Consider the following 144,179-nt stretch of genomic DNA (forward strand, 5'->3'; position numbering starts at 1 on the left):
ATAATACGAAAGATAAAAAGTGTGTGTGTTTCTTATAGCAAAGTCACATCGGGGTGTCTGCTGAGTCCACCCAGGGAATCCAGAAAGATAAACAAATAGAAATCATAAACAAATAGTCTTTATGTGTCGTACATGTCATGTACGTTGTTTTTCAATCCAGCAAATTCGCCTTCATCTAATTTAATTTAGTTCGTATGTGACAAGTTTTCTTCATTTATTTTTAAAGTTACATCATAAAAAAATATTTAAATAAGTTAGAAAATCACTGTAATCACTCTGAAGTACAGAGCGAATCAACATTCAACAGTTTTATTTTATTGTTTGTTACAGATTTTACAGTAAGGAAGAAACTTCTTAAAACCAGATACAACGTTTTAGCGCTTGTGAAGTCATTCTTAAGTACGCAATACTTAAACTGTCTTGAAACTTGTGTAATTGGTAATGTTCAAACGTTGAACCTCTTTCAAGGATAGTATTTCTTACTGTAAAACCTATAATTTGTAATAAAGTAATACTTATGATCAGTAGATAAACTCAAAAAGAAATTAGTTCAACAATATCGAATTAGAGAATCGATAGTAGTTACTTAGACGTGTGCGTATCACTACGCGGCCCGGCATGGCCAAGTGGGTTAAGGCGTTCGACTCCTAATACGAGCGGCGGGGTTTGGAATCCCTGTCGCACCAACCATGCTCACACTTTGAGCCGTGGAGCGTTATAATGTGACGGTCAATCACACTATTCGTTGGTAAAAGAGTAGCACAAGAGTTGGCGGTGGGTGGTGATGACTATCTGCTTTTCCTCTAGTTTTACACTGATAAATTAGGGACGGCTAACGCAGATAGCCCTCGTGTAGCTTTGCGCAAAATTCAAAATAAAACGTATCAATACGCGGGAATTGACAAGTTATTTAATTATGGTTGAACAGAAAAAACCAAAACAAAATTAAATGGATTTCAATAAGTGGTAGAAGTTGTCCGAATGATTTGGATAAGGATGGAAACATCTGGGGAAATTAGAAACAGAAACATATGGAGTCATACTTGAGTGATTTATGAATAAAATTTCTCTGATTGTTATTCTGTTAATTTCAGGTTCTTATATCAACATGGTGACATTCTGTTCGGAAAAAAATTATTATTGTTTCGATTCAAGTGGTCATAAACATGGAAAGGAGAACCTGATGTTCAAATTATCTCCTGTTTCATTTATATAAAATATTATACAAGTAACACACTATACTTTATAAATCTTTCTTGGCAAGATGAGTTTTCTATACATATTTTTAACGAGTGTTTAACTTCATCCAGTTGGTGAAAGTACGTCTTGTCCTTATATCAAGATTATATTTGAGTGTTAATATCTTTAAAATCTATGTTATAATTATGCTAATATTTTCTATATACAGGATAGTACTAATAATTATATTTTCTTCATTTTAGGATTCTTTTGTTTGTTTAATCAGTATAATAAATTATCTTACTTTTCAAAACATGAAAATCAGTGTTAACTTATTAATCACTAATTCCTGTGGTGCATATAGAATGTACTTATTCAGAGCTTTTTTAGAATACCTAACCTCTAATGAATTACATTATTATAAAACTAGTTTATATCATTTCTGCTACACATTTATGTATGTTTCTATGAATCTTAGTGGTATAACTTTGGGGACTTATGTAATGTTTAACGTTTGAAACATGTTATCATATACCTTGTTACATTTTAAACAGTAAATTGAATATAGTTTTGTATGTTTTTTGTGTTGAAAGACTTTTATTCATACAACTTGACAAGTAACAACGTAAAAAAACCATCATGTACATATCTAACTCAGAATACAGGTTAATATATATAAGGAAGTGACTACTGCTTGTTTTTCTATGCGATCTGAGAAGTGGCCAAGGTGCCTGATAACGGCTTTCACATGACAAAGCCATGTTGCGAAGTGATTACAAATCTCTGTTTTAGAAGACAATAAAAGTGATTAATTAATTAGAAGTTCCCGTTTTTTGTTTCTTCTCGTCTTTATGTCTTATTAAATAATTTCCCCACAAAGTTTTACAAGAGGTTTTATGAAATAGCTTCATATGTCAAAAGTTACTCGCGAAATTGCCTAATTTTCCTAGCAACGAGAAACGTTCACACCTGTTTAAATTCAAATACGTTCTTACTGTAAAAAGCTGTAATTTGTAAAATGTACTTATAATTGAATAAACACAAACACATACGAAACTGTTTTCATGTTCTGTTATTCGTAATAAAACTCGTTTTACACTCTTACACTTATTGTGAAAAGTATTTATCAAAGAATAGTGGGATGACCGTCACTTTATAACGCCCTCACAGCTAAAAGGACGAGCATTATAAAGTGATATACAACGCTGTAAACTGGTTTCGATACGCATGGTGGGCAGACCACAGATAACCTATTCTAAAGCTTTGTGCTTAACTTCAAACAAACATAATGGTATTATTACAACTTATAAAATTGTTTTTAAATACCAGTTGATGTTTGAAATATACTTTCTATAACTTTTCATTCAGTACCTCAGTGCTCATCCCCTATCTAGAAAATCTGGTGCAGTCTGTTCCACAAGTCCTCCACTGGCTGGGCACGAGGTCTGCAGACTTATGCCACTAAAAATCTGACTTTGATATCCGTAGTAAACAGAACACAAATAATCCATCGTGTAATTCTGGGCTTAACAACCAATCGACTTTTAATTTACCTTACGCCTAATTGTATTCTTATGAATCTTGAGGATGTTTTCTAATTATTTATGGAATATTTTGTATATTTTTAATATTTCATAACATATTTATGAATATTTTATTTATCCAGCACCCGGTTGCCCAGTGGTAAACTTGAAGGTACTTGACGAGAAAAATCAAAATTAAACACCTGTGTTTAGCGCAGCGCAGATAACTTGTGTTTGTTTGTTTGTTTTTTGGAATTTCGCACAAAGATACTCGAGAGCTATCTGTGCTAGCCGTCCCTAATTTAGCAATGTAAGACTAGAGGGAAGACAGCTAGTCATCACCACCCACCGCCAACTCTTGGTCTACTCTTTTACCAACGAATAGTGGGATTGACCGTCACATTATAATTCCCCCACGGCCGAAATGGGCCAGCATGTTTGGCGCGACGGGGATGCAAACCCACGACCCTCAGATTACGAGTCGCGCGCCTTAACACGCTTGGCCATGCCGGACCAACTTGTTGCGTAGCTTTGCTCTTAACAGCAAACAAAATATTTGAGGTGATTTTCTTAAATCATTTAAATATCTCGGCATGGCCAGGTAGGTTAAGGCTTGCAACTGGTAATCTGAGGGTCGCGGATTCGCATCCCCCTTGCGCCAAACATGATCGCCCATTTTAGCCGTGGGAGCGTTATAATGTGACAGTCAATCCCACTATTCGATGCTAAAAGAGTAGCCCAAAAATTGGCGGTGGGTGGTGATGACTAGCTGTCTTCCTTCTAGTCTTACACTGCTAAATGAGGAACAGCTAGCGCAGATAGCCCTCGAGTAGCTTTGCGCGAAATTCAAAAAACAAACAAACAAAAACAAATCATTTAAATAGTTACACAATATAACTCACTGTAAGCAAAGTCTAACATAGTGTAAAACGCTCTAATCATGTCTACTTCATAATGTTTAACAAACACTATTTATTTTCTTATTATACTGCAAAGTTATTAATCAAATTAGGAATAAAAGACAATGAAAACTTTAAAAAGTCAGGACTTTATTTGTAGTAAAAGTTTTCTGTACAAACGTATTTTGTGTTCGCAACATATCATCGACCTAAGTTATTAACACTTTGTTTCAATCTTTATCCCATATAGTTCTATACAAATATACATAACAGGAACAAAATGAAAACTTTTGTTTCTTATTTAGATGAATGTCTACAATTTCTTGAAGCTGTAATATACACATTTACATCACATTATGACAAATAGTGTAGAAAAACACTTTAACTGATGTTACAAAGTCATAATAGTACCAGAACATTAAACAATGTGATGCATTTGTTCCTAAATGGTTAGGTTTGGTTTTTTGGTTTGGTTTTTGGAATTTCGCACAAAGCTACTCGAGGGCTATCCGTCCCTAATTTAGCATTGTAAGACTAGAGGGAAGGCAGCTAGTCATCACCACCCACCGCCAACTCTTGGACTACTCTTTTACCAACGAATAGTGGGATTGACCGTCACATTATAACGCCCCCACGGCTGGGAGGGCGAGCATGTTTGGCGCGACTCGGGCGCGAACCCGCGACCCTCAGATTACGAAGCGCACGCCTCAACGCGCTAGGCCATGCCAGGCCCCAAATGGTTAGGAATACAGTATTTTGTTCATACAAGTCAGAAGATTCACAAACACTAATAATTTCATTAGGATGCACTGAAATAAACTCAAAAACACATTTTATTTCATATTCATTTTTTTCTAGGAATTAATTTTCAACAAGTTTTAATTAAGAAATATATTTGTGTTAACTGTGTTAAAGAATTTTTACAAGTTTATTACCTATTATATGTTTTACTGAATGCTGCAATTTTACCCTAAATTTAGGGTTCGTCGATCTCGCCGTTGCACAGTTAATATAACGTACTACACCTACTTTATTGGAAAAGTTCAGTAATAGAAGAAGATACCCGTAAATGTTACTTTCATTGTTCCAGATGAGAATACCAGTTTCATAAAATATTTTTAGTGTGACAAATATTTTTGCTGCGGCCTTTAGAGCAATGTGTAAGTTGTTGAGTGATGTTGGTGTAAACACCATCTTAATGGTGCAAATTAACTTGAATAATTAGCATCATGCAATAGGTTGTTGTACAGAAAAAACAGTTGGAATTTTATTGCTAAGCCATCCCAATGTGTAGATGGTACTGACAATGTGGAATTTATGGGTTATCAGATAAGCAAAGAAGGCTGGTTGACATGAAGACAACATAACCAAACTAAGAAAAAACTAAGACTTAGAACTAAGAAGGAGATAAGGTGATTTATTTGGTCAACTAGATATTACGTAACCTTCATCTCTGAACATGAATAGCTAGCAGTCTCTCTGACAGATACGATAAACTAGATTTGTTTGCAGTCATGTGGGACCAGAAGATCTTCTTTAACTTGCTTACCCGTAAATGTGTCATCAGGTTGTCAAACTTTAACAACAATCCGTTCTGAGAATTGATACTTGTGAAGATGAAATTGGGGTCATTAATGTTTTTTGCAGGAACATCACTGCTCGTATGAAACTATCCAAAATACAAAAGTGGCACTCTGTTTTTGGATTTACCCTAGGGGACGGTGCCCAGCTAAAACAGCGGTAAGTCTACTGTTTTACAACGCTAAAATCAGGGGTTCGATAACCCTTGGTGAACTCAACAGATAGCCCGATGTGCCTTTGCTAGAAGAAAACACATACCCTAGGGAACGGAATGTATCCTTCAGAAAACTCAACCTCACATGTACTTCAATGGGATAAAATTTACATGTGATAAAATTATTCAATGGACAATGTTAGTGCAGAGCTAAAATATGAGAAAGCTTAAGATTGGAAGGTTTGGAATAGTGGTTACTTGAAAAAGACTGGAAGATACAGTTTTACATAATACTTTGTGTTAAATGATAATACAACTGACACACTGTGTAGAAAGTTAAAACACTACACAGGATATTAACGATATACATAATATAGTTGTGATGTTAAAAGTTAAATAATTTTGTTAACATTCATGCTGGTTATTTTATAATATTCTAGGTTTTGTTACTATATCCCCAATGACATTGTAAAGTTTGTGTTATAACAAATATAGATTTGTGGTGTTGTGAAAGGAATAGTAATCTCATAAATTCTTTCTGGATGGGATAATAATGTTTCTTAGGTTTGTTTTGAATTTTGCGCAAAGCAACGCCAGGGCTATCTGCGCTAGCCGTCCCTAATTCAGCAGTGTAAAACTAGAGGGAAAACAGCTAGTCATCACCACCCACCGCCAGCCCTTGAGCTACTCTTTTACCAGCGAATAGTGGGATTGAACGTCACTTTATAACACGCTCCTCCCCCTACGGCTGAACCTTACTCCATCACTCCTATTCTCACTTACACTAGTTATTCTTGCCATGTGTGGGGTGAAGAGAAACAGGCGAGCATGTTTGGTGTGAGCATGTTTGGTGTGACGGGGATTCAAACCCATGTTAGTTATAAATGTGTGTGTATGTGTTTCTTATAGCAAAGCCACATTATCTGCTGAGTCCACCGAGCAGTTATAAACAATAACAATTTTTTTTTAAAAAAAAAAGGTTGTTTTCATATCATGAACTCACATTTTTGTTTGCAATATAATTGGGAAGTAATTCATTTTCGTGACAGTAAAATTAAATCTTATTAAGTATAATGACACATTTAAACCAAAACATCAATACATTTGACTAAATTGGCCCGGGATGGCCAGGTGGTTAAGGCACGCGACTCGTAATATGAGGGTTGCGGGTTCGAATTTTGTCATACCAAACATGCTCGCCCTTTCAGCCACGAAAGCGTTATAATGTGACGGTCAATCCTACTATTTGTTGGTAATAGAGTAGCCGAAGAGTTAGTGGTGGGGATGAAATGACTAGCTGTCTTCCATCTAGTCTTAAACTGCAAAATTAGGGACGGCTGGCGCAGATAGCCCTCGTGTAGCTTTGCGCCAAATTCAAAACAAACAAAAATAATTGAGTTACATTTTTATCGTAAAAAATTCTCTAATAGTATTTATTTTCAAATAGCTTTAGTAATATATGATAAAAATTTAAATGCATAAAATATTAATATGCTCTTAATATCTGAATATATGCTTGAAAGTGATTGGTTATAATAAAACCTACCTAAAGCACGTAAATAAAAAAGCGTATATGAAGGAAGGAAAGACAGTCATCACCACCCACCGCCAACTCTTGGGCTACTCTTTTACCAACGAATAGTGGGATTGACCGTTACATTATAACGCCCCACGGTTGAAAGGGTGAGCATTTTTGTTGTGAATGGAATTCGAACAGTCGACCCTCAGATTATGAGTCGAACGTCTTAACCCAGCTGGCCATGCCGGGACAGGAAAGACAGCAACAGGGTAGAAAATTTTAGATAGGTCAGTTATAAAAATGGTTTTAAAAAATGCGGTTCCATGTGAAAGTTAATTATTTGAATTACGTGGAATGTTATTAAGCGAAGTTGTATTTATTAAACTGCTAGTTTTTGACGGAAAGACCCGGATGTGTAATATTCTATATGCAAGAACTATAAAGTTTTCAAACTTTCTATTTTATCGCCAGCCTTAGTTATTTGATGTACGAATAGGTAATTTAGCATAAAGAATAACAAAAACAAAGGGCATAATAGAAGAATTGGATATAGCTATAACAGGAAGAATTGTATAAGTCTCACTGTGCAAAGCGTGCTGATCTCCGTACACTCTGCACAGCTCTAGGACACAAAATGGCGCCTCACACATCACGAAGACTAGAATAATTGCTATGGTTATTTTAACTGTTCTAATTCCTGCACACTGAAGAGGCGTATGACGAATTTGGCTGGAACATATTCCGAGAGAACTAATTCTTATAACATTTATATGAAACTCTTCGTTGTTACAGTGATACATTTGATCTGATATTTTTATTTGTCGGAAAACCCATGCATTGCAAATAATTATTGCTACCAGAGGAACAATGTAAACAAACACCACAAATCCGGTGAAAATCACACGAACGTAGACCAATGGCAAGTCATAAACGATATTTCGGCAAGCAGTTAACTCGTCATCTTCCATTTTCCTGTAGATTATAAAATTGGGAATATTGATAACGAAGGAAATGATCCAGCCAAATGATGTTAAGCGAGCGACCTACAAGAAATAAAATATTATTAATTATAATTAGGATCAGTTGATTATAACAAAGCATCCTATATGCTACAACAAAGATGATTTTGTTTATAAATTTACACTAAATCAATATTTATCTTTCTGAATTTTTCTTGTCATATGACTAATTCATTTTCACCAATTAAAACAATTAAAATAATGAAAGTAAAACTAAAAAGACATTGTTGTGCAATAATATCCATGAAATATTAGATCAGTAAATCACAATATGACTATATTCGGTTAGAAATAAATATAATTATAGCAATGCCTATAGGTGTCGCCTTTACAATCCCGCTATTCTTTCAATGCTTTATTTTGAATAACCGACGAGTACTGTTTGAAAACCAACGATTCTTTCATACGCTTCTCAAGGTGCTGTTGGCCATCTTCTGAAAACACTGTACATTTTCTAATAACGTTAATTTTTCCGCTTGGATTACATGCATATTACACTTTGTACTTATCTCTGTGTTGGTGTAATAGTAGTTCTTAGTAAATACGGGTACGTTGTAAAATATTTGCAAGTCTTAATTTCCTTAAAGGGATTACGTTCTTGGACAAAAGACCATGATTATAGAAACTTGAACCTTAATAAATATACTATACACAGATATTTAGTATACACGGATATTTAATAAGAGCAGACATCAACTTTGCACTAGCTTAATTCAGCAACTTGGAACAAAAAACGTCGATCTAAACAGACAGATAAATCAAGAAGCAAAGAAATTTAAAACTTGTTTATATTTATGTTGATTTAATTTGAATAAAAAAAAGAATTCAGCGTCTTCGTAAAACTGACACCTCGTAAAAAAGCGCCATAATTCTGTGTAGCGGTAGTTAAACGTTCGATAGGACTGTCCGGATAAGACAGGAAAAAAGAACTCGGGAGTTTATTGCGCATATATAGAACTCATGTGCTGACGATATCGGATTTTAATCTTCCTGCTTCCATATCGTTGTTGTGCCTTATCTCGGTACTAACGAGCTAGACTGTAGTTTGATCGTATTTACGAGCTTCATAGCGTCGGTTGGCTTTATCTGTAGGAATGGTCAAGATACGCAATAAACTTAATACACATACGCACGCTAAAAAATCAACAATTTCTTAGAGTTTTACAAAATGGTTGTCCTCACTTTCATCTGTTTCTCTATACAAGAAGCCCAAAAATAAGGTAAGAAATTATTGCTAACAAACCAAACCAGAAAGTGATCAACAAACGAAATTCTTCACCATTCTTCTCGTTTTTGCAGTCGAGATAACTCTTTAAACCTAAAAGATAACACTTTAAACCTAAATGTACCCTATGTATCTCTATACAATTCTAGTATAAACTATGACCTCATAATCTATTAAAGTTAACATTTTTAAATAACTTAGTACGAGATGAAAGAAGATTTACCAGACAATAACAGAAGAACATTAGATAAACGTAACATGAGACTTTTAGACTATACAATCTTTGTCGTTAGAGGGAGCTAACCTATACAGTATAAAATATAATATCATGCGTATTGATGTTTTTACCCACATTTACAGTATACAGTAACTTTCAGTCAGTGGGAATAAACGTTACACTACAAGCAGTAACAACATTTTATAAAGGTAAAATAGTATAGCAACAAAAAATAATGTAAATATGCATTTTACGCCATAAAAAATAAGGCCCGGCATGACCAGGTTGTTAAAGCACTCACTCACTCGTAATCCGAGGGTGGCGGGTTCGTATCCCCGTCACACCAAACATGCTCGCCCCTTTCAGCCGTGGGGATGTTATAATTTTTGATAAATCCTACTATTCGTCGGCAAAATGCCTATAGGTTCGCCTTTACAATCCCGCTATTCTTTCAATACTTTATTTTGAATAACCGACGAGTATTGTTTGAAAACCTACGGTTCTTTCATACGCCTCTCAAGGTACTGTTGGCCATCTTCTGAAAACACTGTACATTTTCTAATAACGTTAATTTTTCCGCTTGGATTACATGCATATTACACTTTGTACTTATCTCTGGGCCCGGCATGGCCGAGCGTGTTAAGGCGTGCGACTCGTAATCTGAGGGTCGCGGATTCGCATCCCGGTCGCGCCAAACATGTTTGCCCTTTCAGCCGTGGGGATGTTATAATATTACGATCAATCCTACTATTCATCGGCAAAATAGTAGCCCAATAGTTGGCGGTGGGTGGTGATGACTAGCTGCCTTCCATCTAGTCTTACACTGCTAAATTAGGGACGATTAACTCAGATAGCTCTCGTGTGGCTTTGCGCGAAATTTGAAATAAATAAAGTGTTAGAAACTACTCACATTTATTTAAAAAATAAAGATTATTTTATGGAAAGTTATAAAAATAAGGCAGTTTCTTGTCTAAAAATTACAATAAAGTATAAATAACTTACTTTACAGGACGAAAACCAGTTTGGAACTGGAAAACAAATTCATACACTTTACATTTTTTGGAGCATGTCAGTGCAAAAATATCCTTTATTTATATGATTATCAGAAAACCACTTTATGTATTCAACAATTTCACGCCATCTACTAACAGCATTTCCAATTAGGTCTATTATCTATATTTAATAAATAAATTTTTTTCATTAAATTATCTCAACAGATTCATGTATATTTACACTAATTAAATTTGTAATTGTCTTTGTAAATCGTTTAACAGTAATTTGAATTCATTACCTCACGAAACATTTGGATATCACATCAAATGTAAAAATTATTGCAGTTATGGATTTCAATAACAAAATGAATTTAACTCCAAACATACAAGGTATAAATTAAATACGTTTAGTGTATTGTGATCCTTGTAACGCACAGCTTTCATAGTCTTCTTTAATGATTGTCGATACTTTGTGTCTCTATGAGTACATGTTTACAAAAATATGTTTTATCCATTAAATCATCGTTATTTTTACCAGTCTTTATGAACTGAACACAATTCGTATTAAATAAATACTTCTATACGTTATCACATATCCTAGTAAGCTGATGAAAATATGGGGCATTTTAATTTCCTTTGCCAATTTTAAGTTCTTAAAAAAAAACACAATCTATCACATTCCATGTCAGCCACCCCATTTCTATATTACTACACTAATTGACGACTTCACATACTGTACTTTTACTCTGGATGGAAGAACATACGTGAGGACCACTGGAAGTTGTACTGATACGATGAAGTCCATGCAAAAGTCATGCCCATTCATTAGACTCAGATACCCATCACTTACATAATGCAGATCCATGTCATATTCACTCATTATTATCACAACCAGTGGTGTTGGAAGCACCACGCACTAGTTTCTTCAAGTAACTGTTCAGGCAGTCAATCCCAGCCATGTCAATCAGAAGGTCAGTGCCGGTATTTTGACCGATCAATCTCTTCGTCTACTGCCATTTCCTCATCTCATTCCTCATGGACTTTCCAATATATCCTGTCAAATCCTGTTCACTATCATCTGTATTAAATGTACAACACACAATTCTAAATTAAAGTCAATGTATTTATTCACCTCTGTTCCCAAGAGCAACCAATTCTTGAGTAGCTCTTCAGTCACATAAAAGCTTCAGTTCTTTTACGTGCTCTTAGACGCAAGAAGCAACTATTATAAATTTATAAATGCTATTGTTGAGCTGTGGATATCAGAGTTGTAGATTACCTTAATTAGATACTCGTTACATGGCGCATGTTCATGCCATAGTCGTACTGACTCTGAAGTTTGTTAGTTACATCATGCAGGTCTATATCATAACCACATTACTTCATTAAAATCGAACTACATTTCAAGAATATTTTAATTGTAATATCGCTTTCAATGTACAGTCATTTAACCAAACTGTCGACAAACAACCTCATACGCATCTGTTAATGACGAAGGTAACCACTTCACACCCTCAGATTGACATTGTGATACGTTTACTCTAGATGGAAGAACATGTATAAGTTCCAACGAAAATTGTACTTCTTTTCTTAAAGCCAGGATATTTGGAAAATAACCACTCAGTTGTTGCTCAGATATATGGAACTCCATCGTGAGATAAAGTGTGTTTTCAGTGTAACTGATTTCATCAGGATTTACAAATTGACACTTGTACGAGATGTTCAGTGAAATCATCCAACACAGGAAGATACGATTAAGCCATTTAGAACATTAAGTCTGATAAAAAGTCAACACTTTCTGTGTAATGATTTTGTATTCCATTTGTAGCTGTTGTTACTTTATTCAACGGACCGTCATGGCCAGGTGGTAAGGCACTCGCTTCGTAATCCGCCAACAGCGGGTTCGAATCCCCGTCACACCAAACATGCTTGCCATTTCAGCTGTGGGGCGTTATAATGTGACAGTCAATTCCACTATTCGTTGATAAAAGAGTAGCTCAAGAGTTGGCGGTGGTTAGTAAAAACTAGCTGTCTTCCTTCTAGTCTTACACTGCTAAATTAGGAACAGCTAACGCAGATAGCCCTCGTGTAGCTTTGCGCAAAATTCAAAACAAAAAAATAAATACTTTATTCATATATTTTGTTCACTGTTTTTTTTTTCAAGAATTAGGTTTAAATAGGTATTTTATAAGACCACCGTTTTTCTAACGCACATCAGGCCTGAAATTTTCCAAATATTTGTGAAGAATCCGAATAAATTACTTATAAATAGGCCTGGCATGGCCAAGCGCGTAAGGCGTGCGACTCGTAATCTGAGGGTGGTGGGTTCGCGCCCGCGTCGCGCTAAACATGCTCGCCCTCCCAGCCGTGGGGGCGTATAATGTTACGGTCAATCCCACTATTCGTTGGTAAAAGAGTAGCCCAAGAGTTGGCGGTGGGTGGTGATGACTAGCTGCCTTCCCTCTAGTCTTACACTGCTAAATTAGGGACGGCTAGCACAGATAGCCCTCGAGTAGCTTTGTGCGAAATTCCAAAACAAACAAACAAACAAAACTTATAAATCATTTATATTTATAGCTTCTATATTATAATACGTTACTTTTAGAATAATAATAACAACTCTTATTTAGAAAGCTTATTTAACATTGGTAGATGGTATAAGCAATATTACAACACGTCTTTTATCTTTCAAAATATCACAAACTAATATTATTTCCTTGAAAAGTAGTTTAAAATGTGAAATGTTAACTTAATAAAGTTTTAAATGTTTTAGGCTCTACGTAAATATATATATATAAAGTTTAGTATTTGTTTCTGGTTGACATCGATGTTTAAAGTGTAAACATTTAACACAAGTACAATTTAACATTCATCGATGTGGATATGTACGTTTCGATTTTCAATTGATTCATCGAGGAGGACGAAGACGAACGTTTCTGAATTATTTCAAATTCAACCATTAACAATAAAATGGAATATACGATAAAACGCTTGTTTCTGAACTTCGCGCAAATCCACATGAGGGCTATCCGTTTTAGCCGTCCCCTGTTTAACAGTGTAAGACAAGAGGGAAGGAAACCACAAACCACTAACTTTTGGGTTACAAATTAAGGGGATAACAATTACTGTGTAATATGTTACTTAAATGATTCTTGTTTGCCTTCTTAGACTTATCATTTCTAAGATAACCTATTTTTTGTATATTTTTGCATAAAAACACCACTTGCATGTGATAATACCTCAGCTATATTTGCTTACTGTTACGTCGTAAGCTTTTGCATTACAATTTTACATCAAAACTGTTTGGTCTGACACGTGCAGAAGAAACGTTTAGATTCCTCGAAAGTTTCGTTTGAAATATTTGTACTTTTAGCAGTATATTTGACGAGAAGGAACCTAACTCTTTTAAGAAATAAATTTTGGAAACGATCGATGATGACATAAACATTTCGAAACGTCGTACAATTGTAATAGTTTTTTTCATACCCTTTCAAGTAGCACCCAAACCTCGCTTATACATTTGTTAAAATAGTAAAGCTAAATGTTACAACCAGATATTATTTGTATATTTGTTAGAATATTAAAGCAAGTTGCTACAACCAGACATTACTTGTATCTTTGTTAGAATAGTAAAGTGAGTTGTTACAACCAGACTTTATTTGAAATTTGTTAGAATAGTAAAGTGAGTTGTTACAACCAGACTTTAGTTGTAATTTTTAGAATAGTAAAGTGAGTTGTTACAACCAGACTTTAGTTGTTATTTGTTAGAATAGTAAAGTGAGTTGTTACAACCAGACTTTAGTTGGTAATTTGTTAGAATAGTAAAGTGAGTTGTTACAACCAGACTTTAGTTGTAATTTGTTAGAATAGTAAAATGAGTTGTTACAACCAGACTTTAGTTGGTAATTTGTTAGAATAGTAAAGTGAGTTGTTACAACCAGACTTTAGTTCTTATTTGTTAGAATAGTAAAGTGAGTTGTTACAACCAAACTTTAGTTGTAATTTGTTAGAATAGTAAAGTGAGTTGTTACAACCAGACTTTATTTGAAATTTGTTAGAATAGTAAAGTGAGTTGTTACAACCAGACTTTAGTTGTAATTTTTAGAATAGTAAAGTGAGTTGTTACAACCAGACTTTAGTTGGTAATTTGTTAGAATAGTAAAGTGAGTTGTTACAACCAGACTTTAGTTGTTATTTGTTAGAATAGTAAAGTGAGTTGTTACAACCAGACTTTAGTTGGTAATTTGTTAGAATAGTAAAGTGAGTTGTTACAACCAGACTTTAGTTGTAATTTGTTAGAATAGTAAAATGAGTTGTTACAACCAGACTTTAGTTGGTAATTTGTTAGAATAGTAAAGTGAGTTGTTACAACCAGACTTTAGTTGTTATTTGTTAGAATAGTAAAGTGAGTTGTTACAACCAAACTTTAGTTGTAATTTGTTAGAATAGTAAAGTGAGTTGTTACAACCAGACTTTAGTTGTAATTTGTTAAAATAGTAAAGTGAGTTGTTACAACCAGACTTTAGTTGGTAATTTGTTAGAATAGTAAAGTGAGTTGTTACAATTAGACTTTAGTTGAAATTTGTTAGAATAGTAAAGTGAGTTGTTACAACCAAACATTAGTTGGAATTTGTTAGAAAAGTAAAGTGAGTTGTTACAACCAGACTTTAGTTGTAATTTGTTGGAATAGTAAAGTGAGTTGTTACAACCAGACTTTAGTTGGTAATTTGTTAGAATAGTAAAGTGAGTTGTTACAACCAAACTTTAGTTGTAATTTGTTAGAATAGTAAGGTGAGTTGTTACAACCAGACTTTAGTTGTAATTTGTTAGAATAGTAAAGTGAGTTGTTACAACCAGACTTTAGTTGGTAATTTGTTAGAATAGTAAAGTGAGTTGTTACAACCAGACTTTAGTTGTAATTTGTTAGAATAGTAAAGTGAGTTGTTACAACCAGACTTTAGTTGGTAATTTGTTAGAATAGTAAAGTGAGTTGTTACAACCAGACTTTAGTTGTTATTTGTTAGAATAGTAAAGTGAGTTGTTACAACCAAACTTTAGTTGGAATTTGTTAGAAAAGTAAAGTGAGTTGTTACAACCAGACTTTAGTTGTAATTTGTTGGAATAGTAAAGTGAGTTGTTACAACCAGACTTTAGTTGGTAATTTGTTAGAATAGTAAAGTGAGTTGTTACAACCAAACTTTAGTTGTAATTTGTTAGAATAGTAAAGTGAGTTGTTACAACCAGACTTTAGTTGTAATTTGTTAGAATAGTAAAGTGAGTTGTTACAACCAGACTTTAGTTGGTAATTTGTTAGAATAGTAAAGTGAGTTGTTACAACCAGACTTTAGTTGTAATTTGTTAGAATAGTAAAGTGAGTTGTTACAACCAGACTTTAGTTGTAATTTGTTAGAATAGTAAAGTGAGTTGTTACAACCAGACTTTAGTTGGTAATTTGTTAGAATAGTAAAGTGAGTTGTTACAACCAGACTTTAGTTGTAATTTGTTAGAATAGTAAAGTGAGTTGTTACAACCAGACTTTAGTTGTAATTTGTTAGAATAGTAAAGTGAGTTGTTACAACCAGACTTTAGTTGGAATTTGTTAGAATAGTAAAGTGAGTTGTTACAACCAGACTTTAGTTGTAATTTGTTAGAATAGTAAAGTGAGTTGTTACAACCAGACTTTAGTTGGTAATTTGTTAGAATAGTAAAGTGAGTTGTTACAACCAGACTTTAGTTGTAATTTGTTAGAATAGTAAAGTGAGTTGTTACAACCAGACTTTAGTTGTAATTTGTTAGAATAGTAAAGTGAGTTGTTACAACCAGACTTTAGTTGGTAATTTGTTAGAATAGTAAAGTGAGTTGTTACAACCAGACTTTAGTTGTAATTTGTTAGAATAGTAAAGTGAGTTGTTACAACCAGACTTTAGTTGGTAATTTGTTAGAATAGTAAAGTGAGTTGTTACAACCAGACTTTAGTTGTAATTTGTTAGAATAGTAAAGTGAGTTGTTACAACCAGACTTTAGTTGTAATTTGTTAGAATAGTAAAGTGAGTTGTTACAACCAGACTTTAGTTGGTAATTTGTTAGAATAGTAAAGTGAGTTGTTACAACCAGACTTTAGTTGAAATTTGTTAGAATAGTAAAGTGAGTTGTTACAACCAGACTTTAGTTGTAATTTGTTAGAATAGTAAAGTGAGTTGTTACAACCAGACTTTAGTTGGTAATTTGTTAGAATAGTAAAGTGAGTTGTTACAACCAAACTTTAGTTGTAATTTGTTAGAATAGTAAAGTGAGTTGTTACAACCAGACTTTAGTTGTAATTTGTTAGAATAGTAAAGTGAGTTGTTACAACCAGACTTTAGTTGGTAATTTGTTAGAATAGTAAAGTGAGTTGTTACAACCAGACTTTAGTTGTAATTTGTTAGAATAGTAAAGTGAGTTGTTACAACCAGACTTTAGTTGGTAATTTGTTAGAATAGTAAAGTGAGTTGTTACAACCAGACTTTAGTTGTAATTTGTTAGAATAGTAAAGTGAGTTGTTACAACCAGACTTTAGTTGTAATTTGTTAGAATAGTAAAGTGAGTTGTTACAACCAGACTTTAGTTGGTAATTTGTTAGAATAGTAAAGTGAGTTGTTACAACCAAACTTTAGTTGTAATTTGTTAGAATAGTAAAGTGAGTTGTTACAACCAGACTTTAGTTGTAATTTGTTGGAATAGTAAAGTGAGTTGTTACAACCAGACTTTAGTTGGTAATTTGTTAGAATAGTAAAGTGAGTTGTTACAACCAAACTTTAGTTGTAATTTGTTAGAATAGTAAAGTGAGTTGTTACAACCAGACTTTAGTTGTAATTTGTTAGAATAGTAAAGTGAGTTGTTACAACCAGACTTTAGTTGGTAATTTGTTAGAATAGTAAAGTGAGTTGTTACAACCAGACTTTAGTTGTTATTTGTTAGAATAGTAAAGTGAGTTGTTACAACCAAACTTTAGTTGTAATTTGTTAGAATAGTAAAGTGAGTTGTTACAACCAGACTTTAGTTGTAATTTGTTAGAATAGTAAAGTGAGTTGTTACAACCAGACTTTAGTTGTAATTTGTTAGAATAGTAAAGTGAGTTGTTACAACCAGACTTTAGTTGGTAATTTGTTAGAATAGTAAAGTGAGTTGTTACAACAAGACTTTAGTTGGTAATTTGTTAGAATAGTAAAGTGAGTTGTTACAACCAGACTTTAGTTGTAATTTGTTAGAATAGTAAAGTGAGTTGTTACAACCAGACTTTAGTTGGTAATTTGTTAGAATAGTAAAGTGAGTTGTTACAACCAAGACTTTAGTTGTAATTTGTTAGAATAGTAAGGTGAGTTGTTACAACCAGACTTTAGTTGTAATTTGTTAGAATAGTAAAGTGAGTTGTTACAACCAGACTTTAGTTGGTAATTTGTTAGAATAGTAAAGTGAGTTGTTACAACCAGACTTTAGTTGTAATTTGTTAGAATAGTAAAGTGAGTTGTTACAACCAGACTTTAGTTGGTAATTTGTTAGAATAGTAAAGTGAGTTGTTACAACCAAACTTTAGTTGTAATTTGTTAGAATAGTAAAGTGAGTTGTTACAACCAGACTTTAGTTGTAATTTGTTAGAATAGTAAAGTGAGTTGTTACAACCAGACTTTAGTTACAACCAGACTTTAGTTGTTGTAATTTGTTAGAATAGTAAAGTGAGTTGTTACAACCAGACTTTAATTTGTTAGAATAGTAAAGTGAGTTGTTACAACCAGACTTTAGAATAGAATAGTAAAGTGAGTTGTTACAACCAAACTTTAGTTGTAATTTGTTAGAATAGTAAAGTGAGTTGTTACAACCAGACTTTAGTTGTAATTTGTTAGAATAGTAAAGTGAGTTGTTACAACCAGACTTTAGTTGTAATTTGTTAGAATAGTAAAGTGAGTTGTTACAACCAGACTTTAGTTGTAATTTGTTAGAATAGTAAAGTGAGTTGTTACAACCAGACTTTAGTTGGTAATTTGTTAGAATAGTAAAGTGAGTTGTTACAACCAGACTTTAGTTGGTAATTTGTTAGAATAGTAAAGTGAGTTGTTACAACCAGACTTTAGTTGTAATTTGTTAGAATAGTAAAGTGAGTTGTTACAACCAGACTTTAGTTGTAATTTGTTAGAATAGTAAAGTGAGTTGTTACAACCAGACTTTAGTTGTAATTTGTTAGAATAGTAAAGTGAGTTGTTACAACCAGACTTTAGTTGTAATTTGTTAGAATAGTAAAGTGAGTTGTTACAACCAGACTTTAGTTGGTAATTTGTTAGAATAGTAAAGTGAGTTGTTACAACCAGACTTTAGTTGTAATTTGTTAGAATAGTAAAGTGAGTTGTTACAACCAGACTTTAGTTAGAATAGTAATTTGTTAGAATAGTAAAGTGAGTTGTTACAACCAGACTTTAGTTGGTAATTTGTTAGAATAGTAAAGTGAGTTGTTACAACCAGACTTTAGTTGTAATTTGTTAGAATAGTAAAGTGAGTTGTTACAACCAGACTTTAGTTGGTAATTTGTTAGAATAGTAAAGTGAGTTGTTACAACCAGACTTTAGTTGTAATTTGTTAGAATAGTAAAGTGAGTTGTTACAACCAGACTTTAGTTGTAATTTGTTAGAATAGTAAAGTGAGTTGTTACAACCAGACTTTAGTTGGTAATTTGTTAGAATAGTAAAGTGAGTTGTTACAACCAGACTTTAGTTGTAATTTGTTAGAATAGTAAAGTGAGTTGTTACAACCAGACTTTAGTTGTAATTTGTTAGAATAGTAAAGTGAGTTGTTACAACCAGACTTTAGTTGTAATTTGTTAGAATAGTAAAGTGAGTTGTTACAACCAGACTTTAGTTGTAATTTGTTAGAATAGTAAAGTGAGTTGTTACAACCAGACTTTAGTTGTAATTTGTTAGAATAGTAAAGTGAGTTGTTACAACCAGACTTTAGTTGTAATTTGTTAGAATAGTAAAGTGAGTTGTTACAACCAGACTTTAGTTGGTAATTTGTTAGAATAGTAAAGTGAGTTGTTACAACCAGACTTTAGTTGTAATTTGTTAGAATAGTAAAGTGAGTTGTTACAACCAGACTTTAGTTGTAATTTGTTAGAATAGTAAAGTGAGTTGTTACAACCAGACTTTAGTTGGTAATTTGTTAGAATAGTAAAGTGAGTTGTTACAACCAGACTTTAGTTGTAATTTGTTAGAATAGTAAAGTGAGTTGTTACAACCAGACTTTAGTTGGTAATTTGTTAGAATAGTAAAGTGAGTTGTTACAACCAGACTTTAGTTGTAATTTGTTAGAATAGTAAAGTGAGTTGTTACAACCAGACTTTAGTTGTAATTTGTTAGAATAGTAAAGTGAGTTGTTACAACCAGACTTTAGTTGTAATTTGTTAGAATAGTAAAGTGAGTTGTTACAACCAGACTTTAGTTGTAATTTGTTAGAATAGTAAAGTGAGTTGTTACAACCAGACTTTAGTTGTAATTTGTTAGAATAGTAAAGTGAGTTGTTACAACCAGACTTTAGTTGTAATTTGTTAGAATAGTAAAGTGAGTTGTTACAACCAGACTTTAGTTGTAATTTGTTAGAATAGTAAAGTGAGTTGTTACAACCAGACTTTAGTTGTAATTTGTTAGAATAGTAAAGTGAGTTGTTACAACCAGACTTTAGTTGGTAATTTGTTAGAATAGTAAAGTGAGTTGTTACAACCAGACTTTAGTTGTAATTTGTTAGAATAGTAAAGTGAGTTGTTACAACCAGACTTTAGTTGTAATTTGTTAGAATAGTAAAGTGAGTTGTTACAACCAGACTTTAGTTGTAATTTGTTAGAATAGTAAAGTGAGTTGTTACAACCAGACTTTAGTTGTAATTTGTTAGAATAGTAAAGTGAGTTGTTACAACCAGACTTTAGTTGTAATTTGTTAGAATAGTAAAGTGAGTTGTTACAACCAGACTTTAGTTTATTTGTTAGAATAGTAAAGTGATTTGTTACAACCAGAATTTGTTAGTAGTAAAGTGAGTTGTTACAACCAGACTTTAGTTGTAATTTGTTAGAATAGTAAAGTGAGTTGTTACAACCAGACTTTAGTTGTAATTTGTTAGAATAGTAAAGTGAGTTGTTACAACCAGACTTTAGTTGTAATTTGTTAGAATAGTAAAGTGAGTTGTTACAACCAGACTTTAGTTGTAATTTGTTAGAATAGTAAAGTGAGTTGTTACAACCAGACTTTAGTTGTAATTTGTTAGAATAGTAAAGTGAGTTGTTACAACCAGACTTTAGTTGTAATTTGTTAGAATAGTAAAGTGAGTTGTTACAACCAGAAGTTGTAAGTAGAAAAGTGAGTTGTTACAACCAGACTTTAGTTGTAATTTGTTAGAATAGTAAAGTGAGTTGTTACAACCAGACTTTAGTTGGTAATTTGTTAGAATAGTAAAGTGAGTTGTTACAACCAGACTTTAGTTGTAATTTGTTAGAATAGTAAAGTGAGTTGTTACAACCAGACTTTAGTTGTAATTTGTTAGAATAGTAAAGTGAGTTGTTACAACCAGACTTTAGTTGTAATTTGTTAGAATAGTAAAGTGAGTTGTTACAACCAGACTTTAGTTGTAATTTGTTAGAATAGTAAAGTGAGTTGTTACAACCAGACTTTAGTTGTAATTTGTTAGAATAGTAAAGTGAGTTGTTACAACCAGACTTTAGTTGTAATTTGTTAGAATAGTAAAGTGAGTTGTTACAACCAGACTTTAGTTGGTAATTTGTTAGAATAGTAAAGTGAGTTGTTACAACCAGACTTTAGTTGTAATTTGTTAGAATAGTAAAGTGAGTTGTTACAACCAGACTTTAGTTGGTAATTTGTTAGAATAGTAAAGTGAGTTGTTACAACCAGACTTTAGTTGTTATTTGTTAGAATAGTAAAGTGAGTTGTTACAACCAGACTTTAGTTGTAATTTGTTAGAATAGTAAAGTGAGTTGTTACAACCAGACTTTAGTTGTAATTTGTTAGAATAGTAAAGTGAGTTGTTACAACCAGACTTTAGTTGGTAATTTGTTAGAATAGTAAAGTGAGTTGTTACAACCAGACTTTAGTTGTAATTTGTTAGAATAGTAAAGTGAGTTGTTACAACCAGACTTTAGTTGTAATTTGTTAGAATAGTAAAGTGAGTTGTTACAACCAGACTTTAGTTGTAATTTGTTAGAATAGTAAAGTGAGTTGTTACAACCAGACTTTAGTTGGTAATTTGTTAGAATAGTAAAGTGAGTTGTTACAACCAGACTTTAGTTGTAATTTGTTAGAATAGTAAAGTGAGTTGTTACAACCAGACTTTAGTTGAATAGTAATTTGTTAGAATAGTAAAGTGAGTTGTTACAACCAGACTTTAGTTGTAATTTGTTAGAATAGTAAAGTGAGTTGTTACAACCAGACTTTAGTTGTAATTTGTTAGAATAGTAAAGTGAGTTGTTACAACCAGACTTTAGTTGTAATTTGTTAGAATAGTAAAGTGAGTTGTTACAACCAGACTTTAGTTGTAATTTGTTAGAATAGTAAAGTGAGTTGTTACAACCAGACTTTAGTTGTAATTTGTTAGAATAGTAAAGTGAGTTGTTACAACCAGACTTTAGTTGTAATTTGTTAGAATAGTAAAGTGAGTTGTTACAACCAGACTTTAGTTGTAATTTGTTAGAATAGTAAAGTGAGTTGTTACAACCAGACTTTAGTTGTAATTTGTTAGAATAGTAAAGTGAGTTGTTACAACCAGACTTTAGTTGTAATTTGTTAGAATAGTAAAGTGAGTTGTTACAACCAAACTTTAGTTGTAATTTGTTAGAATAGTAAAGTGAGTTGTTACAACCAGACTTTAGTTTAGTTTGTAATTTGTTAGAATAGTAAAGTGAGTTGTTACAACCAGACTTTAGTTGGTAATTTGTTAGAATAGTAAAGTAAGTTGCTACAACCAGACTTTAGTTGTAATTTGTTAGTTACAACCAGACTTTAGTTGGTAATTTGTTAGAATAGTAAAGTGAGTTGTTACAACCAGACTTTAGTTGTTATTTGTTAGAATAGTAAAGTGAGTTGTTACAACCAGACTTTAGTTGGAATTTGTTAGAATAGTAAAGTGAGTTGTTACAACCAGACTTTAGTTGTAATTTGTTGGAATAGTAAAGAGAGTTGTTACAACCAGACTTTAGTTGGTAATTTGTTAGAATAGTAAAGTGAGTTGTTACAACCAGACTTTAGTTGTAATTTGTTAGAATAGTAAAGTGAGTTGTTACAACCAGACTTTAGTTGGTAATTTGTTAGAATAGTAAAGTGAGTTGTTACAACCAGACTTTAGTTGTAATTTGTTAGAATAGTAAAGTGAGTTGTTACAACCAGACTTTAGTTGTAATTTGTTAGAATAGTAAAGTGAGTTGTTACAACCAGACTTTAGTTGTAATTTGTTAGAATAGTAAAGCGACATGATACAAATATTTCTCCTCTTTCGTTTATTTTCTCCAAGAATACCTCAGCTCATAGTTTATCTGATGAAATGAAATCAAGATTATTGTTCAATATGTTCATCTTGAATCCGATTAATATATGAAGAGTTGTTTCAATTAATCAAAATAAGAATGGTCTCATTATAAATCTGCGGTATGTTTACGGACACAAGTCGTTGAAATATGGGTTTCTATTCCACGCGAGACCCAGCATGGCCAAGTAAGTTAAGGCATTCGACTCGTAGTCTGAGAGTCGCGGGTTCGAATTCCCGTCGCAACAAACATGCTCTCCCTTTCAGTCGTGGGTACGTTATAATGTGACGGTCAATCCCACTATTCGTTTATAAAAGACTAGTCCAAGAGTTGGCTGAGGGTGGTGTTGACAAGCTGCCTTCCCTCTAGTCTTACACTGATAAATTAGGGACGACTAGCTCAGACAGCTCTTGTGTAGCTTTGTTCGAAATTCAAAAACAAAACAAACATGTCTTGAAGTATTATTAATGATCGTATTCTAAGTACAGATCAATAGAAGCGCAAGAAGCTGTAATAACAGTAACAGTTTTTCTTTGTTTCGTCCTATATTCTATAATTCTAACGGATACCATAAACTTTCCATTCCATTAATCGAATTAATAAGCTTTAAAATATGGTTACTGCATAAAATGTACTCTCTTAGGAGATTGAAGTTTATTGATTAAATTAATATCTACCTTCAGTCGAAGTGCTAGTGGCCGTTTCATGGCTCTACACCGGTCGAATGCAATAGGTACCATCATATAATTGCTTGCACAGGAACCAAATCCGAGAAGAAAGTTAAAGGTTTTGCAGAAGATTTCTCCCGCAGGCCATCCTGGACCCACGTATTCCAAAATTAGAAGTGGAAGAGTTCCAGACAGAGTCACCAGAACGTCTGCTATTGCAAGATGACCAAATAGTTGGACAATACGAACTCTTCGTTTCCGATGTGTCCACAACCAACCCAGCATCAAGCCATTTCCGAGAACCCCCAGAAAAACGAGAACCCAGAGTGAAGTGACCCTAATAGTTTTCATCATTTTGCGTAGAGGGCTCACAACATCGGAACCGTTTTCACAACATTGTGATAAAGAATGTTCATTTTCCTCTGTAGCCAACCAAATATTTTCTGTAGTATGTACAATATTCATTCTCTGTCTATATGAGGCACAGCATTAACGGTAAAGCAGCAAAAGATTCCAGTAGAAGTAGAATTGTCATTACCCATGATCCTCTACTTTTCTTTACGTAGGCAAGCTGCACGTATGTGATTGGCAGTCAATGCTCACGTGCTGCTTGTGATGGCTTCAAATGAACTGACTTGTGAAACAAAAGCTAGAAATTAGATGGCAATCAATAAATCAAAAAGAAAGTAATTTTTTTTTACGATTTATCGCTGAAGATGCAGTTTCTATAGATTCTGTTTCGCTATGTTCTAAATGCATGTCTCATTAACTTTCTTTGATGTTATCAAGCGACAACAGAAAAAATTCTTATTGGTAAGGACTGTGTTTAAGCCTTGGTGTTTGAAGACTGCTCGTGTCATTGGAACATCGAAGTGTAATTAATTTACGAAAAAAATATTGTTCAGAGGCGTACTTGTTTATTAGAGTCTTTCTAAGTGTAACAATGCTTAATTAAAGGTAAAATTAAATATATATTAAGGTTGTTTTAATAAAATTTGAGATTGAATATTTTTTCTGTAAATCACTTACAAACCTAGTCATGGATTCTTGCTGTAAGTCCAACCAAAGTGCTCACTAAAAGTAAATTAACAAAACATTTAATGTTTTCTGATGATGAGACTAGCATCAAATTTAGAGTTGTAGTTACCTCTTCTCTAAATAACTATTACATGTTCATGTTCAGAATTTTGAGTGTTATATTATGAGGCATCGCTAAGCAAACAAAAGTGCTCGTACGACCATCGTTACGTTTCTTTATTTTTACTTCACTACAAGTTACAGCTCTTACAGTAAGTAAGACTTGTTTTTTAGAACAGCTACGACGTGTTGACCACTGTTGCGAACATTCTTAATTGCATTACGTATGAAGTAAAAGAGACAAAAATCAGTCCACATATAGGTCATCAATGCCAACTACTGTATACATGCCGCTTTTCAGCTGCACAGAGCGCCCCAGAGATGAAAACCGGCGAATAGCCAAAACTAAGATTTATTATTATTTTTTAACCATTATTTTTTTTAACAAGCCTAGCGCATACCCCCTAAGTCTTACATTCCACTTAGTAGTTCCAACAGTCTAAACTTGAACTGGCCTATGATCTGAGAGAAAAAAGCCGTCTGCCTGTTTCTTCAGGTGTACTGATTAGACTCGGGAGTGATTTAATATGTACTTATCAGTATACAGAGACAAGAGGTATTTATTTAAAACAGGTTGAACTAAGACTACTTAATCTCATGGTATATCAATCTTTACTTTATAAAACACAACTACAACCAGTAAATACAGAACAGAAAATAATTTGTATGTGAAGTTGACTTGGTTAATTTCAGAAAAAAATTTTTATATGGACACCCTGGTTTTTAGTAACTCAGGAAGACTATGTTTTATATGGACACCCTGGTTTTTAGTAACTCAGGAAGACTATGTTTTATACGGACACCCTGGTTTTTAGTAACTCATGAAGACTATGTTTTATATGGACACCCTGGTTTTTAGTAACTCAGGAAGACTATGTTTTATACGGACACTCTGGTTTTTAGTAACTCGGGAAGACTATGTTTTATACGGACACCCTGGTTTTTAGTAACTCAGGAAGACTATGTTTTATATGGACACCCTGGTTTTTAGTAACTCAGGAAGACTATGTTTTATATGGACACCCTGGTTTTTCGTAACTCTTGACAAGATCTTAAGATATTTTGAACAGACAACTACATCATGTTCAACTAGTATATGTTTAGTAACTTGATTTAGTCCTGTATTTGAAAGTTGCATGTTCTTTCACTAGAATTAACAATGAAACCACGCTAACAGTAAGGAAAGTAAATTTGTAAACTGTATTTGATAACTTTAATGAATGCTGTCTTTAAATGTGAAAACATCCAGAAGAGACAATTAGGTTTAGAAAGAAAGTTCCACTATATTTGAGAGTCTGTCCTGTGAAGTACATGTTTTAATTCATATTCAAACAATATTTACTCATATATGGCAAAAATATGAGAGAAAAAATGACTAATTTTCATGATAAGAATTATTTGAGAAATTACTGTTTATTCAAACATTTACAAAGTATTTCGCATGTAGGAAAAATTATTTTTGTGTGAGAGTCATCTGATATTTCTGAATTATTTATACAAACGTTCAGAAATAGTTAATGATCAAAGTAGTGCTCCTTAAAATTTGAAACTATGTTCCACAAGTAGCATAACCCTAGTAATTTACTTCCCTAGTGGCACACGTTGGAACTATCTAGCGTCTGGAGCCACTCAATGTGTGAAGCCATAACTTTACACAACCTCACGCTCTCAAAAGAAACTGCACTGCACTCTTTAATCTCCAATCACTGCTGAAAATATGTTGTGTCAATTTATTGTATTACCAAGCGAATTATTCACAACGTGCTATATTTTAATAAGTAACGAAGAATGATCCCACTGGAATAACTTGTATGATGTCGCTTTTTGTTTGATGAGTTCATTACATTTGAAGAGACCATCAACAATGCTCATGATAAGCTGAAAAAATCCCTGGACAGATTGAGGAAAGGTAGCCTGAAGCTGAATCCCAAGATGCGTGAGTTATTCTATCGACAGGTCAGTTTCCTGGAGCGTGTGTTCAATAAAGAGGTATTACCTTAAGACTAAATCTGTTCGGCTGTTTGTCAGTCAAGATCAATTATTTTGGTTCTTTCTACTGTGCTCTTATTATCACTTTTCTCTTTATTTCTTCTGGAAAAATTTAATTTTTTGTGCTAGTGATTTTGAATTGGTGTTCAACAAACTAATGGAAAAGGTCATCGCAAGTCATGTATTAGCATGTCCAACTCTTGAAGTTTCACACATAAAACAAACAAATCTCAATGGTTTTAAAAAATAAGAAGCATTTTCACAAGTGTAACATGTAAAACAATGTGCAATCGTCTATTATAACAAGACTATTTGTTTTGCAGTAAGTAAATATTGTTCAGTTTTAAAAAGTTTGACCAGGAGTCATTTCCATTAATATGTAAATGGATACATGCTTAAAGAAGCGTACAGATCGTACAGCATGGTATTCATACATTATTCCAATCATTTTGTATTACAAAATAATGTAATCAGTGTAAAAGAAGGAAATAATAAGATATTAAAGACAGACAACCTATAATACAATACTAAATGATTCTTAGGTAGAAAATAGATGATCAGAACAAAGTAAATTGTCTATAGCAAAAAATTGTTTGGTACAGTCCAATATTAAAGATGTATTGGATACAATGTGATTTATTGTGTCTACCAGAAGGCTAGTTATAACAAAATGTGAAATATACCAGTGAACAGTAGTTATGACTACAGATGGTGCTTTCAAAGTTACTACGATAAGAAACTATCTATCACCTCGACATCTTTCCATTCCTGTTAACAGGATGCTTGAGAATATTTCACTTAGTTTGTTGCTGGATATTGCAAATAAATTAATTTAGATACTTTTAAACCTCATCATGAGTGAAAACATTTTCTGAGGAAAGCAGTGTATTAAAGCACAATCAAGGAGGACGTCTGTTAGTTCAACAGGCCCTCTAGTGAAACAGAACAATTGGAACAAATACGTCTTTGTGATTACTGTTTTTTTCATAAAATGGAAGAAATTTATGTCGTTCATAACAAAGAATTTGAGACTGTAACAAGATAGATTGTTCAGATTTGTTTCAAGACATTGCGTGCCTATAAAACCTTATTTACATCAGAAACGGAACTTCATTTTTCATCTTCTTCTAGTGTAGAGAGATGTAAACATACAATTTAAGTTAATTAGTCACAGGCTGTCAAACCGCAATACATCAAGCTATTGGCGAAACACTAGTTTAACTGAAATTTGAAGAAAACTAAAATTACCATTGGTATAAACAATCAGCAGTCTTTCACAGGGTGTGTGACGAGGCTTAAGAGCACCGTGGATGTCATAAGTGACTTTGCCCAAGAAAAACTTAAATAAGCTTGTGATAAGATGCAAATATTGAAACGGTTGTACTTAATCATGGTGACAAAAAACAAAATATATCCAAAGGTAAATGCATAATAAGAAAACCCCAACGCTATAGTCAAAAGAAGCAATGACGTCGTTTATAAAATCTAGAAGAAAAGATTGTCTGACACTGATAACAGTCTTTGGAAGTACTTCTGTAATATAATAGTCAGCTTTTTTAAGTTTTTTTTTTATTCTTTTACGTAGACCTTATTAGGAGTAAATCAAACCGTTGAGCAGCCTTTGGGTATGACAAAATAAACTTAAAGCATATCATCAGTGTTGGAGCCAATAATAGATTCCCTCTACCAGTTACATTATGGGAAATGAAAACAAAAGGCAAGAGCTTATTTCATATTCATGCTATAAAAACAAAGTAAAAAGGAAAACTGTTCTACAAATTGGTTTTGTAACTGGATGATGGATGGTAACTTACTACTAACAGTAAATTAGTGATAAAGTAAAGAGTGATGTTGATCATGATTTCACTCATACTTTGTGTTGCACATTTAATTAACGATCTAATTATTATTTTGTTTATACTTGTGACTCTTAATGCTTTTACTTTCTAAGAGTTACTTCATTATTTTCTTGTTTGTTTAATACGTTCTTGGGGCATTGTAGTCCTAATAGGGAACTGTGTTGTAAAATGTGTTTTGAAGTTAAGTCTTTCTACATTGTTGACTGGCTAAAGACAAGTTTGATTTCATGAAGCTTGGAGTTTTTTTGGGTTTTTTTCAAAATGCCAGAAAATTTTAAACAATATAAAATACAAGCTAGGTTTCAGTGGATATTAATTCAGTTTTGAATCTACGATAATGTACACTGACCATGAAGTCTCGTCAAATGACTCGTCATTTTTTTTATTCATTTAGTTGTTTCATTTTAGGAATATTAAGCTTGTAAAAAGAGAAACGTTGTGACTTGTGTCAAATATGAAAAAGTAGCTACTAAGGTTTGTTTGTTTGTTTGTTTTGTTTTTCACACAAAGCTACCCGAGGGTTATCTGCGCTAGCCGACCCTAATTTAGCAGTGTAAGACTAGAGGGAAGGCAGCTAGTCATCACCACCCACCGACAACTCTTGGGTTACTCTTTTACCAACGAATAGTGTAATTGATCGTAGCATTATAACGTAGCCACGGCTGAAAGGGCGAGCATGTTTCATGTGACAGGGATTCGAATCCGCGACCCTCTGTTTACGAGTCGAACGTCTTAACCCACCTGGTCTTGCCGGTCCTACTACTAAGGAGAACTGTTCTATTAGTATCTGTTGAGAAGTTAGGAATGTTAATGAATACTTGTTAACTTGTGCCCATAGCATTAAGACAGTTTTGCACCTCACCACATTGGTATGTCCGGCTATGCTCTTCTGATGACCGTGAATCTTGACGATACCTTTGCAGCTCAGCTTCAAAACAAAATGCCTGTGATAAGCGTACCATTATTGCTTGTATGTTATTCACAGTATATCTAGTTTACTATCATGACAGTTTCAACAGATTATTACACAGAAATCTGTAGATACTGAATCCGACAACTTTACTAGTGGTGTCTTTCTGTATAATAGCCTGAGGATTTCTTTCATTTTCCAGTTGATTCAGGTACGTGATGATTTAACATGTCCTAGAAGCAACTTGTATAACTGCCTCAGGTGAGAAGCTGTTTCGGTCATATGACTGATCGTCGTGCTTTGGGATCACCACAAGATGCTACACTTTGTTCATCTACGGCTGCGGCACATTTTGTTGAAAATCTTTTTCTAAGTGGTCCGGCATGACCACGTGGGTAGTGTGTTCGACTCACAACCTGAGAGTCGGACGTTCGAGTCCCTGTCACACCAAACATGCTTGCCCTTTCAGCCGTGGAAGCGTTATAAAGTGATGATCAATTCCACAATTCGTTATTAAAAATGTAGTCCAAGAGTTGGCTATGGGCGGTGATGACTAGCTACCTTCCCTCTAGTCTTTCACTGCCAAATTAGAGACGGCTAGCGCAGATAGTCCGCGTATAGTTTGCGTAAAATACAAAACAAACAAACATTTCCCAGTCCTTCTTTCACCAATCAATTAAAAACAAACGACCAGCTTAACAAGCATTAGATCGATACGAATTCTGAAAGAAGTCCTTTATAAGTGTTATTTTATCTACAGATAACAGTTGTTAACTCTAATATCACTTGACAATAATCACAATGCTAGATAAATATGTAGGATTAAGAAATCAATTTAACACAAAGGCACGATACCCTGTAACTCGATCGTTTTCAGAAAGTGAACCTTTCTTATTCTAAAGAGAAAGAAAGGTCCAGCTTTCGAAAACAATCGAGTTATGGGGTATATTATCTTAAAATTAACTTTAACAATAACGTCTTTCACTGATTTCTCTGGGAGAGTCACGTGTATGTAGTTGAAAATAAAGTATGTTCGTGTCAGTTGATCACAACATTGAATGTAGGTATTGTATAAATGGTATTTTCAACGTGACTGAAGTTTGTCATACCACATAGCCTGCTAATGATCATACCACACGCAAAGTTACTCCTAACCAAATAAAGGAATGTCTACCATAATTATCAGCCCTACTACTCTGAAAATGTAAAGCATGTTCAGTGATAAATGACGACGTAACTTTTGTAAATTTAGTCCATAGACGGACTAGCCAGAAATCATAGACAGATTAGCCAGAAATCACAGACGGACTAGCCGGAAATCATAGACGGACTAGCCGGAAATCATAGACAGACTAGCCAGAAATCATAGACAGACTAGCCAGAAATCATAGACAGACTAGCCAGAAATCATAGACAGACTAGCCATATGCGCCCATACGACCCAGAATATTTACTTCTCTCTCTCAGGATTCCCTAATGTAACTATAATATTATTTATGTACTTAAATTTTACTGTATTCGTACTACAGTGGTACTTTAATTAATATTACTTGAGTGAACTAAAGTACCACATGTATGCGGAGTTCATATTGTAAACATAAAAATCGAAAACATTTACCTGTTCCAATTACTTTTGTATCGAATTGTAATAAAGTGGTTGTTAATAGTATACAGACACCAGTTACAGAGTGGTCTACTAGTTAACATAACCCGACTACAAATAGGAAATAAAGGTTCATACCCCGTTGAAGTAAAAATGTGTTCTACACACAGAAGTTGTGTGTTGGTCTTCAGATTTCACTACTCAGTCAGAGAAGAATAGCTCAAGCGTTCGCTGCTGAATAATGGCTAACACTCTTGTTTATGACTAAGTGTTACTTTACATGTATCCCTTCAGTATCTTTGAATGAAAGTTCTTAACACCCACACCTGCTTTAAGAAATTGATAACAGGTCAAACCATCTTCTATCTCCTTCTGAACTAAACTTTACACAAAGAGGAAAAGTCACTATTCGCTTGCCCCCCGCTAGAACAGCGGTATGTCTTCGAACTTAGAACACTAAAATCAGGGGTTCGATTCCCCTTGGTAGGCTCAGCAGATAGCACGATGTGGCTTTGCTATAAGAAAACACACACACACTATTCGCTCAGAAAAACTTCCTTTGCATTTCACTCGTAATAAATGTTTCTGTTACGAGATTTATCCAGAAAAAACTAGACTGAGAGTTGGCTGAGTTCCACTATTCAATCAGACAAGAGCAGCTCAAGGACAGGAAATGCTGGCCAGTTACTTTCCATCTAGAATATAAGTCTAAAATTAAGAACGACTGTACATATCTCAATAGGTTTAAAGTATTCTCGTTCAAAAAATTATTATAATTTTAAACCTTTTATTTTTGCATCTTATATTTTGTTATTTAAATCTGTAACTCTCATAAAACGTTTCTTCACTACAGTACATTCCTCTCAAAAATAAGATCTCCTGGCACAGCAGTATGTCTGCGGATTCCCACCCCTAGAAAGTGGGTTTCGATACCCATAGTAGACAGAGCACAGGTAACTCATTATATACCTTTGTACTTAATTTCACACAATCTCATTAAGTTGTCCTACTTAATTTGTCAAATACATTCTGAAGATTCGATCAGAACTGATTGTTTAAATCACTTATACTGTTAGGTAATGTTTACGTTTTAGTAGAACGTTTCTAAAAAAAGCTATAAAGCGAAACGTAAAGTGTCTATTTAAATCAACATAATTTTGGTGTTATGTGGTCGTTTATTATTAATATTAAAATTATTAAATACTTCTATTTTCTATTAGTAAGGTTAAGATTTATTTAGAACAATCATATAATTATAAAATTTAGAATTGTTCCTTAAATGTATAATAATTTTAAAATACTTTATTTTTCTCTGGTGAGAAGAGTTCTTTTTAAAATGAATCTAGAAATACTAATAGAATTACTTTTACACATAATTACACATGAAATATCAGCAAAAAGAAATTCCTAATTTTGTACTCATATATTAAAGAAAGGTGAGCTAGTCAGTAGCACTCACTAAGTAATTCCAAATTTACTGTTACTTTCATACCACGCCAATAGCTTCAAAGTGTGTAGCAAACCTTTTCTCAAACAGGAAACGAGCCATGAAATTTTGGCTTCATAATTCAAGCACAACTAAATAAGAAAATTTGAAACTGAATCAGTGATTTTTTATAAATGTTTTTTTTATTTCGAGCAAAGCTACACGAGGACTATCTGCGCTAGCTGTCCCTAATTATAAAGGGAAGGCAGCTTGTCAATAGTAGGATTGACTGCACGTTATAACGCCCTCACGACTGAAAGGGTGAGGTATGTTTGGTGTGAAGTGGATTCGAAACCGCGACTCTCAGATTAAGATTCGAACGCTTTAACCCACCTGGCCATGCCGAGCCTTTGTTTTATGAAAAAAACGTCATTATTAAATTATCCAAAGGTATAATTATAAATAGTCTATAATCACTCAAAACGCAAATAATGTGAATAGTTTTAATAGCGAACCTTTTTTTAAAATATTTTAGCTATGAAATTTTCGATTTCTATATAATTAGTTAAGGTTTCTAAATGTTTTACTGACAACGCTACAAGAAAATAGTGCCCATTGAACATGCATCCGCGTTACAAAATCATTGCTATAACGTACACCACTAAAGGAACGTGCACTCAGGACGAGTGTCAAATAATCAAAGTTGACCAGAGTATTAAATCTTGCAAGTGTAGGAAGTGTAGCTACGAGAAATATATTATTATTATTAAAAGTAACTTATAGTCAACATTTTTCTATGAATCAGTTAATCTCCTTTAACCTTGTGATTTATTCACAAGAACGTGAATCAGGAACAGTAAAATAAATTTAATCTTTTATTAATAAAAGCCTAAAATACTTTTTAGTAGCAAACAGTATATTTTCTTTAACTGTAGTATCACTTTTCAACCCAGTCATGTGAATTTGTTGGTAGATGCAAACGGAATGAACATAGGTGATATTTTTCTCTTCCAACTACGCTATTCCAAGGATCAGCTAATGTGTAAAATACATACAATGCCTTGAAAAATATTCACCCCTTCAATGTTTCCAGAGTTTTTGTCGTCTAGGCTTAGAATCATGAAACTTTCAAATGATTCTTTATATTTAGAGTTCAAACAATCTACTCCAAACTTAGAAAGCTAAAAATGTTGATATTGATGTAACTTTGTAGAATGGACGACAACTGCCTGTTGTGAAGACACAAGTGTAGAGGACGACGTTTCGAAAATCTTCAGGTCTTTCGTCTTCATGAATACTCTGCCTAAACAATCTATCAAAGAATACTGATATTATAAGTATGTTCGTTTTCCAAAGAAAATTAGAATAATTTCAAGTATACTCAAGTATTCTCAAGGAGCTACATCAATACCAAATCAAAATATCAATTTAAAGGGTCACAAGACTACTGTACTGGTCTGTGTGTTATCAAGGTGGTTTAACTTGACTTTAGAGAACTTGCATCTCTTCAAGCCACAACTCACACAGTGATACAACCAGTCAACCACGAAGACCAGAGAGCTTTTCAAACAAGTCAGTGATAAAGTTGTAGAAAATCACTGATCACGAGGAGGTTAGAAGAAAACTTCAGAGTCGCTGATTATCCCTTTGAATACAGTGAAGTCCATCATATGAGAAGTGAAATGTGCTTCATACCACCCAGATCAGGCATCCCTTCCAAATCAAGCAGCTGGGCAAGCAGAAAACTGGTTAGGGATCCGACTGTGAAGCGAATAGTGACTTGAAAGGTTTGCAAACAGTTCCATGTCTGAGATGATATTCAATGTTCATGCATCAAAAATATCCAGGTCCCTGCAAAAAACTGGCCTTTATGGACGAGTGGCAAGAAATTAGCCATTACTGAAAAAGAATCATTTTAAATCTAATATGGAGTTTTAACAAAGCACATAAATAATGCTGCAGACACGTGATAGAAGGTTTTATTGTCAGACATAGCTCTGACAGATCTAAATTCAAAGCGTTACGTCTGGAAAAAGCCCAACACGGCACATCGCTTAGGAAACCTTCATCAGGGAAAAACAAGACATATTCTTTAACATTTTCTTTTGAGATTATATTCATGAACCTACGAAATTGTTTACTTATTTAATTTTAATTTACAGTGCAAAAACCAAACGTCTGTAACTATTGGCCTTTCAGAATATTGGACGGTCACCTCGTGATTGACGTAGATATACTAAAGATCCTTTGATCTGATCCGTACAAACGTGACCAGAATCTTTTCAGCAGCTAGTTGGTATTGGAACGAATAAGAAGCTAAGCGGCAGGTTTGGTTTGTTTTAAATTTCGCGCAAAGCTATACGAGGGCTATCTGTGCCAGCCATCGGTAATTTAATAGCGTAAGACTAGAGAGAAGGCAGCTAATCATCATCACCCACCGCCAACTCTTGGACTATTCTATTGCCAACGAATAGTGGTAGTGATTGTCACATTATAACACCGCCATGGCTAATAGGATGAGCATATGTGGTGCTTTAGACACCTAGTCATGGAAGTAGGTGTAGAAATACACACTACTACGAAAACATACCTGTTTTATTCACTAACATATATTTGTTTCATTTTCTGTGCTGTCTAAGCACATTATATTCTTTAGGTAACATTTTCGGAAGCTAGATTTTGTGAATAATTGAAATTATGTGACGGACATCAGATTTTATGAATACTACATATATATTGCTCAGCCGAAAGTTTTCAGACAACACAATTGAAATGTGTTGCACTCAACATACTCTTTGAACTCAAACTCAAACTAACGTGGCAGGGGTTTAGTTTAGAGAGAGAGAAATCAGAAGAGTTCTCTCTCCAACTGGGGTGTTCAGGAACGTTGTGGTTCCTCTTCGTCCCCTTTCGTGAATTGTTATTAGGAATAAGTTTTTTTTTTTGGGGTTTTTTTTAAATTTATTATTATTATTATTTTAACTCTTTGGGTAGAGGATGTCTCTCTAAATGTTGTCTTGGGTGGAGGCAAAGGCAGCACCGGAAAGAAAGGCCGAGACCTGTCCCGAAAGGAAGAAGTCAAGCAAATGTGAACATGAACACAATTCATGAATAGAATTCAAATCAAATCAAATGGCGCGATTCAGGGTCTGGCAATAAAGTTGCCTGGGATCTAGAAATCCAATGCCAAATTTTTTTGCTGTGGGGGGGAAACGGGAGTGCCCCGATAAAACCCACTTTCACAGGACAGGCGCCGAAAGTGATACTCTTTGACACACACTCGCTGAATATAAACACATTCTAGTTCTCACAGATGACTCCCACATATACATGGAAAATGTTCCATTCCTGATTCCAGTAGGAAAATTACATCTGGTCAGAGTGGATGTAACAACACCAGTGTTAGCTTTTGATTACTTGAATCAACGCAGAAGGAGCTTAGATTGGCCGAATTATACCAGTTATAAGACGTGGCAACATGGACTATAACAACGTGATAAAACTCATCAGCATATAATGTACCTAACCTTCTGTTTATTAAAACTTTTGATTTTGTAATAAGGTTCCTTGTTTTTGGCATTCTTTGAATATGGTTTCGAATCCTTGGTAATGTTAGTGTGAAAACAACTTTCACCTTTTTATAACCGTAAATTTCGCCAGAATGGTTAACATCTTAAAGCTACAACGTAGCAAAGTTGAGAACGTTTCTTCAATTGTTAAGGTGACTTTAATTATCTTATTTTTTTTATTAAATGTATTTTTGTTAACGAAAACATAACGCATTTGTTAGACGAAAGAAAACAAAAATGTCGTCCGGAGCAAGGCAATTCAGAGATAATAAAATGTCTGAAAGTTAAATAGTTTATCAACTGATATCACAACCAACAAGAATTATTATAAAGTCACAACCCTAGTATACAAGAAATAAAGTTTTATGTGATAAGCAATTTGTAGTTTTCACCACAATGTGTTATTTTCGCTTTGACCACAGCAAGGATCGAACACTGGATTTTAACATTGTAATTCCATAAACTTTCCGTTAGCAGACGGACAATAAGAAACAGCACTGCCAAATTTACAGATTCGTGTGAAAAACTACGCGTTAGTTAAAAATTTGAAATTCAAAATTATATTTAAGAATAGGGGACTGGATTCAGCATTTAAAAGAAGGATTGATTTAAAACTGAGTAAGTTAAGGACAACTGAAGTTATCATTTTGAAAAAAAATCAAATAACATTAACTGTAACGTTCAGAAATATATGACTATCTGGATTTTTATTACTAAATGTTACGGCCAGGTGGCTTAAGGAGTTCGACTCGTAATCCGGGAGTCGCGGGTTCGAATCCTTGTCTTGCCATACATGCTCGCCCTTTCAGCCGTGAGGCGTTCTTATGTGATGGTCAATCCCATTATTCGTTAGTAAAAGAGTAGCCTAAGAGTTGGCGGTGGGTGGTGATGACTAACTGCCTTCCCTCTTGTCTTACACTGCTAAATTAGGAACGGCTAGCGCAGATAGCCCTCGCGTAGCTTTGTGCGAAATTCCAAAAAACAAACAAACAAAACAATACTAGATGTTCTCAAAAGCCTTCAGAAACAGTATATCCTTTCTTCCTTCATTTTTCACTTTGCTCACCACAGAGCGACTTGAAATTCTTGAAAATGTTGATATTGGTTGGTTTCAATTAAGCACAACTCTACACGATGGGTTATCTATGCTCTGCCCACCACGGGTATCGAAACTCAGTTTATAGTGTTATAAGTTCGCAGACATGCCGCTGTGCCACTAGGGGCACTTGGAAAAGAGTTGTGATAAAACCGAAAAGCAAGATAGTTTATTTAAGTCACAAACTATGATCATATAATGGCTGTAAAATAACCGTAGTAGTATGATATGAGAGCACTTAATATGGGCTTTTTTTATATTAAGTTATTTTTTAAAAAATCAATATGGTCGTCTGGTGACTTACTGGTTTGGTAATGTTCTGTATATCTGCTATCCTATGAAAATAACTTCCTGTAAGGTGTACTTTTCATATTATCAGTTCGTAAGTTAAACCAGTGGAGACTTACATCCTTACACTTGTCAAGTCTTTCTGTGTTTTCTAAATATCATCTCAAAAGCTCGAATTAAACTATTTTGATATTAAAAGGATACTTAAGACAAATACCTAATAAATACCTTAGTATTTAAAATTCTTGTTTGTTTGTTTGTTTTGAATTTCGCGCAAAACAACACGAGGGCTGTCTGATCTAGTCGTCTTTAATTTAGCAGTGTAAGACTAGAGGGAAGGCAGCTAGTCATCACCACCCACCGCCAACTCTTGGGCTACTCTTTTACCAACGAATAGTGGGATTAACCGTCATATTATAAAGCCCCCAACGACTGAAAGGGTGAGTACATTTGGTGTGAAGGGAATTCCAACACGCGACCATCGAATAACAAACGAGTAGAGTGCCTTATTCGCCTGGCCATGCTGTGCCAAAATTCTTATCAAAGGTCTATTTTATAAGTGCAGCTCAGTCTGAAGCTGAGTATTTAATAATATTTATATTTCCAAATATTACCATTTTTTTAAAATTATATGGACTGGTATGGATAGGTATTAAAGTTGCTCTACTCGCAATGTGCGGATCATGGATTCGAATTCTGTCTCACCAAATATGCTTGCTCTTTCAGCAGTGGGGGCGTTATAATATGACAGTCAAACCAATTATTCATTGGTAAAAAAGTAGTCCAATAGTCATCTGTGAGAGGTGATCGTTAGCGGCCTTCCCTCTACTTTTACACTGCTAAATTAGGGACAGCTAGCGCAGATAGCTCTTTGGTAGCTTTGAGCGAAATTCCAAACAAACCAAACCTTACTGTCAGCTTTATAGTTCTTGAAACTGTTTTAAAATTAAAGCAATCGCGAAATTTCACAAGAAATATCAGTCTCAGTTTCCACACGAATTCTTTTTTCACGAGATTATTAAAGAAAAAAAACATTTATTTTTGAATACTTGTGTGAATTTCTATTACATCCATTTAGGTTTTCTCGAAATATGTACGTTTAATTTTGTTGGCAAATAATCCACATATAAAAAAGCATTAATTCCAAGAATTATTTTTAATTCGAGGTGATATATTAATATTCACGTCCAGTATAGAAATTTCAAGTTAAACAAAAATTAACTGAGAAATTTAATTTTCTAAAAGGCTTAGTCACTTTGATTTAACTCCCTCTTTTCACTACATAAACAAAAGATGCATTTTCCCACCCAAAACATGTTTAAAAAAAAAACCTTAGTATCTTTAATGTGTATACAATTTCATTATTAGTTAGATGAATGTTATTCCTCGAGCTTACGGGAAAAAAAAAAAAAACATGTATGAACATTTTGTAATCTTTGACGTCTGCACATGCTTACTCAAACATTAATGTTGAATGTTTTCAAATAAAGAAATGCATTCGTTTTATTATGCTTTATTATACGTTCATGGTACACAAACGGAAGTATATAATAAAACCTCGGTAAAATAATACAAATGAAACGACAAAATAAGTCAGTTATTTTATGACCAGTACCTTCGGTACATCTTGAATAAATAAAATGAGACTGTAATTTGTACGTTATAGTCAAACCAAACGATTAATACTGCATATATCACCTCAGCTTACGTAACTAAGTGATGATATGCGTTCTGATTGAATACTTCACTCAAACTATCTAATATTGTTTATACACACATATATATATATATATACTGTAGAATATTCATCAAGTAAGACTGAAATAAAACTTCAACTAGAATAAACAATAAATCACCTACTATTACTTCTATATCACACTGGTGGAAAAAAAGGTTCACAACCAACAAACTATAATTATTGTTAAAATTATTTGAGTGTAAACCTTTTTGCAAAGAAAGTAAAATGTTTTGTCTAGCTTTTAAACGTCGAAACTAATACTTATAAATGTGTTTGAAACAAAAGAAACTCACAATGGCATTTAATAAAGTAAAGGGTTACATTAGTTTCAAATAAAAGTTAGTTGTTAATAAAAATATTTAACATGTAATATAATAAAGTTTAAACACAGAATGTTTGATAAAGTTGTCACTCAACTACTTTGAAACATTGTGGTTTCACTATTTCGCCATTAAAAATAAATGCCTGTTTTCATATTCATTTTTACTGCTCATTTAGGGTTTTTGCCTTTTTTTCATATTCTTTTTTACTGTTCATTCAGGGTTGTATTAAAACAATATCTGTTAGCATTCTAAAAATAATACCCTGGTTCATATTTAAATTTCACTGCTTGATTTTGTACATTCACAGTTGAGGCTTTCATAATAAACGACATTGTTTTTTTTTAATTGTCTTTTATAAAGCAAAATTTCAAACCAGAGTAAACTTTCACTAACAATTTTTCAGAATAGCAAAGAGTTAGATTTTTATCAGAAAGAATTTTTATAGCAAGGAAAAATAACAAGTTTTGAAATCCCTATAAGAATCTCAGCACAACCCCGGCTGTCAGTATTTCTCGGAAATCTTGTACGACACAATCTTAATAATACGGTTAGCAATGGTTCTTATATATGGAAGTTGTTACTAAGTTTTGTTATTGTTACCGTGACCTGTATAATATTAAAATGATAATTATTTGAAATCCTGATTCCGAAGAAATTCATATAATACATATGAATTACAATAATTATATATATAACAAATACATGTATAAGTTTACATTTCACATTAACTAACAACTTGTGACCTACAATAAATTTATATCAACCATCATCTCTTAAAGAGCACATTTGTGCAAGTAAGAAATTTCAATTTTGGTTCAGCAAACAGGCCGTGTGCAAAACACTACAGTAAATGCCAAAATTTGTCTCGGGGAAAGTTTGGAAATTATCATTACCAAACGTTTAATATCTTACCCATCTCAGCTCTCGTACAAAAATAACCATCTCAAGGCAAATTTTTTCACACTTCACAATGACTAAAACTGAAATTATCACGATTCTAACTATAATTATACGTTACTCACAAACTACTGTATTATAATTATTACTTATTAGATGATTCAACATATATGGAAAACCTGGGAGCTTAATTATGATTGTATTATTGGCATCTGTGAAATACACTTGTAGTATACTTATAATTCCATTTACTAGTATTTAATCTAACGTGCAGACCACGAGCTAACTCTTTTTACCATAAGGTTGGGAACAGGACTAAATCTAAGATGGATGAAATCTGTCACGTGCTTTCTAATGGACGTTCTCTTCACTGTTCCAGCGAAACGTTCCTCAACAGTTACACATCGCTTCGCTCTTTCTTGTCTGTAAATACATAACAAGTAAAACTTAAAATCATGCTACTTACGTTTCACTTATCCATATAACATAATTTTATGCTAAATGGTTTCTTTTCCTTTCTCTAAAACTAAAAGTTCTGTACTTAACTACAGTTGAGAAAGTAGAAATTATTTTTATATTACTTGCCCTCTATCGTCTGCCAAGTTGCCGGCCCGGCATGGACATGTGGTTAAGGCATTTGACTCGTAATTTGAGAGTCCCGTGTTCGCATCCCCGTCGCGCCAAACATGCTCGCCCTCCCAGCCGTGGGGGCGTTATAATGTGACGGTCAATCCCACTATTCGTTGGTAAAGAAGTAGCCCAAGATTTGGCGGTGGGTTGTGGTGACTAGCTGCCTTCCCTCTAGTCTTACACTGCTAAATTAGGGACGGCTAGCACAGATAGCCCTCGAGTAGCTTTGTGCGAAATTAAAAAAACAAACAAAACAAACAAGCCAAGTTGCCTCTTCGAAAAAGCAGAACTACGTAGAATTGTTTATATAGATGCAAAAATTTGATGGTTCTAACGAAAATATTACCGTCAACACTAACGAAAAAGAACAAACTTATATTTCTAGTCACCAAAATTGTGACTAAAAATTCAAACTTTACTACATGTACTTATACTGGATTACTTCGTCACGTACTGTGATATAAAAAAGCAATAATATATTATGCACCACAAAATTACTTCTAAGTGTAGCTTGAATAGCCTTAAAAGACAGAAATCTAATATATTAGCAGTCAAAACATATTCAATAAACTTTCGTCGGTATTCTACAAGATGGCGGTAGAAATAAAAACTGCTGAAAACAAAAATTACGAATCACAATCGGTATTTGTTTACCTTGATTATGGCTTTACATAATAATGAAATATGTGAATGTATTTCTTTGAACGTTGAACTGAGTAAATGATGTTGAATGCAAAAATGTTATAAATCCCTCAAAAATGTTTCACAAAACTGACTAATGAGATTCATTTTACCTCTTTATGACATGTTACTGCAACTATACTGTGTGTACTATTAAAACAGCTTATTTTTATACCATATAGTCTTATCAGGTATACCTATGGTATTCTCAGGTTAATTTATTACTTCATAGACTATTTGGCAAGTCTACCTGAAAACAGGAGTATCAACAGCATGAATCGTGAAACAGCTTTAAACTGAGTTCAACCGAAGAAGTGAATAAACTGGGCACAATATGTTAAACGAAATAAAAGCAATATCTACAAATTAATGTGAAATTTTGAATTTAACCACAGTGATTATTGTTACCCATGTAACTTGTCATCATTATTCAGCATAGGTGAGGCTATAATCTCTAAGTATCATATGCTTTATCAGTGAAAAACACTGCTCTTCATGACTATCTTGTACAACATTAAACATTTAAGCAACGTATCCTGTAGATAGAATGGATACTATCTCTAGCAAACAATAAAGGCAACTAGGAAAAAAATCAGCTTTATGGTTTATCTGGAGCATGACAAAAGAATGCATTAATATAAGTAAAAAAAAAATATATGGTATGCTTGCATACCACATTTTCCCCTCTCCCTCAGTCTGAGAGATCCCCTCAAGCTTACAATAAACTTTTGTAATACTGTTAAAGAGCAAATTAATTTTATCTAATACATGTAAATGTTTACATGCAACATGTACGACACAAGCTTTAAACACTAGTATAAGGAAGAATGATAACTAACTTACTTGCTGTGAAACACTAGTATAAGAAAGAATGATAACTAACTTACTTGCTGTGAAACACTAGTATAAGGAAGAATGATAATTAACTTACTTGCTGTGAAACACTAATATAAGGGTTATTTTATTTTCAAACATTACATTCATAATCGATTCCCTTAGAGATTTTCATGAATTAAAATAGTGTATAACAATAGTGTTCCAACCACACAGTATATGTCATATTTATTACCAACGACAATCCTTGGTTCTACAGTTTGGCTGGGACACAACAAACAAAACTATTGTTGCGACATATTATACAAAATCCATTATTATGGTGTGCACACTTTTTACAAGCTGGCGGAGGATAGTACACACATTGTTGCAGTACATGGTTCCTAGACTAAATCGAGACAACATGAGATAAATCTGTTATGGAACATCACTTCAAGTATTGCAAAGACAAACCTGACAGATAATTCCTACATTACAACCATCTTGAGCATATTAATACGAAGATCAAAGTTTGTAATGACATTTCATCACAGCTGAAGAGTTAGCTGTCTAAGGATGTCAAATCTATCAACATTTGTCAGAGTGAAATTGGCACCTACTGTTTGGAATGATGGGCTTACTTTCGTGGTCTGATATGTTAACAGATCTACTAGCATTCTGGTGGCTACTGTGGCAGTCCTATCAACTGCTAAACGCTCAGTTGGAACCAAAAAAGTTTGGTGTCTTTGCTTCACAGCGAAGTATAGGAAGCCCATTGGTTAATGCTGCAAGAAATTACAAGATGGAGACATTACCAGCATGGTCTGCAGCAAATAAAGGATGGGCAGGCCTAGATACTCCTGCCTGTTCACTGGAAAGTACTGTTATGAGTGAGTGGATGGTTAAAACTAGGCTGATTTGAGTTGTGGAACCTGAGTAAGATTATAGTCACAGTATATTTCTCTGCAAGCTTTTTTTAATAATCGGTTTGGCATTACCATTTCATACCCGGTTGCAACACAAACTGCTTTGGATAGGGAGAGGGCATTTCTCACTTTCCTGTGGTGCGAAATGGCCTCGTCAGAAAGTCACCTGGCAAAGCTATCCACAAGTATTTCCTTGTTATTTGATACAACCATCACAGAGCAACCTCTGTGATGTAGATTGTACAGATCATCCGTTCACGTAACCAGACTCTAGGTGCCAATTCCCTTCATAGATTTAAATATTGTCCAATGAGTCGCTTTATTCTCCACTGGATTGAATTGGTAGTGCGATTTGACTATTACTATGTACCAGTATTCTTCCAAGTGCTTGACAGATTCCAGCCACTCCAAACAGTTGCTTCAGAAAATAATTCATGCCGTTCTTTGCTTCACGTTTGAACACTGCACGTAAAATCTCCATTACCGGTTCTTGGACAATGCTTCGTTGAGATGCCACTGTTGTTGTGAGTACAAAGAAGTAGATGTTTACAGTGACTCAGACATTTAGATAAGTAGTCAGTCCCTGGTTGAAAGAATGGCAAAGTGATGAGTTGCTCTCAGCAGCTCATCCTATAGTTATGCATGAACTCGTGGTTGTTCTGGCAGGGTATTTCCTGAATGTCCCATTGTTCATAGTACTTTCCTATTGGTGCACATAATCTCAACTATTCATGAAACAGCAGTAAAAAGGCAGACGTCATCAACTGCTATACATATAGTCCCTCTCAGTTGGTCTTGTATGTTATTGACTACAGATGGGATTCTGTTACACTGTCTAATGTTGGTCTGGAAGTCCTGTAGAAAACTCATCACATTGTCTCAGACTCTTTAATATTCCACCTTGGTGACCCTGAGTATCTATGCTTATTCTGCCTGAAGTTTATATTCAAATTTAATATGCATCCTGTCATTCTGGGTGCATAAGAAAGACGTTACGTGATCTTCCTAATTCTGTGTTGCAGAGAGATTAACATCCGGGACTTTTGCTGTATCGGCAAGTGGTCCTATGTCCATGAGAAAATGTCTTCAAGACTCGACATCTCTCACATACAGCCATGTCTTTCTAGTGACAAATTCTTCTTCTCTATCTAAGGAAAATATTATTTTTATGTCATTCAATGTTTATAGCAATCATTTAACCTCATTTAACTGAATTATTCAAGTGAGGATAAATATTCACAATAGCAAAAACCGAAATTTCTCCATTAGAATCATGTGGTCAAGATATAAAAATATCTCATTTACACGTACTCTGCAGACTAACTGATTTCCTCACAGAGCGTTTGGTAGACCCACTTTATAATAGGAGGATCAGCAACATAAATAGCGAAATAAGCCTAAACTTAAGTCAATTAACCGAGCTCAAGCGAGGAAATTAACAAATTGAACCCAATGTGTTACACGAAATGAAAACAATCTTGATTTAGTCTGATGAGCAAATATAGTGTGCTTACTTGCCTGCTACAAAACTTGATCGACACATTTTCTTTCATCATGACTCTTTCTCATTAGCTGACTCACTTAAGATCCTGTGTCATGAATATTTAGGTCTAATGGTTTTTACTTAATGAGAAACGTCAAATTAACCTGTGGAAACTAGTACTCTCCATATGATAATTATTCTAAATCAGCCTAGCGGAAGCTGTAACTTCTAAACATCATCTAATCTACCAGTGAAGGACGGTGTTGTCGTTGACTTTCTTCCACAACATACAACATTGCAGTAATAACAACCACTCACAGAATAGATATTATCTCTAAAGAACAACAAAGGACGAAAAGCAGCCAGAACAAAGTCAATTTAACAATCTTTTATACAACCGTATGGACTCTGATTCCAAACGAAACGTTTTGAAATTTTTTACATTAATATAAAAAGGTAGAAAATACGTGGTATGTTCACATACCACATATGTATGTTATTTGAATGAAAGAGTTTCAACAGTGGCAATTACTAAATATACAAGCTTTATATAGCTTATGCATGTTAATGTAACACACAGATATAATTCTTGTGTGAGCAGTTATGTATTATACTGTGATATTGATAACATCGTAGTATTATACGACACTCTCCTAACAATGTAATGTTGTGATTTATGAAAAGCGCCATCTATTAACTGACATGTAATATAAAACTTTAATAAATAACAAAATATATTAAAACTATCAAGGTTTTCCATAGATGATGATAAATGGCATAGTTCGTTTTCCATCTCATAATAAAATAATAAATAAAACAATTATTCGTAATGATTGCGTTATAAATATATTATAGCTAAAACTTGTACCATTTAATGAACTAATTACAAAAACTGTTTATTTTTATAAAACGTAGAATTAAAAGACAACGTAGGAGAAAGTAGCTTATTGTTCCATAACAGAACGTGTATATTTTTCCATAAGGATGAAAACAAAATTTATGTAACATTTATCCATAAGAAAAATGGAGACTTGTTGTAAGAAGCAAGTTTATTCTATGTGGGTCACCCTGCAGATAGGAAACTTAGGCGAGGTTTAGAAAAAAAAAATCCAAATAAAATTTAAATCAAGGCATTTATTTGCTATCCTCACACTTCTATTTTCGGCATTATACAACTGAGTTACGCATTATGCAGTATTTCGAGTTTTTATTTCTGCAGCAAGATATTTATACAATTCTAGCATCTAGGAAGAATCGACGACAAGTTTGTAACAGATAATATACACGTCATTAAGAACGCTGTTAGAACCACAGAGGAACTTTTAAGAAAACCATTTTAAATATATTCAATCAAAATAAAGACGTGTGTGTTTGAATTACTAACAGAATCACATACGTATTTATGTAAACAAATAACTAGAGTGCACAAGTAATCCATTATTTATATAATTTAGATTGTTTTTAATCACACATATGGAAAGATAATGTAACAGTTTTCTTAATTTTCATCTTATTTTCTATAACTGCTCACTAAGTTTCATCTTATTTTCTATAACTGCTCACTATGTTTCATCTTATTTTCTATAACTGCTCACTAAGTTTCATCTTATTTTCTATAACTGCTCACTAAGTTTCATCTTATTTTACGTATAACTGCTCACTAAGTTTCATCTTATTTTCTATACGTATAACTGCTCACTAAGTTTCATCTTATTTTCTATACGTATAACTGCTCACTAAGTTTCATCTTATTTTCTATACGTATAACTGCTCACTAAGTTTCATCTTATTTTCTATACGTATAACTGCTCACTAAGTTTCATCTTATTTTCTATACGTATAACTGCTCACTAAGTTTCATCTTATTTTCTATACGTATAACTGCTCACTAAGTTTCATCTTATTTTCTATACGTATAACTGCTCACTAAGTTTCATAAGTTTCATTTTCTATACGTATAACTGCTCACTAAGTTTCATCTTATTTTCTATACGTATAACTGCTCACTAAGTTTCATCATAGTTTCTATACGTATAACTGCTCACTAAGTTTCATCATAGTTTCTATACGTATAACTGCTCACTAAGTTTCATCTTATTTTCTATACGTATAACTGCTCACTAAGTTTCATCATATTTTCTATACGTATAACTGCTCACTAAGTTTCATCTTATTTTCTATACGTATAACTGCTCACTAAGTTTCATCTTATTTTCTATACGTATAACTGCTCACTAAGTTTCATCATAGTTTCTATACGTATAACTGCTCACTAAGTTTCATCTTATTTTCTATACGTATAACTGCTCACTAAGTTTCATCTTATTTTCTATATGTATAACTGCTCACTAAGTTTCATCTTATTTTCTATACGTATAACTGCTCACTAAGTTTCATCTTATTTTCTATACGTATAACTGCTCACTAAGTTTCATCTTATTTTCTATACGTATAACTGCTCACTAAGTTTCATCTTAGTTTCTATACGTATAACTGCTCACTAAGTTTCATCTTATTTTCTATACGTATAACTGCTCACTAAGTTTCATCTTATTTTCTATAACTGCTCACTAAGTTTCATCTTATTTTCTATACGTATAACTGCTCACTAAGTTTCATCTTATTTTCTATACGTATAACTGCTCACTAAGTTTCATCATAGTTTCTATACGTATAACTGCTCACTAAGTTTCATCTTATTTTCTATACGTATAACTGCTCACTAAGTTTCATCTTATTTTCTATACGTATAACTGCTCACTAAGTTTCATCTTATTTTCTATACGTATAACTGCTCACTAAGTTTCATCTTATTTTCTATACGTATAACTGCTCACTAAGTTTCATCTTATTTTCTATATATTTCTAAGTTTCATATTTTCGTATAACTGCTCACTAAGTTTCATCTTATTTTCTATACGTATAACTGCTCACTAAGTTTCATCTTATTTTCTATACGTATAACTGCTCACTAAGTTTCATCTTATTTTCTATACGTATAACTGCTCACTAAGTTTCATCATATTTTCTATACGTATAACTGCTCACTAAGTTTCATCTTATTTTCTATACGTATAACTGCTCACTAAGTTTCATCTTATTTTCTATACGTATAACTGCTCACTAAGTTTCATCTTATTTTCTATACGTATAACTGCTCACTAAGTTTCATCTTATTTTCTATACGTATAACTGCTCACTAAGTTTCATCTTATTTTTTCTATCACGTTTCATCTTATTTTCTATACGTATAACTGCTCACTAAGTTTCATCTTATTTTCTATACGTATAACTGCTCACTAAGTTTCATCTTATTTTCTATACGTATAACTGCTCACTAAGTTTCATCTTATTTTCTATACGTATAACTGCTCACTAAGTTTCATCTTATTTTCTTCGTATAACTGCTCACTAAGTATAACTGCTCACTAAGTTTCATCTTATTTTCTATACGTATAACTGCTCACTAAGTGTCATCTTATTTTCTATACGTATAACTGCTCACTAAGTTTCATCTTATTTTCTATACGTATAACTGCTCACTAAGTTTCATCTTATTTTCTATACGTATAACTGCTCACTAAGTTTCATCTTATTTTCTATACGTATAACTGCTCACTAAGTTTCATCTTATTTTCTATACGTATAACTGCTCACTAAGTTTCATCTTATTTTCTATACGTATAACTGCTCACTAAGTTTCATCTTATTTTCTATACGTATAACTGCTCACTAAGTTTCATCTTATTTTCTATACGTATAACTGCTCACTAAGTTTCATCTTATTTTCTATACGTATAACTGCTCACTAAGTTTCATCTTATTTTCTATACGTATAACTGCTCACTAAGTTTCATCTTATTTTCTATACGTATAACTGCTCACTAAGTTTCATCTTATTTTCTATACGTATAACTGCTCACTAAGTTTCATCTTATTTTCTATACGTATAACTGCTCACTAAGTTTCATCTTATTTTCTATACGTATAACTGCTCACTAAGTTTCATCTTATTTTCTATACGTATAACTGCTCACTAAGTTTCATCTTATTTTCTATATCGTATAACTGCTCACTAAGTTTCATCTTATTTTCTATACGTATAACTGCTCACTAAGTTTCATCTTATTTTCTATACGTATAACTGCTCACTAAGTTTCATCTTATTTTCTATACGTATAACTGCTCACTAAGTTTCATCTTATTTTCTATACGTTATAACTGCTCACTAAGTGTCATCTTATTTTCTATACGTATAACTGCTCACTAAGTTTCATCTTATTTTCTATACGTATAACTGCTCACTAAGTTTCATCTTATTTTCTATACGTATAACTGCTCACTAAGTTTCATCTTATTTTCTATACGTATAACTGCTCACTAAGTGTCATCTTATTTTCTATACGTATAACTGCTCACTAAGTTTCATCTTATTTTCTATACGTATAACTGCTCACTAAGTTTCATCTTATTTTCTATACGTATAACTGCTCACTAAGTTTCATCTTATTTTCTATACGTATAACTGCTCACTAAGTTTCATCTTATTTTCTATACGTATAACTGCTCACTAAGTTTCATCTTATTTTCTATACGTATAACTGCTCACTAAGTTTCATCTTATTTTCTATACGTATAACTGCTCACTAAGTTTCATCTTATTTTCTATACGTATAACTGCTCACTAAGTTTCATCTTATTTTCTATACGTATAACTGCTCACTAAGTTTCATCTTATTTTCTATACGTATAACTGCTCACTAAGTTTCATCTTATTTTCTATACGTATAACTGCTCACTAAGTTTCATCTTATTTTCTATACGTATAACTGCTCACTAAGTTTCATCTTATTTTCTATACGTATAACTGCTCACTAAGTTTCATCTTATTTTCTATACGTATAACTGCTCACTAAGTTTCATCTTATTTTCTATACGTATAACTGCTCACTAAGTTTCATCTTATTTTCTATACGTATAACTGCTCACTAACTGTTTCATCTTATTTTCTATACGTATAACTGCTCACTAAGTTTCATCTTATTTTCTATACGTATAACTGCTCACTAAGTTTCATCTTATTTTCTATACGTATAACTGCTCACTAAGTTTCATCTTATTTTCTATACGTATAACTGCTCACTAAGTTTCATCTTATTTTCTATACGTATAACTGCTCACTAAGTTTCATCTTATTTTCTATACGTATAACTGCTCACTAAGTTTCATCTTATTTTCTATACGTATAACTGCTCACTAAGTTTCATCTTATTTTCTATACGTATAACTGCTCACTAAGTTTCATCTTATTTTCTATACGTATAACTGCTCACTATTAGGCTGTTCTGTGTGATCTATAAGCTCTTTAGCCTCTTTTTCGACCGTATCTTCTTCTTCCTCATCAGGCCAATGCAGTTCCACACCAAGATAGTACAGCCAACCGCCGATGATGGCTCCTATATGAGGTCCAATGACTCCAACCCAGAAGTAATTGTAGTTTCGGTGACTTGAAAGGATTCACAATATCAGTCACGTATTATTTAACATGTAAATTATTGTACTTTTTTCATCGAAAACGACTGAAAAGTATCATAATGTTATATTATTCTCTAATTCAAAGTTGACAATGTGAACTACCTGGTTCAGGTTATTATTGTATTATAATCTTAAACTTTCGAAAGATAGAGGTTTCTGAGTGTTTTCCACTAAATCAATCTCTTGAATTAAACTCTAATCTAAATGGTTCACGTAAATTGCTGTATAGGGAACTTAATAATGTAGGCCCGGCATGGCTAGGTGGTTAAGGCACTCGACTCGTAAACTGAGGGTCGTGTGTTCAAATCTCCGTCACATCAAACCTGCTCGCCCTTTAACTGTGGGGGCTTTATAAAGTGATGGTCAATCCCATTATTCGTTGGTAAACGTGTAGCCCAACAGTGGGCGGTAGGTGGTGATGACTAACTGCTTTCCGTCTAATCTTACACTGCTAACTTAGATACAGCTAGTGCAAATAACACTCGTGTAGCTTTGCGCAAAATTCAAAACAAGTTTTAAAATGTTATTTCGAACAATGTGCTGCTTTTTTGTCTGCTCCAGTAATATTCAGGTAGATCAGAAAAATACATTTTTCAGTCGGTCTTACAGGTGACAAAAACAAAGAATGACTCTGGGATATCAGTTTCTTGGGTAAACTCTTTTTGTTGTAAAGACTAATTAGATTAAACAGAGGTGTGTATTCATCATTGATTAAACAGAGGTGTGTATTCATCATTGTTTACACAGAGGTGTGTATTTATTATTGATTAAACAGAGGTTTGTATTCATCATTGATTAAACATAGATGTGTATTCACAGAGGTATGTATTCATTTGATTAAACAGAGGTGTGTATTTATTATTGATTAAACAGAGGTATGTATTTATTTGATTAAACAGAGGTGTGTATTCATCATTGATTATCATAGATGTGTATTCATCATTGATTTAACAGAGGTATGTATTCATTTGATTAAACAGAGGTGTGTATTTATTATTGATTAAACAGAGGTGTGTATTCATCATAATTAAACAGAGGTGTGTATTCATCATTGATCAAACAGAGGTGTGTATTCATCATTGATTACACAGAGGTGTGTTTTCATCATTGATTAAACAGAGGTGTGTATTTATCATTGATTAAACAGAGGTGTGTATTCATCATAGATTAAACAGAGGTGTGTATTCATCATTGATTAAACAGAGGTGTGTATTCATCATTGATTAAACAGAGGTGTGTATTCATCATAGATTAAACAGAGGTGTGTATTCATTATTGATTAAACAGAAGTGTGTATTCATCATTGCCATTTTCTAATGAAACTAGAAGTAAAATATCATTTTTCACATCTTACCTAAATGGAGCAGCGCCCCAGCCAGCAATCGCGGTAAAAGCTCTGGTGGCAAAGTCTCTAGCCGGATTTAATGCAGCCATGCAGTTGGCACCGTAGCACATAGCGAGGGCACAAATCATGAAGCCTAGGGCAATAGCAGCGCCCCAGAGGGGAAATTTCACATTACGTTCATCAATAACTGCCAACACAGTGAACATTAGAATACCGGTCCCAACAATCTGGAATAGGAAAAACAGATCAATTTCTGCACCAATCAGAATGTCATGTCACTTAAACGTCAGAATTCTGCTCCCAACAATCTGGAATACACATAAGACATCAGTTTCTGTACCTAGCTGTATAACTTTTTTACTATTTTAAAGGTTTAACAGTAGAAGGATTGAAGAAATATAAGTTGTAATTTTCTAGATAATTTTCACTTTTTTCTCAGGGTGTAATAAACACTATCACGCTTAGTAATTAAAACTCATTTTATTCTAGGATAATTAGAGAATAACCAACAGTTTACAGTAAACTAAAAGATGTATTAAGAAGAAATTTTTATCGTTAATATCTTATAACTATTGCACTCTGATGATTAAAAATTTACTACTTTTCTTGTAGAAAATGTAGTTTTTATTTACGTCATTGCAACATTGCTCACATAGAAGCGCGAAAAAAATCTGGCATGAGATAAAAAGCAAATATAAACTTTTGTTACAACATTTGTAACAATTAAAAATAATTTTCTGTAGTTAGTTAAAGTTGCCTTTCATTTCAGTTCTAAGGTTCGTTTAAAGATGTTTTCACGTTAGACGTTATGACTAGTAAAGAACTAATCTTATTCAAAGCATTGGGAGTTACTCTATAAACCAGAACTAGCTGTATGTATACACTTGCCTGGTCTAAGAAGCAGTTTGCGGTAGACACGTACTCCTTGGGATAGGTAGCCCAGATGAAAGCTGTCCCTGTTGGGCCTAGAACTGTCCTGTTGCCTCCATCAAACCAATTAATTGCGTCTGTAGACATTAGACTGATCAATGTTCCTTTTCCTAACTACAATTTATATTTACTAAATCGTTTAAATCAACACACTTTAGCATTTTGACAATGAGAAACGTTATGCTAGGTCATTGAAGTCGGGATATTTGTGTTTTAGTTTTCTGTAAAAAAATTATATTCCTATCCAACCTCATTTTATTTATGTCCACAAGTTTAAATTAACAAACCAAATCCTCCATCTTTCAAAATCCATTTTATTTAAAATCAAAATCCTGACGTAAAATTTTATGCGATAGTTGTTAACTGTTCCAATCGGATTCAACCTCAAATAGCTTTCCTTTCTTATATATTTGAACGTTTGTTTGTTTGTTTGTTTTTTTGAATTTCGCACAAACCTACTCGAGGGCTATCTGTGCTAGCCGTCCCTAATTTAGCAGTGTAAGACTAGAGGGAAGGCAGCTAGTCATCACCACCCACCGCCAACTCTTGGGCTACTTTATTACCAACGAATAGTGGGATTGACCGTCACATTATAACGCCCCCACGGCTGAAAGGGCGAGCATGTTTAGCGCGTATTTGAACGGGCAAATTTAACTTGAATAGTTTTCATTCTTATAATTTAACATAGTTTTGACAGATTTAACCTTAAACAGCTTTCCTTTCTTCTTATTTAATTAGCTTGCATAGCTTTGACAATCACTTCTTGCATTTGTTTTAAATTTACAATAACAACCAGTTACAACAACTGTGCCAGTATAAGTAACCAGACGGCTCTTTCGATGCAGTTGCTGACCGATAAACAAATTGACAAAATTATAAATCAGAAAGAAATGGGAATTATACACATAGCTTTAAACATGAAGAAAAATTTCTCTTTCACACAGAAGTAAATCAGATGCTATTTTACTGTGTAACATGTTAAACTTGTTTTATATGGAGCACAAAAAAGAATGAACGAGACAAGTATTTGAGTACATCAAAATCGTTAAAAATCGAACTTTGATACCCAGATGAGACAAAAAAGATTTATAATTGAGAATAGTGTGGGTTCTTCTTTTACATAAAAAGGGTTGGACATCAGGATGTCATGCTTGTCTTTTTCCCTTTAAACAAGAATTTTAGTCTTAATTTAGTTAAACTTTTTTATATAATTTAATTTAATTTCTTGTTTTTCTTTCATCAATATATTTTCCAAATCTAAGATAAATCTATTTGCAGTTTTGTGTGAATATAATTTAAAGACGTTTACAAAACAGAATATAAACTGTATTTTCAAATCACAATTGCAACTGTTTTCCTCAGATTATGCCCGCCATGGCCAAGTAGGTTAAGGCGTTCGACTCGTAATCTGAGGGTCGCGGGTTCGAATCACCGTCGCACCATACATGCTCGCCCTTTCAGTCGTGGGGGCGTTATAAGGTTACAGTCAATCCCACTGTTCGTTGGTAAAAGAATAGTCCAAAAGTTGGCGGTGGGTGATGATGACCAGCTGCCTTCCCTCTAGGTATACATTGCTAAATTAGCGACGGCTAGGGCAGATAGCCCTCGTGTAGCTTTGCGCGAAATTCAAAAACAAAAAAACAATTGCTCAGATTATTATTTAGAAATCACTATATTTCATGAGATATTTATATGAGACGGATATAATTAACATACTGACCAATGTAGTTGAAGTATAAGATGGCCGAAGCTACGAATGCTCCCAAATGTTGAGCGACAAGATATACCGGTACCTTTTTCCAAGGAAATTTTCCAAGAGTTGCAAATGCTACAGTAACTGCAGGATTAATGTGGCCACCTGGAAAAAGTACAGAAAACAAATCTCAGAGATGGATCTTATTTGTTTCTTTGGATTTCTGCTTCCTTGCGATAAAAAAAGTGGCAAATTACTTACAACAATAATAAAAATTCCTGTTTTATAGTTTATAGTTAGTAGACCTTTTTAAAACGATTTTAGATTATTAAGTGCATATATAGAGTATCGAAAAGACTGGAACTATGAGCATTCCAAGGAATTTTACAGAATGTGTTCGACATGCTTTCCTCGTAATTCAAAACAAGTTTGGATTTAACATCAGGGCTAAGTGGACCTTCTCATGCTCTAACAACAACACCATCAGTCACGTATCTGTAACTAAGAAAAGATACAAATCTCCCATGGTTTCAGAGTTATCGAACACCCTGTGTAATTCATCTGATCATACGTTTGACCTCGAATCTTTATTCACTTGTTTTCCTGAAGCAAGTCAGCTTACACGCACTGATGAAGAAAAAACCTGAGGTAAAACAACAGTATTAGAATTTTTCATACAGTGACAGAAGTTCTATTAATACTACTGTAAATCTTGTCATGAGATAACTTTACATTATATAACATTTGTATCAGGCTTGTGTAATGTTGCTTAATGCAACTGTTCATGTTGTCCACCTACCTGAAACTCCCATAGCCGTAGCTAAACCCATCATCACTCCAACACCCCATGCGAAAACAACTGCAAACACATCCTCCACGCCTCTCTTTTCTAAGACAGTTTGAGCAAAAGCTGCATCTCCGAACAACTGAAAGAGATAACATGGCAACGAGAGTAAATAGCAATTAGAAAAGTAATGTGAATTATTAATCTATGTATTTGGTTTCATACGTTTATTTCGTTTCCTTGTTGTTACTAGTCGGTTTCATTATCGTAGTTTGTTTGTTTTTTCGTTTGTTTTGTTCAATTTCTCGCAAAGCTACACGAGAGCCATCCGTGCTATCCGTCCCTGATTATGATGAACTAGGGAAACTAGTTGGTCAACACCACCCACCTTTAGTTCTTCACTTTTAACAAGGACAAGTGAGACTGACCATCATATGATAATGCCCACACGGCTGAAAGGGTAAATAAGTTTCGCGATTACATTTTAATCCACGACCCACAGTTTGCGAGTCGAGTGTCGTGACCACCACGTCATGCCAATCATTTTGACCTTTCAAGAAGAAATTTTTTGTTTTACATATGTGTTGTTATTCGTTGTAGAATCGTGTGAATACAATACCTAACAAACATCTCTTCTATAATAAAGGAATATAAGTTTATAAAGCTTTTCTCTTATTCTTTAGGCATATCAAATAAGACATACACTATAGAAGTATAATATTACTGTACTTATAATATATTGAATATTGACTTTTTATTTCTTGTTAAATGTTAACTCGAGTTTCATGAAACATGGTTGAGTTAACTGGTTTATTTTGAACCATGATCTTAAAAAACAAATTTTTAAAAAAACAATTGAAATCCTACTAAACAAAAAATAGTGATAAATTAAACATGACAAAATATTTTATTCCACATAAATATTATTTTCTGTTTCTTTAAAATAATGGTTGAAAATGCTAATAATGTTAAGAGGCAGCAATGCCAATTGATTGAAATACCAATAAATAAGTCATTCCTGTAGAAGAAAATACATTGAAGTGTATTTTGTCGTCATGTTAATCATGGTTGAATCTTTTAGTAAAATGAATTACAATGACATTTTTAGCTACAGTTTTAATTGACTAGACGCAAGATATTTGTTTATTTATAAAATGCTTAAAACAACAATTTACGTCTGTGACTAAACACATTCCGATAGCTTTACGTCACACCAAACATGCTTGCCCTTTCAGCCGTGTGGGGGCGATATATGTAACGGTAAATCCCACTATTCATTGGTAAAAGAGTAGCCTCAGAGTTGGCGGTGGGTGGTGATGACTAGCTGCCTTCACTCTAGTCTTACACTGCTAAATTAAGAACGGCTAGTGTAGATAGCCCTCGTGTAGCTTTGCGCAAAAATACAAAACAAACAAATTTACTATACATAAATTGTATATATTCTCAACTGACTTCCCAAAATCGATCTATTTGTTACTTTTAACTTCTTGTGTTGTAAGGCAATAAATACTAATCCACAGTTCCATTTAGTTTTGTACAATTCCCATCATCAATTAAATAAAGAGAAAATTCAATTTTTACTTTCCATAAAATTTTCGTTTCGTCTATATACGATGCTGGCCAAAATCTTAAGGCTAATGAACACAAAGAAAAAATATGTATTCTGTGTTGTTAGAATCAACCACTTATTTGAGTAGAGCTTCGAAAGATGAAAATGAAAAAAGAGAAAATGAAAATAAAAACTTTTTCAGCATTTAATTGGAAAAATGTGAACACTATGAAATTAGCATAAATACAAGCTGGTCAAAAGTTTAAGACCATACCAAAAAGAAGTCCTAAACACGGTAGAAAATGCCCAACAAGAAGTCTCAGTAGTGAGTTGCACGGCCGTCATTGCGAATAACTTCAAACATTCACTTTGGCACAGTCGATATAAGCGTTTGCAGAAGGCTGGCTGAAAAGTTATTCCAAGTGGTGAAGATGGCTTCACGAAAATCATGCACTGTTTGGAATTGACGTCCATTTCTGTAGACCCCCTTGCCATCCACCCACAAACATTTTCAATGAGATTCAGTTCGGGCGAACACCCTGGATAGTCCAAGAGAATCACGTTATTCGCCATGAAAAGGTCCTTTGTCCTGCAGGCATTGTGGATTACAGCGTTGTCCTGCTGAAAGATCCAGTTATTTTCACACAAGCGAGGATCTTCAGTCAACAAGGATGCTCTCTCTAACATGCCAATGCAGCCAGGTGCTGTTTGACGCCCCTGTATAACCTGAAGCTACATTTTTCCATGGAAGGAGAAAGCACCCCAGATCATGATGGAACCTCCTCCACTGTGTCGTGTAGAAAATGTTTCCGGTGGGATATCCTTATCGTGCTAGTAACGTTGGAAGTTATCTGGACCATCCAGGTTAAATTTTTCTCATCAAAGAACAAAACCTTCGTCTAAGTTTTTACGTCCCAGGTTTGGTGCTTCTCAGCAATGTTTAACCAAGCTGTTTCGTAGTGTGGAAGGAGGCGTGGCCTTTAAAGACGTTTACGATTTTTAAATTCTTTCTCTCCTAGATGTCGTCTTATTGTTCTTGAGCTGCATTCTGAGTCCGTAAGGGCCTTAATCTGGTTCGGACAATACGTGGAATCCTCCTGCTCAACGCTGGCGAAAATTTTGTGGGCCGACCACTTGAAATTCTCGTTCCATATTCCTCCGGGTCTTTCAAAAAATTACTACGCCCAATCTCACCAGCGATGGCACGTTGAGAGAGACCTTGCTTTTGCATCTCGACAATTCTGCCACGTTCACACTCTGTCAACGTTTTAGCCTTTGCCATGTTTTTTACCCAATGTAACACAGGAGATGTCAGTGAGAGATGTTGACAACGCTAATGCTTGAACACAAATGACTAAATTTCGTTACGTGTTTACCTATTAACGCTTCGTCTCAGTATGGTCTTAAACTTTTGACCAGCTAGTATTTAGGCTAATTTCATAGTGTTCACACTTTCCTTTTTAAGTGCTAAATATTTTTTTGTTTTCTTTTTTCTTATTTTCATCTTTCAAAGCTCTACTCAAATAAGTGGTTGAGTCTAACAACAAAAAATGCATATTTTTTCTTTATGTTAATTGACCTTAAGATTTTAGCCAGTAATGTAGCTGTACTATATTTATTTGCAATGTTAACTTGTGTACCTCAAATTACTACTTGTACCAAAGTCTTTGATTGTATTAATGTTGAAACACATTAAAATTGTGTTAAATGGATATTCAATAAAAAATAAGGAAAATGGTGTTGATATTAAATATGCCAACAGGAACTTGAAATGTTTACATAAGGAGAGTCGCCCGTACTTAAGACAAACCTTTTCTTAATTCATTTTGTTTTATTAGTCTTAAAGCACAAGCCTACACAATGGGCTACTTCTATTGTCCATAGCACAAGTGTTGAAACCGTATTTTAGTGAGTTACTGAGAGACTCTTTTAATTTCATGAAACCTAATTTTATTATGCTTTTGCATAGTGTTTTTATGTAAAAAGTAATAAAAAACCGTCCTTTCGTGCATTGTTAATTATCGAACAAATAGGAAAGTCGAGCCTTTTATGATCGAAATGTCACGTGAAACACTTGACAGCCATACGTATACTTTTTATAATTCTCAAATTACGTCAATCTGAGCAGGTGTCTGCGTCTGAGAGTTTCAAGTATAAGGTCACCTTCGTTCTCCTCCTGTTGAGCAGACGTGTAATGAAAATCGATTTTTCTTGCGGTTGTCTGAGCACGTATGCAGTGAAGATTTACTCATGGCGTTTTTGCTTTTAAAAGGCTAAAACTCTAACGAAATCAACTGAAGATATCTCAAAATTATGACTTAAATTCAGTTTCTGTATGTTGAAAGGTTTTATTGAATTAGGTTTCTAAAATGGTGTAAACAAGAAATGGATGTGACACGATCCATTTATAAGCAATGAAATCACAAATATATCTTCTTATTAAAACTGTTGAAAAGTATTTCATAATTAAAAATAAGATATAATAAAAATAGGTCTAAGCTATACCTATAAAAGTCTAAAAACTTATTTCTCATTTTTAATCACTTTTCTCAGTGTACCGATGAGCGCTAAGATGTTTTTTCTTGTATGACTATTTCAACAAATGATTGTTCGGTTTGGTTTCAATTTCGCGCAAGGCTAGACGGGAGCTTTAGCTAACCTTAATATAGCAGTGGCAGACAAGAAAGAAAGCAGCTGGGCAGCTACGAACCCCCAACTTTCGGCTCCTCTTTTACCAACAAAAAATGGGATTAATCAACTTATTATAACGTTTCCACGGCTGGAAAGGCAAGCGTGTTTGGTGACAAAGCTTCCAACGCGCAGATTGCCAGTCCAATGTCATAACCACTAGACAGTACCAGACTATACACAAAGAAAATTCATGTTCTATGAAGGAGTTAATTGGTATAAATAATGCACTCCTTATGAAGTTGGAAAGACAAAGAACTCATTGAAAGTTGGAACTTTTTAACTTGTCTTTTAAAACCCTTTTAAAATAACTTTTCTGCATCTAAAGCTAATGGTATTGTTTAATTAATATTAAGTAACAGTTTCTTTGTGTGAGGGGTTAGAGCTACCTCTGTAGGGTTATTTCATAAACTTATTTATACAAAAATTTTCAATTATTTTCAATCGTTATGTTTAATAAGTGTTCCATATAAAGTTGTTTTTACCAAATGACTAGAAAAATATGAGTTCAAACAATAAAGCCTCTCTCTTTACGGGCCCGGCATGACCAAGCGTGTTAAGGCGTTCGACTCGTAATCCGAGGGTCGCGGATTCGAATCCCGGTCGCACCAAACATGCCCGCCCTTTCAGCCGTGGGAGCGTTATAATGTGACGGTTAATCACACTATTCGTTGGTAAAAGAGTAGCCTCAGAGTTGGCGGTGGGTGGTGATGACTAGCTGCCTTCCCTCTAGTCTTACACTGCTAAATTAGGGACGGCTAGCGCAGATAGCCCTCGAGTAGCTTTGTGCGAAATTCAAAAACAAACAAACCGAACAGATTTATTCTACATTTCGCGTTTGGGTTTAGAGCGCTACCTTTTCATTTCGTCAGTTTTGTTTCTGAATACTTGTAGGTTGCTAATAACGTATTAGCAATAATTCCTTAACCTGCTCAGCTGTTTACTGTTTCTTTGGCTTCTAGGGTTTGTTTTGTTTTGAAACATTGAAGTAAATGAGCTTGTGCAGAGTAGTATAGTTATATATATATAATATGTAGTATAGTTATATATATATAATATGTAGTATAGTTATATATATAATATGTAGTATAGTTATATATATAATATGTAGTATAGTTATATATATAATATGTAAAATAGTTATATATATATATAATATGTAGTATAGTTATATATATAATATGTAGTATAGTTATATATATATAATATGTAGTATAGTTATATATATAATATGTAGTATAGTTATATATATAATATGTAAAATAGTTATATATATATATAATATGTAGTATAGTTATATATATATATATATGTATATAGTATAGTTATATATATATAATATGTAGTATAGTTATATATATAATATGTAGTATAGTTATATATATATAATATGTAGTATAGTTATATATATATATTATGTAATATAGTTATATATATAATATGTAGTATAGTTATATATATATAATATGCAAAAATAGTTATATATATATAATATGTAGTATAGTTATATATATATAATATGTAGTATAGTTATATATATATAATATGTATGTTATATAGTTATATATATATATATATATGTAGTATAGTTATATATATATAATATGTAGTATAGTTATATATATATAATATGTAGTATAGTTATATATATATAATATGTAGTATAGCTATATATATATATATAATATGTATAGTTATAGTTATATATATATTATGTAGTATAGTTATATATATATAATATGTAGTATAGTTATATATATAATATGTGGTATAGTTATATATATAATATATGTGAAGTCAGTTATATACATATAATATGTATAGTATAGTTATATATATATAATATAATAGTATAGTTATATATATATAATATGTAGTATAGTTTATATATATATAATATGTGAGTATAGTTATATATATATATATAATATGTAGTATAGCTATATATATATATATATATGTAGTATAGTTATATATATATAATATGTAGTATAGTTATATATATATAATATGTAGTATAGTTATATATATATAATATGTAGTATAGTTATATATATATATAATATGTAGTATAGTTATATATATATAATATGTAGTATAGTTATATATATATAATATGTAGTATAGTAATATATATATATAATATGTAGTATAGTTATATATATATATACTATTGGTATAGTTATGGTTATATATATAATATGTAGTATAGTTATATATATAATATATGTAGTATAGTTATATATATATAATATGTAGTATAGTTATATATATAATAATATAAGTATAGTTATATATATAATATGTGGTATAGTTATATATATATAATATGTGAGTATGGTTATATATATATATTATGTAGTATAGTTATATATATATAATATGTAGTATATATTATATATATATATAATATGCGGTATAGTTATATATATATAATATGTAGTATAGTTATATATATATATATGTAGTATAGGCATATATATATATATAATATGTAGCACAGTATATATATATATATAATATGTAACATAGTAATATATATATAATATGTAGTATAGTTATATATATATAATATGTAATATGGTTATATATATATATGTAGTATAGTTATATATATATATATAATATGTAGTATAGTTATATATATAATATGTGGTATAGTTATATATATATATAATATGTAGCATAGTTATATATATATAATATGTAGCATAGTTATACATATATAATATATAGTATAGTTATACATATATAATATGTAGTATAGTTATATATATGTATAATGTGTAACATAATTATATATATATATAATATGTAGTATAGTTATATATATAATATGTAGTATAGTTATATATATATATATGTAGCATACTTATATATATATAATATGTAGCATAGTTATATATATATAATATGTAGTATACTTATATATATATAATATGTAGTATAGTTATATATATATATATAATATGTAGTATAGTTATATATATATATAATATGTAGCATAGTTATATATATATAATATATAGTATAGTTATATATATATAATATGTAGTATAGTTATATATATATAATATGTAGTATAGTTATATATATAATATGTAGTATAGTTATATATATATATATTATATAGCCGCTCTATGAAATCTCATGATGAAAAAATAAAGTATTTTGACTTAAACCATACTTATGTCCTACCATATACGTAAGAACAGGTTTGTTGGTCCTCCCGGTTTTAATTTACGAAGCAATAACACTGACGTACAAAGTATCGTTTCATTGAATTCCTGGTAAAGCTTCTTGTGCATGTGTTAACTGTCCATAATTTTGACTGTTAGCTGGTTAACAACACCCGCCACCAAGTCTTTGGCTACTATACTCGAATATTTAGATTTAACTATTACTTTTATAACGCACCCATGGTCCACAAGTGCAGGATACAATTTTTTATTTTTTTTAACATTCACGATGCAAAAAGTATAAAACCTCAGGTCCACTAGGCCGCGCTGTCCCCAGTAGAAAGTAATTTAAGAAGATATGAAGTCTTAGAAAACAAACAGTCAAGTTATTCTGAATCCAAATATTTCAGGTAACATGAAAAAGATCTATTAGAGTACAACATTATTGAAACCTTGATATGTTACTAATATATATGATAGTGGGCCTGGCATGGCCAAGCGCGTAAGGCGTGCGATTCGTAATGAGAGGGTCGCGGGTTCGCGCCCGCGTCGCGCCAAACATGCGCGCCCTCCTAGCCGTGGGGGCGTTATAATGTGACGGTCAATCCCACTATTCGTTGGTAAAAGAGTAGCCCAAGAGTTGGCGGTCGGTGGTGATGACTAGCTGCCCTCCCTCTAGTCTTACACTACTAAATTAGGGACGGCTCGGTGCAGTGGGTAGAGCAAAAACAACCTACTCACTTAAATACCTGTTGAAGAATCCGCAAGCGATTGCGGCCCTATGTTCCTTGATGGAATCTAATGATGATAACTATATATGATAGTACTCAAAAATAATTGGTTACAATAGTCGTGGACTACATTGTTTTATAACCATAAAACACACTGTTTTTTGTCCTAAAAAAGGCTTAAGTTGTACGACTTACTGTTTGTCAAAATGCTGACTTTCCATTGGTGCTTCTCTATGAACATCAGGGGTATTAATTTAAAGACACTCACTTACTGGTGTATTTTCTTTGCCATGTATGAACTACTGTGTGCGTATTGAAAGTTACCTGTTTGTTCAATACGTTAGATTTAGTAAAACTGGATAATGAAAACATATCTTAAGATACTTTCATCATTCAAGAAGGAATGTATCAATTCCAAATCATGACTATGTACTTCACGTGGCACTTTAGAGACCACAACGTAAGGCCAAATGTAGAATCTGCTGTTCTCTTAAGTCGTGAATCAGATAACTGATCGTATGTGTTCAAGATCTCAAATACAGTCATACCTATATAATTTGTATAGACGTCAAAATGTTTACACGACTTCCAGTTCTTCAAGTATGAGTTGGCAAAAACACTGATGCTGGCTCATCTTCATTAGAATTACCCGTTTATGCTGGAAAATATTTAGGTGCCACTGGACTTCAAATGGTTCTGATACAAGTAGAAGATAACATAGGGCACGTGATTGTACAAACAAACTGTACACTAACAATTCTTAAGTTTTCATTTCTTGAATATTAAAGCATCACTACCGATACTTTTTTGACATGAATCTGACTGTTTCAGAAAATGAGGTGCCAATTAAATAGCTCATGAACTGAAACAATCTGAAAAATTTGTTTGTGAGTATGATGAAATAATTCTTCTTTGTTGGACACCCCTCCTTTGATCAGTAACACAAAAATATGGACAAGCTATCTTGTCAGTGGGTGAGGACATGTCCATTTATTTAAAGTTCAGTTCCTGGACGCAAAGCAGTGGTCTCGGCTACTGCAAATCAGTGAAGAAGGCCCATATTAGTGATAAAAAATTACAAATTATCAATCAACAACTTTGGAAAGAACGATTGTAAAACATAAACATAGAACGGACAACTCTTTAGAAAGGTGCAATCGATCACATACTGGAATTTTATACTGGCATATAATACTATATAGCACATGTGCAGTTAGCTGCAGTTTTAGGGTGGAATGTTCTACCATCAAAATGTGGCAGCCGATGTGTGGTGCACCTGGTGGTCCCCAGAATTCGTAAGCAGAGAATATTTTAAACATTCTATAATTAAGATGATCAAGGAATGTCACACACACACTGATGAGAAAGTGCACTTGTTGGTTACACTAATATATAACATTAAACAGTGGTACATGTAGTATACCATGTGTACTGCACATAAGAAAACTGACCACAAGAGACAAACTTTAAAAAAAAACATTCTCAGCCACAAATTGACAGAAATAATTTGTATCCGTTTATCTGTTTACATCATCAAGAGGTCTGAAGCTTACTTTTTGATTGAAGTACTAATACAAACCATTGCATGTGAACCATTTGGCTGAAGCTTAATTTTTGATTGAAGTACTAATACAAACCATTTGGCTGAAGCTTATTTTTTGATTGAAGTACTAATACAAACCATTTGGCTGAAGCTTAATTTTTGATTGAAGTACTAATACAAACCATTTGGCTGAAGCTTATTTTTTGATTGAAGTACTAATACAAACCATTTGGCTGAAGCTTACTTTTTGATTGAAGTACTAATACAAACCATTTGGCTGAAGCTTACTTTTTGATTGAAGTACTAATACAAACCATTTGGCTGAAGCTTACTTTTTAATTGAAGTACTAATACAAACCATTTCTTAATTTATATAGCTGTTAGAAACTTTTATTTTAATAATGTTCGTACTGTTTGTAAACGCGAATATTACCTAATAGTTAAGAAAGTGATTATAGGAAGTTGCAACAGGGTCTGATAAGTTTAACACAGTAACTTGACCATTTAATCTTTATATTTAAATTGTTTTGGTTTTAAAGGGTACGTAAGATGAAGAAGAGAGTTTTAATAGTTGCAAAATTACTTCATTTTATCTATCAACAAAATAACACTGCACAACAATTGTATAATAACACTGCACAACAATTGTATAATAACACTGCACAACAATTGTATAATTACACTGCACAACAATTGTATAATAACACTGCACAACAATTGTATAATTCCACTGCACAACAAAGTTTTTGCTTATTGAACACTGTTGGATGTTCCTTATAGATCTGTGGCTGCTGATCACGAAAATCACATCCAAATTTGCCCATCACGTACCGTTTCATCGAAATCTTCAGTTTCACCAGGACATTGCTACAATGGAAAAACGATATCAGGGCAACTGGAACCCGTCAATGCTTGCTGACTAAAAACGAAAAGCAGGAGCAAACACTTTTAATTATGTCGAACTTAATAGCGTATTAGAAACATAAACGCAATTAAATACATTATTGCCGGTAAACAGTTAACTGTCTATTTCTCAGAGTTCCTACGTGATGAAGCAAAACCAAAAATATATTTGTGCATACCCACCAGGTACCTGTCACAATCAGCAAAATCTTTTCAGGAAGCAAAACTTTCCAAAAAAATTGTTGTGCAGTGCAATGCATCATTATTCAAGTTTCTTCAACCACATGTTTTCATAAGTTTTTAAAATTGTTCTGCGTATGTTTAGATATACCCTCATAATCATATTGTGAAAGGGTGTAAACTTATGTTATCTCTCTACCTCAGACAAAAGACACATGCAGGAATTATTGTAATATTATGCTTACATCCAGTTAAACCTACTTCTATATTATTATTTCCTTAAAATATTGTATTCATCTAGTTCAAGTGTGATATACAGGCTTGTGTAACTTGAAAAGAGATGCTGCAGTTTATGTTAGTTGTTTATAATGAAAATTACTCTCGACTGAGGTTATATAGTCTTATAGGATATTGCAACTGGAACCTCAGTTTATCCCTCTTGTATATAATTAAAATGATTATTGGTCGAGATTAATTATTCTTATACGAATTACAACTGGAACCTTAGTGTTGCTTTCCTTGCAATGTCTGTACCACCACTCAACTAGTTACTAATGTTTTCTCTGCATGTATTTTTGTGCATACGTTTATTATAAATCGCAAAATCAATGCTTCTATTTGCACAATAAATGTATTGGTAAAATGTTTGAAGAAAACCCTCTACACGTTGTGGTGGACAACATAATTTACCCTTTACAGGAGATAAACAAGGTTCGTTAACGTGCTTAAAAACATTTACGTATATAATTACCATTTACAAAATAAATTCGTAGAAATTCACTTACGTGGCACCTGAACTTAAACCTCTGTTTAAAAAATCATTTTGTTTCTAACAATTTCTAATGACTCTCTTATATCTAATCCATTTTTTAATTCACCTGTTTAAGTAACTTCACATTGTACCAGTTAATAAATGTGCAGAGTTCGCCACATGTTCAGCCAAGACAAAATCACTCGCTTTTGATTTATTGTAACATTTCTAGTTCTTGTGTTCTAAATTTCAAACTTTTACGTCTCTGACAAATATTATTTAAACAACAACTATAATAAATTTTACATATATCCTCTACTTCAATTTTACCTTTCAATCTGTTAATTATATTAATAGACCTTAATTGTTGCTTATAGCTTTTTAATAATCCGTATATTTCCTGAAAACAATACCTATTTGTGCTGACTATGAAGGAACATATATCCTTATTTCGGTTTACTTATTTGAAACTTGGTAGAGCAAAATATTCGTGATTTAATACAATATTTGTTATAAATCCTATATGTATATATATTAACTCATACCGTCATTCAGTATAAATTTTAAACAAGTCTAATATTATTACGTCTTTCTTATGTAAACAAACATTAACAACCGTGTGTGCAAAAACTGTATTAGCGATATATATTACATCGTAAATACACAATTATCGATAAGATAAAGAACTAACACGTTGTTAGGAATAAAAAACATCAGTTTAACCTTTCCAAAAAACAAAATCCAATCAAAATTGTCCAGTAATTTTTACTTATCTAATATTTTATTTACCTTTTCCATACGGAAAACAAGAATGATTTTCAGACACAATATGAATGATTATTGATTATGCTCCCACTAGTAAAACGGTAAGTCTATGGATTTACAAAGCTAAAATCAGGGGTTCGATTCCCCTCGGTGGGCTTAGCAGATAGCCTAATGTGGCTTTGCTATAAGAAAAACACACACATTATTGATTAAGGGTATCTAGTTAAATTTAATACTGAAACTGGAACCTTTGTCTTCACCTAATTGTCTTTCTCATGTTCTTCCCTTGTTAGAAATACGTCATACCTGCTCTAGAATCCAAGTTGTCAGCAACTACTTAAAAAATAGCCAGCGAGTAAAGAAGACTCACTTTCATGTTTTAGCTAAACCTACTAGAGAGATCCACAGCTGATATTATCTTACCTCAGTATTTGTATTTCATCCTAATTGTTTTCTTTTTCTTCATTCAATTAATACTTTTACAACTTTGGTTCGGTTTATTTTCTCATATTGTTTAATTTATAAGGTTGTTAGAGTCGTTTATTTTAATAATATTTTCATTGTTTACCAATGTGTATATGTCATGACAAGTAAGAAGATGATCAGTTTATCAAACAGCATAATGTTCCTTACGTCATAATATCGAACAGTAATGTTGAAAGTGGATATTAACAATCATCATTATTACAATATCATAGAGTGTGAAAGACAACAATATATATATATATATATTATAACCATCAAATTTTCAAGCCATAAACCAAAACACATTAACATGAAATAAAATAAGCTGCAAGATACGAGTTATTCTTACACACGTTTGGCTACTTATGAAGTAATTTTTGTTTCATACGCTCATTCGCATCTTGTTTCTGTACTTTTGGGCATTACCTTCTCTATGTCATACCTAATTTTTGCAAAACTATTTTTCTTTAAAGCACTTTGATAAATGAGCACTTATATCATGCTTCCATTATTATTGATACTCCTACTTAATTTTACATTCACAAAGTAGTTTTGTAACTTGTTTGTGACCTTTATAAAATAAGTGAAAGTTAGTGCATTCTGTGTAATAAAATTGAATATTAAGCGTATTGATTTTGGTTCACTCTTTCCTTTCATATATAGTATAGAGATTGACTTCCTCAATACAGTACAAGCACTGAGTATTTTCCATGTTATAGTCGTCTCACGTTTATCTATTATAGATGGTAGTTTCTGTTCTACACCGCTGAATCTTTCAAACGAACAGTTCATTCCTGTACAAAAGCCAACTTCAAGGCGTAAAGATAACTTCGTTCGTTCAATAATTACAGTAATTATTCTTTCTTTAGATTATGACTTGGTGATTAGTGATTGGTTGTTCCCAAGTTCTCTTAAAATGTTTCTTGTTGTACTAAAGTCACTGCGAAAAATTCACACATTTTTTTGGCTAGCGTGAAAAAAGAAAATCCCGGTTTTCATTTCACCAACACTTTTCAATTATAGTGAGAGTATCACAAGCTGTGAAACACTTGATAGTTAGCACTATCACTTGGTAATTAGATACTTACATAGGGTTTAACTCAACCTTGGCAATTATTTGTCAACATCATAGAGTAAGAGATTGAATGTGGCAACCATTTGTTTCTCTGCCCATTCCTAGATGTATATATGGACATTTTCGTATAAAATAACACATGTGTAGGAAAGATTACTATTTTAGTTGAGCAACAGTGGTATAAAACATATATAAATAGATGACTTGTATTCCACCACCATGCTGGACTTCCTGAATAACGAGAGCATTAGCTCACGCTCAGATCAAACAAATGTTAAAAGATGGAGACAGTGAAAACTAAACTATTTAGTATTGACTATGTACTGGTTTATGTTGTAATAGATGAAAAGACAGTGAAGGTAAAGCTATTTAGGATTGACTGTGTATTGATATATGTTGTAATAGATGGAAAGACGATAAAGGTTAAGCTATTTAGGATTGACTGTGTATTGATATATGCTGTAATAGATAGAAAGACAGTGAGGTTAAGCTATTTAGGATTGACTGTGTATTGATATATGTTGTAATAGATGGAAAGACGATAAAGGTTAAGCTATTTAGTATTACTGTGTACTGGTATATGCTGTAATAGATAGAAAGGCAGTGAGGTTAAGCTATTTAGGATTGACTGTGTATTGGTCTATGTTGTAATAGATGGAAAGACAGTGAAATTTAAGGTATTCAGGATTGGCTGTGTATTAATATATGCTGTAATAGAATACAAATCATGGTTGGTTGTCTGGATTTAGTCAGTAATTATATATTTTGCGATGTAATATCTGTTTCATGATCACTAGTTTTTCCAAAAAGACACAAACTTTGACTTTTGTTATATCTCTACATGTTATAGCTATAAACAACACACTTATATATTTACTTAGAAATTTTTTGATGGCTACCAAATTAATATTATTTTCTTCAATACAAACTAAACCATCTTTGTAGACAGAGCATTAAACACTAGTTCAGTGAGTAAGTTCACAGTTAAATGAAATGAAGGCGTAGAAACAAAACATACAACATGCTGACAAAGTTCCTGAGGACTGTTAATCTTTCCATATTGTATATGTATTTATACCCTTAAGTTAACAGCTTTCAGAAAGATCTGATTAATGTGGTTAAAGATCAAGAATACAATAATTCCACGTGTACAATACTCTTGTTTTTGAAGTCCATATGATCCATGGTAATGAAGCAACCTGAAGACGAAGTTAACGAATTACATTTTCGTATTAAAATCCTTATCAGCCATTTTATTGTATCTTGGGATTTTCTTTGTTAATATTTAATATCTATATATATGTTAACTATTATTTATCGTTTTATAGAAGTAAAAGGAAGTGCGTGAGTTCCCTGTATACGTATAATAAATAACGTTTCAAAGGATGTTCTACTGTTTTTGCTCAAGTAATTTCCCTCCTTCGTGTTTCTTTTGTTTCATTTTCTTATTAAGAAATTCTATGCTACCTTAAACCTTATATTATCACTTTTAGTAAGACTTGTATCTTAAGTAATATTTTGTACCTAATATGTACAGCAACGTTTGTTTAGTGTACCTCCCTACTTTTTACACTATTATAAATTAGGTAGTTTACGACTAGCATCTATCTATAACAGTAGAGATTTAAAATTATAGAAATAACTATCTTTCTTTCGAGCTTTGCACTGTGAATCTCGTAACAGCTACGAAAACAACGTACTGACGTTAACTGTGGTCAGAAATCAATAATGATGACGTATGTTGTGCAGTAATACGGCAGACTCTAGTGCCCTTTAGAAACCTGGTGATTATCTATTTCAATGTAGCACGTTTTATATAAATTTGCACTATCTATGTTTGATATAAGTAAGCGGTATCATTGAAAACTCACATTATTTTCACATGATTACTAGAAATTTGCAGCATAATGAGATTCAAACTTCTTTCATGTCTGTTAGTCCTAACCACTGTAAAACGAAGGTTAATAGATTATTTACTGTTACTAAGCTGTTTAATTACATGCTTTATTTCTGTGTTCTGAATTTCACTCAAAGCTATACGAGGGCTATCTGCGCTAGCCATCCCTAATTTTGCAGTGTAAGACAAGAGGGAAGGCAACTAGTCATCATTACCCACCGCCAACTCGTGGGTTACTCTGTTAGCAACGCATAGTGGGATTAACCGTCACATTATAACGCCCCCACGGCTAAAATGGCGAGCATGTTTGGCGTGACGAGGATTTGAACCTGCAACTCTCAGATTACGAGTCGAGTACGTTAACCACCTGACCATGCCGGGCCTATATACTTTGCATGTTCATCTGTATCTCAGTTTAAGTGAACAGTGCTATTTGCCTTAGTATAAAAGTCAGATCGTGCTAATATTAAATAAATAACTCAAGTTCAACCTTAGTTCTCTTCAGCTCATTTGGGTCGAAAATCGAAGACTCAAATACAGTTCCAGGTAAAATAAACAAGAGGGTGTAATTATTCTTAGAACCTTTACTTATAATTTATTTTCAAATAAAAAAGTGGTTAAAGTTATCTAATTAGATCTTAGCTGGTATGTTTCTTATTGCGGTGAGCGTGTGTTTTATTGTAGTAAAGCATCACTGGGCTAACTGCTGTGTCCACTGACTAGAATCAAACCCGTAATGTTAGCGTTGTAAATCTATAGACTTACAGCTGTCACACCGGGGAACATTTAGGTTTCAATAATTACTTCCGTCGACTGGGTGATTAGTGTCACAAATAGTTTTTCACAATGAATAGGGTTAATTATGCGGGTAAATTAACAATGTTTATGACAAAGTATATAAAATAATTGTATTACCATTCGAGAAAAATCGTCTAAAAATGTTTAGCTTGTAGACGCTCTTAACATGAGTGGTTTGAAAATCCAAATTGTTTCCGAAACATAAGGATGTAATAAGAATCAACATATAGAATACATGTATCTTATTTAAATTAATATCTTTTTTTCAAATAAGTTTAAGAATATAAAAGAGAAAGGGTCCAAAAACTAACGAGATAGTTTATTTCTCCGAAGGAAATAAAACTTAACCATTAGTTCTTGATCGTATCAATAATCTACTTTCTGCTGTTCCATTGAAACTACTTAGAATCACGAATATTGCTGTAATTGTTACACAAAAACTGAAAGTTCAAATTGTTACATTCGGTTGAATTTTTGTTGTTGTTGTTGTTCTTAACATCAGACTCACAGATTTAACCATGATCCACCATGACCAACATATGACTCAAATATTTACTCTTGGTCGATCTACGGTCATCAACATCAGATTCATATATTTAACCCTGATCCACCGTGACCAACATATGATTCAAACATTTACTCTTGGTCGATCTACGGTCATCAACATCAGATTCATATATTTAACCCTGATCCACCGTGACCAACATATGACTCAAATATTTACTCTTGGTCGATCTACAGTCATCAACATCAGATTCATAGATTTAACCTTGATCCACCGTGACCAACATATGATTCAAATATTTACTCTTGGTCGATCTACGGTCATCAACATCAGATTCATATATTTAACCCTGATCCACCGTTACCAACATGTGATTCAAACATTTACTCTTGGTTGATCTAAGGTCATCAACATCAGACTCACAGATTTAACCCTGATCCACCGTGACCAACATATGATTCAAATATTTAATCTTGGTCGATCTAAGGTCATCAACATCAGACTCACAGATTTAACCCTGATCCACCGTTACCAACAGATGATTCAAACATTTACTCTTGGTCGATCCATGGTCATCAACATCAGATTCAGAGACTTAACCTTGATTCACTGTTATTAACAGATGATTCAAACATTTACTCTTGATCTGTTTTTATCATACTTAAATGTGATATTTATTTACGTAGCCAAAAACAAAAACTTTATGGGTCTTCAGTAACTCGTCTCGTTTGATTAGTTGATTGAAATAAAGCACAAAGGTACACAATGGGCTATCTGTGCTCTGCTCACCATAGGTACTGAAACCCTGTTTCTCGCGGTACGAGTCCACAGACATACCGCTTGATGGCAATTCGTCTCGTTTGCAGAATTTATTCAATCTCAGTTCTGTTATTTTTTGTACATTGTATACATTATCGTTGTAATAACTAAAATAAAAGTTAAGACACATTTGGCATTAATGGAAATTACGAGAAAAGAAAGACCGAATGAACCTTAGAAAATATTAGAAAAAAAAAAGGAAACTGATACTTAAAATTATGACCAACTTCAAAGAGTCTATTATCATTATAGGTATAGTGAGTGTATACATACTACATAAGTATCTAAAAAAAACTAAATATACCATTACCTGAGGTCTGGAATAATATTATCCATAGCTCAAGTTGTTAATCTCAAGTCATTAAATCAACCTTTTGAAGGTTTTGGTTATAACCCACTCTTAACTTATACTATTTAATACGAACCACAATGAAGTGTGCAAAGGCTGAATAGAAGTAATATTACTTCAGTAAACACAATAGAAAGATTATGTTTTTGAAACCGCACGGTTGATTCCCATATGTTTTATCTCACTTCAAATATTCAAGCGCTCCATGGTGTCTTATTTTTCTTTAGATCAGTAATAAAGTTTCGGTGAATCCTTTATAGTGTATTAACTTATACTTTGAAGTTAGTGAAAACAAATAAAACTGTACGTTTCACAATTTTTTTCTGTTTATTACGACCATGATTTTTGCCAGTAAACTCATCCCAAGTAAAATTTATCTGATCCTGACGATGCTTTTACTGGTCGTAATCAATGAATTATTTGTGATATACAATTGTAGTTGTTTTCCTCAATTGTGTAATTACAGAGCTTCGTCCAGTTCCAAATGTTTCGGGTATTAATTATATTAACTTAAATGTTTATTCAACTTAATGGTTTGTACTCACGATTAAGATCATAGTCCCAAGAAATTCGCCAAGAAATTCTCTCACAGCCTGGTTCTTCAACTTCAAGTGCTTTAAAAATCGATATGGTACTTTAGCCATTGTTGAGCGATGACTCTTGATGCAGAGAGAGGACTTAAGACGGTTCTCCTTTAGCGTAGGTCTGATTATATGATATATGAATAATTAGATCAGATAACAATCTATATTCCTTCAAGACTGAACCTCCTTGTTTCAAAGACAACCGCTTACCTTCCACCTTCTTTCGTTTTCTCCTCTCTTCACTTTTCGTCCTGTCTATCTGAGCATCATCCCGACCGTGTAGTGCATTCTCCGAAACAGCGCCATCTATTCGAAATTATATAACACTTCATTCTCGGATAACTGTAAGAAGCACAGACTATTTCAGCTCGTAAACTTTACAGCATATCTACATACCCATGCTTTTTGTATCGTAAGCAACTTAAGCTGAAATAACTACAGTTACTGAATGTATTTATAATCTATAAGTAATTAGATAACATACAATTGCGAATCTTTCTATATGTTCGTAAATTTGTACATATACTTTAAACTTCAGAGGTATCAACGAATAATATAAAACTGACCATCAATTTGTTCCATTCTCACCATTCGTCAAACAAAGGACAATATATATAGAACAGCAAGACATTTTGTAAATGCAAATAAATATTGTTCTCTGACTTTAATAAAAGGGGTTAAATGTGTTGAGAAAAATAAAACAGTAAATACAATTTTTGTTTAAAATCTCATATACCAATGTTTATATCTATATATCCACTGTTTTGATATTATTAAGAACTATAAAAATGCGTAACAGTGGTGTGCATTACACAGAAGACATAAAAAGATCTAAGCAAAAATAGAAGCGAAAATTAGCCAGTTCCCCATTTGTTTAGAAGCTTCATCAACCCAGATTCTTGAAGAGCTATTTTTACACTTCGATATTCTAATCTTGCTACGTATCCTCTAATTCCACCGGGAAGGCGTCTTTCTGAACAGTGACATGTTGTGTAGAAATGTGTTTATACGTGACACTTTTAATCCATGTTCTGTAGCTGAGATGCTTACTAATTGAAGGTGAATTTTATATATTAAAACTATCAATAATCAGTTATCTCAGTAGTAGATTTTAGTTATAAACTACGCTTAAAGTGTGATATTTGTATCCATCACTCACTACGTCTTCGGTGCCACAGTCAAAAATACATACTTTTAATTTAATAATTTTCATATATTTCTAGAAATTCCATTAACAAATAAACATTGTTGTTGTAAAGCTAGTAATAAACGTACATTACTGTTTTAAAGGTCAGTGATAAAACATACTACTGTTGTAAAATTTAGCGATGAACTTGAACTACTGTTGTGAAGGTTATTGATAAAATTACACTACTGTTGTGAAGGTTATTGATAAAAAAAAGTATTGTTGTACAGGTTATTGATGTGTGTGTGTGTGTGTGTGTGTGTGTTTTCTTTTAGCAAAGCGACAAAGGCTATCTGTTCAGGCCACCGAGGGGAATCGAACCCCTGATTTTAGCGTTATAAATCCGGAGACATAACGCTGTACTAGCGGGGTGCAAGGTTATTGATAAAAAACACTATTGTTGTAAAGGTTATTGATAAAAACACTATTGTTGTAAAAGTTATTGATAAACTTACAGTACTGTTGTAAGGGTTATTGATAAAAACACTGTTGTTGTAAAAGTTATTGATAAACTTACAGTACTGTTGTAAAGGTTATTGATAAACTTACACTACTACTCTTAGTGATGTCGTCTTTGTTTCTAAAAGCGAGATTTAGAGTTCTCTCTCTTCCGTTCATTTTCTCGATTTTCTCTCTGTTTTTTTTTTTAATTATTATTATTTCTGCGACACAAACTTCTGTTGAGCTGTGCTGGCTTTCTTTTAGAAATATGGCTTGTATTATGTCAGAAATTTCGCCGGAATTTTGTTAGTAATAAACTATGTTACTGTTTAGTGACTACTAAACCAAATATGTAGCACATATATACGTGGCCTTCATCAAGCCGTGGGGTTAGGTAAACTTATGAAAATCAACGATCGACATTCAGGTTCTGTTCTTTATTTATATTTTCACGATTGTAAATGTACCGATAGTTCACTCATCTCTGAATAAGAGATAATTTTCAAAGCTTAATAGCAAGGAATTCTAACCGTATAAGTCGGAAGCACATCATTACATTTGTTTAGAGAGTTGTTGGTATTACTACTGACGTTGTAGGTGTTTCTTTTTATTGGACTGTAGAGTTTCTAGTGGTTGATCTGATATACTCCTTCTTTCATAATAGTTTGATAAATTTCATCTTAATCGTGTATAAAATAGTGACTAATTATGGTAAAATTAAAGTATTATCTTTAGTATAGCTCCAGATGAGGTATTTAGATTATATGTTTTAATGTAAATTATTTTACTTAAGAAAAACGACGAAAACAATTTCTTTTAAGCATCAGTTTTATGTTCTCAACTTCTACTCCAAAAATCTGCTATATCCTTTATATGTACAGGGTAGCGTCTGTAAGTTCTACAAAACAAACGTGTATTATATCCTTCATGTGTACAGGGTGGCGTCTGTAAGTTCTACAAAACAAACGTGTATTATATCCTTCATGTGTACAGGGTGGCATCTGTAAGTTCTACAAAACAAACGTGTATTATACCCTTTATGTGTACAGGGTGGCGTCTGTAAGTTCTACAAAACAAATGTCTACTATACCCTTCATGTGTACAGGGTGGCGTCTGTAAGTTCTATAAAACAAACGTGTACTGTACCCTTTATATGTACAGGGTGGCGTCTGTAAGTTCTACAAAACAAACGTGTATTATACCCTTTATATGTACAGGGTGGCGTCTGTAAGTTCTACAAAACAAACGTCTACTATACCCTTCATCTGTACAGGGTGGCGTCTGTAAGTTCTACAAAACAAACGTCTACTATACCCTTCATGTATACAGGGTGGTGTCTGTAAACCGTACCAAATAAACGTCTACTATACCCTTCATGTGTACAGGGTGGTGTCTGTAAACCGTACCAAATAAACGTCTACTATACCCTTCATGTGTACAGGGTAGTGTCTGTAAACCGTACCAAATAAACGTCTACTACACCCTTCATGTGTACAGGGTGGTGTCTGTAAACCGTACCAAATAAACGTCTACTATACCCTTCATGTATACAGGGTGGTGTCTGTAAACCTTACCAAATAAACGTCTACTATACCCTTCATGAGTACAGGGTGGCGTCTGTAAGTTCTACAAAACAAACGTCTACTATACCCTTTATATGTACTTAGTGGTGTTGTAAGTTCTACAAAACAAACGTCTACTACACCCTTCATGTGTACAGGGTGGTGTCTGTGAACTGTACAAAACAAACGTCTACTATACCCTTCATGTGTACTTAGTGGTGTTGTAAGGTCTACACAACAAAAGTCTCCCATAACTTCTAATGCAACACAACTTCATGATTCAGTTACATCTGTTGACCACTAAAGACCCTATCTAGCTGGGTATATTGGTATCAACCTGAGAATGTCAGACCTGACTACATCCTTGACTGTATTTTAAACTGACTCATTTCCTTTATCAATTAATTATTCTTTTTCGTCAGGATTCTGTCCATGTTTTGGACCAGGAAGGGTGAGGTTTAGTATTACCTGGAATCATTATTTTTGTTTGCACTGTAACTGAATCCCAGGTAATAACCCTTGTTAATTTGTAGTTCCAATAAGTGCAGTATGTTTCATTTTGTTCATTGTCGCATTTTTAATTAGCATACCCTTTTCGTACTGTGCCCATTCATGGAATAACATTAACTCGTATATTATTACTATCTTCACGTATGTATGATGGCACTATCAGTGCGTCTTCACCATACAGTTCCACTTAGTACTCATAGGGCCCGGCATGGCCAAGCGCATTAAGGCGTGCGACTCTATTCCGAGGGTCGCGGGTTCGCATCCCCGTCGCGCCAAACATGCTCGCCTTTTCAGCCGTGGGGGCGTTATAATGTGACGGTCAATACCACTATTCGTTGGTAAAAAGAGTAGTCCAAGAGTTGGCGGTGGGTGGTGATGACTAGTTACCTTCCCTCTAGTCTTACACTGCAAAATTAGGGACGGCTAGCACAGATAGCCCTCGAGTAGCTTTGTGCGAAATTCAAAAACAAACAAACAAAAACAAATAGTACTCATATGCACGCACATACATAGTCCTATTTTTAAATACAAAACTCTTTTAAAATAAAGCTACTTTTGTGTCTAGAATTCATTTAGCTTAGCAATGTTTGATCTCTAAGTTTCTTATTTATGTAGTTCAGAAGAAAAAAGGGAAGTTAGAGCTGAGCTTATCGAGTATTATGTAGCTCTGTAGGTTGTTCATCAGTTTATTTTTATTCATGTTTTTCTTATAATATTGAAGCGAGTTATCCAGAAGTTTGTCTAATGTTGTCATCTTTGAATAGTTGGGTATAAATACTGAGTTTGTTGATCGTGGGACTGCACATGCTTTCGTTAAAATACACTGTTGCACTTGTAGTTTGTTGATGTGTGTTTTTGATACATTTATCCATGCTGTATAGACATATATTCTATGACTGTTATTATGTATAGTCTGTGAATGTTTATATGTTTTTTCTGTTTAATGTCCTTGTTTGTTACCAGTCAGGATCCAAAGGTATCTCGCTTTTTTTCTAAGGTTTGGTTTTTACGTTATTAACGTGTGGTATCAAGTTTAATATTGAGTGAAATGTAATCCCTAAGAATTGTGCTGACATTGTTACCTGTAAGAAAGTCCTGTTTAGATATAACTGTCGTATTAATATGTATTTCAGGACGACTGGTATGAGTATTAACTCATCTGTAGGTGACCTAGGAAGGTCGAAACGTTGTTCTCTGCTTTATTAGTGAAAGTGTTACCCATACCAGCCGTTCTGAGATACATTTTTACTTTAAGTGGGTTCTCGTCATCAGCAAGTGATATTAATTTAGATGTTTTGTACGATATTGTAAATAATATGACTTTTGTTCTGTGAACATTAGTTCCAATTCTGCTCTTATTACACTACACGTATATTTCGTTTAGTATTGGTTGTATATTGTACATTGCTGTTGTTGGGTTTAGGGCACTCTTTCAGATTGCAACATCATCTGCCAACTGTGAGCAAAAAGAGTGACTTGGGTCATTGGGAGACATGTCACTTACAAACAAGATAAACAGTGTAGGTACTCTTACTTGAGGGGCACCTACCTCGGAGTGCAGCACTGGGAGCAGCTGCTCTCAACATTCACTCTGATGTTCCTCTCTTCCAGGAAGTTAGAAACCTGACAAGTAATTTATAATAGTAATCTTAATTTGTACAGTTTGTATGTAACTCTGTTGTGTCCTACTTTATCGAATGCTTTTCAACATTTAGGAAGCACGTGACTGTACATTGATTTTTACTAAAACAATGTATCATTTCTTCTGTTAATCTTATAAGATTATTTCTTGTTTGTCTTGGTTTCGAAACCGATTTCAGGGATATTCATGGACTTTGTTTCTTTCTGGAACATAAGAACATCGGCTTGTCTCCAAGCGTTTGGTAGATATTCTATTTTTAGAAATAAGTTGTATAAAGATGTGAGATGTTGTAATGACCTGACAGGGCCTTTCTTAAGTAATAAGGTTTGTGTTATGTGTTGTTCTGGTGTTTTGTTTTGTGTTTTCTTCTATTCCTACTACTGTGATGGGTCTGATAAGTTGGTTTGTTGAGTAGTCGTGCTCACTTCTGTTAATATGTTATTGTGTTGAGCGTCCTTGGTGAAGTGTGGTGTATATATATATAACAATCAGTTGCGATATAATTATTTATTATATTCGTGAAATGGTTGTTCATGTTTGAGTTGTTTAGTATTTTGGAAGTTTACCAGAGTTCTTCTTTGAAGGCGTGTGTTTCTGTTTATTTGTGTATGTTAGGTTGATGACAATTGTGTATAGCTTAATGTCGCTTCTAATCTTGTTTATGGGTGTGTTTATTTCTGTTAGTGGGTCACCGATTATCGTATAATCTTTTCTCAGTCTACTTCGTTTCTTTATTGTGTTGATTATATCAATGTTCTGTCACTATTTGAATATTGTTTATTGATACTTTTGGCATACCTCTATCTGCTGTTTTAAGGAAGACCTCTCAGATTACTGAGCCCTACCTGTCTATACCCAGACTATTAGTGACTGTTGTGAAGGGTTCATGTATCCATCTAACAATACAAAAGTTCAAAATGTCCGTCACTGTTATCATGCCACAAAGACATGTTTGTTACGTTCCTCGTGCTTTTGTTTAATTTCAATCAACAGTTTGCTAAGGTCCACCCTGTGTATAACTGTCTCTCAACAGTTTACTAAGGCCCACCCTGTGTATAACTGTCTCTCAACAGTTTACTAAGGCCCACCCGGTGTATAACTGTCTCTCAACAGTTTGCTCACCCTGTGTATACTTGAAAGTAAGTGCCATGAGGCTGTTTTTAAAACGCACTAAATGTTTTTTAATTATGTTAGTTTTGTTTTCAACATTCAACATTATTAACATATTTACTAGATTGGGTTTGATTGATTTCGTAATTTTCTACATATAAAAGTGGATTAATGTTGAACATAAACGCTCATGAATGTTATGCTAATATAAACCTTTACTGAATGTCATTAGTTATTCTTACAAAAAAAAAAACAATTTTTTGTTTGCGTTAAAATACGCAAGAGGGAATATTAGGTGTTTGCCATATGAGATTAACACATTTTTCGCGAGTGTCCCTCTAACAAACAGATAACATCACCTAAGGTAGAACAAGTACTAAGGATGATTAACTGAAATAGACACTATATACGTAGGTGTTTTTTTTTAAGAGACGTACAAATTACGATTATCATTCTAAGGTGATAGAAGTGTGTAAAATAGCTGATATCTGCCTTCGTTATACGAGGCTCTTTATACCAAATATGCTCTCTCTATTTAACTCTAGTTTGATAGTCATCTCTTTACATTTATACAACAGCTCCCAAACCAGCAACTTCCTGGAACAGTTCTCTTCAGTAAGAGTGAAATGAATGGGGTGCTTTGTCAAAACATATCACCTCTACAGTTAAAGACATTTTGTTTTTAACCGATGCACAAAAGCTTCGACAACAATTTATGCCGTGTAGACTAGCTGTCTCAGATAAAAGATAACCAAGTGTATTTTAAGAACTATGTTTGATAAAGACCCTTATGTTATAAAACAAATTTTATTTCCTTACTGGTGTTTACTTACTTCTTGTACTAAAGTGTTTCTGTTGTAATAAATAAAACCATTAGCGAAAACAGGTAGGTGTAAAGTGGACTAAACCTGTATATTTCTTTCATTACCACTCAGATAGAATGGACACCTGTAGTCTCGTATTAATTAACTCAGGTTTTTAACTAGTGACTTACGATAATTAATTAGGAATTAATCATTAAGTTTTCCACATATCACTGGCACACTTCCTAAAACAACAAAAACGAGTATGCATATATATATAAGGCATCTTGACCATATGCACTTTTAGGTCTCTTGGTGACAAGAGTTTTGGTGTTTGGTTTTGCAATTCTGTGTTGTTGACTTATATTTCCATTGTAATATTCACTTTATATACACTCCTTACAACACAGGTGCGTCTAGTGGCGCCAGGGGTGACATGTTTAGCACACATATATTTGCACTATCATTCTACAGTGAAAAATTGCCCGGAAAAACTAAAAAGACATAAAAGTGAATTTCTCCTTTAATAGATAAGTTTAAAAATTTTTTTTTTAGAATTTTAAATCGTAATAATATTATAAATGCTCCAATCAATGCCACAGCAATATCTCTATGTCTGCGGACTTATACTGCTAGAAATCGGGTTTCGATACCCCTGTGGTTAGAACAGAGACAACCCTTTTTGTAGTTTGTGCTTAATAGAAACAGCATAACTATCCTTATATGAATTAAAACCTAGCCCAACCACATATTGTGTGACTGTTATTTTTGTGTTACCCCCCCGCTAGTACAGCGGTAAGTCTACGGATTTGCAACGCTAAAATCAGATGTTCGATTCCCCTCGGTGAGCTCAGCACGTAGCCCGATGTGCCTTTGCTATAAGAAAAAAACACACATTTTTTTGTGTTTCGAACAATTTTACAAAAGTGATCTATAACCGAATATAAGCGGAATTAATAGATTTAGCTCACTTAAGTAGTTTAGTTTAGCCGCCAGTCGTTCCTGGATGGTATAATGTTGATAATTAAAATATTTTTCTTTGATTAAATCAAATAAAATATAACTTAGCTAATACAATAATTAATATATATTTATTCAATTATTGTTTTATACAAATAAAGTTTGTTTCTATTGGAAGAGTTAATTCTTTCGTTTTCATTAACAATAACAGATAAGTTTCATTGTATCTCAGAACGGCTGGTATGGGTATTAACACTTTTACTGGTAAGCAGAGAACAACGTTTCGACCTTCCTAGGTCATCTTCAGGTTAAGAAGGAGAGAGTTTGAATGTGACAATTGACGGACACATGTCTTGGGGACAAGAATATAAACGGGTACCAGATCGTAGGGGGCGTTGCAGGTAGATGTTAAGTTATTAATTAGTATAGGTGTAAAGGTTTTCCTTTATATTGGTTTATTTTTGGTTTTAGTTGTTGTATAAGTAAGGCTTCTTTAATTTTGCGTTTGTTTATGTTTGTTTCTTTATTTAGTATTTGGGTGTTTTACATGGTTGTGTTGTGTTTATTTGATTTGCAGTGTTCGAAAACGTGTGAAGGTATTGTTTTTTTTTATGTTCTTTAAATCTAGTTTCTATATTTCTACTTCCTTCTCCAATATAGAAGTCGTGGCAGTTATCACATTGTATTTTGTAAATAATGTTGGTGTGGTGTTTGTCAGTGTAGTTTTTACATAGTGTGGACTTTAGTTTTGTACCTGGTTCTTGAATAAATTTGGTGTTTACTGGAATGCTGTGTTTTGTTATAAGTTTTTTTTCCAAATGTTGATTATTTTCTCGCAGATGTTTGGAACATATGTTATGCAGCAGTATATGGTTTTGTAGTTTGTTGTATCTTGGGATTTATTATTGTTTGTTTGTTGTTGGTCTAGGTGTGTGTGCGTATAATTTTTTCACGGTTTTTGAGGAAATTTGTTGGTGTTGATGAAGTGTTGTTTTATTTTGTTGATGTTGATGAAGTGTTGTTTTATTTTGTTGATGTTGATGAAGTGTTGTTTTATTTTGTTGATGTTAATGAAGTGTTGTTTTATTTTGTTGATGTTGATGAAGTGTTGTTTTATTTTGTTGATGTTGATGAAGTGTTGTTTTATTTTGCTGATTTCACTGTTAGTTTTATCAGGTGAGCATAGTTTTGTGGCTGTGTTTATTTGGTTTCTTAATATGTTGAATTTTTGTTTTATTTCATGTGTTGAGTTCAAGGGAATGTATAATCCAGTGCATTTTAACACTGCAAATCAAATAAACACAACATAACTACAGAAAACACCCAGACATTAAGTAGGAAACAAATAAACACAAAATCAAAGAAGCCCTACTTATACAGAAACTAAAACCAAAATTAAACCAATATAAAGGAACACCTTTATATCTATACTAATTACTAGCCTAACATCCAACTACAACGCCCCTACAATCCCGCACCCGTTTATACTCTCGTCCCTAAGACATGTGTCTGTCAATGGTCACATTCAAACACTCTCTCCTTCTTAACCTGAAGATGACCTAGGAAGATCGAAACGTTGTTCTCTGCTTATCAGTAAAAGTGTTAATACCCATACCAACCGTTTTGAAATACATTTTTAATTCAAGTGGGTTTCTCGTCATCAAGATATGTTTGTTTGGAATTAAGCACAAAGCTACACAATGAGCTATTTGTGCTATGCATGGGTGTCAAAATCTGGTTGCCAGCGGTATGAGTCTACAGACATTCCGCTGTGCCTGGGGGACAAACAGGTAAGCACACAAATTATTTCTTGGGTTCCAGTTGATTACACATCTAATAGCTTTATTATACTATCAGGTAGCTTTATTACACTATCAGATAGCTTTTTTACACATCTGATAGCTTTATTATCAGATACCAAGTTATGTTTATTTTTAAATTTGAATTTAATTTTCACACAAGTATATTTCTCGGTTACACAGAATAAAATGTTTACTTTTTCAAAACGTTACATCACGTTTACCTGACATCATGAAGTGAGATATGAGAACTTGGCCTAACAAAATCACTTAAATATCTATAACAATAACGATCTGCAGAGTATGTGATTTATCAAATTAATAATTAATAAAGTGTTTGTTAAAAGTAAAGAACTCTCGAAGATACGAATATGAAAAGAAAGCTTGAAATATATAACACATGGCCAGGTGGTTAGGACACTTGACTCACAAAATGTGGGTCGCAGGTGGTCAGGACACTTGACTCACAACATGAGGGTCGCAGGTGGTCAGGACACTTGACTCACAAAATGTGGGTCGCAGGTAGTCAGGACACTTGACTCACAACGTGAGAGTCGCAGATTCGAATCCGCATTCCTCACCAAGACATGCTCGTTCTTTCAGCCGTGGAGGCATTATAACATGATAGTCAATTTCACTATTCGTTGAATTGGCGGTGGGTGTAATCACCAGTTGTTTTCCCCCTAGTGTTACACAGCCAAATTAGGAACGGCTAGCGTAAATAGCCCTATCGTAGCTTTGCCCAGAATTCAACAAAAATAAATGTGAATGAAGATCATTGTATTTGTTGAGATATAGATTTGACTTGGTTTGTCAATTGTTAGCCTAAGGACTAACAACCCAACATCTGCAGTTAGATTTCCCTCTGTGAACACAGTAAATAGTCTAATCTGGCTTTGCTCTGTAGCAAAACAAGCAAAGTTAATGCTGTCGTCCCTGGTGAGGATTTCTACCTTAGAGGAATCAAAGGAATGATTAGTACTAGACATGTATTCAAAAACATGAGGTGTAGATTTTAAATGTCCCCAAAAGAAAGCTGTCAGTTTCACCAATGTAACAGCTTTTACCGTTTGTACGTTCTGTTACAGAGACATTTCTTAAAGTAACCTTGTCTATTATGTTTTCTGGATAGTAGTTGACCTGATTTTTTTCAAGTAGAAATGTAAGTTGTAGTTTAATGTCAATTCACTGTTTTTGAAACATCAGTGAAAAAAAAAAGCACATTTGTGGTTAAGATGTATGGATGACAGGTGTAACAACTTGACAATGACATGTTAGTTCATTTCCAAGAACATCTTATTTCAAACAACCCAACAATACAGTTCACTTGGAATTGAAAGAATTTGACTGTATAAATATTTGGATGTTTCAGTGAAAACAGAGAACGGACTTTTGTCTACTTCTGTTTAGAGAAAGCCGTTTTCAGAGCAGTTGCCATGGTGCCACGTGCAAGATCCTGTCACCCATTGACACACGTCTTCATTTTCATTCACCTTTTGTTCATAAAGCCATTAAAATCTCTTCATTAAATAAATATATAATGCTTGAACTGAATTATCTAAAATATGTAGCTATTAGTAAAGGTTATCAACCATGTATTATACGTAGGATTTGTAATAAAAAAATGTAACAAATTACAAATTTCAAAATACACCAAACTATAGATTATAAGTAAGGCCAATAAAGAGATAATATGTTTGTCATATCTTCTGACACTCTCAACAAAGATAAGTATGAGGTGTTTCTGAAAGATACGAGTCGACCTTTAGCCTTTACTCCTAAATTTGACGTAATAAATATATTTAATGGCATGAAACACAAGATTTAGTTAAGGAATAATTGTGGGGTACATAAAATCTCTCGCACTTGTAGCTTGAATTATATCGGACAAGCAAGCAGAAACTTAGAAGGTTTAGAATTAATGAACACAAAAATGCCGTCGAAAAATTTGAAACTAGTGATTCGGTCTTGACAAAACATGTTGTGAACTCCGCATAACATTGAATGGAATAAGGTTCAGATACGTAAAGACGTTAAGCTGAAAAAATGAATTAAACGTAAGAGAATCTCTAGAAATTGTTAAACGTTAAATTATTTTGAATAGAGGGTTAGGCTCGGGTGTCACAGAAGTGAATTTTTAGAAATTTATTTTGTAGATGGCGCTGTATAGCGTGTACGCTAGACACGTGTACTTGATGGCATAAAAAAAATTAAATTTCCTGTACTTTATTTGGTCTCTTGAAGATAGTGGAACTTTCTCCATTGAAACAAGTAGAGTATTTTAGCGTTGTAAGTCCGCAAACACACCGCTGAGCCACAGGAAGGCCAGTTATTTTATGAAACTTCTGTTTTATACTTTCCTAATATTTTATTTTTACATTTTGTTTGTTTGTTTTGAATTTCGCCCAAAGCTACACAAGGGCTGTCTGCGCTAGTTGTCCCTAATTTAGCAGTGTAAGACTAGAGGGAAGGCAGCTAGTCATCACCACCCACCGCCAACTGTGGGCTACTCTTTTACCAATGAATAGTGGAATTGACCGTCACATTATAATGCCCCCATGGTTGAAAGGGCGAACAAGTTTGGTGCGACGGGGATTCGAACCCGCGACCCTCAGATTACGAGCCGAACGCCTTAACCCACCTGGCCATGTTATTTTTACATAAACAATGGGTGTGTGTGTTGTTTTTTTTTGTTGCAGCAAAGTCATATCGGATTATCTGCTGAGTCCACTGAGTGGAATCGAACCTCTGATTTTAACTTTGTAAATCCGAAAACGTACCGCTGTCCCAGCGAGGGACCATAAACAATGAAAGAAATGTTATAATATGTTCTTTGTTAATATGCACAACTTATACAACAGGTTATAGTTGCTGGTCCTCGGAAAGTAATGAAGACTGACTTTAACATGACAAGTTCTCAGAACTGCTGTTAAGCCTCCAGAGGCAAATGTATGTGTGTGTGACACAAGAAGGTGAAATTATACAGGTATGTTAAGGGTATCGTTCGAATTGAATTGCCACAGTTATCTTATGTTGCCATCAAGGCGCCATTACGATTTAATGCCTGATCAATCAGTCGCTCGGTATGGTCTGGTGATTAGAGCGCTCGACTCGTGATCCGAGAGTCGCAGGTTCGAATTCCCATTACTCCAAACGTACTCGCCCTTTCAGCCGCTGGGGCGTTGTAATGTTACGGTCTATTCCACTATTCGTTGGTAAGAGAGTAGCCTAAGTGTTGACGGTGGGTGAAAAAAAATGTCTAAAGCTGTTAAAGCGGTAAGTCTTCGGATTTACAGTGGGTTCGATTCCCCTCGGTGGACACAGCAGATAGCCCAATGTGGCTTTTCTATAAGAAATTACACACACTCTGTGAATCACACCAGCTATTCAAGATGTGAAAATAGAAACTGCAACAACAACGAGTCCTCGTTCGCAATACTATCCACTTCTTGAACAGTTGCATCCTGAGGTCAACCTTAACAACCACAGATTCATTGATGTGATTGAAGTGGCCATTCATAGTGGCAGTGGCGTGAAATAATTCTGTACTGAAAGTTTCACCTTGTTAACTATGTTGGAAGGAACACCATTATACACGAATACCGAAATACTTATTATGTTTCATTGTTGAAACATGAGAATAGCGTTGGTTGTGAACATCGTGTGGTACTGACTGTCCATATTTGTAGTCCATGTGGTGAACGGACCTTCAATAAACTACGATCCAAGAATAACGTTAGCTGTGAAACCACACCACTCCTTTGAATCTTGGAGGCGTGTAGAGCGTGTGTGTTTTTCTTATATCAAAGCTACATCGGGTTGTCTTCTGTGTCCACCAACGGGAATCGAACACCTGATTTTAGCTTTGTAAATACATAAACTTACCGCTGTTCCAGCTGGGTACGAGGTGTGTAGGAAGTGTTACATGTGGATTAGTTTCTGTCCACGTAATAAAAACTACACGTGTTGACACGTCCAGAAGAATGAAGAGTGCTTTATTTGTCTATAAAATATTGGCAGGCCAGTGGTCATTCATTTCTAGACTGGCCAAAAAATACAACACAAAATTAACCCTGTAAGAAGCAAAAGGATGTAAAAAAAATACGTTTATAGGAAGCTTAAACACTAACTCACTGCTGTCATCTATTGAGTAACTTTAAAATGTACTCAATTTCATAATAATTGCAAAATCTTTAAATTCTGTAATTTAGTTTACGTACAAATTTTAATTTCAGTATCTCAATGTTTCTTCCTTTTTTTTGGAAAAAATTCCTGATTTAATTGTACGATTCTTCATTATATTTCAACATTGTATACATATTTTATTTTGAAATATTTTTAGAATTTTATAATCAGTGATGACGGGACAACCCACTTGTAGAGAAAAATATATATGTAAAATCGGCTGATTTGGGTTGAGAATATTTTTTTATGTAGAGTAGCGAACAACATTTCGACCTTTTTCGGTCATCGTCAGGTTCACAAATAAAGAAAGAGGTAACTGACCGATAGTTGACCACATGTTTGAAGGGGGTTGTGTAAATGAGTGTAGGAATGTAGAGGGCGTGCTTAGATATTTGATTATATTTATTAATATAGGGATAATGGTGTTCCTTTCCATTGGTTTATTTTAAGCTTGAGTTGTTGTATAACTAAGGTTTCTTTAACCTCAAAATTACAAGAACCGATACACAATTTAAAACAGAAATCCACCAAAAAATCACCCATACTGGATTATATATTCCTTGGGACTCAGCACATGAAACAAAACAAAAACTCAACATACTAAGAAACCAAATAAACACAGCCATAAAACTATGCTCACCAGATAAAATTGACAACTAATTAGACAAAATAAAACAATACTTCATCAACATCAATAAGTTTCCTTCACAAACCGTAGAAAACATTATACGCACACACCTAGACAGAAAGCAAAATCAAGTGACAAAAGTAAATATATCCCACGAATTAAAAAATCACGAAACCATATACTGCTGCATACCATATATTCCAGACATCAGCAGAAAAATAACCAACATTTGGCAAAAACTAGTAACAAAATATGACATTCCAGTTAATACCAAATTTATTCAAAAATCAGGCACAAAACTAAAGTCTATACTATGTAAAAACTACACTGACAAACACCACACCAACATTATTTATAAAATATAATGTGATAACTGCCACGACTTCTATATTGGAGAAACAAGTAGAAAAATGGAAACCAGATTCAAAAACACAAAAGTCACCTTCACACGTTTTCGAACACTGCAAGTCAAATAAACACAACATAACCATAGAAAACACTCAAATACTAAATAAAAAAACAAACATAAACAAACGCAAAATTAAAGAAGCCTCACTTATACAACAACTTAAACCCAAAATAAACCAATATAAAGGAACACCTTTATACCTATATTAATAAATATAATCAAACATCTAAGTAAGCACGCTATCTACATTCCTACACTCAGTTACACAACCCTCTTCAAACATGTGGCCAGCTATCGGTCAGTTACCTCTTTCTTTCTTTGTGAACCTGACGATGACCGAAGAAGGTCGAAACGTTGTTCGCTACTCTACATAAAAAAATTTTCTCAACCCAAACCAGCCGATTTTACATATATATAATTCTACCAACATTTATTAAAATACGTTTCAAATTCGTCTTTACAAATATCATATAATTTTCTGTGCATTACAAGATCCATTTAGTACCTTAATAACATGATAAAAGAAAGTTTAAACCAGTTTGAGTTAAAATATTACTGGTACCGTGAAGAAATCATGTATAATTCTTTAGAAGCTAGATTGTATATTATGTATTTGTACGATGGGAAGATAACTTTTGTTTAATCGTATATACACAGAAACAAAAACCGTACGAATATACTATACCAGCATTTAGCTCAGGGTGGAGGTAGAGTGTTTTATTAATAATTATCAGCCCAGAAACTTTATGTTTTTTTAAAACCAGAATACAATCTTCAGGATTAAAGTCGTATTTAACGATCTCACTGTTATATTTTATTTCTTATTTTGCCTCGTCGATTTTCTCTCTACTAGAAATAATTAATTTCCTGTTACTTACGTCAGTTTGTTTTTGGAATTTATCGCAAAGCTAGCCGTCCCTCATTTAGCAGGGTAAGACTAGAGGGAAGACAGCTTGTCATCACCACCCACAGCCACTCTTGGGCTACTCTTTTCCAACGAATAATGGGATTGACCGTCCAGTTATAACGAACTCGCGACCCTCGGATTGCTAGTCCAGTGCCTTATCCACCTGGCCATGCCGGGCCAATTAATACAGTTATTAATAGGTTAGTTGTTTTCCTAAGGGAATTGATAAAGAGAGAACAAATATCTCCAAATAATTTTTAAAAATCAAATAAATCGAAGTACTTTATCCCCTGCTGAGACAGCGATAAATCTACGGACTTACACTGCTGAAATCAGGGGTTCGAGCCCTCTTAATGGACTCAGCGGATAGCATGATATGGCTTTGCCATAAGAAAAAAACAAGCAAACGCGACCGCCATCTGTTGCTTAAATGACGTACTACCAGCGCTGAAATAATTTGTAAAGCTTTTATCCTACAGTAGCACAGCGGATTTACATTTCTTAAAATGGAGTTTAAATACCCCTGACTGGTAGAGCACGGGTAGCCCTTTGTGTATCTTTGTGTTTAATAACATCACAATTAAAATTTCACAAACTGACTTTTTTATCAACAGTTGTCCGATTGAAACATAACATGTGCATTACTTATGTATAGTCACACCTATATTTATTCCGTAGCACTAAATGTTACGGACAATTACACTTGGGTTAGACGTGATAAATTAAAATTAAACATACTACAAGTTAAATCACTGAGAACAATGGAAAGGAAACACTTTCTGTCTTGAAAGAACTGTAAGTAAATATAGGTAAATAAATCCATTTATATTGACTTAAATACTTATATTTTTATATTCATATTTTAGAACCAAACAATCAAAATATTAATATATCATTCAAAATTCTAAAAAAATCTGTCTCATTAGTGCCCCAAAAGTCAGATCAGCCATTATAGAAATCACGTATTAGCCTCTATGTTATCATAATAGTTTATTACTAACCCACTCACTAGATGGCAGGCCAGACTACAATTAACAACTATCGTTACTGGTATTTTAATTCTTAGCAGCCAGCTCAGAGACCCCCAGTGGTTTAAGAATAGTAATTCCAAATTTCGAACCACTGACCGATATAAAAGCGGTCACTTTAAGTATCCGTAACCACGATGACTCTCACCGGCATAGAACGCATAATAATATTGACTTTCGCTTTGATAAATACATCCATAAATGAACTGTGGAACGCGTTCACTGGCATCCTGACTCGAATCTTGGGTCTTCTACACCTCAATACTCTGCTTTAACCTGAAGATCAAGTCCAGAATAATATTAACAAAATTACTAGTGAGAGAAACAATTGTGCTTGTACTAATATAAAATTAGCGTTAAAGCTCATGATACCTGGAAATTTGTGTGTTTCTTATAGAAAAGTCACATCAGGTTAACTGCTGTGTCCAAAGAGAGGAATCGAACCCCTTATTTTAACGTTCTAGATTCATAGACTTATTGCTATCCCCATAGAGAACTGTATCTTTACACACCATTTTAATTTATATGTTGATTAGATACAAAAAGGGTTAATTTCATAAATTATGACGATACATAAAATACCTTTACCTACTGTTAAGAATAAATTTTGATTTTAGACGAAAATCAGTTAAATCCTAAAAACACACTGGTGTTAAAAAAAAGTTAAACTGATAATTTGATGAATAAACTTCACGCCTATATCAACTAACAATTTTACACACCATTTCTAGAGCTCGTATCTCCAGAATAATTTTTGTATGATCAACGTGTAACGCTTAGAAATAAACAGTTTATAAGAAGCTGAGTATGCCCGAAAGATGGTTTGGGCCTACATGTAAAAAACTCACGACAAGTGAAATCCTAAAATAATTGAATCTTCTAAAAAAGCCTTCTTATATGATGGTAAAGGTAAAGTTGTTCACAAGATAATCGAATAAAGACAGTTTGATCTCATGATTTCCAGTCAATCGGAGTAGTTTATAAACAGGAGAGCTGTACTGACAGGTCTTCAGTGAAGAGTTGTTCGTGAAACAATGTTCATTAAACTCGTTTTAAACAGCATCACAAATTAATATTAATTACTTCTCTAACCACCAACTGGACCACAAAGTAGGTTGAGCACTATGCACATAAATAATAAAAATTATCATCATAATATTTAATATATCGTGTCCATTAACACCCGAATATCTTTGTAATACCCTCCCACACACACACACACACAGTGGCACAGCGGTATGTTTGCAGATTTACAAAGTTGGAAAACCATATTTCGATACAAATGGGTTCCATTGTCCTAATTTTTGCGTCAATATTAACTAGCGGAGCTGCTTACCCTAATTTCCTTGAAAGGTACCTTCTTTGAACATTGGTTCAGCATTGTCGTACAAGTACGAATCCAGTTAGGTGAAGTGCTCTAACAATGTTATTATGACAGTAAGCACTTTTATATGCTTTACAAAAGTACTGAGATGTATTTTGTCTACAAATGTATTTACACTACAAATTATTTCGAAGTAAAAAGACACTTTCTTGCTTCATTCTTGTATGGACTGCAGTAGCTATGTTCGTCTTGCAGAAACCCTTTAGTTAATCTGAAGTGTTATTCTATGACTTACAACCATTACATGTAGTGGTCATCTTGTGCCAGTTGTCATCTGATAATGGAAGGAGTAGTGAAGCAGAACCATCTCAACAAGCTGGTAGTATCAGTATGAATGATATTAATTATTACGGTGTGAAAGTACCACTGTCAGAGCAAGAACCACCTCTGGACAGAGTTCATTATAAAGAAACAAGAGAGATATGAATTAAAGTCGTCTGTTTCCATTGTATCAGATCTTATGGTAAGAACACGTAGTTCAGCCACCAGAATAAAAGGGGAAAGACATTATGTATTTGATCCCTTACTGAACAAACATTGTATTATGCAGATACTGAGAGAAGGTATGAAAACCCATCATATCTAAATCTACATCGAAAAGGGAGCAGAATGGAAACTAATGACTTGCTTTCGTTGTCTCCTGCGTGAAGCAATGATGTTAACCAAATAATTGCTAGGGTCTCAATAATCCAGTTAAGTTTTATCATTTAGGATTCTGCTTGGAAGACTAAGAACCAATGTAGTTTTGATGGTTCAAACGTTTAATGGTTTTAAGCTCCTAGCTGAGCTGGCTTTGGAGCAATTTAGACACTAGCTGAAAAGTTTAGGTACTGTTCTGACTTAATAAAGAAAAGAGTCAGTCATCCATCGCGTCCTTGATACCAATTGCGCAGCATTCATTTGTGTATCCTGACAAAATGAGAACTCTTAAGAAATGCCAAAAACCCAGAAGAGACCAGATTTAGTCAAAGATTTTGGATCAACTTCCAAGAGCCAACACGAGTATTGGAAAATATATTACCATTCACCATTTGTACCCAGGAATAGACTGGAGTTCCTCATAATCACATGTACCTTCACCATAAGAAGTAGGAATGTGATAAGAGCCCGACTTGCTTTGTAACTAAAATTCATTAGGTTGAGTGAGGCTACTATCTAGGGTAGTATACTTGCTTCTTCCGTGCATCTCTAGATGACTAGTCTGGCGAGAAAAGTATTAGGCAATGCCTAGTTATTGTATGCAAGGACATAATGCTAGTATCCATTAGGATACTAATGGATACTATGATTTGTACAGCTCTGGTTATCTTTATTTGATATCAGGTACTAACAGTCAAGTCTTCCACCTTAGTTCAACTTCCATCTGACTAATGAAGACAGATTGGAAGCTAAGTATGGTTCGTATGAAGCTCGAGATAGACATGGTAATTATCAACTTATTCTCACTTGGATATACTTGATGTGAATGTCTTTTACATGGTTACTGGTAACATGATGTGACTTATAGATGAGTTGCAGTTCTGTGAGCAAATGATTTAGTGCTATCTGGCTTCGGCAACTAAACCAGTAAACTGTAACATAATACCTGGAACATGAGATGATTGTACAGATAACTATCCAAGCAGTGTACCTAACAGGACTGGAGATTTGTTTGGAAGAATGGTTTCTACTGTTCTCATTACCAGGCCAATACTTGATGTCTTCAATTTCCTAACCAATTTCAACACTATCAATTACTAAAACAATGTCCCTGCTGAGCTCTCAATGTGTAACTAAGTATGTCATCATGTAAGAAGTATGGAAGTATAAGTATGTCATCATGTAAGAAGTATGGAAGTATAAGTATGTCATCATGTAAGAAGTATGGAAGTATAAGCATGTCATCATGTAAGACGTATGGAAGTATAAGTATGTCATCATGTAAGAAGTATGAAAGTATAAGTATGTCATCATGTAAGACGTATGGAAGTATAAGTATGTCATCATGTAAGAAATATGGAAGTATAAGCATGTCATCATGTAAGACGTATGGAAGTATAAGTATGTCATCATGTAAGAAGTATGAAAGTATAAGTATGTCATCATGTAAGACGTATGGAAGTATAAGTATGTCATCATGTAAGACGTATGGAAGTATGTGATTTTAGTGCACGTGTGTGATCTACCATTCCAGAAACGTACTACATCTGTATGACGACATCAAACTCTCTTCACATCTGAAGTCATTTGTTGATGCTTGTCAGGGTAGCTTCTATACAACAATACTCTAGATCAGTGGTTCTTAACCTTTTTCAGTGTTTGCACCCCTTTCAAATCAGTAATCATTTCTCGCACCCCCTGGAAACTTAGGAAACTTCTTCTTAGGAGAAATATAAAGCATACTCTTATGTAAAAATATAGATTTGCTTTAATTATTCATGGGCATCCTCGCACCCCTTGGGAATCATCTTCGCACCCCTGGTTAAGAACCCCTGCTCTAGATGATGAAGATTATGGCACTTGTCAGAGTAGCTTCTATACAACAATACTCTAGATGATGGAGATTATGGCAGAATCTTCCTAAATGTTCATAGGATCAGATGGAAATTTGAATGACATAACTTTAACTTGTTACCATATTGATATAGTCATCACGGATGTTTCTCTTGATGACAAAGGACTTGGCAAGAACTAAAAGATATTAATGTAACTGAATCTGAACGTGCATTAGTAGATATTAATAGCTTAACATCATCTGGACAAGTTAAAAAAGGCTACGAGCAGTTTCTTACAATATTTTGTAAAGTCTTGTTCATTGTCCAAACCCATTTTGTACGGCAGGTCATAGAAATTAAACAAATTAAGAGTGCCATACAGAGTAGAAAAAATGTAGTCATCTGTATTCCACAAAAAACACATGCACAACTACGAGGGAAAGATTGGTAAATCAAAGGTTTATCTGAATGTTGCAGGCTTAGCAACATAATAGAGTGCAACTATTACAAAATATGGTGAATAAACAAAGTACAGAAGTCCTCACACTTTCGCTACTGTTTAATTAGCTATAAGCAAGAGACAGTACTCTGTATTATTGTCATTAGTTTGTTTGTTTGCTTTGAATTTCACGTAAAGCTACAAGAGGGCTATCTGCGCTAACCGTTCCTAATTTTGTAAGGTAAGACTAGAGGGAAGGCAGTTAGTCATCGCCACCCACCGCCAACTCTTGGGCTACTCTTTTACCAACGAATAATGGAATTGACCGTCATATTAAAAAGTTCCCATGGCTGAGAGGGCGAGCAAATTTGGTATGACGGGGATTCGAACCCGCTACCTTCAGATTACGAGTCGAGTGCCTTAACCATCTGGCCATGCCAGGCCAACTGTGAATATATAGTATCGATAAACTGCTTTTCACATTACCAGTAGAAGTCAAAACAATCACTTAGTCTGGGTGGTGAATGATTATTTAAACAGATTAGCTACAGTTCATAACATATACTTAAACACCTGTTAAAGTAATCACTGAAATAGTTTATTCGTTAAACATTCAGAAACGTACATAGTAAATAAACAGGTCATAAACTTAAACAGCTGGTTATTCAACGCACCATATCAAGGTGGAACAAACAGCCAAGCACATGTTTTTAAAGTTTCTTGTTCCTGGCTGTACAGATTGGTAACGTGACTTATCGATGTAGTTTGTTTAGCACGGCTTCACTTAACACTAAAAGGTTTTTTGTTTAACCCACCATCAAGCCCCAAGATGAAGCAGAAGCACGGCCTATCTGTCTTCTGAGTGAACAGTTGTTTTAAAGTTATTAACAATGCCACAAGGGTAGTTACCAGTTTAACCAATTTCGATTCCATTTCGTTAAGTCAAACACTCGGTCCTCTTTTAGCCACACCTATTCTTCACAACTAAGGTAGTTTTGTTTTCTTATTAAATAAAAGCAACTAGCTGGGATAACAATAGACGACAAGTTAGGACTACTATGCTGTTCAAAAGCTGAAATAACATCGTAGTCCTTGCTTTTCTAGCCTTTAGGAATCAAAGTACCTCAAGTTGGAAAATACAAGTTGGCTTCAAGTCCTGGAACGTTATGATTCAAAGCAATATTTAACGTTTTCTAGTAAATAATTTATATATTTCTTTTCCTATTGGTAATACTCTTATACATTTTTGGTACGATGTATTTTGAGATAAAAACTGTTGTTTTCTCAATATTTGTAAGGTTTTCTTGAAATGTTTCCATTTCTTTTCAACAGTCTGCATCGATAAATTGCATTCCTGTTGGACCATAATGGTGCACATAAATGACTATAGATGGCGATGGTGCAGAATGCTGTTCAGAAATTAGGTGCGCTCGCGTGACATGGTTATGACACAAATTTTTTCATAATTACCAATACACATTCCTCAGATGTTTGTTTTTAAGTGTTTCACTTCATGTTGCAAAGATTGCTTAAAGTCTAAATAAAAAAACAACTTTTGTCCTGGTCAGCTAAAAATATCCTTCATTCTGCAAGCAGTGCTGGAAGTGTAGGGAAAAAAAATGACATGATTGGCCGCTATCCCTACGTGGTGCGAAAAGTACTAAATCTCTAGGTAACACAAATGACGTCATGACTAGCAATAGTGTTCCTTCGAGCTGCGAAGATTGCTTAACCTTTAGGTAACAAAAATGTTATAAAAAGGTTCATTCCTACTATAAGGTGTAGTTTCACCTTCCTGCTAATAGAAAATTTAATTTAAAACAATTAAAAGTTTTCAAACATTAAGACTGATAATTGAAACTGTGACTTTGCAAAATGGGGTTCTTTAATGCTGTATGTACAATTAAAATATATAATAAAATATAACTTTTACACTACACTTCCAGGGCTGGATTTAATCGACATTCTGGTAAATTAAATTTACTAGATTAGACATGATCTAAATAGCTTACACTCTATGTTTTGTAGATTACGTACACTTCACATAACTTGTACATTTCCTAGTTTAGATATAATCCAAATGTTGGAGATATAACAAAGGAAGTGTTTTTTGTAATATCCTGCTTATTAAGAACTTGATTATTTAATATTTACTCAGGGTGAATAACTAACACAGATATAATTAAACTAATATCTTCACTGTATTATCGATATCATTGTTCTTTTTATTGTTGTATATTATAACAATGATATTTATGCTTATATCATCAAATCAAACACCATTAAATTATTGTGTGGTTGGATATTTTCCAATATACCTTACGATTTTCAAGACACTTGAGGTTACCTGGCTTCATAACTACTCTATACTCGTACATAATGTTTTACTGTTATCTATATAAATATAATAGTACTGTCTGTTGTCTGTTATCTATATAAATATAATAGTACTGTCTGTTGTCTGTTATCAATACAAATATAATAGTACTGTTTGTTGTCTGTTATCAATATAAATATAATAGTACTGTCTATTGTCTGTTATCAATATAAATATAATAGTACTGTCTGTTGTTTGTTCTCAATACAAATATAATAGTATTGTCTGTTATCAATACAAATATAATACTACTGTCTGTTGTCTGTTATCAATATAAATATAATAGTACTGTCTATTGTCTGTTATCAATATAAATATAATAGTACTGTCTATTGTCTGTTATCAATACAAATATAATAGTACTGTTTGTTGTTTGTTATCAATACAAATATAATAGTACTGTCTGTTGTTTGTTATCAATACAAATATAATAGTACTGTTTGTTGTTTGTTATCAATACAAATATAATAGTACTGTTTGTTGTCTGTTATCAATATAAATATAATAGTACTGTCTGTTGTTTGTTATCAATACAAATATAATAGTATTGTCTGTTATCAATACAAATATAATAGTACTGTCTGTTGTTTGTTATCAATACAAATATAATAGTACTGTCTGTTGTCTGTTATCAATATAAATATAATAGTACTGTCTGTTGTCTGATATCAATATAAATATAATAGTACTGTTTGTTGTTTGTTATCAATATAAATATAATAGTACTGTTTGTTGTTTGTTATCAATACAAATATAATAGTACTGTCTGTTGTCTGTTATCAATATAAATATAATAGTACTGTCTGTTGTCTGTTATCAATACAAATATAATAGTACTGTCTATTGTCTGTTATCAATATAAATATAATAGTACTGTTTGTTGTCTGTTATCAATACAAATATAATAGTACTGTCTGTTGTCTGTTATCAATACAAATATAATAGTACTGTCTGTTGTCTGTTATCAATATAAATATAATAGTACTGTTTGTTGTCTGTTATCAATATAAATATAATAGTACTGTTTGTTGTTTGTTATCAATACAAATATAATAGTACTGTCTGTTGTCTGTTATCAATACAAATATAATAGTACTGTCTATTGTCTGTTATCAATATAAATATAATAGTATTGTCTATTGTCTGTTATCAATATAAATATAATAGTACTGTTTGTTGTTTGTTATCAATACAAATATAATAGTACTGTCTGTTGTCTGTTATCAATATAAATATAATAGTACTGTCTATTGTCTGTTATCAATATAAATATAATAGTACTGTCTATTGTCTGTTATCAATATAAATATAATAGTACTGTCTGTTGTTTGTTATCAATACAAATATAATAGTACTGTCTATTGTCTGTTATCAATACAAATATAATAGTACTGTTTGTTGTTTGTTATCAATATAAATATAATAGCACTGTCTATTGTCTGTTATCAATATAAATATAATAGTATTGTCTGTTATCAATACAAATATAATAGTATTGTCTGTTATCAATACAAATATAATAGTACTGTCTATTGTCTGTTATCAATATAAATATAATAGTATTATCTGTTATCAATACAAATATAATAGTATTGTCTGTTATCAATACAAATATAATAGTACTGTCTGTTGTCTGTTATCAATATAAATATAATAGTACTGTTTGTTGTTTGTTATCAATACAAATATAATAGTATTGTCTGTTATCAATACAAATATAATAGTACTGTCTATTGTCTGTTATCAATATAAATATAATAGCACTGTCTGTTATCAATATAAATATAATAGTACTGTCTGTTATCAATATAAATATAATAGTACTGTCTGTTGTCTGTTATCAATATAAATATAATAGTACTGTCTATTGTCTGTTATCAATATAAATATAATAGTACTGTCTGTTGTTTATTATCAGTATAAATATAATAATACTGTCTGTTGTCTGTTATCAATACAAATATAATAGTATTGTCTGTTATCAATACAAATAAAATAGTACTGTCTATTGTCTGTTATCAATATAAATATAATAGTATTGTCTGTTATCTATATAAATATAATAGTACTGTCTGTTGTCTGTTATCAATACAAATATAATAGTACTGTCTGTTGTCTGTTATCAATACAAATATAATAGTACTGTCTGTTGTCTGTTATCAATATAAATATAATAGTACTGTCTGTTGTCTGTTATCAATATAAATATAATAGTACTGTCTATTGTCTGTTATCAATATAAATATAATAGTACTGTCTGTTGTTTGTTATCAATATAAATATAATAGTACTGTCTATTGTCTGTTATCAATATAAATATAATAGTACTGTCTGTTATCAATATAAATATAATAGTACTGTCTGTTGTCTGTTATCAATATAAATATAATAGTACTGTCTATTGTCTGTTATCAATATAAATATAATAGTACTGTCTGTTGTTTATTATCAGTATAAATATAATAATACTGTCTGGTATCAATACAAATATAATAGTACTGTCTGTTATCAATATAAATATAATAGTACTGTCTGTTGTCTGCTATCAATATAAATATAATAGTACTGTTTGTTGTTTGTTATCAATACAAATATAATAGTATTGTCTGTTATCAATACAAATATAATAGTACTGTCTATTGTCTGTTATCAATATAAATATAATAGTATTGTCTGTTATCTATATAAATATAATAGTACTGTCTGTTGTCTGTTATCAATACAAATATAATAGTACTGTCTGTTGTCTGTTATCAATATAAATATAATAGTACTGTCTGTTGTCTGTTATCAATATAAATATAATAGTACTGTCTGTTGTCTGTTATCAATATAAATATAATAGTACTGTCTATTGTCTGTTATCAATATAAATATAATAATACTGTCTGTTATCAATATGAATATAATAGTACTGTCTGTTGTCTGTTATCAATATAAATATAATAGTACTGTCTATTGTCTGTTATCAATATAAATATAATAGTACTGTCTGTTGTTTATTATCAGTATAAATATAATAGTACTGTCTGTTGTTTATTATCAGTATAAATATAATAATACTGTCTGTTATCAATACAAATATAATAGTACTGTCTGTTATCAATATAAATATAATAGTACTGTCTGTTGTCTGTTATCAATACAAATATAATAGTACTGTCTATTGTCTGTTATCAATATAAATATAATAGTATTGTCTGTTATCAATACAAATATAATAGTATTGTCTGTTATCAATACAAATATAATAGTACTGTCTGTTGTCTGTTATCAATATAAATATAATAGTACTGTTTGTTGTTTGTTATCAATACAAATATAATAGTATTGTCTGTTATCAATACAAATATAATAGTACTGTCTATTGTCTGTTATCAATATAAATATAATAGTATTGTCTGTTATCTATATAAATATAATAGTACTGTTTGTTGTCTGTTATCAATACAAATATAATAGTTCTGTCTGTTGTCTGTTATCAATACAAATATAATAGTACTGTCTGTTGTCTGTTATCAATATAAATATAATAGTACTGTCTGTTGTCTGTTATCAATATAAATATAATAGTACTGTCTATTGTCTGTTATCAATATAAATATAATAGTACTGTCTGTTGTCTGTTATCAATATAAATATAATAGTACTGTCTGTTGTCTGTTATCAATATAAATATAATAGTACTGTCTGTTGTTTATTATCAGTATAAATACAATAATACTGTCTGTTATCAATACAAATATAATAGTACTGTCTGTTATCAATATAAATATAATAGTACTGTCTATTGTCTGTTATCATTATAAATATAATAGTACTGTCTGTTGTATGTTATCAGTATAAATATAATAGTACTGTCTATTGTCTGTTATCAATATAAATATAATAGTACTGTCTATTGTCTGTTATCAATATAAATATAATAGTACTGTCTATTGTCTGTTATCAATATAAATATAATAGTACTGTCTGTTGTTTGTTATCAATATAAATATAAATATAATAGTACTGTCTGTTGTTTATTATCAGTATAAATATAATAGTACTGTCTATTGTATGTCCACGTAACTACTTCGCAGGGTGTGGATGGACCTTCACCTAAACTAGTACGGATGTTCATTAAGTCCATACGGGGGTACATACAAACCATCAGTTTTCCAGTTGTTATGGGTGTTTTTGTGCTTTTTTACCATCACTCCAGCCCCTGTTGATGGAATTCCATTAAATTTTATATGAAGGTTTGTTGGGTCCATGTAGAAATAGGAGCAGATTTGATTTTCCACACTTTGTGTTTTTGTCTAAAAAACGCAACTTTTTCTTATCCGAAGACAACCTTTCATTAATCATGAATTTGAGTAACTTCTGCCCAATGGACAATACTGCATCTAGTATTATAAAACATTACAATAAAGATACTTCAATAAAATTCTTACGTACGGAAATATTTGATTTTGTTATTATATTTTAACGCAACTGAATATATTTCAAAAAAAGTGTTATTCAAGTTTAAGAATACATATTTGACAACGATGAATGGTTTGGTTTGTTTTAAATATCGCGCAAAGCTACACGTGGGCTATCTGCGCTAGCCGTCACTAATTTAGTAGTGTAAGACTAGAGGGAAGGCAGCTAGTCATCACCACCCACCGCCAACTCTTGGGTTACTCTTTTACCAACGAATAGTGGGATTGACCGTTACATTATAACGCCCCCACGGTTGAAAGGGCGAGGATGTTTGGTGTGACAGGGATGTTATACATTCTTATATACATATCACTGATACAGTTCGATACAGAAAGAAAGTGTTTGTTACGAATCGAGCACTTTAATCACCTGGCTATGACCGGGATATTGCAGTATTTGTATAACCTAGATGCTTCTCGTCATCCAAAAACTGTAGTTGTTTTTTTATAGTATAGGTAATATATTTTACATTCATTTAAATACACCATGTTTTAAACTTCTAATCTAGTCTACAAATATTAAATTATATAGGTTTGTTGTTGTTTTTTTATTTGCTCTTATAGAAAAATAAACAACGTAACAATTGTATAAACATTTTAAGTCTGTATTTGGTTAACGGGGCCCGGCATGGCCAAGCGTGTTAAGACGTGCGACTCGTAATCTGAAGGTCGCGGGTTCGCATCCCCGTCGCGCAAAACATGTTCGCCCTTTCAGCCGTGAGGGTGTTATAATGAGACGGTCAATCCCACTATTCGTTGGTAAAAGAGTAGCCCAAGAGTTGGCGGTGGGTGGTGATGACTAGCTGCCTTCCCTCTAGTCTTACACTGCTAAATTAGGGACGGCTAGCGCAGATAGTCCTCGTGTAGCTTTGTGCGAAATTCCAAAACAAACAAGTATTTGATTAACGAAATAGCCACAGAAATACACCTGCAAAAACGGTTCTGATCTAAACTTTTCTAAGTCTGGTCACTTATTTCTCATTCTTAGTCGCGCTTCTCAGGACAGCGGTGACCATAATGTGTTTTTCTTGTATGAGTATTTCAACAAAGAAGAAAAATATAATTATCAATCTCCGGTCGCAACTTCTGGTGATGGTCAGTCTCCGAACATATTTGCCTTTCCAGGAGCGCAATAATGTTACGGTTAATCCCACTATTCGCTGGCGAAAGAGTAACCCAAGTGTTGACGATTGATGATGTTGCCCAGCTGTCATACCTCTTGTCTATCATTGCTAACAGAATTATTTTCCTTGGTTTGTTTTGAATGTCGCGCAAAGCTACATGAGGGCAATCTGCGCTAGCCGTCCCTAATGTAACAGTGATGGTCTAGAGGGAAGGAAGCTAGTCAACATTACCCACCGCCAACTCTTGGGCTACTCTTTTACCAGCGAATGATGAGACTGATAACCCATTATAACACCTCATTGCTGAAGGAGCTAACATGTTTACTGGGATGGGATTCGAACCTATGTCTTTAAAATTGGGAGAAGAAAGCTCTTTCTTTTTAAACAGCTAATGAAATAAATACGTCGGAGAACTAAAACTATGTCTGTTATCATTCTATTGCAGTTAATGTATTTTTCTTTATTTTGAAAAGAAATAACATAAATGAATGACAGTCGATAATATCAAACACCTACTTTTGTTAGTGGACATTGGTGCGAAATGTTTATAGTCACTTCAATAGATATGAAAACAACTTACTTTTGTTAGTGGACATTGGTGCGAAATGTTTATAGTCACTTCAATAGATATGAAAACAACTTACTTTTGTTAGTGGACATTGGTACGAAATGTTCATAGTCAGTTCAATAGGTATGAAAACACGCAGAAGACTCTTGATGATGAGAAACCCATCTTGAAATAAAAATGTATCTCAGAACGACTGGTATGGGTATTAACACTTTTACTGATACAGCAGAGAACAACGTTTCGGTTTTCCAGGTCAACTTCAGGTTAACAAAGATTAACCTAAAGACGACCTCGGAAGGTTGAAACGTTGTTCTCTGCTTATCAATAAAAGTTCTGAGTTACGTATAAAACTATTTCTGTTTCATCTGCGGCCACATCTTTAAAACCTACATCATCTCACGTCACAAGCATCTTCGTTATTACCGAGAAGTGACTGTGACGAAGATGAACCCTGATATAACTTGCCAGTAATTAACTGGTGAAGTAATTTCTTTGTTTGTTTATATGTGTTAAGAAACTCCAAGTAATCGCTGTTCATTCAATCAAATATTAATGACTCTGAAAACCAAAAATGGGAGTGGGAAAAAGAGGGGGAGAGAAGTGGGTGGAGAACACTCCTGGGAAGGAACTAACTCAAGAAACATTAGCCAGGTGCCAAACGTTCACTCCTTCTTCGCACCTCTGTTCTGAGCACCTCGAGGTGGAGAGAGACAAATCTTCGAAAAAGAATGTTTTTAGCCACAGGTGTGGGGAAGAAGGGGTTTTACGCTACCTCTGTGGGCTTTGCCGCTAGATGGAGCTGATAGGCTTCCCGCCGAGAACTAAATTGGCCCGACCCGTAATTGGACAACTTGCCTGCTGTAGCATGGTGCAGGTGTGAGGCCGCAGGACAAGAACAGCTTTGTTTATCTGCCGAATGACGTTTAATACGTCATTTTTTTCCGTGAAGTGTGAGGAAAATGAGCAAATTGCCAAGCAAAACAAAATCGCTATGGGCGACTTAGAACAGGACTTCTAAATAACGGTGTTACTTACTATTACTGACTAATTTTAACTTCCGACGTTGTATTTCTCATGTAGACTGTTTTATCCAATAAAAAGTTAATCTTTATAATATTTTAATCGTCTTTAACGCCGTATCTAATGAATTGTTTTTCACACATAAAAGGTGATTGATGGCTTGACTCAATACATACACCAACAGTGCTGTTTTCTGTCTTTTGAAATGCAGCCAAATATGTTATGCTTTAAATAACACAGGTGTTAACCCTAAAAATCATCCAAGGGAAAGTAGCTCAATATAACTCAAAGAAATGTTTTCCTTCAACATGACACCCCAGCTGGCGTGTAGTTTAAGAAAATGAAAATAAATATCTTAAGCTAATCGAGTGTGTTCTAATTTTTATTCATTTTCTTGAAGATGTTAACGTTTATCTCTTCGCGGTTTTGGTTTGTTTTGAATTTCGCGCAAGGATACACGAAGGCAATCTACGCTAGCCGTCCCTAATTTTGCAGTGTAAAACTAGAGGGAAGGCCATCTCTTCGCGGTCAAAACTTATCAGTAAGCAAAGAGTAAAGAATAAAAAATGGATTTTGATATTCGTGTCCACTTCATTAGTGAAGGATTTTACCTTCGTTTAAACTTTACTCAATAAGGTCCGGCATGGCCAAGCGTGTTAAGGCGTGCGACTCGTAATCCAAGGGTCGCGGGTTCGCATCCCCGTCGCGCCAAACATGCTCGCCCTCTCAGCCGTGGGGGCGTTATAATGTGACGGTCAATCCCACTATTCGTTGGTAAAAGAGTAGCCCAAGAGTTGGCGGTGGGTGGTGATGACTAGCTGCCTTCCCTCTAGTCTTACACTGCTAAATTAGGGATGGCTAGCACAGATAGCTCTCGAGTAGCTTTGTGCGAAATTCCAAAAACAAACAAACAAACAAACCATCGAGGGAAATCGAACCCCTGATTTTAGAATTGTGAATCTGTGGACTTACCACTATTTCAACGAATGACAATTTCAATAGCGAAAACTAATTATAGCTTAAAAATGTTTGTTACCTTCGCTTACAAATGTTTATGTACTTCTAATAAGCTTTGACTAAATTCAAAAATCCACTAACTCCCTGGTTCTTATAATTTACAGTTGTAATTTCATTCGTCCCAAATATATTCTTCTACAAGCTAATTTTTCTACTATTTATCATTCAATTATATTTTTATATTTTCACAGTTGTCTTGTTATCACCAGTTTTCGACTATATCTGTGTTTTGATTGGTTAATGTTTTTTCAAACAAAAAGAAACTCAACTTTCTTGACTTTGTTTACATAACAAATATATGGAAACACAAACTGTTAATTTGAAAGATGCTTTCTCTTAAATAACGGAATATGAAAAGTCAAGTGCTTTGTGTTGTTGATCATGGGTGGTGACGACTAGCTACCTTCCCTCTAGTCTTACACTGCTAAATTAGGGACGGCTGGCGCTGATAGCCCTCGTGTAGCTTTGCGCGAAATTCAAAACAAACCAAACCAAACCGTAAATGGAAACCTCTCGCCAGTCGCGTCTTTGTGGCTTCATTTAAAGTTAAATAAAATATAGGTTTAAACAAGGTGCACCCTTGTAATAATACTACGAGTTGTACCTAAGTAATTGCGTGTTGTAGATTCCAATGCTTTTTCGTTCTTGTCCACGAATCTTTCATTTTAGTATTCTCCAACTTCACCAGGTTTCTCTTAATAAACGCTAAAATTCAATCATTCCTTCTGTTATTATGGGCCTGACTTATCTGTATGTAGATAATATCAAACGTACACTTATTTTTACTGTCTTGTTATCTTTATTGAGTGAGGTGAACTGCTCACTATAATTTAATATCTATCAAACCTGTTATGAGGTAATTCTGTAGGCAACCCTCGCATTGTTCATTAGACCTTCTAAAGGGTTCTTACTACATTATAAGCTGTATTTCCATATTGTGCACGCAAGTCGTACATATGTGAGTTTAACATAAATCAAACCTTATGAATAACGCTAAACCAACCATACGTATGGAAATAACACACAACTCGTTATTGGGTGTATCATAAATAATAAATTCGCGGTAACAAGCTACACGTAGCCAGTTGTCAGAACCACCGTAGTTAACCATTTACGTGATGATACTTTGTATGAGAATTATATGATCATTTTAGATTCAGCATCGACTATGTTCATTTTTTACCTTCTTTCGCTGTGAAAACCTACAAATACTATTAGTAAAATCATAATATGAGCCATACAATCATTTATATAAAGTCAAACATTGTTGTCATTTAAATGGGCTGTCTAAGCCGAGAAGTGTATAATCATTTTGGAAGCTAGTTTGTTTGTTGTTGTTTTTAAGTTCGCGCAAAGCTACACGAGGACTATCTGCGCTAGCCGTCCCTAATTTAGCAGTGCAAGACTAGAGAGAAGGCAGCTAGTCATCACCACCCACCGCTAACTCTTCGGCTACTCTTTTACCAGCGAATATTTGGATTAACGCCACCTCATAACGCCCCCTATGAGTGAAAAAGCGAGCATGTTTGGTGTGACGGAGATTCTAACCCACGACCCTCAAATTAAAAGTCAAGCGCCCTAACAACCTAGCTATGTTGGCCCCATTTTGGAATCGCCAATGCAGTTTTTGATGAGAACAAAACTGAAATGAAATATTTCAAAAATAGAACGTGAAAGTAAATCACAAAATAAAACTATGTAAATAATATTTAAGGTACCCATGTGGCTAGGGCGCTTGAGTCGCAATATGAAAGTCCTTGGTTCGAATCTCTGTCACACGCCCTTTCAGCCATGAGAGCGTTATAATGTGACGGTCGATCCAACTACTCGTTGGTAAAAAGTAGACCAAAAGTTGGCGGTGAACGGTGATGACTAGCCACCTTCCCTTACAATGCTAAACTAGAGAGCACTAGAACAGATATTCCTCTTAGCTGTGAGCAAAATTCACAAACAACCAAGCAAACACGAACAATAAAATTTGAGACATAGATTTGAAGTATGTATAGGAACCATTCCAGTATAAGGAAACACGTTGAAATAATATAACGAACATCATTCAGCAAAGAACCTTAGCGACTGCTTTTAGTAAGGGTTTACCTTTGTTTCCACGTCTCATTCTGTTAACTCGTGTGCCAGAAATACAGAGTTCCAACCGTAGACGTTAAGTTCTGGTATTGTGTGACAAAATATATTGGAGTCAAACAAGAAGTGTAACAGATTACTGTTGTGAAGAAATCTGTGAACGGTGTCACACTACTATTCATCAATTTTCACTTTGTCCGGACTTGTCAACAACTCCAGGACATCGATTTTGATGTCTTTGTATGACAGACCTCTGACACTATTGTTTTTCGTGCGGGAAAAGCCTTATTGCCTCAGCATTGAATGTTTCTCAGATGGTCGCTTTTATGGCAGTGTTTGTGGCGATTATGGCGGACCATTTATGGGCACGTTCCGGAAGAGCTACCCGCGAAAGAACAGCAGCTCACTCCCCAAAGAGACTTGTATGACTTCATTCAGTACATCCCTGCTGTTTTCCAGCAGGGGACAATAAGGCCTAATTCACAAAAGAAAGAAACGTCAGAGAAACCTCACCATCACGAGAAACCTTTTTCCTCGGGCTTCATGCTGTCTCATATCTCCAGCCTTTATTCTGCTTAACATTAACTATTCTATTAGACAACAATAGAACTAGTAATGAAGACTTTATAACACTAACGTTTAGTGACTGTTCAGGGAGCCAAATGGAAGTTTTATAAACTGTGTTTATAAGAAGTATACCTACGAATAATGGATTAGCAGTGCCTGACACTCTTGGAGAGAAAACGTGTTCCTCTATCAAAAGAGCTAAATTACAACCTCTAGAAGCTTCGGGTGAACAAACTGAAGTATTCACAAAGTCTTATGTTTAAACAATAGAAGATGTACCACCCAATTTTTTATTTAAATTCTTTCTATTTAACTTATGCATAGAGTAATAAACTTCGTTATGTATCAAACTCTAACATACATAGAAGGTTATTTCTACTGGTTTAGATTCACATACATAGTGGACTGTTATGCTGGGTTATTGCTAGAAATAAAATTTAAAATACATGGCTTCTAACACGTGGCTAAAACAAAACTAGATTGTTTTGCTTTCATGTATTTCATTTGTTAATATGTTTATACGTGAACGACGTTTAAAATTATTTACACGAAATGTACCCTACTATAACTTTAATTCTGTGTTATCAAAATGTTGACACATTTTTAGACTGTATGACTACAGAGGTCCACTAATTGGTTTTGGTTGGTTGGTTTCTGAATTTCGCGCAAAGCTACACGAGGGCTATCTGCGCTAGTCGTTCCTAATTTACCAGTGTAAGACTAGAGGGAAGACAGCTAGTCATCACCACCCACCGCCAACTCTTGGGCTACTCTTTTACCAACGAATAATGGAATTGACCGTCACATTATAACGCCCCCACGACTGAAAGGGCGACCATGTTTGGTGCGACGGGGATTCGAACCCACGACCCTCAGATTACGAGTCGAACGCCTTAACCCACCTGGCCATGCCGGGCCATAGACCCACTAATAATAAGTTTGTTTTTGAATTTCGCGCACAGCTACACGAGAGCTATTTGCGCTAGCTGTCCCTAATTTAGCAGTGTAAGACTAGAGGAAGGCAGTTAGTCTTCACCACCCTCCGTCAACCCTTGGGCTAATTAAACACAAAGCTGTGCCACTGGGGAGGCTACAGTGATACACAGATGTTAAAGGACGCGATATATTGAAAGTTCATTTCGAAAATCTATATAATATATAAAGGTAGTAATTACCCTACCTTATAGTCCAGTTGGTGGTTACAGAAATAATCAGTATTGTTTCACTGATGCTGTTCAAGAAGAGTTTGAATAAATTGATTTAAATATTTATTGACATACAAGGGACAACCTGAATTCTCACATCATGTTTGAATAAGTTGATTTAAATATTTATTGGCATACAAGGGACAACCTGAATTCTCGCATCATGTTTGAATAAGTTGATTTAAATATTTATTAACACACAGGGGACTAAGAAAATCCTCACATGATGTTTGGATAAATTAATGTTTAAATGTATCTTTTACAATTGCACCATCAAAGATTCATTACATATAATGCATAAAAAATACAGAAAGTTCAAAGAGTTAAATAATTGTATTTCGAATTTTTAGATAGTCCACTTGTTGAACGTAGCATGTTGTTAAAACTTTCAGCAAGATTTTAGCTTTGTGTAAAATATAACCATCTGAAAGGGGATTTGAATAATACACTAATATTAGCTTTAGCTGTTCATCAGTTACATTTCTTTCTCAATTTAATGGCTATACTTAAAATCATACCTTGTTTTTATCTTTGTACAATGTACACTTAAAACTTTTCCTCACATTTGTAACTGTATGGAATAATTGAATTTTAAATTTACAATTTTTTAAAATATGTTCCTTATTGAAAAAATAAAAAACATGGTATGCTGAAAAGGCCAGCAGCAATATCCCTGTCTCTCAAAAACGCGTAAGCAGAGACCTAAACATGGGATCAGGCGTGGCTTGGTGTTTAGTGTGTCACGCTGCAAATTGATAGGTCGAGTGGTTGAACCAAGAAATGCCGCTGAAAACATTCCGCAATAAAAGTTGTGAGGAAATTATAACTACGGCAATCAAATCTGCTATTCAGATAAGAATATACGATAGGAAACAGATGCTGTTGGTCCACTTCTTTTCAGTAATTATTAACTAAGAACGGCTGTCTCGTTATTATAGTTAGTAGTCAGCAGCCTACACGATCTAATTATTAATGAGTTATTTTTTACAAAAAGATACTATTTAAGTTTACATTTTTTTTTGTTTTAGAAACCTCTATGTTTGAGACTTAGGAACTCTGACTTCGTCGTTTGATTGAGGTCTCATATAAACTAATCTGGGGTCGAGGGTTTCATTACCCGTCACACTAAACATGCTCGCCCTTTCAGCCAAGAGGCCATTATAAAGTTACGGTCAATCCCACTTTTCGTTGTTAAAAGAGTAGTTCAAGAGTTGGCGGTGAGTGGTGATGACTGGCTGCCTTCCCTCTAGTCTTAAACTGCAAAATTAGAGACGGCTAGCGTAGATAGTCCTCGTATAGCTTTGCGCAAAATTCAAAACAAACAAAAACAATGTCCCACTATATACAAGTAATTAAAAGACACACAAAATGCTTATAAAAAAACACACTAGTACATAAAAGCATATTCGTTGTAATTTCGTTGTAAATTATAGATTGATATACATTTTAATGTTTAGAGATAATCATATAGACCGCTGAAAGTATAAAATACTAAATTATTATGTCTTTGGCAAGTTTTGTCATGCGCTTGATAATTTAATCAGTCCCACATGGTGAGGCAACCGAGACCAGTACTATCTTGTTTTCACCTCGTCAAGAAAAGACGAAATATATGATAACTCTTTTAAATTAGTAGATCTGTCCAAGCTGAATCGTTATTTTCAAAGTCGTACTTTGGTCATTTTTCGAAAAAGAGATATTCTGGTATTTTCCTGAAGTATTTATTGTAAATAATCCTTCAAAATATATCAAAAGGGTCATTTGTATCCAAATCAGGGTCTTTGGATATGTTAGATTACCTTGCAAAAAACATTATCAAATTAACATTGAAATAGTTAACTTTAAAAAAATACTTATAAATACGTATTGTGTAATTCTTAGCAAGCATTACCTCTTAAATTAAACTGTGTTGTGACTTTAGAAGTACACCTGAACAATGTTTAAGGGTGTATATGTTTCGATTGATGATTCACACTGAACTACTCTCTTGAAATACATGAAGTTATACAAGTATATTTTATTCATCTTTATAAGATCGTAGAATAAAAATATATTTTATAATATACTTGGAATAATTCATGATTCCAATATAAAATAGTGTTTATTGACTATGTAGATTGATAGTGTATAACCATGTTAATATTTAACATTGCGTAGAGGCTGAAGATGATACTATACCACTGTAGCCTTGGAGGAGTGAATATCTACAGAATGAATGAATTACTTTTCTGATCTTTAACCTGTTGACTGTCAAGTATTTCAGCTGCTACAATACAATTCTAATGCTTCTTCATTTTGTAACTTTTTCGTGACGCCATTTTGTATCGAAAGTGAAACAATTTGTAAGTAGATCAAATGCATGTATGGTGCTGACATCTAGCGTTGAAATTAGGCATTATTGAGAACGAATTAACTCGTCCGGGGCACTGTGTTACTGATCGGCTTGGACGAGTTATCTCGTCTACGGCACTGAACAGGTTAAGTCTTAGATGCTGTTTGTGAGTAAATAATATTTTCTTTTTTTCAGGTGCTGTAAAATTTTGATAGAGATTCTGTGACAATGTTCAGATGTGCAATCACATTATCATCTCGAAAGTTGCAATACCATTACCTGAAAGAGAAATCTGTTCCATCTCACATCATTATAATTACCACATCTAAAACCCTAAACTTGCAGCCAGGACTGTCCATCAAAGTGATAAACAAGATACTGGTGAAAAGCAGTATTCTAGGAATTCCACTATAAAATATAACATTAGTTACTTCATGTTTAGTCCAAAAATATTATGCATGTAGCAGAAAAGCAGAACATTGTATTGGTGGTTCCCGTGATGTTGTGTTTTGCTTTTCTGCAATTTGCATAATATTTTTATGAAAAAAACAAATAACAACAAGTAAACACTATCACAAAGCAAGTAACAACAAGTGAACACTATCACAAAACAAGCAACAACAAGTGAACACTATCACAAAACAAGTAACAACAAGTGAACACTATCATAAAACAAGTAACAACAAGCGAACACTATCACGAAACAAGTAACAATAAGTGAACACTATCACAAAACAAGTAACAACAAGTGAACACTATCACAAAACAAGTAACAATAAGTAAACACTATCACAAAACAAGTAACAATAAGTGAACACTATCACAAAACAAGTAACAATAAGTAAACACTATCACAAAACAAGTAACAACAAGTGAACACTATCACAAAACAAGTAACAACAAGTGAACACTATCACAAAACAAGTAACAATAAGTGAACACTATCACAAAACAAGTAACAACAAGTGAACACTATCACAAAACAAGTAACAATAAGTGAACACTATCACAAAACAAGTAACAATCAGTGAGCACTATCACAAAACAAGTAACAAGTGAACACTATCACAAAACAAGTAACAACAAGTGAACACTATCACAAAACAAGTAACAATCAGTGAGCACTATCACAAAACAAGTAACAAGTGAACACTATCACAAAACAAGTAACAATCAGTAAACACTATCACAAAACAAGTAACAAGAAGCGAACACTATCACAAAACAAGTAACAATCAGTAAACACTATCACAAAACAAGTAACAAGAAGCGAACACTATCACAAAACAAGTAACAAGAAGCGAACACTATCACGAAACAAGTAACAATAAGTGAACACTATCACAAAACAAGTAACAACAAGTGAACACTATCACAAAACAAGTAACAATAAGTAAACACTATCACAAAACAAGTAACAATAAGTGAACACTATCACAAAACAAGTAACAATAAGTAAACACTATCACAAAACAAGTAACAACAAGTGAACACTATCACAAAACAAGTAACAACAAGTGAACACTATCACAAAACAAGTAACAATAAGTGAACACTATCACAAAACAAGTAACAACAAGTGAACACTATCACAAAACAAGTAACAATAAGTGAACACTATCACAAAACAAGTAACAATCAGTGAGCACTATCACAAAACAAGTAACAAGTGAACACTATCACAAAACAAGTAACAACAAGTGAACACTATCACAAAACAAGTAACAATCAGTGAGCACTATCACAAAACAAGTAACAAGTGAACACTATCACAAAACAAGTAACAATCAGTAAACACTATCACAAAACAAGTAACAAGAAGCGAACACTATCACAAAACAAGTAACAATCAGTAAACACTATCACAAAACAAGTAACAAGAAGCGAACACTATCACAAAACAAGTAACAAGAAGCGAACACTATCACAAAACAAGTAACAACAAGCGAACATTATCATGAAACAAGTAACGATAAGTGAATACCATCACAAAACAAGTAACAACAAGCGAACATTATCATGAAACAAGTAACGATAAGTGAATACCATCACAAAACAAGTAACAACAAGTGAACACTATCACAAAACAAGTAACAATCATATAGCCAAAGCTCAGAGAACATCTGAATGCGATGTTGATTTTCAGTCCAATATTATTTTACAAAAACACGAAATAGACACACATCTGTAGCTAGCTGAGAAATACAGAGAAAATATACCCTTAAATAAAAATAATATATACCTTTTCCAGTGGTATCCATAGGTCAACTCTTAGGAGTTATTGAGGTTATTAGTTGAAAGGCATCTCGACAATCAAGTACGGTAAACATTTCTTTCATCATAAGAATTTTAAAATAGCTTTAATGAAAAGGAAACATTTCATTGGCTCTTGTGACACAGAAATTCTTTGTTCGATTGATGTTCGTTAAACGCATAGGTACAGAATAGGCTATCTGTGTTCTGTATCGAAACCCGGTTTCCAGCAGACGTGCCACTAAGAGACGCAGGGCACGTATGTAACAAGAATAAATAGTAGTTTATCTATACAACAACAGTAACTGATAGGGTAAGACTATCTGTGTTAATCCACAAAGCTTTTTATCAACTGTTAATGTAAATCAATTTCTAAATTTAAAAAAATACTTTAGAATAAGAAATAATTTTGTGGCATGTCTTTTCTTTGATATTTTTACATGTATGTACTTTTTAGTGACTAAATACACACACACACATTTTCTTAATATAAAACTTAACATAAGTACAAAGGTCACGTATTTACTATATTTCGCACGAGTGTTTTCTAATTACAGGATGTAATTATAGACATATAAGAGTAAAATATATTGGTTATTTTTATTTTGCATGCTGTGAGCACAATGCCATGAAATAATAGTTAGAAACACGGCCTATAACTTAAGAAACACGGAGTTTTATAGCCTAGACATACATTTAAGCATGTAGAAAAAAAAAACAGCAGTTTCGCGTCTCTTGCTTTTAGAATACTTAATGTATCACACAGCTGTAAAAATGTTTTGACACTGTTTCAAAATATCATTACTTGTGAGCAATGCTGTGTCACAGTTACATCTTAACTAGTGAGCAGTACTCTGTTACAATTATACCTTAACTGGTGAGCAATAATGTGCCACAATTATATTTTAACTAGTGAGCAGTACTCTGTTACAATTACATCTTAACTAGTATACTCTGTCACAACTAGAAATGTTTAAAAACTGGCTTCGTGATATATAGCAATGAGATATATCAATATGATGGCCTAACGCGTTAAGGCGTGCGCTTCGTAATTTGAGTGTCGCAGGTTCGCACCCGAGTCGCGCCAAACATGCTCTCCTTTCGTCGTGGGGGCGTTACAATGTTACGTTCAATCTCACTATTCGTTGGTTAAAGAGTAGCCCAAGAGTTGGCGGTGGGTGGTGATAACTAGCTGCCTTCCCTCTAGTCTTACACTGCTAAATTAGGGATGGATAGCACAGATAACCCTCGACTAGCTTTGTGCGAAATTCCAAAAAAACAAACAAATAATCAATATGATTTATAACATTTCTTAATATATCAATAAATATCACTTTTAGTTTTTACCGTTTATGTGAAATTACTTATTTATTTGCTTACTTTCTCTTCATTAGAATTATGTTAACATGATATTTCCAGAGCAGCTCTAACTTTCTCATTATTACTGTATTGATATCATATCGTCAGATATAAAAACAATTAAACAAAAGAAAGAAACAAGGACAATACAGCCCGACTTTAACATGTTACTTAATGATATGACTCTTTATATAAAAATCTCGAATAACATCAGATATAAAAACAATGAAACAAAAGGAAGAAACAAGGGCAATACAACCCGACTTTAACATGTTACTTACTGATATGATTCTTTATATAAAAATCTCGAATAACATTAGATATAAAACCAATGAAAGAAAAGGAAAAAACAAGGACAATACAGCCCGACTTTAACATGTTACTTACTGATATGACTCTTTACATAAAAATCTCGAATAAGGTTAACTGTAATTTCAACAAGTTATAAAATGCAAGCAAAGTTCTCCCATCTTATAAGAAAGAAGCAGTCTTAAAGTAAATTATTAACTTGATCTGAAAGCTAAATAACTATTTTTATATATGTATGGTGCTCATAAAGTAAATTATTAAATTGATCTGAAAGCTAAATAACTATTTTTATATATGTATGGTGCTCATAAAGTAAATTATTAAATTGATCTGAAAGCTAAATAACTATTTTTATATATGTATGGTTCTCATAAAGTAAATTATTAACTTGATCTGAAAGCTAAATAACTATTTTTATATATGTATGGTTCTCATAAAGTAAATTATTAACTTGATCTGAAAGCTAAATAACTATTTTTATATATGTATGGTTCTCATAAAGTAAATTATTAACTTGATCTGAAAGCTAAATAACTAGTTTATATATGTATGGTTCTCATAAAGTAAATTATTAACTTGATCTGAAAGCTAAATAACTATTTTCATATATGTATGGTTCTCATAAAGTAAATTATTAACTTGATCTGAAAGCTAAATAACTATTTTCATATATGTATGGTTCTCATAAAGTAAATTATTAACTTGATCTGAAAGCTAAATAACTATTTTTATATATGTATGGTTCTCATAAAGTAAATTATTAACTTGATCTGAAAGCTAAATAACTATTTTTTATATATGTATGGTTCTCATAAAGTAAATTATTAACTTGATCTGAAAGCTAAATAACTATTTTTATATATGTATGGTTCTCATAAAGTAAATTATTAACTTGATCTGAAAGCTAAATAACTATTTTTATATATGTATGGTTCTCATAAAGTAAATTATTAACTTGATCTGAAAGCTAAATAACTATTTTTATATATGTATGGTTCTCATAAAGTAAATTATTAACTTGATCTGAAAGCTAAATAACTATTTTTATATATGTATGGTTCTCATAAAGTAAATTATTAACTTGATCTGAAAGCTAAATAACTATTTTTATATATGTATGGTTCTCATAAAGTAAATTATTAACTTGATCTGAAAGCTAAATAACTATTTTTATATATGTATGGTTCTCATAAAGTAAATTATTAACTTGATCTGAAAGCTAAATAACTATTTTTATATATGTATGGTTCTCATAAAGTAAATTATTAACTTGATCTGAAAGCTAAATAACTATTTTTATATATGTATGGTTCTCATAAAGTAAATTATTAACTTGATCTGAAAGCTAAATAACTATTTTTATATATGTATGGTTCTCATAAAGTAAATTATTAACTTGATCTGAAAGCTAAATAACTATTTTTATATATGTATGGTTCTCATAAAGTAAATTATTAACTTGATCTGAAAGCTAAATAACTATTTTTATATATGTATGGTTCTCATAAAGTAAATTATTAACTTGATCTGAAAGCTAAATAACTATTTTTATATATGTATGGTTCTCATAAAGTAAATTATTAACTTGATCTGAAAGCTAAATAACTATTTTTATATATGTATGGTTCTCATAAAGTAAATTATTAACTTGATCTGAAAGCTAAATAACTATTTTTATATATGTATGGTTCTCATAAAGTAAATTATTAACTTGATCTGAAAGCTAAATAACTATATATGTATGGTTCTCATAAAGTAAATATTAACTTGATCTGGTTAACTATTTTCATATATTATTAACTTGATCTGAAAGCTAAATAACTATTTTTATATATGTATGGTTCTCATAAAGTAAATTATTAACTTGATCTGAAAGCTAAATAACTATTTTTATATATGTATGGTTCTCATAAAGTAAATTATTAACTTGATCTGAAAGCTAAATAACTATTTTTATATATGTATGGTTCTCATAAAGTAAATTATTAACTTGATCTGAAAGCTAAATAACTATTTTTATATATGTATGGTTCTCATAAAGTAAATTATTAACTTGATCTGAAAGCTAAATAAATAATGTATGGTTCTTTTATTATATGTATGGTTCTCATAAAGTAAATTATTAACTTGATCTGAAAGCTAAATAACTATTTTTATATATGTATGGTTCTCATAAAGTAAATTATTAACTTGATCTGAAAGCTAAATAACTATTTTTATATATGTATGGTTCTCATAAAGTAAATTATTAACTTGATCTGAAAGCTAAATAACTATTTTTATATATGTATGGTTCTCATAAAGTAAATTATTAACTTGATCTGAAAGCTAAATAACTATTTTTATATATGTATGGTTCTCATAAAGTAAATTATTAACTTGATCTGAAAGCTAAATAACTATTTTTATATATGTATGGTTCTCATAAAGTAAATTATTAACTTGATCTGCATAAAGTAAATTATTAACTTGATCTAAGCTAACTATTTTTATATATGTATGGTTCTCATAAAGTAAATTATTAACTTGATCTGAAAGCTAAATAACTATATATGTATGGTTCTCATAAAGTAAATTATTAACTTGATCTGAAAGCTAAATAACTATTTTTATATATGTATGGTTCTCATAAAGTAAATTATTAACTTGATCTGAAAGCTAAATAACTATTTTTATATATGTATGGTTCTCATAAAGTAAATTATTAACTTGATCTGAAAGCTAAATAACTATTTTTATATATGTATGGTTCTCATAAAGTAAATTATTAACTTGATCTGAAAGCTAAATAACTATTTTTATATATGTATGGTTCTCATAAAGTAAATTATTAACTTGATCTGAAAGCTAAATAACTATTTTTATATATGTATGGTTCTCATAAAGTAAATTATTAACTTGATCTGAAAGCTAAATAACTATTTTTATATATGTATGGTTCTCATAAAGTAAATTATTAACTTGATCTGAAAGCTAAATAACTATTTTTATATATGTATGGTTCTCATAAAGTAAATTATTAACTTGATCTGAAAGCTAAATAACTATTTTTATATATGTATGGTTCTCATAAAGTAAATTATTAACTTGATCTGAAAGCTAAATAACTATTTTTTATATATGTATGGTTCTCATAAAGTAAATTATTAACTTGATCTGAAAGCTAAATAACTATTTTTATATATGTATGGTTCTCATAAAGTAAATTATTAACTTGATCTGAAAGCTAAATAACTATTTTTATATATGTATGGTTCTCATAAAGTAAATTATTAACTTGATCTGAAAGCTAAATAACTATTTTTATATATGTATGGTTCTCATAAAGTAAATTATTAACTTGATCTGAAAGCTAAATAACTATTTTATATATGTATGGTTCTCATAAAGTAAATTATTAACTTGATCTGAAAGCTAAATAATTATTTTATATATGTATGGTTCTCATAAAGTAAATTATTAACTTGATCTGAAAGCTAAATAACTATTTTTATATATGTATGGTTCTCATAAAGTAAATTATTAACTTGATCTGAAAGCTAAATAACTATTTTTATATATGTATGGTTCTCATAAAGTAAATTATTAACTTGATCTGAAAGCTAAATAAGCTACTATTTTTATATATGTATGGTTCTCATAAAGTAAATTATTAACTTGATCTGAAAGCTAAATAATTATTTTTATATATGTATGGTTCTCATAAAGTAAATTATTAACTTGATCTGAAAGCTAAATAACTATTTTATATATGTATGGTTCTCATAAAGTAAATTATTAACTTGATCTGAAAGCTAAATAACTATTTTATATATGTATGGTTCTCATAAAGTAAATTATTAACTTGATCTGAAAGCTAAATAACTACTTTTTTATATATGTATGGTTCTCATAAAGTAAATTATTAACTTGATCTGAAAGCTAAATAACTATTTTTATATATGTATGGTTCTCATAAAGTAAATTATTAACTTGATCTGAAAGCTAAATAACTATAACTTTTTATATATGTATGGTTCTCATAAAGTAAATTATTAACTTGATCTGAAAGCTAAATAACTATTTTTATATATGTATGGTTCTCATAAAGTAAATTATTAACTTGATCTGAAAGCTAAATAACTATTTTTATATATGTATGGTTCTCATAAAGTAAATTATTAACTTGATCTGAAAGCTAAATAACTATTTTTATATATGTATGGTTCTCATAAAGTAAATTATTAACTTGATCTGAAAGCTAAATAACTATTTTTATATATGTATGGTTCTCATAAAGTAAATTATTAACTTGATCTGAAAGCTAAATAACTATTTTTATATATGTATGGTTCTCATAAAGTAAATTATTAACTTGATCTGAAAGCTAAATAACTATTTTTATATATGTATGGTTCTCATAAAGTAAATTATTAACTTGATCTGAAAGCTAAATAACTATTTTTATATATGTATGGTTCTCATAAAGTAAATTATTAACTTGATCTGAAAGCTAAATAACTATTTTTATATATGTATGGTTCTCATAAAGTAAATTATTAACTTGATCTGAAAGCTAAATAACTATTTTTATATATGTATGGTTCTCATAAAGTAAATTATTAACTTGATCTGAAAGCTAAATAACTATTTTTATATATGTATGGTTCTCATAAAGTAAATTATTAACTTGATCTGAAAGCTAAATAACTATTTTTATATATGTATGGTTCTCATAAAGTAAATTATTAACTTGATCTGAAAGCTAAATAACTATTTTTATATATGTATGGTTCTCATAAAGTAAATTATTAACTTGATCTGAAAGCTAAATAACTATTTTTATATATGTATGGTTCTCATAAAGTAAATTATTAACTTGATCTGAAAGCTAAATAACTATTTTTATATATGTATGGTTCTCATAAAGTAAATTATTAACTTGATCTGAAAGCTAAATAACTAATTTATATATGTATGGTTCTCATAAAGTAAATTATTAACTTGATCTGAAAGCTAAATAACTATTTTTATATATGTATGGTTCTCATAAAGTAAATTATTAACTTGATCTGAAAGCTAAATAACTATTTTTATATATGTATGGTTCTCATAAAGTAAATTATTAACTTGATCTGAAAGCTAAATAACTATTTTTATATATGTATGGTTCTCATAAAGTAAATTATTAACTTGATCTGAAAGCTAAATAACTAGCTAAATTTTTTATATATGTATGGTTCTCATAAAGTAAATTATTAACTTGATCTGAAAGCTAAATAACTATTTTTATATATGTATGGTTCTCATAAAGTAAATTATTAACTTGATCTGAAAGCTAAATAACTATTTTTATATATGTATGGTTCTCATAAAGTAAATTATTAACTTGATCTGAAAGCTAAATAACTAATTTATATATGTATGGTTCTCATAAAGTAAATTATTAACTTGATCTGAAAGCTAAATAACTATTTTTATATATGTATGGTTCTCATAAAGTAAATTATTAACTTGATCTGAAAGCTAAATAACTATTTTTATATATGTATGGTTCTCATAAAGTAAATTATTAACTTGATCTGAAAGCTAAATAACTATTTTTATATATGTATGGTTCTCATAAAGTAAATTATTAACTTGATCTGAAAGCTAAATAACTATTTTTATATATGTATGGTTCTCATAAAGTAAATTATTAACTTGATCTGAAAGCTAAATAACTATTTTTTATATATGTATGGTTCTCATAAAGTAAATTATTAACTTGATCTGCTAAATAACTATTTTATATATGGTTCTCATAAAGTAAATTATTAACTTGATCTGAAAGCTAAATAACTATTTTTATATATGTATGGTTCTCATAAAGTAAATTATTAACTTGATCTGAAAGCTAAATAACTATTTTATATATATGTATAAAGTAAATTATTAACTTGATTCTCATAAAGTAAATTATTAACTTGATCTGAAAGCTAAATAACTATTTTTTTTTATATATATGTATGGTTCTCATAAAGTAAATTATTAACTTGATCTGAAAGCTAAATAACTATTTTTATATATGTATGGTTCTCATAAAGTAAATTATTAACTTGATCTGAAAGCTAAATAACTATTTTTATATATGTATGGTTCTCATAAAGTAAATTATTAACTTGATCTGAAAGCTAAATAACTATTTTTATATATGTATGGTTCTCATAAAGTAAATTATTAACTTGATCTGAAAGCTAAATAACTATTTTTATATATGTATGGTTCTCATAAAGTAAATTATTAACTTGATCTGAAAGCTAAATAATTATTTTTATATATGTATGGTTCTCATAAAGTAAATTATTAACTTGATCTGCTAAATAACTATTTAACTATTTTTATATATGTATGGTTCTCATAAAGTAAATTATTAACTTGATCTGAAAGCTAAATAACTATTTTTTATATATGTATGGTTCTCATAAAGTAAATTATTAACTTGATCTGAAAGCTAAATAACTATTTTTATATATGTATGGTTCTCATAAAGTAAATTATTAACTTGATCTGAAAGCTAAATAACTATTTTTATATATGTATGGTTCTCATAAAGTAAATTATTAACTTGATCTGAAAGCTAAATAACTATTTTTATATATATGTATGGTTCTCATAAAGTAAATTATTAACTTGATCTGAAAGCTAAATAACTATTTTTATATATGTATGGTTCTCATAAAGTAAATTATTAACTTGATCTGAAAGCTAAATAACTAATTTATATATGTATGGTGCTCATAAAGTAAATTATTAACTTGATCTGAAAGCTAAATAACTATTTTTATATATGTATGGTGCTCATAAAGTAAATTATTAACTTGATCTGAAAGCTAAATAACTATTTTTATATATGTATGGTTCTCATAAAGTAAATTATTAACTTGATCTGAAAGCTAAATAACTATTTTTATATATGTATGGTTCTCATAAAGTAAATTATTAACTTGATCTGAAAGCTAAATAACTATTTTTATATATGTATGGTGCTCATAAAGTAAATTATTAACTTGATCTGAAAGCTAAATAACTATTTTTATATATGTATGGTTCTCATAAAGTAAATTATTAACTTGATCTGAAAGCTAAATAACTAATTTATATATGTATGGTGCTCATAAAGTAAATTATTAACTTGATCTGAAAGCTAAATAACTATTTTTATATATGTATGGTTCTCATAAAGTAAATTATTAACTTGATCTGAAAGCTAAATAACTATTTTTATATATGTATGGTTCTCATAAAGTAAATTATTAACTTGATCTGAAAGCTAAATAACTATTTTATATATGTATGGTTCTCATAAAGTAAATTATTAACTTGATCTGAAAGCTAAATAACTATTTTTTATATATGTATGGTGCTCATAAAGTAAATTATTAACTTGATCTGAAAGCTAAATAACATATGGTTCTCATAAAGTAAATTATTAACTTGATCTGAAAGCTAAATAACTATTTTTATATATGTATGGTTCTCATAAAGTAAATTATTAACTTGATCTGAAAGCTAAATAAATAACTATTTTATATATGTATGGTTCTCATAAAGTAAATTATTAACTTGATCTGAAAGCTAAATAACTATTTTATATATGTATGGTTCTCATAAAGTAAATTATTAACTTGATCTGAAAGCTAAATAACTATTTTTATATATGTATGGTTCTCATAAAGTAAATTATTAACTTGATCTGAAAGCTAAATAACTATTTTTATATATGTATGGTTCTCATAAAGTAAATTATTAACTTGATCTGAAAGCTAAATAACTATTTTTATATATGTATGGTTCTCATAAAGTAAATTATTAACTTGATCTGAAAGCTAAATAACTATTTTATATATGTATGGTTCTCATAAAGTAAATTATTAACTTGATCTGAAAGCTAAATAACTATTTTATATATGTATGGTTCTCATAAAGTAAATTATTAACTTGATCTGAAAGCTAAATAACTAATTTTATATATGTATGGTTCTCATAAAGTAAATTATTAACTTGATCTGAAAGCTAAATAAAGCTAAATTATTAACTTGATCTGAAAGCTAAATAACTATTTTTATATATGTATGGTTCTCATAAAGTAAATTATTAACTTGATCTGAAAGCTAAATAACTATTTTTATATATGTATGGTTCTCATAAAGTAAATTATTAACTTGATCTGAAAGCTAAATAACTATTTTTATATATGTATGGTTCTCATAAAGTAAATTATTAACTTGATCTGAAATCTAAATAACTATTTTATATATGTAGTTCTCATAAAGTAAATTAACTTGATCTGAAAGCTAAATAACTAATTTATATATGTATGGTTCTCATAAAGTAAATTATTAACTTGATCTGAAAGCTAAATAACTATTTTTATATATGTATGGTTCTCATAAAGTAAATTATTAACTTGATCTGAAAGCTAAATAACTATTTTTATATATGTATGGTTCTCATAAAGTAAATTATTAACTTGATCTGAAAGCTAAATAACTATTTTTATATATGTATGGTTCTCATAAAGTAAATTATTAACTTGATCTGAAAGCTAAATAACTATTTTTATATATGTATGGTTCTCATAAAGTAAATTATTAACTTGATCTGAAAGCTAAATAACTATTTTTATATATGTATGGTTCTCATAAAGTAAATTATTAACTTGATCTGAAAGCTAAATAACTATTTTTATATATGTATGGTTCTCATAAAGTAAATTATTAACTTGATCTGAAAGCTAAATAACTATTTTTATATATGTATGGTTCTCATAAAGTAAATTATTAACTTGATCTGAAAGCTAAATAACTATTTTTATATATGTATGGTTCTCATAAAGTAAATTATTAACTTGATCTGAAAGTTCTCTAAATAAGCTAAATACTATTTTATATATGTATGGTTCTCATAAAGTAAATTATTAACTTGATCTGAAAGCTAAATAACTATTTTTATATATGTATGGTTCTCATAAAGTAAATTATTAACTTGATCTGAAAGCTAAATAACTAGTTTATATATGTATGGTTCTCATAAAGTAAATTATTAACTTGATCTGAAAGCTAAATAACTATTTTTTATATATGTATGGTTCTCATAAAGTAAATTATTAACTTGATCTGAAAGCTAAATAACTATTTTTTTATATATGTATGCTAAATAACTATTTTTTTATATATCAAGTATGGATCCTAAATAACTTTATATATGCTCATAAAGTAAATTATTAACTTGATCTGAAAGCTAAATAACTATTTTTATATATGTATGGTTCTCATAAAGTAAATTATTAACTTGATCTGAAAGCTAAATAACTATTTTTATATATGTATGGTTCTCATAAAGTAAATTATTAACTTGATCTGAAAGCTAAATAACTATTTTTATATATGTATGGTTCTCATAAAGTAAATTATTAACTTGATCTGAAAGCTAAATAACTATTTTTATATATGTATGGTTCTCATAAAGTAAATTATTAACTTGATCTGAAAGCTAAATAACTATTTTTATATATGTATGGTTCTCATAAAGTAAATTATTAACTTGATCTGAAAGCTAAATAACTATTTTTATATATGTATGGTTCTCATAAAGTAAATTATTAACTTGATCTGAAAGCTAAATAACTATTTTTATATATGTATGGTTCTCATAAAGTAAATTATTAACTTGATCTGAAAGCTAAATAACTATTTTTATATATGTATGGTTCTCATAAAGTAAATTATTAACTTGATCTGAAAGCTAAATAACTATTTTTATATATGTATGGTTCTCATAAAGTAAATTATTAACTTGATCTGAAAGCTAAATAACTATTTTTATATATGTATGGTTCTCATAAAGTAAATTATTAACTTGATCTGAAAGCTAAATAACTATTTTTATATATGTATGGTTCTCATAAAGTAAATTATTAACTTGATCTGAAAGCTAAATAACTATTTTTATATATGTATGGTTCTCATAAAGTAAATTATTAACTTGATCTGAAAGCTAAATAACTATTTTTATATATGTATGGTTCTCATAAAGTAAATTATTAACTTGATCTGAAAGCTAAATAACTATTTTTATATATGTATGGTTCTCATAAAGTAAATTATTAACTTGATCTGAAAGCTAAATAACTATTTTTATATATGTATGGTTCTCATAAAGTAAATTATTAACTTGATCTGAAAGCTAAATAACTATTTTTATATATGTATGGTTCTCATAAAGTAAATTATTAACTTGATCTGAAAGCTAAATAACTATTTTTATATATGTATGGTTCTCATAAAGTAAATTATTAACTTGATCTGAAAGCTAAATAACTATTTTTATATATGTATGGTTCTCATAAAGTAAATTATTAACTTGATCTGAAAGCTAAATAACTATTTTTATATATGTATGGTTCTCATAAAGTAAATTATTAACTTGATCTGAAAGCTAAATAACTATTTTTATATATGTATGGTTCTCATAAAGTAAATTATTAACTTGATCTGAAAGCTAAATAACTATTTTTATATATGTATGGTTCTCATGAAAGTAAATTATTAACTTGATCTGAAAGCTAAATAACTATTTTTATATATGTATGGTTCTCATAAAGTAAATTATTAACTTGATCTGAAAGCTAAATAACTATTTTTATATATGTATGGTTCTCATAAAGTAAATTATTAACTTGATCTGAAAGCTAAATAACTATTTTTATATATGTATGGTTCTCATAAAGTAAATTATTAACTTGATCTGAAAGCTAAATAACTATTTTTATATATGTATGGTTCTCATAAAGTAAATTATTAACTCATAAAGTAAATTATTAACTTGATCTGAAAGCTAAATAACTATTTTTATATATGTATGGTTCTCATAAAGTAAATTATTAACTTGATCTGAAAGCTAAATAACTATTTTTATATATGTATGGTTCTCATAAAGTAAATTATTAACTTGATCTGAAAGCTAAATAACTATTTTTATATATGTATGGTTCTCATAAAGTAAATTATTAACTTGATCTGAAATGCTAAATAACTATTTTTATATATGTATGGTTCTCATAAAGTAAATTATTAACTTGATCTGAAAGCTAAATAACTATTTTTATATATGTATGGTTCTCATAAAGTAAATTATTAACTTGATCTGAAAGCTAAATAACTATTTTTATATATGTATGGTTCTCATAAAGTAAATTATTAACTTGATCTGAAAGCTAAATAACTATTTTTATATATGTATGGTTCTCATAAAGTAAATTATTAACTTGATCTGAAAGCTAAATAACTATTTTTATATATGTATGGTTCTCATAAAGTAAATTATTAACTTGATCTGAAAGCTAAATAACTATTTTATATATGTATGGTTCTCATAAAGTAAATTATTAACTTGATCTGAAAGCTAAATAACTATTTTTTATATATGTATGGTTCTCATAAAGTAAATTATTAACTTGATCTGAAAGCTAAATAACTATTTTTTATATATGTATGGTTCTCATAAAGTAAATTATTAACTTGATCTGAAAGCTAAATAACTATTTTTATATATGTATGGTTCTCATAAAGTAAATTATTAACTTGATCTGAAAGCTAAATAACTATTTTTATATATGTATGGTTCTCATAAAGTAAATTATTAACTTGATCTGAAAGCTAAATAACTAATTTATATATGTATGGTTCTCATAAAGTAAATTATTAACTTGATCTGAAAGCTAAATAACTATTTTTATATATGTATGGTTCTCATAAAGTAAATTATTAACTTGATCTGCTAAATAACTATTTTTATAAAGCTAACTTGATCTAACTACTATTTTTATATATGTATGGTTCTCATAAAGTAAATTATTAACTTGATCTGAAAGCTAAATAACTATTTTTATATATGTATGGTTCTCATAAAGTAAATTATTAACTTGATCTGAAAGCTAAATAACTATTTTTATATATGTATGGTTCTCATAAAGTAAATTATTAACTTGATCTGAAAGCTAAATAACTATTTTTATATATGTATGGTTCTCATAAAGTAAATTATTAACTTGATCTGAAAGCTAAATAACTATTTTTATATATGTATGGTTCTCATAAAGTAAATTATTAACTTGATCTGAAAGCTAAATAACTATTTTTATATATGTATGGTTCTCATAAAGTAAATTATTAACTTGATCTGAAAGCTAAATAACTATTTTATATATGTATGGTATAAAGTAAATTATTAACTTGATCTGAAAGCTCATAAAGTAAATTATTAACTTGATCTGAAAGCTAAATAACTATTTTTATATATGTATGGTTCTCATAAAGTAAATTATTAACTTGATCTGAAAGCTAAATAACTATTTTTATATATGTATGGTTCTCATAAAGTAAATTATTAACTTGATCTGAAAGCTAAATAACTATTTTTATATATGTATGGTTCTCATAAAGTAAATTATTAACTTGATCTGAAAGCTAAATAACTATTTTTATATATGTATGGTTCTCATAAAGTAAATTATTAACTTGATCTGAAAGCTAAATAACTATTTTTATATATGTATGGTTCTCATAAAGTAAATTATTAACTTGATCTGAAAGCTAAATAACTATTTTTATATATGTATGGTTCTCATAAAGTAAATTATTAACTTGATCTGAAAGCTAAATAACTATTTTTATATATGTATGGTTCTCATAAAGTAAATTATTAACTTGATCTGAAAGCTAAATAAGCTAACTTTTTATATATGTATGGTTCTCATAAAGTAAATTATTAACTTGATCTGAAAGCTAAATAACTATTTTTATATATGTATGGTTCTCATAAAGTAAATTATTAACTTGATCTGAAAGCTAAATAACTATTTTTATATATGTATGGTTCTCATAAAGTAAATTATTAACTTGATCTGAAAGCTAAATAACTATTTTTATATATGTATGGTTCTCATAAAGTAAATTATTAACTTGATCTGAATGTATGGTTCTCATAAAGTAAATTATTAACTTGATCTGAAAGCTAAATAACTTTTTATATATGTATGGTTCTCATAAAGTAAATTATTAACTTGATCTGAAAGCTAAATAACTATTTTTATATATGTATGGTTCTCATAAAGTAAATTATTAACTTGATCTGAAAGCTAAATAACTATTTTTATATATGTATGGTTCTCATAAAGTAAATTATTAACTTGATCTGAAAGCTAAATAACTATTTTTATATATGTATGGTTCTCATAAAGTAAATTATTAACTTGATCTGAAAGCTAAATAACTATTTTTATATATGTATGGTTCTCATAAAGTAAATTATTAACTTGATCTGAAAGCTAAATAACTATTTTTATATATGTATGGTTCTCATAAAGTAAATTATTAACTTGATCTGAAAGCTAAATAACTATTTTTATATATGTATGGTTCTCATAAAGTAAATTATTAACTTGATCTGAAAGCTAAATAACTATTTTTATATATGTATGGTTCTCATAAAGTAAATTATTAACTTGATCTGAAAGCTAAATAACTATTTTTATATATGTATGGTTCTCATTTTATATATGTATGTATGGTTCTCATAAAGTAAATTATTAACTTGATCTGAAAGCTAAATAACTATTTTTATATATGTATGGTTCTCATAAAGTAAATTATTAACTTGATCTGAAAGCTAAATAACTATTTTTATATATGTATGGTTCTCATAAAGTAAATTATTAACTTGATCTGAAAGCTAAATAATGGTTCTCATAAAGTAAATTATTACTTGATCTGAAAGCTTTTATATATGTATGGTTCTCATAAAGTAAATTATTAACTTGATCTGAAAGCTAAATAACTATTTTTATATATGTATGGTTCTCATAAAGTAAATTATTAACTTGATCTGAAAGCTAAATAACTATTTTTATATATGTATGGTTCTCATAAAGTAAATTATTAACTTGATCTGAAAGCTAAATAACTATATTTTATATATGTATGGTTCTCATAAAGTAAATTATTAACTTGATCTGAAAGCTAAATAACTATTTTTATATATGTATGGTTCTCATAAAGTAAATTATTAACTTGATCTGAAAGCTAAATAACTAGTTTATATATGTATGGTTCTCATAAAGTAAATTATTAACTTGATCTGAAAGCTAAATAACTATTTTTATATATGTATGGTTCTCATAAAGTAAATTATTAACTTGATCTGAAAGCTAAATAACTATTTTTATATATGTATGGTTCTCATAAAGTAAATTATTAACTTGATCTGAAAGCTAAATAACTATATTTTTATATATGTATGGTTCTCATAAAGTAAATTATTAACTTGATCTGAAAGCTAAATAACTATTTTTATATATGTATGGTTCTCATAAAGTAAATTATTAACTTGATCTGAAAGCTAAATAACTAGTTTATATATGTATGGTTCTCATAAAGTAAATTATTAACTTGATCTGAAAGCTAAATAACTATTTTTATATATGTATGGTTCTCATAAAGTAAATTATTAACTTGATCTGAAAGCTAAATAACTATTTTTATATATGTATGGTTCTCATAAAGTAAATTATTAACTTGATCTGAAAGCTAAATAACTATTTTTTATATATGTATGGTTCTCATAAAGTAAATTATTAACTTGATCTGAAAGCTAAATAACTATTTTTTATATATGTATGGTTCTCATAAAGTAAATTATTAACTTGATCTGAAAGCTAAATAACTATTTTTATATATGTATGGTTCTCATAAAGTAAATTATTAACTTGATCTGAAAGCTAAATAACTATTTTTATATATGTATGGTTCTCATAAAGTAAATTATTAACTTGATCTGAAAGCTAAATAATTATTTTTATATATGTATGGTTCTCATAAAGTAAATTATTAACTTGATCTGAAAGCTAAATAACTATTTTTATATATGTATGGTTCTCATAAAGTAAATTATTAACTTGATCTGAAAGCTAAATAATTATTTATATATATGTATGGTTCTCATAAAGTAAATTATTAACTTGATCTGAAAGCTAAATAACTATTTTTATATATGTATGGTTCTCATAAAGTAAATTATTAACTTGATCTGAAAGCTAAATAACTATTTTTATATATGTATGGTTCTCATAAAGTAAATTATTAACTTGATCTGAAAGCTAAATAACTATTTTTATATATGTATGGTTCTCATAAAGTAAATTATTAACTTGATCTGAAAGCTAAATAACTATTTTTATATATGTATGGTTCTCATAAAGTAAATTATTAACTTGATCTGAAAGCTAAATAACTATTTTTATATATGTATGGTTCTCATAAAGTAAATTATTAACTTGATCTGAAAGCTAAATAACTATTTTTATATATGTATGGTTCTCATAAAGTAAATTATTAACTTGATCTGAAAGCTAAATAACTATTTTTATATATGTATGGTTCTCATAAAGTAAATTATTAACTTGATCTGAAAGCTAAATAACTATTTTTATATATGTATGGTTCTCATAAAGTAAATTATTAACTTGATCTGAAAGCTAAATAACTATTTTTATATATGTATGGTTCTCATAAAGTAAATTATTAACTTGATCTGAAAGCTAAATAACTATTTTTATATATGTATGGTTCTCATAAAGTAAATTATTAACTTGATCTGAAAGCTAAATAACTATTTTTATATATGTATGGTTCTCATAAAGTAAATTATTAACTTGATCTGAAAGCTAAATAATTATTTTTATATATGTATGGTTCTCATAAAGTAAAATACTTGATCTGAAAGCTAAATAATTATTTTTATATATGTATGGTTCTCATAAAGTAAATTATTAACTTGATCTGAAAGCTAAATAACTATTTTTATATATGTATGGTTCTCATAAAGTAAATTATTAACTTGATCTGAAAGCTAAATAACTATTTTTATATATGTATGGTTCTCATAAAGTAAATTATTAACTTGATCTGAAAGCTAAATAACTATTTTTATATATGTATGGTTCTCATAAAGTAAATTATTAACTTGATCTGAAAGCTAAATAACTATTTTTATATATGTATGGTTCTCATAAAGTAAATTATTAACTTGATCTGAAAGCTAAATAACTATTTTTATATATGTATGGTTCTCATAAAGTAAATTATTAACTTGATCTGAAAGCTAAATAACTATTTTTATATATGTATGGTTCTCATAAAGTAAATTATTAACTTGATCTGAAAGCTAAATAACTATTTTTATATATGTATGGTTCTCATAAAGTAAATTATTAACTTGATCTGAAAGCTAAATAACTATTTTTATATATGTATGGTTCTCATAAAGTAAATTATTAACTTGATCTGAAAGCTAAATAACTATTAACTTGATCTGAAAGCTAAATAACTATTTTTATATATGTATGGTTCTCATAAAGTAAATTATTTTATATATGTATGGTTCTCATAAAGTAAATTATTAACTTGATCTGAAAGCTAAATAACTATTTTTATATATGTATGGTTCTCATAAAGTAAATTATTAACTTGATCTGAAAGCTAAATAACTATTTTTATATATGTATGGTTCTCATAAAGTAAATTATTAACTTGATCTGAAAGCTAAATAACTATTTTTATATATGTATGGTTCTCATAAAGTAAATTATTAACTTGATCTGAAAGCTAAATAACTATTTTTATAAATGGTTCTCATAAAGTAAATTATTAACTTGATCTGAAAGCTATTTTTATATATGTATGGTTCTCATAAAGTAAATTATTAACTTGATCTGAAAGCTAAATAACTATTTTTATATATGTATGGTTCTCATAAAGTAAATTATTAACTTGATCTGAAAGCTAAACTTGATCTAAGCTATTTTTATATATGTATGGTTCTCATAAAGTAAATTATTAACTTGATCTGAAAGCTAAATAACTATTTTTATATATGTATGGTTCTCATAAAGTAAATTATTAACTTGATCTGAAAGCTAAATAACTATTTTTATATATGTATGGTTCTCATAAAGTAAATTATTAACTTGATCTGAAAGCTAAATAATTATTTTTATATATGTATGGTTCTCATAAAGTAAATTATTAACTTGATCTGAAAGCTAAATAATTATTTTTATATATGTATGGTTCTCATAAAGTAAATTATTAACTTGATCTGAAAGCTAAATAATTATTTTTATATATGTATGGTTCTCATAAAGTAAATTATTAACTTGATCTGAAAGCTAAATAATTATTTTTTTTATATATGTATGGTTCTCATAAAGTAAATTATTAACTTGATCTGAAAGCTAAATAATTATTTTTATATATGTATGGTTCTCATAAAGTAAATTATTAACTTGATCTGAAAGCTAAATAATTATTTTTATATATGTATGGTTCTCATAAAGTAAATTATTAACTTGATCTGAAAGCTAAATAATTATTTTTATATATGTATGGTTCTCATAAAGTAAATTATTAACTTGATCTGAAAGCTAAATAACTATTTTTATATATGTATATGTATGGTTCTCATAAAGTAAATTATTAACTTGATCTGAAAGCTAAATAACTATTTTTTTATATATGTATGGTTCTCATAAAGTAAATTATTAACTTGATCTGAAAGCTAAATAACTATTTTTATATATGTATGGTTCTCATAAAGTAAATTATTAACTTGATCTGAAAGCTAAATAACTATTTTTATATATGTATGGTTCTCATAAAGTAAATTATTAACTTGATCTGAAAGCTAAATAACTATTTTTATATATGTATGGTTCTCATAAAGTAAATTATTAACTTGATCTGAAAGCTAAATAACTATTTTTATATATGTATGGTTCTCATAAAGTAAATTATTAACTTGATCTGAAAGCTAAATAACTATTTTTATATATGTATGGTTCTCATAAAGTAAATTATTAACTTGATCTGAAAGCTAAATAACTATTTTTATATATGTATGGTTCTCATAAAGTAAAAAATCTGATCGTTATTTACACTTTTCTTTTATAAATAATACTAATTGAAATTAACGTGAATATAAATTACCTAATTAATCGTATAATATTTTTTTTATGTTTATAAGACGAGAAAAGCCGTGAATACAAATTACCTAATGAATCGTAAGATGTTTGTTTTATGTTTATAAGACGAGAAAAGCCGTGAATATAAATTACCTAATGAATCGTAAGATGTTTGTTTTATGTTTATAAGACGAGTAAAGCCGTGAATACAAATATATTTATATATTTTTAAAATTATTCTCATTAATCTTTCATAAAGTAAATGTTGAAATGTTTCACACCTAAATTCTTACGCTATTTTAAAAGCTAAGCTTACGAGACATGGCAGAAATATATCGTTTATAACAGCTAAAATCATTTCAAAATAAATAGCATTCACTCAACTGAATTTCTGGCCCAAACAATTAGGTTGTTTTACGGTCTAACGAGATTCCCAAGAAAACAGTTTTATTGTTCATCTTGTGTAACAAGCTATAGCTGTAGATTTCTAAGTTGTGTAACACGAGGCAGTGACGCAGTCGTACAAATGCATAATGTCATGGGTTTGGAATTTCGCACAAAGCTACTCGAGGGCAACCTGTGCTAGCTGTCCCTAATTTAGCAGTTTAAGACTAGAGGGAAGGCAGCTAGCCATCACCACCCACCGCCAACTCTTGGGCTACTCTTTTACCAACGAATAGTGGGATTGACCGTCACATTATAACGCCCCCACGGCTGGGAGGGCGAGCATGTTTGGCGCGACTCGGGTGCGAACCCGCGACCCTCAGATTACGAAGCGCACGCCTTAACGCGCTAGACCCACATAATGTCATGGTATTGAAGGAAACAAAACGAAACGCGGGTGCATTTTAAAGATTTTAAAATTATAAGAGAATTCTGTAAGAGATGTGAACTTATAGAGCGAATATTTAGAATTCAATTATTTATTTATTGCGTGATGGAGCTGATTAGGAGAGCCACACACCGAACTATTGTCAGTTTTAACCAGAATGTAATTAATAACAGTATTACCAAAATATTTTGTAATTCTCTTTTACAGTGCAATAGAAAAAAACTAGTTGGTTATTCGACCTTAAATAGAATATTCACGCAACCACTTAACTTGCCAGGAAAGACCTTTTATAAATAGCGCAAGAGGGTGTTTCGTTTCACATCTGTGAACTTGTTTTTCTGTTCTATAAATTAACTTGTCAAACGAGCGGATTTTGTGCTTATACGAAATATCTCATTAAAAGATTTAGAGGTTTTTATAATACCGAGCACGTCACGTTTGTTGGAGCGCGTGACGTTTTCTCAAAGTTATGAATGTCACCTGAATATTTTTTATTTACCTTTGAAATTGAATAGTTTCTCATCCTTTAAATTTGACCCACAATTTATGTCTTATTTCAACCATAGTTTTCAGTCAAGTAATACGAAAATACAGAACCTAACACTACAGCATTGCAAAATACTGTCCTACCAAGAAAAACTTGAAACAATAAAGGAAGCATCTGCTACTATGTTAACTCCTTAGAAGCAATACAATAATCAGAAATACCTGAATCAAGGGGAATCTCCAACATGGCTTTTGTTAACTAAAATTCTCTTTGTTTGAAATTATTGATGTATGTTAAACCACTGAAGCACCTGTCTTCGTTTGCATCAGACGCTCAGAAACTTTGATTGGTGATTCTCTTTTATTTTACTTTTCATAACAAGAACGTTTTTAGACAGCAAGTTTGAAAAACTTAACAACTGAGTGTATTCCAGTTTAAGTCTCAACTGGTATAGCTACCAACTGTTTAAATTCGAAAACATTATTTTCTCCACTCTCCAACTGAGTTCATTACGTTTTATTTCAATAAAATGAGCCAATGTGCTGTTGTTATTTCTCTGATATTCCTAATGTGCAGGGTGCTCCCCAGTGTGACCTCTCTATAATCACTCCAACAAATTATTTCAAGGAGGAATTTCTTTCCACTCTAAGCTAGTTATAATAGGTTTAACAAAGAATTTCTATTGAAAGGCAGAAAATATTATTATTTTGATGGATAGTCGACTATTCCTTGAGATCTAGAATAAAGGAAGCCACACAAAGAAACATATAACTGTATTAGACATGATCCATGAATCATTTTATCACACTGGTCTATTTGATCCGAGTAGGCTGTGATCATGCTACTTCGCCATAGTGTTAGGCATTATCCATGAACCACTTTGTCACACTGTTCAATTTAATCCCAGTACGCTGTGATCATGCTACTTCGCCATAGTGTTAGGCATTATCCATGAACCACTTTGTCACACTGTTCAATTTAATCCGAGTACGCTGTGATCATGCTACTTCGCCATAGTGTTAGGCATTATCCATGAACCACTTTGTCACACTGTTCAATTTAATCCCAGTACGCTGTGATCATGCTACTTCGCCATAGTGTTAAGCATTATCCATGAACCACTTTGTCACACTGTTCAATTTAATCCCAGTATGCTGTGATCATGCTTCTTCGCCATAGTGTTAGGCATTATCCATGAACCACTTTGTCACACTGTTCAATTTAATCCCAGTATGCTGTGGTCATGCTACTTCGCCATGGTGTTAGAATTCTTTTGTCCTATTTTCCTTTTAATATTATTGCACTTTACTCATAAAATGTCTTCGTATTTTCCTTTCCTTGCCCTCTTATGTCCTCCCTACGTGAGGGCAAGCTGTCAGCCATAACTCTGCTGTTCCTGTTGCTCTTTGCAACTTCCGTCACTAAATTTCCTCTGACCTTTCCTATGGCTAACTTTTTGAACACCTTAGGTGCCATCAGATCGCAACCACACTTGTTCAACTTGGAACTCCTCTGACATATCTGATCGCATCCACACTTTTTCAACTTGCAACTGCTCGGACAAATCACATCGTACCCACACCTATTCAACTTGGAACTCTTTGCACATATCTGATCGCATCCACACCTGTTCAACTTGCAACTCCTCAGACATATCTGATCGCATCCACACCTGTTCAACTTGTAACTCCTCAGACATATCTGATCGCATCCACACATGTTAAACTTTCAACTCCTCGGACATATCTGATCGCATCCACACCTGTTCAACTTGCAATTCCTTTGACATATTTGATCGCATCGACACATGTTAAACTTTCAACTCCTCGGACACATCAGATCGCATTCCACACCTGTTCAACTTGCAACTCCTTGCAAAATGATAATAAAAAAGCTGACATTTCTAAACGACATCGTATGGCTATCGGCTGAAAGGTATACCATGAATCACTTCATCAGGCCTATTCAATCACTGAAACTGACTACCTATATAAATACAAAACTTAATTTAATATGTTTAAACTGAAATGTTCTTGTTTGTTTATTTTGTTTTGTTTTTTTATTTCGCACAAAACTACTCGAGGGCTATCTGTGCTAGCCGTCCCTAATTTAGCAGTGTAAGACAAGAGGGAAGGCAGCTAGTCATCACCACCAACCGCCAACTCTTGAGCTACTCTTTTACCAACAAATAGTGGAATTGACCGTCACACTATAACGCCCCCACTGCTGAGAGGGCGAGCATGTTTGGCGCGACGGGGATGCGTACCCGCAACCCTCGGATTACGAGTCGAACGCCTTAACCCACCTGGCCATACCGGGCCGAAATGTTCTTACTCCATTTTACTGTAGCGTTAAGTAATATATTTTACGATCTTCAATACTGTCACTCATCTCGTAATCTGAGGGTCGCGGGTTTGAATCCCAATCACACCAAACATGCCCGCTCTTTCAGTAGTGGGGGGCGTTTTATGTAACGGCCAATCCCAATATTCGTTGGTAAAAAGTAGCCCAAGAGTTGGCGGTAGATGGTGATGACTAGTGACCTTCCCTCTAGTCTTACACTGCTAAATTAAGGACGGCTAGCGCAGATAGCCCTTGTGTAGCTTTGCACGAAATCCAAAACAAACAAACAAACAAAAACAAACAATATTATCGTAATCAACGTAACACTCTCACTCTTATGCATGGAGGGGTTATGATGTGATGATGAATTTCACTATTCGTTGGAAAAAGAGCAGCCCAAGAGTTGGCAGTGGGTGGTGATGACTAGTTGGCTTCCCTCTCGTCCTACACTGCTAAATTAGGGACGGCTAGCGCAGATAGCCCTCGTGTAGCTTTGTGCGAAATTTAAAACAAACCAAATCAAATCAGCGTAATAATAAAAACAGAGAAAATATCATATTACTGACTTTTTCGTTTTAACGTTGTAAGTTCACAAACATTCCGATATGCCACTGGGGAGGGGGATTTCAAGTTTGAGAAATAACAGAAGTAAGGAGTTGTTGTAAGGTGTTAAAACTAGACTTTCATAAACTATCGGTGTTTTCAGGTGTTGTTTTTTTTTACTATTAATGACAAATTTGAATTCCATTTACAATTTATTTGTTACTTAGCTTATATATCTCAGGATGTTTTCGCTACTTGCTCTGCTAGGAATATTCGGGTTTGTTTGTTTTTAATGCTAAGGTAGCTTCTACGAACCAAATGAAACGGTTTCTAAGTTACCTCTCATTAAAGGATTCACAAATTCAAATTCCTTAGTTGCCACAATTGTAAAAGTGTTTCATAGACAATCATAGAAGGCATCGTTTCTTGCTTATGAGTTAGAGAGAACATAATATGAATGATGGAACTGCGTGAACGTACACTAACATTTACACTCTACCAGCTGTGGCACTTCGGTGTCAAAGGAAGATAAATCACCAGTGTTTATACCATCACAGCTCTATTATTGCAACTGGCACAAAAATAGTTAACAGAGAAAGAAGATAATTTGTTTCCGGTCGTAAAAGTCATAGTTTTATGGTTGGTAGCACAGTTTTCAAGTCTACATGCCTATCCAAACAAGACTTTTTCGCCACCTGCATATGAGGGAAAAATCAGTTTCTGTTAAAGCACAAAACTACACAATGGAATATACAAGTTCTGCCCATCGAGGGTATCGAAACCGGAATTTTAGTGTGAAAAGCTCTTAGGCTTACTTATGTGTCATGGGGGGACGGGATACAAGAGGCAACAGTCATTAGTATAACACAAACAGACACGACGTTTATCAATAATGTAACTGAAACTTATCTTTACGTACTCAGTGCTATACGTGAAAGGAAGAGAATATGAAAATATCATTTGAGATATATTTCGCTAATATTAGCTTAATTCAAATAACGACTGTTGGAATTTCTTGTAAAGATATATGAGGGCTAGCTGTGGTAGCCTTCCTCAATTGGCCAAGCATGGCCAGGTGTTTAAGGCACTCAACTCGTAATCCCAGGGTCGCGGGTTAGAATCCCCGTTACACTAAACATGCTCGCCCTCTCAGCCGTGAGGACATTATAATGTGACGGTCAATTTCATTATTTGTTGGTAAAAGAGTAGCCCAAGAGTTGGTTGTGAGTGTTGATTACTAGCTGCCTTCCCTCTAGTCATACACTGCTAAATTAGGGACGGCTAGCGCAGATAGCGCTCGTGTAGCTTTGCGCGAAATTCAAAACAAACTAACCCTTCCTCAATTAAACATCACTCGAAAACGACAGTTGGTCAGCGTAACCCTCTGCTAAGTCTCGAGCCACGTTTTACCGACGAATAGTGAGTTTTATCATAACATTATAGTATTCTCATTGTTAAAACGGAGAGCATTGTTCGTTGATATGGATTCGAAACCGCGACACGCAGATTGCGAGTCATGTGCCTTAACCACCAACCCATGCCGGGTCCTTTAATTATTGTATTTGTAGTTAGAAAACATTGCAGATAAATCATGGTGAATTTTCATATCCAAATTTTAAATATCTTTACTTAATATTTGTACTTAAATAAGATAACAGCATTAAATAAAGCCCACCTGCAATGTAGGTTATTTTGTTTCGTTTGGGCCATAACTGGATGGAATCTGTTCGAAATATATAGATGGCGTATAACATTTTCTCAACATTTGCAAGAACAATGCTAAATTCATATCCACCTATAAACTTTTCACACAGAAATGTGTGTGCATTTAACTACTGTAACTGGTCACTCAAAGTATATTTGTTGTTAACAGCATTTGTACCTTTATGAACAATAATTACACCTATGAAGTAAATGTACCAATATTTGTTTCGTGTTAACTCTTGTGTTATTTTCGAACGTGAGAAAAATATTTCAATTTATTCATTGTATTTCTCCCAACATACTGTAGACTGATGTATTCTAAGGAGCAAATTGTAAAAGAAAAAAATTGCTTTTTTCAATAATCATCAGAAACCATTTCTACTAATTTGCCTAAAATTCGTAACAGAAAACACGAAAACTATAACAGTTATTTTTTTAGCAATCAACTTGAATTTCTCATTCACATTTCAAAATCAGAAGTGTGTAAAAACAAATATTTCAGATCTATCTTGGATCTACCATAAATGCCTGCCAAAGAGGCGCTTCTTACAATGTCAGAACTAGTCAGTTGTTCTGAATAAATGTCTTTATTATTATTATTTAATTATACAGCAATACGTTTGCGTTTATACGAGTGCAAAACTATGACGTTTTTAACTAACTTTAAAACAATTACTTCAGTAACATAAACAAATACCCCCAAAGAAATGTACTAAGGTAATGTTTTACCTTTGAGTAGCTTATAAACAATGGAATAACACTGCATCACTATACAAATTCCAACAGGAGCCAAAAATTCGATAATCAACCCTATTGTTTAAATATACTTATACTGAAAGCATGAGTTTATTCGCTATATAAACTTAATTATCACCGCCAGAACTTTATTCGTTTTCAAAGCTCTACATCCAACAACCTGTGCGAAGGAAATAATTACAGGTTTTCAGATGGTAACATATATGATTTAGACACACATATTTTAAACCTATTGATACGGTAACATTAAAAATTCACTATTGTATAACTATCATACGTTTCCAAGTGTATCCGTAAGAGGCTTAACGATTAACACTTAGGCCTAAAGTTTGAATACACTTACTATGTGAAGAGAAATTTCATTCCCAGGTGAATAACATATTACTCCACTTCCATTACTGGTGGAAGTGTACCTGACACTTTGTTATTTCTTTAAGAAAAAGTAAGAAAACAGTTTAAACAAAATGAAAGAAACAAACAAAGACAGTTGTATTGTTACACTTCGTGATACCATAGTATTAAAAACTCTTTATTTTATAACGTCACTTTATGAGTAGTTCGATGATTGGTTTGGTTTGGTTTATTTTGAATTTCGCGAAAAGCTACACGAGGGCTATCTGCGCTAGCCGTCCCTAATATAGCAGTATAAGACTAGAGGGAAGCCAACTAGTCATCACTACCAACACCAACGCTTGGACTACTCAAAACGATGTAATTAAGACAAACAATGCACTCAAAAGCTTTTTCTTTGATCATTTATTCGTGCGATATTTATACTAATTTTTAAGTCTTTCACTACAATATTTTCTCTTAATAATGTTAATTATTATGCACATGTGTACGCCACGTGTTTCATCGAATATCTATTATATTTTAACTGTATAAATCTGTTCTTTCTCAACTTCTGATAAAATACAATTATTATTATTTTGATATTCATTACGTAACACATTTATGTGTATTATAATTGGGAAAATCCTCCGGGTTGATTTTGTGTATAATAAACTAAATCATATTGACAGAAAAAATTGTTTATTTTATACTTGGATTCATTCAGAATCATAGAAGACACTAATGTTACTTAGCAGCACATCTATTACCAGAAAGCACCTTAGAAATTTGTAAATTGAACATAGTTATTCTTTTTTCAAAAAAAATATTCAAATATTAATAAAAAGACTTTCATTAATACACTACTTCTGTTTGTTTGTTTGTTTTGGAATTTCACGCAAAGCTGCTCGAGGGCTATATGCGCTAGTCGTTAGTACTGTAAGACTAGAAGGAAGGCAACTAATCATCATCACCCACCGCTAACGCTTGGGCTACTCTTTTACCAACGAATAGTGGGATTGACCGTCACATTATAACGCACCCATGGCTGAAAGGGTAAGCACGTTTGGTGTGATGGGGTTCAAGCCCGCGACCCTCAAAGTACGAGTCAAGCGCCTTAACTATCTGGCCATGCGGGACAAAGCACTTTTGTAAACCTCTTGTTTTAATAATAATGTTCATATATATATATATAATTTATGAATTTTCTGTTGTTTAGTTTATAGCGAAAAGTTACGCAATGGGTTATTTGCGTTTTGTCCAGAGCAGGGACTTGAACTCTGGATTCTTGCGTTGAAACTCCGTAAACTTCCCGCTGAGCCACCAGGGTACTTTTCCGTTTTGTTTTATGATTCAGCTTCTCTAACATGAGAAAAAAATAAACTAAAGCCTATTATAAATTAATATTTCTTGTAACTCAAGTTTGTAGTATTATTAGGCAGTTTGTTTCGCTGCTAAAGATGGTCGCCCGGCATAGCCAAGTGGTTAGGACACTCGACCCGTAATCTAGGGGTCGTGGGTTCGAATCCCCGTCACACCAAATATGCTCGCTCTTTCGGCCATGGGGGTGTTATAATGTGACGGTCAATCCCACTATTTGTTGGTAAAAGAGTAGCCCAAGCGTTAGCGGTGGGTGATGATGACTAGCTGCCTTCCTTCTAGTCTTACAGTACTAAATTAGGAACGACTAGCGCATATAGCCCTCGAGCAGCTTTGCGTGAAATTCAAAAGCAAACCAAAGATGGTTTTATCAGGTTATAACAAAACATAAAAGGTGTTTATAATTTTCTACTTTTGTTCCCTATTTTTATTACGTAACAAGTTTCCAAAGTAAAGAATTTTCCCCAGGGCCGCGTGTTATTTTGAACGATATTTAAGCGGAAAAATCAGCTTAATGAGTTCTGATTCTTCTGAATGTTCGTGCTGTAATAAGCAAGAGTCAATTTTTGTGTTTAATACAATGTTTTGTTCAGAATTCTTCCATCCGTGCAGGATTCACGCTTGAGTAACCTGCCGTAGAAGATGAAGAAAGACAAAAAAGAAGGGGGGATAAAAATGTAACCATATTCACGAGGAAAAGTGTTATGTGTTCCCATGTTTGTATAAAACAATATAACGAATTAATTCTCACAGTTCATTACAAATGCTTGTTTGTTATACTGAGTTTGGAGGACGTTGATAGAAGAAGAAAAACAAGTGGCTAGTCATATGAATGCAGTAGAAGTTGAAAACATATAACAAAAAGGAAATAATAGATATCAACCCACGTATTAATGCATATAATGAAACTAGGGTAGCAACCCACACAGCTGATGCATGTAATGAAAGTAGGGATATCAACCCACACATAATGCATGCAATGAAACTAGGGATAGCAACCCACACAGCTAATGCATGTAATGAAACTAGGGAAAGCAACTCACACAACTAATGCATGTAATGAAACTAGAGATATCAATCCACACATAATGCATGTAATAAAACTAGGGTAGCAACCCATAAATAATGCATGTAATGAAAGTAGAGATATCAACCCACACATAAAGCATGTAATAAAACTAGGGTAGCAACCCATAAATAATGCGTGTAATGAAAGTAGGGATACCAATCCACACATAAAGCATGTAATGAAAGTAGGGATGCCAACCTACACATAAAGCATGTAATGAAAGTAGGGATACCAACCCCCACATAAAGCATGTAATGAAACTGGGAATATCAACCCACACAACTAATACTTGTAATGATTCTCTATAATTCAAACAAAAGAGTATCCTCAATAGCCCCGACACTAAAAATTATTTTAGGCAGGACTAAAGTACATTAATTTATGATACCTTTCCTTTTTTTTATATTACCTATGTTTCTGGGGACTAGGAATACCAAACGTGGGGCATACGTATACCCTATTCGATGTTATTGGTAATCATCATAACCTCTACTTGCCTATTCTCAAACGGATTTTTTTTAAGACAAGATTAGCGTGAATTACTTTTTGAGACCTTCGATATAGTTAAATAGATAAATCTAAGATCTCGTAAG

The 144,179-nt window shown here is 32.0% G+C and overlaps 2 protein-coding genes and 1 long non-coding RNA gene across 3 annotated transcripts; all 3 read right to left on the reverse strand.

The window, feature by feature from the left end:
• Positions 1 to 6,240: 6,240 nt before the first annotated feature.
• LOC143239746 (mesotocin receptor-like) lies at positions 6,241 to 24,032 on the reverse strand. The gene is made up of 2 exons (XM_076481199.1): positions 23,533 to 24,032; positions 6,241 to 7,898 (listed from the first exon to the last, which is right to left on the reverse strand). The coding sequence occupies exons 1-2, from the start codon at positions 23,986 to 23,988 to the stop codon at positions 7,329 to 7,331; spliced, it is 1,026 nt and encodes a 341-aa protein (XP_076337314.1). The 5' UTR covers positions 23,989 to 24,032; the 3' UTR covers positions 6,241 to 7,328.
• A 14,865-nt stretch (positions 24,033 to 38,897) lies between these two features.
• On the reverse strand, positions 38,898 to 74,265 carry LOC143239752 (aquaporin-7-like). Its single transcript, XM_076481210.1, has 7 exons — positions 73,921 to 74,265; positions 55,194 to 55,320; positions 54,422 to 54,559; positions 52,660 to 52,778; positions 51,781 to 51,998; positions 50,225 to 50,397; positions 38,898 to 40,781 (listed from the first exon to the last, which is right to left on the reverse strand). The coding sequence occupies exons 1-7, from the start codon at positions 74,017 to 74,019 to the stop codon at positions 40,756 to 40,758; spliced, it is 900 nt and encodes a 299-aa protein (XP_076337325.1). The 5' UTR covers positions 74,020 to 74,265; the 3' UTR covers positions 38,898 to 40,755.
• LOC143239758 (uncharacterized) lies at positions 74,054 to 104,068 on the reverse strand. The gene is made up of 2 exons (XR_013021352.1): positions 104,038 to 104,068; positions 74,054 to 74,265 (listed from the first exon to the last, which is right to left on the reverse strand). It is a non-coding gene; the product is annotated as an uncharacterized LOC143239758 (long non-coding RNA).
• Between the last annotated feature and the right edge of the window lie 40,111 nt (positions 104,069 to 144,179).

The sequence above is a fragment of the Tachypleus tridentatus genome, chromosome 2 (genome assembly GCF_004210375.1).
Source record: "Tachypleus tridentatus isolate NWPU-2018 chromosome 2, ASM421037v1, whole genome shotgun sequence".
Classification (NCBI taxonomy): Eukaryota; Metazoa; Arthropoda; class Merostomata; order Xiphosura; family Limulidae; genus Tachypleus; species Tachypleus tridentatus.

What these genes read in the sequence shown, in the direction of transcription:
- LOC143239746 (XM_076481199.1), bottom strand. Translation starts at nt 23,988, where the DNA reads ATGAATATTGTACATACTACAGAAAATATTTGGTTGGCTACAGAGGAA. An exon ending in CACTAGCACTTCGACTGAAG is followed by an intron (nt 7,899 to 23,532) that starts GTAGATATTAAT and finishes TATTTCTTGTAG; the next exon opens with GTCGCTCGCTTAACATCATT.
- LOC143239752 (XM_076481210.1), bottom strand. Translation starts at nt 74,019, where the DNA reads ATGGCTAAAGTACCATATCGATTTTTAAAGCACTTGAAGTTGAAGAAC. An exon ending in CTTATACTTCAACTACATTG is followed by an intron (nt 52,779 to 54,421) that starts GTCAGTATGTTA and finishes TAATGTCTACAG; the next exon opens with ACGCAATTAATTGGTTTGAT. An exon ending in TGGGGCGCTGCTCCATTTAG is followed by an intron (nt 50,398 to 51,780) that starts GTAAGATGTGAA and finishes AATCCTTTCAAG; the next exon opens with TCACCGAAACTACAATTACT.